The following is a 116,562-nucleotide window of genomic DNA, read 5'->3' on the forward strand; positions in this document are numbered from 1 at the left end:
AGAAAGGGGCTCTGGTACAGAGCCATTTTCTGTTAGGTCTCCAATCAGGCTGACTTCCCAGGTGTGTGACGTGCATTTTTTCCCTAATCATATCCAAAATGTGCAAACCTGCTCTGGGACTTGCGGTGCAGAGCACGGAAGCACCTCGAGAAAAACAGGGCCGCCCCCTGCCCACCAGAAGCCTCCGCTACGGTTTGGTGTTCATCCTTGGAGTCCTCTGTCTGCCTGTTTACATACCCTATACACAAATGATCCTTTACCTTTTCATTACAAAATTAAAAAACCATATGGAACAAGTGTATGGCTTAGTGAATTGTAAGAAGAACATCCTTGTAACTGCCACTCAGGGCAAGAAATAGAACTTGCCCAGCTGTGTCGACCACGATCTTCCGGAGGAAGGGACCTGACCGGGCGCATATACTGTACGCACCTACGGAGAGGCTCAGCTCAAGGAGCTGGCTCACACGACTGTGGAGACCCGGTCAGTCCAAGATCGCAGGCTGGGGACCCAGGGAGGGGCCGCAGTTCAAGTCCAAAGGCTGCCTGCTGGCAGACTCCTTTCTTGATCCGGGGAAGTCAGTCTTTAAGACTTTCAGCTGATGGGATGGGGCCCACCCTTGCGAGGGAGGGTGGTCTGCTTTACTCAAAGTCTACTGACTTAAGTCTTAATACCCACAAAACACCTTCTCAACTACATCCAGAATAAACGGCCAAATATCTAGGCACTGCGGCCCAGCCAAATCCGCCCATAAATTGACCATCACCCCAGCCGCCTCAGAAGCCCTCCTTCACTCTGCATTCCAGTCACAGCACCCCGCACCCCAAAACAACCACTCCCGGTGTTCTTTGTGGTCTGATCACACGTGTGTGTCCCCAGACACCGGTCTAGTCTCGCCCACTTTTTAAAAACTGGTGATGCCTTTCGGCCTCCTCCAATCTGTGGGTTTCCTCCTCATCTCTTTCTTCCCCTTTCACTTGCGGCTGAAGAACCCAGGCTGTTGGGCTGTGCAGTTTTCAGTCTGGATTGTGCTGACCCTATTCTCGTGGTGCCGTTGCGGGTGTTTTTCTCACCCCGGGCCCCTTACAGCTCAGCAGCCGGAGGGCCGGCGTGCGCAGACCTCGGGCTGGCCCTTTGGCGAGAAGGCGCGCTGTGGCTATTTTCCTCCTTTTTGATGTTGGTAGTGGCTGATGCTCCATGTGTAGACCCAGTGATTCGTCAAGGAATTGCAAACGGGTGACGAGCTATCATTTTATTTTCATTTCTTCAATAACTTCGTGAGGCGTCACTGCTACACCCCCAGTACAGCTATAGAACAGGCAGGGAAAACACTCAGTTTTGCCCTCTCTACCTAGTTATTTTTTTTAACCGGTTCCCTTTCTTCCTTCAGAGGTGATCCGATAAGCCTCCTAAATATTTCGAACGTATGGCTTATGCATATCTAATGGGTTTAAATCCATTGCACCTTTTGAAGCCCGAAGAGTCCTTTTTACGGCGGATGGAATCTTCCAGGGTGATTCCCCAGGAAACTTCCATAGCCTCCTTCCTAGCTGGTGTATCAAGGTGACCCAGCCTCCCCTTGTGCATTTCCTGTCCCAGAGATGGGATCAGTTGCTCCTTCAAGAAATCCTGGTTTCTGTTCAAGACAACGTGAGTGGTAGGAGGGGTCTTCGCTGCTGGGTTGGGTATTGTTTCTAGGTCTTCCTATGAACAGAGGCAGGGGAAATATCAGGCGCCTATATACGCGTGTATGTAAATTACATGTGCATGTGATAAAATACCTCATCATTCATACTGTTGTTTCCAGTTCAAGTTCAGGACTACTAGGTTTTTATTGAGTTTCGTAGATTTTAATTAACCTCATATCTGTTATATCTCTCCCACGTCAGGAATGCTGGTTTTCAAGGGTACAGGGGACGATACAATTAGAATATCTCAAAATAATACTACCATCAATGATTATAATCACTGAAAACATTATCTATACATGCCACCTGAGTTCCCCACTTTTTAAATGGTTGGCACTTCATGTTGCAGAGAAGGAAAAACCAATCATCCTACACCATGTGGCTCCTGTGAAAATGGCACAGGGGTGCAATAATGTAACAGTGAATATGAATGAACAAAAGTCACTACCCAGCTGTGTTGGGGAACGGGGCCACCCCCTCTCCACACACAAATGTGCATGTGTATCAGTGTGAAAGGCAATGTGTGTGTAAAGAAATAAATTCTCACCCTCTAGAAGAGGAAGTTAGTACTTAAAGGTTAAAACTCAGAAACCAACAAGTAGTTCTGTAAGATGCTATTTAGAGATAAACAAGCAAACGGAACCATTCGAAGTCTTCTCTAAGCAGAAGGAATTGGGCGGGGCAGGGGAAAAGGAAGAGGTCTCTAGGAGCCCTGTAGAGATTGTTGAAATGTAGCACCTAGTGGAGTATTCAGGCTGATGGACTGGGTGCGGACAAAGCTCTTGTACAGGTGGGCACAGAGGGATTTCAGGCACCCAAAGCTCGAGCAGGAAGCTGACTGGGTGCCTGACCTCTGTCCCGCAGAAGTCATCTCGAAGCAACAGGCAACTGGCCACTAAGAATACAATCTTGTCAAGCCATCACTGAGGGAATATTGGTCTGTAAGCCTACAGCACCACCATTTACCCTGCATTTCTCACCTCGTGAGGCGCTCTAGTGAAGAACAAAAAAGGACCACCCCTCCCAGTACCATTGATCTCTGCTGTTCCACCACGATATTTAGGGTCCACCAATCTTTGATTTGTTTTTATTGCAAGGAGATAGAAATTTCAGAGACCAGTATCCAAAAGTTTCACGTGTGCTTTAATCTCTCCTAACGGCCACATCCAACTACTGCTATTCGATTTTTAGCCACGTGAATTTCAGCCTTCAGCCAGAATGTGGGAAATGCAAATGTCACTGTCAGCACCTCAGGGCTTCCTGGGCCAGGGCCGCTGGGGCTGGCACAGCGATGCGGGGTGTGGGTGAGAAAAGAGATGGGCGGGAAGAAGGGCTCGCAGGGCTCCAGCACATGGGGTGCATGTTCCTGCCTGTTGCGAACCTCCCCAGGGCAGGGCGGGAGCGCCACTCAGGCCAGGAGGGAATCTCTGCACATTTTATTTTGCAACAAAATGGGGTCCATGCAGGGCATGGGTACATGAGGTTCCTCTAGGCAGAGGCTCTGATGTCAAAGGAAAGGCACAGTGGCCGTGGCTGGCCTACCTTGCTCAAGGAAATGATCTAAAAATTATGTATGCCCCGATGTTTCCTTAAGAGACCCCCACCACACTCTTTTCCAGATCAAAGTCAACAGGTTTGCTCAATTACATGAACATTTTTACTTCCATAGATCCCTTTGGCGGATCACAGGACGACGCGGACAGAACGAGAGAGCCTACACGGAAGGGCAAGGATGTGAGAGGCGTGGTACAGTTTATGAACACGTGACCACGGGCAGCTCCCTGTGTTTGCTACTAGCAGCTGTACTGCGGAAACCCGAACGTTGCCTTGGTGATGTCTTCATATTCTGAAAAACACACGGGAACAGAGATGTGCCTGTGCTTTCGCTGTCTCTCCATGCTCAGCGTGCCAGTCACCGCAGCTCCGAGTGACTCAGCGTGCTTTAGACACTGCATTCTCCCCAGCAAAGATGGCTTTGGGTTGCTGGGAGGCAGGTGTTCCAACTTCAAGTTCAGTTTGAAAGAGCTGTCTTCAATGACTCACGCCTCGCTTACACGTACTTAATAGATTTCACGTTGCCTTTCCAGAGGGCACGTGTTATCGTGGATAATGGTGCCTGCATCATGTTTTTGCAGCTACCGTTCTGGTTTCACGTGAAACGTCGAATGCTGTGGTTTTGAGCAGCGGTTGCTCATTGGAATGGCTGGGAGCATTTAGAAAACACCAGCGTGTCCAGCCTGCAGCCCTGGAGCTCCGAGTCCAGCTGTCTGGGGGGAGGCCCGCCCTGGGGTTAGCACTCTCGAGACGATTCTGATGAACAGCCAGCATTGAGAATCCCCGCTGACAGCTTCCCAACGGAGGAGGGACAAAACCCAGGGTGCCTACCCCCGGCCCACGAGGCCTTACACGAGCAAACTGAGTCACCTCCCCCTGCTCCCTCCCTGGAATGCACCTCACCACGTTCCAGACACAGGAGCCTCTTTGCTGTTCTCAAATACACCAGGCAAATTTCCATGTCAGGGCATTTGCTCTTGTTAGGACCCCTTTCTGGAAATGTTCTCCTAGGCATTTGCTTTTCTCTCTCCCTTACTCCATTTAGGTTTCTGCTCAAATGTCATCTCCTCAGGGAAGCCCTCCTTGGCCACTCCAGCTAAAATGCCAGCCTTCACCACACTCTATCCTCTGACTCTGTTTACTTATTTCTTTATAGCACTCGTCAACCTGACATTATATATTTATCAGTTTATCTGGCCTACATCAATGCCTGGAAAACAGTAAGAGCTTAATAGGTACTTTTGAACGAATAAAGAGTGGATGAGGATAGATGTAAAATAATGCAAACTCTTGCATTGTAGGCCAGGGAACGCTTGATAAACGTGAGTTTCTTACGCAATTGACAGAAAGCTGTTTTCCTCCAGGTGGAAGAAAAACTGCCTCGTGACATATTGAGGAACAGCGACCTCTGCTGGAATTTGTATCTCAGTTCCAGCGAGCATAGAAGTCCACTAATACCAGTCCCAGGAAAGAAACTTCTAGATATAGAAATACTCAGTATCGACCAGCCCTTCTGGTGTGCATTCATGAAAAATTCCTAATAAGATATTTCTGAATTTACAAGAGCCTTTGTTGGTCCCACACTTTCCAAAGCATGTTCTCTCGGCCACCTTGAGGCCAACCCAGATGGGGAACTTCCCGACAGCTCACGTGACCTTGCTTAGTCAAAGGGAAAAGTTCAGGGCAGCCGAGCTTTCCTGGAGCCATTTGACAAAACACCTATGCCGTCTGACCAGGCCCAGGTGCCACCCAGCTTCCATGTTTTAGGAACGGAAAGCGACTGAGGTGACTGCCTCGTTTGGTGGCTTCTGCGGCAGGAGAGCTGAGAGAAGTGGGTGCCTGGGGGCCACCTCCCAGGAGCTCAGCCCTGTCTGAACTTCGTCCTCCCGGCCCGACACAGCCCTGTTATTGACCAGTCACAGCTGGAGGCTGATGGTCTGGCCTGAGCACGGGATAAGTGCCCACAACCCCTACAAGGTCAGGCTTCATCTACGGCGTGCTGCCAGTGTGTTGGGCCACAGCCAGCACAGGGCAGGTCGCTGAACAGTTGCGGAAGGAGTGAGACAACAATTGCTAGCACTTACAGGACACACCAGGGATGTCCAGCCCGTGGCCCACCGTCCCCATGCACCCGGGATGGCTCTGAATGCGGCCCAACACAAAATCATAAATTCACTTAAAACCTTTTTCTTTCTTGCACATCAGTTTTTGTTAGTGTTTGTGTATTTAATGTGGGGCCCAAGACCACTCTCCTTCCAGTGTGGCCCAGAGACTCCAGAAGGCTGGACACCCCTGCGCCGTGCACTGCAGAAACCCACACACTCACTTGCAGCCATTCATAAATTGGGGTGACCCACTCCTGGTCTGCTCAGGCTGCCACGACCCTCCACCACAGACCGGCAGCGGCTTAAAGAGCACGACAGAAATCAATTTTCTCACAGTTTGGGGTCCTGGAAGTCCAAGGTCAAGATGCCACCAGGGCTGGTTTCTGGGGAGACGTCTCTTCCTGGCTTCCCCTGCTGCCTTCTTGCTGGGGCAAAAGGGCAGATCTCCTTTGCTCTCCTGAGAAGAGCTCGATTCCACCCTGAGGCCTCCCTCGTGCCCAGGCCCCCTGCTCAGGGTCCTCCCTACTTGCCGGACTCACATGGGCTGCAACTTTTGGCAGCCGAGTGGGGCACACAGGCCCACCTCGTTTTGCTGTGCTTCACAGATGCTGTGGGTTTTACAAACTGGAGGCAGGACCCTCCTCCAGCAATAAGATCACGACCCACTTTACTGAGACGATCTGGAACCAAACCCGCACTTCCTCCAAGGTCTGCCTGTGACTAAGAATCCTTTCCAGGATCCTAAACCAAACCAAGGACCTAAAGAAGGCTTGTGACTTAGTGAGGGTGCGTTCTCAGTGAAGACTTACGGAAGACTAAAATCCGAGCTGAACAGCAGGGGGCAGCAGAGAGAGTCATCTCTGCTCGAAGGTAGAGTTTAGGGAAAGGCTCCTGGCACCTTCCGAGGGAAACTGCAAAGCTAGGAAACCTGTGCTCCTCCCTAAGGAGAGAGGGGTCCCAGCCCCACAACGAACCCCCCAGTTTGGAGCACCAGTGCTGGGAAGAAGAGCCCCCACGACATCTGGCCGTGAAAATCAGCAAGGATTCTGTCTACCCAGATGGAATAGAAGGCTGCTGGTAACCCAGGTATCCTCTTAAAGGGCCCGCACACAGACTCACTTGCTTGCAGGCACTCACCCTGGGCTCTGGGAGGGCCAACAGCTTGGGGGGGGGGGACGCCAGAGGTGTGAGGGGAAATGAGTTGTGTGGCTCTTTCCTGAGTGGAACCTCCCCTACGGGGCAAAATCAGAATCTGTGTTACCCCGGTGACCCCCTGAGACCCCTCCTCACCCAGCTCACATGGAACACGAGTCTATTTCCACGGTGGGCCTATGGGCAGCCGGCAAGCGGTGGCAGGACTTGGGGTACCCTGTGCCTTTTGCTAAGTGCCCCCAGGCCTGGTATTTGTGGCAGCTGGCAGAGGCAGCCAACCAACTGTAGATCATCAGGTTGGAGATCTTCCCTGCCCTCTCTCTCTCATCTGGCCCCCCACAATTCTGTTCTGTGTGGGTAGAAATTTCCAGACTCCCTGCACCGCCAACCAGGGCCACTCAGGCCCTGGCCTGACCGGCCCCTTTGGCCCCATCTCCCACACGTCCTTGCTCAGCTTTTCTGTGGAAGCCACTTTGAAATGACCGGCCACCCTGCAGCACACTTCTGGTTCATTTTTCTGTGATTTTTCACGTTCTTCCATCTTCCTTGTCAAGAACTCTCGAGTCTAAGATTTTATTCTACTCACAAGCTGCCAAGGCCACCTGCCAGTTTTGTAGGAGCTGGCAGAAGACACGAGACTCCTGGGACCAAGACAAAAGACCTCATACTCCTGGCCCGTGGCCCACAGAGCTCCGTGTTTGCTTCAACTCTCCTTGCCCGCCAAGTGGAGAGGGGACAAATGCCAGGGAGGACACCCCCCCCCCCCCCCCCGCAAAAGCCCTGCTCCAGGAGAAGGAAGGGCCTGGTTCCTGCCACAGAGGTTCCCCACGCCCACCACCTTAGATGACCCTGCAGAGCAACAGGCCCCAGTACCAGATTCTGGCCCACTGAGAGCGTGCGCAGTGACCACACCCACAAACGTATGCGAGGCCTTCCAGAAAGGGCCTCAGGCCCACCAATAGGGACAGCGGGCTTGTCTGTGAGTGGGGTGGGGGGAGGGGGAATAAAGGGCGTCTACCCTGCACGCAGAGGAGCCCACCCTCCTCTCTCTGTCTCTCCTCTCTCTCAGGGTCTCTGGTCTTTTCTGCCCACCTTACCTGCTGACCTGTCCCCACATTAAAGTGAAGCCATCATGGGCCAGGGAGCTGCAGGGCCACGCGGACACTTTTCATGATGAGCGAGACTTTGCCCCAGGTGTCAGGGCTAGGCCAGGGACACAGCTAGGCCCAGGCTTGGAGGGACAGCAGGGTGAGGACATGACCATCTCTGCAGAAGCCCCAGGTGGCTTCTCCCAGCTCCAGGCTGCAGGGCCAGGAGAAGCCGAGAGAAGAAAGGAGCCAGCCCACCAAAGGAAGTGGGGACAAATGCCAGGGAGGGGACGCAGATGAATGCGCTCTTGCTTTTTGTCATGGCCTGTGGTCCCAACACCCTTGGGACACACACACACAGAGAAACACAGGGCTCTGGACTCCTCCCCTGCTCGAGGCTCGTTCAGTTGATCCTCAGTTCGTTAAGTCAGCCCTCTGAAGCTCCCAGGGCGGCTGCCGAGGGACAGTTCACCAGAGCTAGGGCATGTGACGGGCAAGGCTTGTCTGACTTTGAATTTCTACCAAAGTAGGGAACAGGTCACTTGGGATGCGACATGGGGCAGGAAAGAGAACCCCAGATTTTGGGGGGGGTGTCAGTCAGCCCTGAGTTCAAGCCTCGCTTTGGCTTCTATCTGGCTATGTGACCTTGGGCTAGTCAGCCACCTATTATGAGCTGAATTGTGTCCCTAAGTTCTTATGCTGAAGCCCTAACTCCAGGACCTTGGGGCGTGACTATGTGTGGAGACAGGGCCTTTAAAGAGTTAACTCAAGTTACATGAGGCCCTGTGAAGGGGACCCAGTCCAGCAGGGCTGGTGTCCTTCTAGGAAGAGGAAAAGACACCAGGGGTGCCCGGCACAGAGGAGGGGGCCGTGTGAGGGCCCAGTGTGAAGGTGGCCCTCTGCCAGCCAAGGAGAGGCCAGCTCACCAACAGCTGAGTTTCAGCCTCTCAGCCACCAGAACCTGGAGGACATCGGTTTCTGTTGTCGAAGCTGCCCGAGCCGACCAGTGCACCCCCTTTCTGAGCCTGCATGTCCTCATCCACAAACCCCTCCCCCAGGGGCTGTTGTGTGAGCCGAACGAAACAGTGCAGGGGAACTGCCCACAACTCCAGGCAGGCTCGAGGTCAGCGTGTGTCACGGCCCTGTCTGGTGGCCCTGGGTCAGCCCCCCCACGCTGGTCTCTCCTGATGATGGGTGGACCCCACTGGCCACAGGACAGTGTGCCTGGTGTGCACCCCTGCATATACAAGCACACACACGCTCACTCACATGGCATTCTGATAGTGGTCCTGGCCATCTCACAGACAGGCTGGTGCTGCGCCCTTCCTGGGGGCTTAACATAATGCTCAAGGGCTGGGCTGGTGCTCGATCCTCCCTCTGAATCCTGCCCCACCCAAACTTGGGCTCCATCTGGGTAAGGCTTGCTTGGGTAAAAGGGCGCCGCCCTGGAGGTCTCCACCAGTCTCAGGCCTTGCTGCAGGCAGCGGACACTTGGACAGCTGCCGTACAGCTCAGGGCTGTGGAGAGTACCAGAAGCTTGGGAGAGGGGAGGGCAACCTGGGAGCACAGCTGGCTGCCCTCAGCTTCTGGGTTTGCCCATTTCCTCATGTCTGTTACATAGACCCTGCCCTGCCACCCTGAAAAGTGCTCTGGGGCTGGCTGCTCCTGGAGTGGTCCCCACATCTCGCACAGGGCTGGCCTGCAGCCAGAGTCCCCCAGGTGTCCTCAGACTGGCCAACTGGGCTGGCCGATGCCCTGGAGTTTAATTCAGGTAGGGCAGCTGACCTCCTCTGGGCACTCAGCTCACTGCTACCCACTTGAACTTTGTTTCGTCCTCTGCTGTTCCTGGGGCCCTAGAAGAGTGTTGACATTACCAGCCACTCCAAAAATACGTATTTCTAATCAGTGCCGAGGACACAGACATGAATGGTGCAAACCCAGTGGAGAACATGGAAGTGTAACAGACAACTGCAATCAGATGGGGCATCTCTTGTGAGAGAGATGGACTATCTGGGTAGCCCAAGAAGTTGGAGAAGCCTTCCTGGAGGAGGTGGCCCTTGAAGGATGAATGGGAGTTTGACCAGGCAAAGGCTTTAGGGAATGGTATTGATTGCTGGGTTAGGTAGCAGTGGCAGGAAGGTGAGACTGTTTGGAAAACAATCCAGAGGTCAGAATGATGGGGACCAAGGTTGTTGGGGAGGTGGGAGATGACCAGGCAGAGGGTACACTGCAAAGTCTCAAAAGTGGGGTTCTCTTCTGAACCCCAGCTGGGAAGGGAGGTGGGCTGTTAATGGGCTGCCTGGCTGGCCTAGCAGAGCTTCAGAGCCTTGAAAGAAGGAGGTACCTGTTTAAAAGGACTTTTATTGAATTCTCTGCACACGGTGCCTCTTGCCACAGCCCTGGGGTGTCCACCAGGGGAAGGGCCCTGGCAGTGTTCTGGTCCTGGGTGGCCGAGGCTGGGCTCGCCCATGCAGCCATGGGACTGCCCCTGTTTGGTGGTCCCGGTGTGTGTCTCGCTGTGTCTGAAATCATTCAGAAGCTGCAGAAGGGACAGTGTTGGTGGCCAAGGGCAGGCTCTGGGACAGGGCCTGTCTCTTCATGTACACCCTGAGAGACTCCTGAGATCCTGGGCACATCGGACACCTCCCAGTGCCATCCTGGGGGTGCAGGGGAAATCCTCCAGGGGGGTGGCTGTGGCAGGCAGGGCAGAGGCTGTGTGTGAACCAGGGCCGGCTTGAGCCCTTGGTGCTGCAGCTGGCTGGAGAGTCCCTTCTCACTCTGAGCCTCAGTTTCCCTTTCTAACAACCTGGCTGCCTGGTGCTGTGGCCCTCCTTCAGGAAGCACACCTGGCCGCTGATTCTGGTCATTCTCACAGCTGTCCTGCCACAGTGGCCTCGGAATGCCCAGAAGGTTGCAGGCATGTATGACACGTGGGCATCCACGTTGAGAAAGTGTGTGGTCAGATGTAGGGCTCCTGCCTGCATGAGGGATGCAGCTGAGTGTGAGCGCGGCGGTGAGCAAGCGTGACCCCCGTTTGCCTGCTTCTCCACCCCGCCAGTCTCCGTAAACACTGCGTGGAGGGGCCGCAGGGGCCCGGGCCTCACAGGAAGTTGGGCTCCTGCACCACGAGACAGGGCGGGTCCCCGCTGCCCCCGCCGTCCAGGGGCCGGTACACGAAGTGGAAGTCACGCTTGGGCTCGCTCCGCAGCAGGTAGCCCTTGATGTGGTGCGGCAGCGCGTCGTCCGCCAGCTGGAAGCAGCGCCCGTCCACCAGCACGAAGAGCTTGTGGTCCTGGGGCTGCGCCACCTCGAACTTCTCGGCGCACTGTGCGCAGAGCGCTTCGGTCAGTGTGTCCGCCCGCGACGCCAGTGTCCGCGACTGGTGCTCGGGCTCCAGGTACGACACGCAGATGAAGTCCTGCAGGGTGAGATGGAAGGGCTGGTGTCACGGCGGGCCAACAGGCGTCCTGTCTCATCCCTGTCCCAGCGCTGGGAGCTTGGACAGGGACGAGGAGCTGAGTGGCCTTGGACAAGCCCTTTTCCCTCTCTGGGCTCCAGACCCCTCTCTGTCGAGAGATGGAACTGTGGGAGCGGTGGTGAGGCTGGAAGTCAGGGAACCTGCGGCTGGCCCTGCCGTGTGACCCAAAATGAGGAGGCCCTCCCCCCTCTGAGCCTCACCTCTCAGTGTGGCTGACCATTCTAAGTAGCTGTCTGGCAATGAGTGAGTGCGCCCCCTGGTGGTCAGTGCATGGGCTTGCTGTTGCTTCCTCGTGCCTGCAGTCCTGCCCCCAGGGGCAATACAGGACAGGAAGGGCAGAAAATGCGAGAATGGAGGTAGATCCCAGTCCCAGCATCTCAGGGTTCAGCTGGACTGCTAAGGCAGGCAGAAGAGTTCAGCTCTTAGGGCTGGAAGAGCCTGGGGTTGGGGAAAGCTGGAGGCTGGGGAGGCTCAGGAAGGATCTGCTGGGGCCAAGGGGCTTGGTGGAAGAAGGAAGGAGAGGTGGGGGGTTTAGGTGGGTGAGAGACGCAGGCAGGGCGAGAGATGCCTGTGGGGTTGGGGGGGGTGGCTCTCCTGTGCACATGCACCGCGGGGGCACATCCAGCTTCCTCTGCCAGCCTGGAGGGAGGATGTACAGCAGAAGGGTGGGCCTTCCCATCTCTGCCTGGCTTTGAATCTGCCCTGCTCACACTGGGTGCCCTTGACCTCCCTGAGCCTCCATTTCCTCCACTGTAAACTGGGACAACTCCAGCCTTGCACCACGGCTGTGAGGAAGCACAGAAAGCTAGCTCTGAGCCTGGAGGAGTCCCCTTTCCCCAAGCACCTCGAGGGCAGGCGAGAGGGGGTTTGTGTGGGCCACCCCCGTGGAAGGGTGGGAACAGCAGGGCCCTCTCAGGATGAGGATGATGATGGTGCTGGTGGCTACAGGGTGGCGAGTGCATATGAGGTGCCAGGCTCCGTAGGGACAGCTGCACCAGGATCGCCCGGAGGGGAAGCCCAGCTCACTCTCTTGGGCGTTAGTGCTGCCTGTTAGTGCTCTTCTTGTCCCCAGTTAGGCTGCCAAGGGCCCTTTCCACCTGCTGATGGCTGTCAGACTCTGGGCTTTCCCTCCTGGGGAGGAAGAGACTTAAGGACGGGGTGCAGCGAAGGCACAGGGTGGGGGCAGAGGGCAACAGAGCTGAGGGGCTCCCACGTCTCCAATGGGAGGCACTGATGCTGTGTGGCTTAGCACTGGGAACCCACAGGTGGAAGCAAGAAGTAAGGGGCACAGGGGTCAGGCTGGAACAGAGAGTGCCCATACCCAAGAGCTGGCCCCTGCCAGCCTGAGAGCCAGCTACTACACACGACCAAGACACCACTGATCAGAGGAGGGAGACACCCGCTTGGCAGCCTGGGACACGGACTGACAGAGCTTATCTGGTCCATGGCCCACCTGTGCTGACAGAGAAACTGAGTCCCAGAGAGGGGCAGGGATGACTCAGGGTCACACAGCTAGCTAGCACACAGCTGAGTCCAGACCTCAAGGCTTTTGCCTCCCAGGCCTTGTCTTTCCTCATTACAGATGGGCCGTCTTGAAAGCCAGGTCTGGGGTACAGGTCCGGTGCACTCTGGGTGCCGGGGAGGTGAGTCTGCATAGGTATTTACGTGTCTGGTTTGCTGCTCGGCTCCCTGTCCTAACTCCCTCCATTCAGCACACACCCCAGTCCCACTCTGCCCCAAGCCCTGGGCGTGGAACGCCCGAGAGGGGAGTCATGGGCACCCTGCCCCAGATGACAGCTTCTTCACACATGGACGGTTACGGTATGGTGGTACACGCTGTAATGGGAACGGGGAGAGTAGCCGTAGGAAGGACAGAGCAGGGCATCTAACTCAGCTCGTAGGGAATGGCAGACGGGGTGGGGGGGTCAGGGAAGACACTGAGAGTGGGCAAGCAGCAGCCAGAGAAGGAGAGATGGATCGGCATGGGCAGAGGCTGAGTGTGAGGGGGTGGGGGTGTGGGGGTGTGGGGGTGATGGGAGTGGAGGAGGAGCCGGGAGTCTGGCCACCAAGGGCTTAGGTACTGAGTTTGTGCAGAGAGAGGTGGGAGGGATGGGAAGCTGGATTGCAGGGGCAGGCTACAGCCACTGGGACCTTGGTGGCATTTGTCCAGGGACCCAGCGGCAGGGCTGTGGATCAGCTCGTGGGCTCCCTACAAGTGGGACTGGCACTACTTACGTCCACATCTCCACTCCTCGCAGGTTGCGGACACAGTAGGTGCTACGGAAGGCTGGATGAAAGTCTCATTCCCCCTACCTGGTCTTGTCCCCCAACTAGATCACGAGTGCGTGGTGATACTTTCCTAGGCCCCCCTCCCCTTCAAGTGGGAGCAGGACTGGGCACACACGGGCAGGCAGGAGCTGGTCTGCCACAGCGGCCAGTCAGTGTCCTGCTCTTGAGCCTGTGGCAGTGGGGATGACAGCGGGGACGACAGCGTCTGGGGCACGGTCTCCTCCCATCTGCCACCCCAGTCGTCACCTGCACGGAGGAGCGGGAGGCCCGGGCTTTGTTGAGCGTGCGCCTGCGCTCCCAGCGGTGGATGGAGTCCTGCACCTCCATGCTCAGCTGCCGGGTCACTGTTATCTTGTCGTAGTTCTTGATGTGCTCTAGGGCCCCGTAGGTGGTGGTCAGATAGTAGGAACCTGCGGGGACAAGGGTGTGCAGGCTGAACTAGGACCGTCTCACCCCACCTGTGAAGGGAAGGAGAGGGTTCCAGCTCGGCCCGCCCCGCCCACGGCTGCAAGCTCCACCCACCGCTGCTGCCTAGGACCCATCCGCAGAGCTTCCACCTGGGCCGAGCCCCCTGCCCGCCCACAGCCTCACGAGCTTCCCCAAGTCCAGCCCAAGCTGTCAGGCCCTGCTCACTGGCTCGCCTTTGAGAGGGAACTCTTGCTTATTTAGAAATGATGCTAAGAACTGATCATCCTTGGGTGGTTGGGAGACATGGGGGGTGGGGGCTGGGGGCAGGACAGGTGACTTCTCACTGTGTACACACACACACAAGTATATATGGCAATATATATACCCTATTATAAAAAATACTTTTTAAAAGATGTAGAGAAAATTTTAATTATGGTTACAAGATTTTAAAGATTTAAAGTACAAAAACTGAACCATTCATTTCTCCATTTCTTTTTACCTTCTAAATTAATTCACATGTATTCTGAGTATCTAATGTTCCCTAAAATAATTTAAACTTTGACATACTTCAGACTGCAAAACTTACATTAAGTTTTAAGACAGCCCTGGCTGGTGTGGCTCAGTGGACTGAGCACTGGCCTGTGAACCAAAGGGTGGCTGGTTCGGTTCCCAGTCAGGGCACATGCCTGGGTTGCAGGCCAGGTCCCCAGTAGGGGGTGTGTGAGAGGCAACCACACATTGATGTTTCTCTCCCTCTCATTCTCGCTCCCTTCCTCTCTCTCTAAAATAAATAAAATCTTTAAAAAAAAGATAAAAGACAATTTGCACAGATGCTTATGAGTTCACTCTCCTGTTTGTTAGAGGCTTTGGCTAACATGTTTGAGGAGTACTAGCCTTGCTGAGCCCCTCGCTTTAGAGAGGTCAGATGACTTCCGTGGGGTTCCCTCCCACTCGCCAGGCCTCTCCCCCGGCTCTCTCAACACCCCATCAATGATTTTTGATGTGAGGCCAATTCTCCCACAGACCCGTCCAAATCTCATCTTCTCTTTCTTCCTAACAAACTGAACACTACTTTTTAGGGGGTAAGTAACAACCTATTGAAAATGCCCCCTGCCCAGACTCCCTTGCAGCTAGGGTTAGAGGGCAGGAGACCCTGTTCTGGCTACTCAGATGTAAGTGGAAGTCCCTGGGTGGGGCTTCCAGGAAAACCTTGGAAAGGGGCAGACCCTGGGGTGGTGAGCACACAATATAATATGCAGATTATGCAGATGATGTACTACTATAGCATGGTACACCGGAAACTTATATAATTTTATTAACTAATGACACCCCAATAATTCAATTATGAATAAATAAGTGAATACATAAATAGTAGCTTCTATTCATTTTTTTTAAAGGAAAGGGCAGACTCAGTGATACGTCCCTTTGGGTTTTGCCCATTCCCTTCCTCCTGCCTGGCACACAGAAGTGAGCCCTGAGGAACAGCAGCTGTTCTGTGACCAGAGGTGACAGGCACAAAGACAAAGGCACACATCCTGGAGAACAAGGGAGGGAGCTGGGTCCCTGGTTTCCTCACAGCAGGGCTCAAAACCGGCCATCACTCTCAGCTGCACACCCACCACCTATCAGGGCAGGAGACAAGACAGCCCTCGCTCTGACCTGCACCCTTGATAGTTGCAATGTGAGCTATCTGCAGCTTAAAGCGCTCCCAGCTTGCGCTGGGTGAAGCTGCCCGCACATACCCACAGTCTCCAATGGGGAAGGGTCTCACCCTGGCTGAGTTGTTTTGGGGTAGGACGAAGGGGTGAACGGCTGCAGAGTTACACCCCCTTTCACAGCAATGGAGGAAAGAGACTGTGTTTTTGAAACAAGTGTGTCAAGGCCAGTACAGAGCATGGCTGGGTGCCCCTATCAGAGAAGGGCAGTGACCACTCACGGGTCTCCTTTCTCAGTGAAGCCTGTGGCCTGCGGGTGCCAGGAAGCCTTTCCTGGTGATGGCAGCCCTCGCTGCCCAGAAGTCCCTGTCCTATTGTTGGCATGTCTGGGGGACGGTCCTGTTCCCACTGGCAATCCTGTATCCCTGCCTAGGATTGGATGGCTGAGTGCAGTGCTCTGGTGGAGAACACGCAGCTTTGGAGTCAGAGCGTGGGATCTGTCTTTGCCCTTCAACAGCCAGCTGAAGGTCACCCTGCAACCTCAGGGAGTCTGTGTCCTCTCTACACTCCGTTTCCTCATCTGCAAACCCCACAATGGCCACGTGGAAGGTAAGTGAGACGACTACATGTAAAATGCAGTGCTTAGTGATGAGCAATGCGTGGTGGCTGGGTGACCTCAGGGAGGGGCTCTGGGGTCTCACTCTCACAGGACGGAGTGGGGAACTCCAAGCCCTGCAGCCCACTCCTCTTGCTCAGGTCCCACTTTTATCAGCCTGCAGTGCCCTCCCAGGCACCTTCCTTTGACTCGGGCCATGCAGTGCCACCGATGACCACTGGGTGGCAGGCGGACTCCTCCCACAGTGAGGTTTAAGACTGGTTCTCTTCCAGGAGAGTGTGTGGCCCATGAATGGGAAAAATTCACTGCCCCTATTGAGATGTTAGCCCAGCGTGGGCAGCCGTCAGCCAGCATGGAGAGTGAGCACCGGTGAATGAGTCCATGAGGGGGGTTCTGGGAGAGGGTTGGATTTTGAGCTCAGATGAACTGTGAAACATGAGAAGGCAGAGCCCAGCTGCCCGGCTCCTCGTGCCTCTGGCGACCTCTGCAGAACCCAAGAGTGGCCAGTTTGAACACCCCCAATCCAGCCCAATGCCTTCACTTTCTGGAGCGAGAGTGGTTAAGCGACTAGCCCAAGGTCTCCAGCCAATCACAGGAGAACCGGGACGGAAATCCAGCCTCCATGCCGCTCTTTTTACTACATCCTGTGTTACTTTTCCTCTCAGGTTTGAGCAACTGAAGTTCTCAAAGACTGGGGACCCCCCAAGGGCCTGCCTGGGTCCCAGCCACCTCTGAGCTCCTCAGAGGACCAAGGGCAGGGGCCAGCCAGCAGGGGCTCTGCCCCTGCTCCCGACAGGACCCTCTTTGCCCACACTCGAGGGCTTTGGCAACGGAGCACCCTATGTACCACCGCCCAGCAAGGACGTGAGGGTGAAGCCGGGGAAATCCAGTATCTGTCCCTCTGTCCTTGGCCCAGATGCCTCCAGATGCAGATTTGACAACTGGCAGACTTGAAGGGTGGGGACTCCTGCCCAGGCTGGGGCCCTCCAACTCATTCCACCACAGGAGGCCAACGCCTGTGAGGCCAGGGCTGTCCTGGGTGCTGTGACCTCTCACCCTGGCTATGGGACCAGGCACAGAGATGCAAGGAGACACCCTTGCCAAGTACCCCACCTCCTGGTGTGTGCGGTCTGGTGTGACGTTTGTCCCTGGGCCGACCCCCATGGGCAGCCTCTAACGATGCTGTGGGGGGAGGGGCAGGGCTCCTGGGAGGAGCGGCTCTGCCTGCCCAAATCTTTATTTCCAGCAAACACCCCAGCATTACTTTGAAATCTCCTCCCAGGGCTGAGGTTGGGGGGGGGGGGGGGCTCTGATTACTGTGTCTGAAAAAGGGCAGGCTTCAGGGCTGGGCCAGCGCCAGGTCAGGCACTGTTTATAAGACCTTTGTGTGTTTATCGCACTTTTGCTTGTGTCAGAAGCACACTGCAGCCCAGAACAGACCAGGCTGCTGGTAAAGGGCCACACCTTCCCCACGGGCTCCAGGAGCCGGGCGGGGGGGGGGGGGGCATGGCAGGATGGGGGTGGGGGGTGGGGCCGAGCCTGTCCCTGTCCTATGCCTGGCTTGGAGCCCCACTTAGTTTGCCCCTGAACAACTCCATCCTTCCTCTCTCCGACCCTGTGACAGCCTTTAACGGGGCATGTAAATGATTTCTTCCCAGAGAGATCAGCTAGGCATGCCCACTGTGGAAAGTTTGGAAAACAGAAAAACAGTAACAAAAGACTTTCAGGGACTCCTGTGGGCACCGGGGCTCTGCCCCGCCCTGTGGCCGTATCCCCAAAGTGGGCTTCCTGTCTTTTCAACATCCACAAGGGCTGGCCACCCGTGAAACTATCTCGTTTGCTCGTCTGTTTAGTCTGTTTGAGGTCTGACACCCCCCGCCCCAGAATGAGTCTCCGTGAGGAAAGGGACCTGCTGTACCTGGTGCATAGGAGGCGCTCAGGGAACACCTAGTGAGTGAGTGAGTGCATTCACGGCCTTAGCTCAGCACTTTTCTTGTTGATTTCTAAGAACCGTTTACAAGTTAAGGCTCTTAATTCTGGGCTTGATGATTTGTGGGAACACTTTTCCCTGGTTCATTGTTAGTATCTTATTTGATTTATGGTGATTTTTGACATGTAAAAGTTTTGACCTTCAGAGGTCACATGTGTGGTCGCCACCAGACCATAGCTATATTCCTGCTGAGAGTACTGGGGGGGGGGGGGGGGCTGCTGTACTTTTCAGGGGGCTTGTCCTAGGAAGTGGGGTACTCAGTGTTTGGGGCAGGAAGTCAATTCTCACATGCCCCTAAATGGGGGCTCCTTGCCTCCCACTCCTTTCTGTCCTTGCCCCACAGGCTGATGGAGCCTGGAGGAGACAGGTCAGTGTTGTCTGAGACCCCTGTTCAACCCCTCGGCCTTGAGGAACTGCTGAGTGCACGGTCAAGGTGGAGGAAACCCGGGAGGAAAGCCCACGAAGGCTGGAGGTGGAGGCCCCAAAGTGTGGGGCACAGAACGAGGCAGACCTTCATCTTCATGACACTATCAGCCTCACCTGTCTTGCCTTGCCCTTCAACCCAAGTGCCTGGCATTGGGCCTAGCACACAGCTGGGGCTCACGGAGCAGCTGCTAGATGAACAGACGAATGAGTGAGTGAGTGAGTGAGTGAGTGAGTGAATGGATGGGTGGGTGGGTGGATGGATGTACTGGGTGTCCGATAACCACTGCTGAAGAGACCTGACTTCTACTGAATTCCTACACCCTCGGGAAGACAGGGCATTCAACTGCAGGAAAATTTCAACTACAAAGGAGACAAGAATAGACCTAGAGGTGCCAGGGCACAAGCTGAAGTCGTATGTGGCAGTAAACTTCACGGCTTTACGCTCCTCTGAACTTCCAAGAAGTCACAGAACTGTCACTTAGAGACTGATACAAGCTAAAAATGCAAACAGATGCAAAGAGGGTTGGTTTGTCCTAAGAACCACAAAGCCTAAAAGGGCTGCTTAGGGCCTGAGAGTCTTGTTTCTCCCTTCGAGGCTGATATCTTAGAGCAGCGGTCCCCAGCCTTTTGGGCACCAGGGACTGGGTTTCCTGGAAGACAGTTTTTCCACGGACCAGTGTGGGGGTGGAGGAGATAGGAGGCGGAGCTCAGTCAATAAAGCAAACAGCGTCCACAGACCAGGAGGGGGGAGGTTGGGGACCCTCTTCTTAGAGGACAATTTGGGGCTCTCCTAGGGCTGATACGTGGGCTGGCTGCATCTATGGGACCCTCAGGGAGGGTGGCTGAGGTTGAGTGGGTGGGAGGAAGTGGTGGGAAGGAAGAAAGGGGAAGGAAAACTGAGGGTGGGTGGAGCAGACTACATCACTGCCATTTACTCATGCCACTAACCGCTACCCACTGAGACAGGACCTGGCCCAGGGCTGGGTGGGCAGCGGGGCTGGGAGTCTCTAGGGCCACCCCAGCCTAAGAACTGACCATCATGCCCTGGGCAGACTCCCTGTGGACACTGCCCACTTCAGTCTTATCTTTTACACTACTAGCAGCAGCTGTTTCACCTTTATCTGCCTGGTTCCTGTTCATTTTCCATGCTCAGCTCAGGCGTCACCTCCTCCAGGAAGTCCTCCCTGACTGCACAGCCTGGGTAATGTGCTCCCATACCTTCTGGGTTTCATACCATTTCAGCATATGTGAAGTAGCAGTCACATGGTCTCTTTACTGTCCCGGCTCCCCTGCTGGTCTGTGAGCTCCCCAGGAGAGGGTCTGTGTCGGGCCCTGGGTAATACCCCCAAAACTCACCGGAATCTGGCATCTAGGAGGTGCTTATTGGGCTGCCCAATGTTGCAGGGTCGGGGGTACAACTCACCCTCCCCCAGCTGCAGGGCGGGGTCCATGAGCTCCATCATGTACTCCACGTCTAGGAGCATCTCCGTGAGGTGGCTGCGGGCTAGCACGTACATGAGCACTGGCAGGAAGTCGTCTGCCCCATAGGGCTTTCCTGGGAGGAGGAAGGAGGCAGGAGGGGGTGAGTGCAAGGCTCCGTTCGAGGGGGGTTTCCTGTTCGGGGGAAGGGGATGATGGTTGGCTGGGTAGGGGGTGGTCGCCCCTGGAAGAGGAACATCCCTGCTTTCTTATGACTCTCAGGATGGGGGCACCCCTGGAATCAGGCTTCTTGGGGTAGCCTGTGACACAGTCTGGGTTTGGGAAGAAGGAACTGAGAAAGGTGCCCAGGGTAGGCAAGACCAGTCCCTTCCTCTTTCCCACTCTGCCCCGCAACACCACAAGCTGCTTGCTTGACGGTCAAGTTCACAACACACATACTCATGGACCCACCCAGAAGCACCGCCCTGTCTAATGCTGATGTCTTCCCGAAGGCTCCCTTCCCTTTTAACATCTCCCTGGGCACCTGCAAGATGGAAAGCGCCCCCTCAGAAATTCCACCGTCCGGCCTTCATTTGCTTTTAGGGTGTCCAACCCGCGGCTTGCAGGCCGCATGCGGCTCAGAATAGCTGCGAATGCAGCGCAACACAAAATCATACGTTTACTTAAAACATCATGAGATTTTTTTGTGATTACGCATCACAATGTATTTACTGTGTGGCCCAGGACGACCCTTTTTCCAGCGCGGCCCAGAGACGCTGGAAGGTTGGACACCCGTGGAAGCAGCGCCCCTCTCTGAGGGTTTCTTTTCAAGTGCACAGGCCTCTGAAAGGAAGACACACCCCCTCTGCCTTGAGGGGAGGTGCTCACAGGGCTCAGAGCCTCTAGGGGAAGAGAAGAGGGTGGAGGGGGGTACTTCACCCTTTGGCTCTGAAGACTGACCGTATGTATGGCCACATGAAGTCAAAGGCTGCATCTGGAGGGCAAGAATTCCTACAGGGACAGAGCCCTCCTGGAGCCCTCCAGCCGGTCCCTTAGCATGCCAGCACAGGTGCCCCGAGGGATACGAACGCTTGACTGCGCAGGCCTGCACATCGAGGAATGGCCACTGGGGTCCCCAACTCCCTTCTCCCCTCCTCTTACCAAAGGGAGGCCAGGGCTCAGGCAGAGGTCTCCAGACTCAGCTGGAACTACCAGGCTGGGGCACGGCCCCAGCAGGACCACCCGGGGCTGCTGCCCTTTGTGTCTCCAGGGAGATCGACAGTCAGTCCAAACACATGCCATGCAACCTATAGTTCTTTCAAAAAGTGTATTTCTCCTGTTTTACGTAGGATTTAGGTAACCATCCGGAAATAGATGATAAAGCTGTAAGGTCTAAATAAAAGTGTGAACATGGGGACAAACAAGAATGACAAGAGGCACTGTACAGCACAGAAACAATGAAAACGCAAACGAGCAAGAACTCACACAACAGCTCCCTTGGAGCCAGGCATTTGGCTTTGAGTTTCCTGGTGGCCAAAGTGAAAAGGAAAACACAACCACCTATATTCTTCTCATTGTCCCTGAGAAAATACACCTGTTTCTTGGGGGAACCAAATTATTTTCCTAACCCTCGGGGCAAAAATAAATGTTCACGCATGGCTTCATTTGGGAGACAAGACTGGTGGGCTCCCTCAACATACCCAGGGGTAGGTTTCACCGGTGACTGATTTCACTGCCTCAAGGCGCAGCTTTGAGGAGGAAGGCAAATCCCATAGTCTGACTGTGTGTGTTCGCATCCGTCCCTCATAGGGATGACATACAGTCGGTGTGGTTTTGCCCACTTTCTTGAAGAAGAGACTGAGGCTCTGAGAGCCGAAGTGCCTCTCCTACCTTGACCACACTCCTCAGGAAGTCACGAGAGGTACGGCGAGTGGTGCAGAGGTAGCCCTCTGGCCTCAGGCCCAGGGTCCGACCCCAGCGCTCCCACGCACTAGCTGTGATCCGTGGGAAGTTCCTCCTCTAACCTCCGCAAAGAGGTGGGAGCATGAGACAGAGGTTTGAGAGTTAAATGACATGGTGTCAGTGGTTGGTGCTTTGTCGAGCCCTCTGGGGGCCTGGGGCAAGAGGAAAAATATGTGCTCCTCCAACAGCTACTTATCAAAATACCCCCCACATGTGAACCAAGCGGCAGAAGTTAATGAACACTTACAACAAAAAACAATGGCTGTAGGCCGAACCCTGGGTTAACGATCTGTTTGCATGTGACCGTCAGCCCTTGTGAACTCACGTGGGCCTGGGACTCGCCAGTTGACTGGCAATGGCTGTTCCCGTTGTACTGAGCACCACCGGGGTCACAGAACAGACAATTCTCCGTCTGTACTTAAAGTGTTGGTCTCTGTTCACCATGGAGTTTTGTGCACTCGTTTTTATTTTTTAATTCTCACCTGAGGATATGTTGTTTGTTTTTACTGATTTTAGAGAGAGAAGGGGGGGAGAGAGAAACATGGATGTGAGAGAGAAACATCAATCGGTTGTCTCCTGACTGGTGCTGGAGCCCGCAACCCGGTATGTGCCTTGACCAGGGATCGAACCTGCAACCTTCTGGTGTACGGGACGACACTCCAACCAACTGAGCCACCTGGCCAGGGCTAATTTTAATTTTTAAAAATTTTGCATTATAATATTACTTAATATCTGACCCAGCAATTCTACTCCTAGTTACATACCTAAGAGAGCTGAAAACCTGTTCACACAAAGGCTTGTACACATGTTCCCAGCAACATCATTCATCAAAGCCCAATGGTGGAAACAGCTGAGTGAACAGACAGACTGTGGTCTATCCATACAATGGGGCCCTGCTGGGCAGTAAAGAGGAACAAACCACCGATCCATGCCAGGACACCAGTGAACCCTGAAATGATGCTGAGCAAAAGGAGCAAGTTGCAAAAGGCCACAGCTGTACCTGCTGTCTGTTTCCATTGATAGGAAGGGTCAGGAATAAGCAAGTCCGAGAGACAGACACAGGCTAGTGGCTGCCAGGCACTGGGGGTGGAGGGAAGGGGGAGTGACTACTAATGGGCACAGAGTTTCTTCTGGGGGCGATACAGATATTCTGGGATTAAAGTCGTTTGGTCATGCAACTGGTCACTAGAATCCACTGCACTGCATTTTATACATGTGTATATGTATATGCATATACATATGTAACATAACATATAGTACACATATATAAAATACACACAAACCCACATATGTACAATTTATCTTGACTGCTGAGTTTTTGGCAGTCCCTTCAATTTGGTCAAAGCCAGCCCTGCAGGCAGTGCCGAGGGCAGTGGCTGGCAGGCAAGTGCTTGGTAAGTGGCAGCCGTGACAAGTGGGCACTGGTGTAGGTCTGTGCACACAGGGAGACAAAGGGAGTGAGTCAGAGCTGGTCCCCGCCCTCAGGGCCCTCCCAGAATCAGGCCAGTGGCCGTGCCAGGAACTGACTTGGGGATCACAGACAATCACGCACAGAGAGTCTTGTGTTCTCTGGCTGCTCGGGTTCATTCTAGCCTGGAATGAGAGCCAGAGACCACTTTCCTCCCCTTCATTGGCCAGTCTCTCTTATGTTTATAGTGACAGACTGACTTTCAGCTGGGACACAGCCACCCATAAGAAAGACCGCATTTCTCAGCTTCCCTTGCAGCTAGGTGCAGCCTTAAGTCCAAGTTCTAGCTTGTGGGATTTGAGGAGGAAGAAATGTGTTCAGCTTTCAGGTCATGCCTTTCAAGGGGAGGAGCCTGTGGGCAGAGAAACCACTGGGGATGGTGGAATAACAAGACAGGAGCCTGGGTCTCTGAGTACCTTATAGGAGAGAGGTTTCAAAACCGCCTACACTGTACATGAGAGTGAAACAAATTCTGTTTTGTGTAAATCACTGGTGTGTGTGTGAACAGCAGTCTAAGCCACGTCCTAACTTCTACAGTGGAAAGTCCTCCCAGTTGGTGGTCAGAATAGTGAAGCCATGGCTCACTCATTCATTCATTCATTCACTCACCAAAGTTTTCTAATAGCCACCCTATACTTCAGATCTGATTTTTCTGTATTCCACTGTGGACCAGAGAGATTCAGGTTTAAAAAAAAGGGTATGAAAAAGCTTTGAAAAAAGGCAGGGGCTTGATGTTGAATTTCGCAGCCCCTGTGTTCCCACAGCCCTTGCGGGGTCTGGGTCGCACCCTGAGAAGCACAAGCCAGCACTGCCTCAGTGGGCTCTGAGGGGACATGCGTGTTTCCACGTTTCCACTTGCCCTTGTTTGGTCTTCCAGAGAAAGAGTGCCTGTGGCCTGCCTTCCTGGCCACACTCAGTTTCTACATCTGCAAAATGGGGCCAGCAACACGGGCCCGGATGGTCTTGCAGGGTTTTGAGAGAACAGAAGGAGAAAAAGAGTATGAGAGAGACTTGGAACCTATAAAGTGCTATGGAAAGCTGAGCTCTTCCTGACATCTGTGCTTGGTTTTCTCACGGGGCCCCAGGCGGAAGGGGTTGGTAACACACGGCACTGAAAGGCAGAGTCGGACCCACAGTGTGAGTCCCAGCACACTACTTCCTAGCTGTGTGACGTTGGGCCAATTGCTTTACCTCTATGAGCCTGCGTTTCTAGTCAAGGGCGAACTGGTACAGATAGCATGATATCCTGTGGGGTTCTGGTGAGAATTCTATGTAATGCTTTACATGGAGTGCTCTCACAATGCTCCCGAGAAACACCCACTAAAGAACGCCCACTCTTGCCCTGACTGGTAGGGCTCAGAGGGTTGGCATCATCCTGCAAAGTGAAAGGTGGCCGGTTCAATTCCCAGTCAGCACACGTGCCTGGGTTGTGGGTTCAGTCTCCAGTCCGGATGTGTATGAGAGGCAACCGATGGATGTTTCTCTCCCTCTCTTTCACCCACTCTTCCCCTCACTATAAAAACAAATAACCAAACTAACAAACAAAAACCCCACCCATTCTCCTTCCAGCTCTGTGAGTCTCTGACGTCATGTTTCAAGGCTCCCACACCTCCCATGCACAGAACTAGTCTGTTTTGGAGACTGCCTTCCTGTAAGCCTTTATAAGCCCAAGACATGACCGAATGGTTCCCAGGGGAAGATTATTTTGTTCCTGAAGTTGCTTTTCATGCTGATAATTCAATTATTTGAATCCTGGCATATATGAGACTCTTGTTTGACTTATGAGTTAGGGAACGCGGGGAGTCAGGCAGCAGAAGCCTTGGCTCTGCCTTTTGGCGTTTACGGAGGACTCGTGCATTGGGGAGAGCCGACTGAACTTCCACTCTGCCTCCAAGAACGTCATCTTCTGGGGGTATTACATTAATAACTTGCCAAGGAATGCACTCAGGCACATTAATTTGCTTTCGAGCAGTGTTTCTCCACTGGGGGAATTTTGCCCGAGGGGCCATTTGGCCATGTCTGGAGTCCTTTTTGGTTGTTACAGCTCGGGGGTGGTGCTACTGGCGCCGGGGCCTGGGATGCTGCTGCCCACCCTGCAGAGCGCAGGCCAGCCCTCCAGGTTCGGAATCACCCAGCCCCAGACCGTCTGAAGGGCCAACCCTCGAAGCCCTGCTTGACGGACAGTGGCTCTCAGCCAACAGGACGGTCCAGCTCGGGCCCTAGGTTTGAGGACTCAGCGATGGGGAAGGAGGCCCCCCAGATGTGGCTCTGTGCTCTGCGGGGATGGAAGGTCCTTTGCCCTTTTCTTTTTCTTCTCTTCTTGAGAATCTGGGCTGAGCCTCAGGACAGGCTTTGGGCCCCATCTCCTTGGTTCCCACCCCGGTGTGTACAGCCGCCCCACTGTAGGGGGCTTCCCGAGTCTGTGCCTCCACCTGCCCATGGGCACCTCTCCTCCATCTCCCTGGTACACAGAGCATGGCACAGTGCCAGGTGAGTGAATGAGTGAACGAACGAATGAATGAATGAGTAGATGTACAACTGCTGAGCTCCCAGCGAGGACTCACAGCCAGTGACCCGGCACCAACTGCAATGGGCCTCTGTAGAGAGTCTAGGAGTCCTTCCCCACCAGGGGCCAAGCCAAAGTGTGTACCATCTTTCTGGGGAAACCAGCCCTTGCTGGGACCTCCCCATTCTCATCAAGGAGCCCACTTTCCCCCCAAGTCTTGAATTGCAAGCCTGGGAGTCCCCCTTTTCTTCTGGGGCTCTCTGTCTCTGGTGGCCAGTCAGACCTGAGCCCAGGCGAGGTCTGGCTGCTCTCTGCAAGCACCCTTTGCTTTTCCCATCCCTGGGCCTGCCTTCCCAGCAGTCTCTGCGCTTTGGTCTACTCTGTCTGCTAGCTCACCTCTCGGAGAATACAGCTCTGCTCATGCCAGGTCTTTCCACAAGAACCGTCAATGGCTCTCCACTGCCTGGGGAGTCAGGTCTGGTCTCTTACCCTGACGTTCAAGGCCTTCTACAAACAGGTGCACAGTCACTGGTCCAGTATGACTGACCCTCTTTCCTCCAGCCACATTATCTCGTTGACGGCCTCGGAACAAGTCACCTGCACTCCTGCCCCTTGGTTTTTGCCACACTCACCCATCTGGCAAGCCCTCCTCTCTCCTTCCAAAGGCCCGTTCCTTCCATCTCCCACACGGCATCGACTTTCGTGTGGCCGCATGTTTTATAAACCTTACACTGACGAATTCCTCAGACAATTCTGTGAGCCATGCTGGATTCACTATGCCTACCCGACAGATGAGGAGAGTCAGTCCCCGACAAGTGAAGCTTCTTGCCTAAGGTCACAGGGCTGGGATGAGGTGAACCACAGCTTGAATCTAGTGTTTTGCACTCACAATCCCATGTTTCTGTCATTTTAACACCAGTCCTTCAAGTTCCACCTCCTCTGTGAAGCTCTCCTGGACTGTCCCAGCCACTGGTGGTGCTCACTCGACACTTACTTTGCACCTTCCAATGCAGAAGGACATTCTGCCTCCATCAGCCCCCGGATGTAACACTCCTCTGTGCTGAACCGGGGCCAGTCCCTGCACCCCACCAGCACCCTCACTCTACTGCACCCTCACTCCACTGCACCCTCACACGCACCGTCCCCTCTGCCGGGGCCCTTCCTCCTTTCCTTCACCAACCCCCATCCTCTCCCACATTCTCAAGCACAGCTGGCTGGTTCCCGCTCCAGCTCCCACATGCTTTGGCCACATCAGAGCCTGTCCCTTCCCTCGGCTGTGCGCTCCCCGAGGGCAGGGGTGGAAGCTGTGTGAGCTTGGGTAAGTTGCTTAACCACTCTGAGCCTCTGCCTCCATCCTCAGTCCCCACCACAGGGCTTGGGACACAGGACACGGACAGTGGACCTCACTGAGGCCTACGTGGTTCCCACCGGGCCCTGTTCTGTCCTGCCCAGGGTGGGGGCTGTGGTCAAGGACACTGGGATCTGCTGCCGGCCTCAGACTGGGGTTTGATGGGAAAGGCTTACCCACTGGTTCTCTGACGGAAAAAAAGGCCCGATGTGTAGTGCTTGCCAATTTCCAGAGCATAAATATTTCCACAGTGGCCCATTGCAGCTTCTACCAACATGAACCGACGTGGAGCGGGGAAGAGACGGACGCAGTTGGCCCTTGTGAGATAATATGAACCACCTTCTCACGTCAGTGGCCTTGGCTCCCTCAGGTCCAACCTCACTGTGAAGACACTGAGGCTCAGGGATGGGAGAAATTGGCTCCGAGCCCCACAGCTGGTCAGCAGTGGAGCGGGGACCAGAATCTGGGCCTCTCTGCCCAGTGTGGGTGACGGACGCCCACACAGGCTCACTGCCCTGGGAGCTGCTTGCAGACAAACACCAGCTTCAGGCAAGGTTGCCAGGCACCAGCTCCCGGCCGATATCCCAGGGGCAGTCAGGGCTGCACACTCCTTCCCGTGAAGCCAGGAGCCGAGGCCCAGTCTCAGCCCTGCGCCCAGTGCGGCCTTGGATAGCGCCACCGGGATGCTGGGCATGGTTGCAAAAAAAAAAAAAATCTCCTGTGATGGGAACGTCTGTCTTTCTTGACTCAGGGATCACATGCAGCTACTTGTGCCTCTGGGAGCCCTGCCGAGGCCTGCATCTCCCAGGGTTCCTGCGTTGAGTATTGCCACAGTCACAGCTGGTTTCTATCAGTAGGTGTTAGGGGAGCCGATCCCTTTTCGAAGGGCTGGTTTGGGGCCTTATGGTGTTTCCTCTGCTGGGAGCCTTGGGAGAAGGAAAGCTTTGAGGAAAATGAGCTGAAGCGTGAAGCACACAGGATGAAAAGGTCCCTAACTCTGCCACTTAACTAGCTGACTGATCTGGGGCCACTCACGCTGAGTCGCACTTTTCTTGTCTGAAAACGGGATAACGGTGAGGCTCACTCTGTCTGTTATATAGGGTTTTGGTGAGTGTTAAAAGGTATTTTTTAATACAGAGGTTGGCTTAGGCTGATTCACTGAGGCCCCTGAAGACGCCCAGCCTGCCTGTGCGCACTCTGAGTCTGCGTGGCTTCAGTCTCAGTTCTGCTGTGAGCTGCGCCACATCCCTGAGGAAATCACTCCCGCTCTTTGGGTTCCTCTTTAAAGAGCTCGGCCGCAAGCCAGCCTGCCAGCCAGCCAGCCAGCCACGCTGCTATGGGCTCAGAGACCTGAGGCCAAAAGTCCCAGCCTGCCTGGGAAGACATGAGGCCTGACGTGGGCCAGCCTCCTCTGAGATCATCTCTGTCCCCAGGACACTGGGACAGGCACGACAATGCAGCAGTTCAGCACAGGCCTTCACTCACCTGGACAAGTCCCAGGTCCACCACTCACCTGCCCAGGTATGCCCTGGAGCAGGCTGCTTAAGCTTGCTGAGCCTCGGCTTCCTCTGCCAGCGAAAGAGGATAACAAGGATCCACACCCCGTGGGTGGTTGTGAGGTGGGCTCCGTGAGACCGATGGGAAGTCATGAGTGTGATGGCTGCTGGGTTATTGGCCATGCTCTTGGGGCCTCCAGCGAGTTTCCTTCTCCCATTCGACCCCCAGCCTCTGCCCCACCCGAACAGCCACAGATGCTGAGCTCCCTGTGTGGCCTCCTCCAGGGAGGTGGAGGGCAATGGGCCTGAGGGACTTTGAGGCTCCAGGACCACCCCTTTTGCCCCCACATTCAACCGTGTGGCTGTTGGGTACCCGTCCCCCAGGGCCAGGGGCTCCATTTCCTGAGCACAGGGTGAGGACACAGACACTGAGGGAACGGAAGAAGGCAGCCTGTCTGCTCTCACTGCCTGCTGGGATGCTGCCTGCTCTTCCTCTATGTTGGAAGGAGGTTCTGTACATTCTTTTAGAAAGAATCCCACATTTGCAAACCCCACACTCCTCCAACCTTCCTCCCCCTCCCATCCAGGGAGGGATTCTTGGGCTGGACTCTTTCTCCCCAGTAGCAGGCCAGCTGTCTGGTCTCAGACACCGAAGAGGCGGGAATAATTTGCCTGTTGGTGTAATGGGACACACGATTCCAGAAGTCCTAGCTGGTCTCACCAAGCCTCATGACAACCATGAGAACCCCAGCTGCTCCTGGCTGCAGGGTGGAGGCCAGGTTTACCCAAAACCATCATGTCCGTGAACTCCCCACTTAGCCTAACTCAAGCCCGCAATGCACACTCGCTACTACCAGGGAGGATGCCCTTGGTCACGCATCAGGAATCCTGGGATCTGTTCCCAGGCTGGTTGCTCCGTGCAGTGATAAAAGCACACAAGCTTTGCAGTGAGAAAATTCTGGGCTTGAATCCTCATCCACCTGTATCATGAGCGTAAATAGCAACCACCTTTCTGGAAAAGACAGCCTGGCCAGTTAGCCCAGGCCTCGTGTTTCCAAGTTTAGCCCTTTGCCCTCTGTTCCAACAGGTCTCGCCAGCCCCCAGGCCCTGTATTTACCTCGTCTCAGGCGGGCTGGGTGGCCATGGGTTACTATTGCCAGCATGGTGCAAGGGGAGGGCTTCTTCCCTGGGATGAAGGGGCTGGGGCAGGGTGGGTGGGGGTGGGGGTGCGAAGGAAGGGCTGATTTCTGCTTTGAGTGGGTGGAGCCAGACGGGACCCGAGCTTGAGTTCTGCCCCCCATGGGGTCACTGGCAGCTCCCGGGCTGCTGGCCTGGGGACCACCCTGCAAGTGGCAAGCCACTGGGGCGTCCGGTAGGAGGGATGTGAGAAGTAAATGCTCAGGTGCAGGGCCTGGTCCTAAGAGGAATGAATGTCAATGTTGGGAGAACGGAAGAGTCGGTCGGGATCTGGCTGGAAATGCATAACCTCTCTCTCATCATGAGGAAACGTCTGATGAACAAAATGAGGACCTCCCATGTAAAACAAAAAATGGGGGGGGGCTGTGGCGAGAAACCTGTAATCCTTAAGAACACCGATGCCCTAAGCCACAAAGAGCGGCTGTGGAGGTGCCCACACTAAAGGAGGGGAAGGACGCGCGGCAACCAACCCTAAGACATGACCCTGGTCCGGAGCTGGAGAAGGAGATGCTAACAGGGGCCTTAGTAGATCAAGTGACAACCTGGAATACAGATGGTGGCGCAGGTAAAAATGCTGTATCAGTGTAGGCAGGCTACAGAAAACTGCTTTTCTTTTCTCCCTTCCGTCAAAATCAGCCATCGCCCCCCTGTTCCCTGCTGTCTGGTCTTCACCGAGCACATTCAGTGTCCGTTCTGAGGTTGCTGGCGAGAGATCTTGTGTTGGGAAGGATTCCAGGACACCCAAGCTCTCTGAGTAACTGGGACTCGCCGAGAATGGACTTGATAACGCCTCAAGGCCCACGGAACCCTTGGCCCTGACTTCACCCCGAGCCCCAGCAAGGCCTAGGGGCAAATGATCCCCCAAACTAGAAGTTCAGATGGGGAAGGTCTCAGAAAAGCCCCTCCGAAGGAGGTTTTCCAGGGTGACAGGACCTTGCATCGTCCCCCAGCCATCAATGTCTTCGGTTGGCCTGCCGCCAAACTGGCCTGCCCTCCTCCCAGGGACGGGAGGGAGCCCTCTCCTGGCACCGCCCCCTGGAGGCGCTGTGCGTTGGGGTCAACATTTGCATCTGCTGTTTCTAACACCCGAGTGTGGCTTCTGGGCATTAGGAGTCTTAGTTCCCTCTCTTTGTGAAACAGCTTCCTCAGGTGAGGAAACTGGGCCTTAAGGGGGTAAGTAACTCCTTTCAGGTCGCACGGGTGGTGAGTGCCAGGAACCAGGCCCAAGGCTGTGGGGTCGCAGAGGCGGCAGTCCTGCTTCTCCCCCCTACCACTGCTGTCACGGGCGGTTACCCAGGTTGCCTCTGCCAAGGTCATGCAGCTGAAGGGTGGACCAGGGGCAAAACCCGGCAGTGGCGCAGCCATGCTTGTCCCCGTCTGCCCGCAGGTGTGCTGTGATGGCTGACTACAACAGGTCTCCATGATTCCCCTCCCTGCGTTTGCACCCCTGAGCCCCCTGACTATGCAGCTCTCCCATGGAGAAGGGAAGTCTAGTTCCTCGCCCCTTCGGGCTGGGCTGGTCTCTGAGGAAACCAGTCAGTGCCATATTTCAGAGCGGCATTGCGCCAGTTCAGGCCCGGGCCCCGTGAAGCCTCACAGGCTCTTCGCATTCTCTGGGCCCACCACCCACTGCCACAGACACGAGCCTGGGCTCACCTGCAGGCGAGTGAGGGCTGCGTGGCCCAGTCACTCCCACTCCAGACCAGTCAACTGCTTACCAACCACTGGACATGTGAGCAAGGCCACCCTAGACCAGCCAGCCTCCGAACAAGCCCTGTGCCCACAGACCCACGGGCCAGCCCAGCCATGCACAGGCCCCCCTGACCAGGCCAGCATCGCTGCTCAGCTGACCGAGCACTAAGAAGTGCTGACTGACTCAGGTAGCTGTTACGGGGTGAACTGTGTCCCCCTAAAATTCTTAGGTTGAAGTCTTGACCCTCAGTACCTCAGAAGGTGACCTGACTAGGAAACAGGGTTGTCACAGATGTAATTACTTAAGTGAGGCTGTACTGGAATGGAGGTCCTATTCCAGTGTGACTGATGCCTTCATAAAAGGGGACCTTTGGACACACATGCACATGGAGGAATGCCATGTGACAGTGGGCTAAGGTGTGACAAGCCTGGGAACACCAGCAGTGGGGAGCGAGGCCTGGAGCACCTCCTTTCTCAGAGCCTTTCAGGGGCGCGACCCTGCAGACACTTGGAGTCCAGACTTCCCACCTCCACAACCTCGAGAGAATCCGTTTCTGTCGTGCAAGCACCCAGTTTGCGGTACTTCGTCCCAGCAGCCCTAGGAAGCCAGCGCTGCTCTCATAATTCACACACAGGCAGGGTGTGGGCTGGTCCCCCTGCTTGCCTCCAGCCGACCACGGCCCTCCTCCTGGTGCCCTGGTGCCCAGGAGCGGTGTCCCCACCATGCCCAGTTCTGCCCCAGTAGCCCGCTGAGTCTGTAAAGTCTTCTCTAGTGCCTTCCAGAGGCTCTGGGAGCCTCAGCGAGGGAGGAGTCACAGGCCCACACAATCTCACAGCCCGGTGAGCGCCCCCAGCCCCATCCCTTCCGGCTGCCCACCNCTAGGAAGCCAGCGCTGCTCTCATAATTCACACACAGGCAGGGTGTGGGCTGGTCCCCCTGCTTGCCTCCAGCTGACCACGGCCCTCCTCCTGGTGCCCTGGTGCCCAGGAGCGGTGTCCCCACCATGCCCAGTTCTGCCCCAGTAGCCCACTGAGTCTGTAAAGTCTTCTCTAGTGCCTTCCAGAGGCTCTGGGAGCCTTGGCGAGGGAGGAGTCACAGGCCCACACAATCTCCCAGCCCGGTGAGCGCCCCCAGCCCCACCCCTTCCGGCCGCCCGCCTACCTGGGTTGCTGAGGGCCATGGAGTCGTAGATGAGCTTACACGTCTTGAGCAGGATGGAGATCTTCTTCTCGGGGGAGTAGGCCTTGTGCATGCTGGCGAACTTCTGCAGGATCTTCTCCATGACGGGCACCTCCGGCACGCTGGTGGTCACACCTAGGTCAGTGGTGGTGGTGGCCAGGATCACCAGCTGGTTCTCCTTGAGCTGCTGCAGTGAGCCGTCCTTGCTGTGGATCTCACGGAGGCGCAAGTTGATGGCTTCTTTCAGGGGCTTCAGCACACACTTGTACAACGAGGACTCCACGATCGCTTCTGTGGGTGGCCGAGAGAAGCAGGGTGAGGGCACCAGGGGCAGGGATCCTGCCGCCAGGCCGTTGCCCGACTGCGCGGCTACCCCATCTCCTGACCCCTGGGAAGACATGCCGGCAACCCCAGCAGTTACAACCCTAGGCTCTGCCACGTGAGACAGTGCAGTGCACTCAACAGAAAACCACACCCAGAAGACACTGGCCCAGGAGCCCTTGGATCGACACACTGTATCCAAACGCTCTTCCCCAGGCCTGGTGCGGATTAAACTCTCACAGGGCTGCCTACTGTTCAACGGGAGCTGCGCAGCTGTCCGTGGGGGTCCTGGGCACCCAGTAGGTATTGGCTGGGATTATTTCTGATGTTGCTCTTTCAGTCCCCGAACTCGCTGGACTCTAGTTTCGAAAATACAGTACATCCAGACACTGGTTTCTCACTACTGCCGAGGCCGCCACCTTGACCTGAACTACCGTCATCTCTTGCCTAAATTGTGTTATGGCCCTTTGCTCTGGCCCCTTACATTCCATTGTCAACACAGAAACCAGTGTGACCCTGTTATGGCAGGTCTGGCCACAACACTCCTGCACTTGGAACCTTCCAGTGGCTCCCTGTGCCCTTCAAGGCCCCCTGGTGAGCTGCCCCTGTGATCTCTCCCTCAGCACCTTGCTCACTCCCTTATGCTCTTGCTGCTTCAGCCACTCTGACCCCCCTGCTGCTCTACCACCTGCCACACCTGCTCCTGCCCCAGGGCCTTTGCACTTGCTATTCCTTTTGCCTGGAGAATTTGCTTCACAGCTATCCACATGGCTTGTCCCTTCACTGTCCAAATGTCACCTTGTCCAAGAGGCACCCTAACCCTCTAGCACGGCAGGAGTCAACCAGTGCTGATCTCACAGCAGCTCTGCAACACGCGTGCCATCACCCCAACTCTGTGGACGGACCAGCCCGGGCTCTGATGGTGGGGCCACAGCTAGCTGGGGGCCGAACAAGGATTTGAGCTTGTATCTATCTACTTGACACCAAGGCGATATTCAGCTCCTCAAGTGACAGTTTAGGAATATTCTTGGGAAGTCTTTTTGGCCCTACCCTATCCCCAGTGGGAGGGTCTCAGCTATTGTCTCCTCATCTGCAAAATGAGAGGGCTCTGGCCCAGCCATCGCCCACCCCTCACCCCAGGTCCCTTTAACCCCGAGAGCCTCCACCTGCAGAGACGGACTCTGGCCCTCAGCAGCCACACACCAGAACCTCTTTTGCCTCTAATTGCTCCTTGTGCTTTGCCTCCCTAATAAAGCCAGGAGCATTCTGAGGGTTGGGCCCTGCCCGGCCTCTTATCATGTGGGTTGAGGTTCTTCCACCTCCCCACTGGGCACATGGGCAGAAGCAGGAGGCAGCCTGGCAGAGCGGTCAGTTCCTTAGTTAAGGGGGCGGGAAAGATGGATGATCTCAGACGATCCTCCCTCCCAGCCCGCTCCCAGCCCGCTCCCAGCCTGCTCTATCGCAGGACTGACCCAGCTCCTCCTGGGAGTGCAGGGCGGGGTCCACCAGCGCCTTGAGCTCGGTGCTCTGCAGCAGGTAGCTCTTGAGCTGGGTCATCATGGTGCGGATCTCCTGCAGCATCTCGGTGCTGCAGGCCTGACGCGCCATCATCTCCAGGCTGTACACCTTGTAGTCCTGCACCAGGCTGCCGAAGTACGAGGCTTTGTCCTGGGCCAGCTCCACCACCTTCTTGTACAGCTTGCGGTCATTGGAGAGAAAGGCGTGGAAGACGCTGGTGAAGCTCACGAGGCTCAGGCGGTGCCGCGCCTTGCCCAGGATCATGGAGGGCTTCTTCTTCACACTGGGGCTGTTGAACTGCTCCAGCTCCTCCTCCGTGCTGCTGGTGGAGTAGGAGTCTTGGTCCATGGCTGAGGCAGGTACTCCCACGCTGTCCGAAAGGGAGGCCAGGGAGCCTTTGAACTCTGGAGTGCTCTGGGGTCGGGCGCTGGCCTGGGTGTGTGGGCTCTGAGTCCTGGCTTGGGAGGCAGGGCTTTGGCCTTCTTGGGGTGGGCCAGGGGAGGGTTTCTCAGGGGCTCCCTCCTCCACGGAGAGCTCAGCGCTCTCCAAGGGGCTTGGGAGGATGGAGGCCAGCTGCCGGGAGACCCGTTTCTTCCTGGGAGGTGGGACTGGGGGTTGGCGGGTCTTCTTTGACAACTCGGGCATGCTGCCCAGTTCGCTGCCTTTGGGTACTGCTTCCTGGCCTTGCTCCGTGGTCCTTGGAGGCCTGTCCTCAGGACTGTCTGAGGTCCCCTGGGGAGGCAGGCTGAGTGGGGATGGCCTGGAAAGACCCAGTTGGTCCCACTGCGCCATTGTGTTCCTGTCCACCTTTCCCTCACCCTGGTCCTCCAGGGAGCCCTTCTCAGACACTCGGCGTCTGGGAGGAGCAGCAGGGATGCCCTTCTTCCCTGGCCTTGGAGGGGCGGGGGTGGGGGCCTGGGGCAGGGGGCTGAGGGCTGTCCCTGGCTTCACCTTCTCCTCCCTGAGAGGGCCCAGGCCTGCTGGGGGGCATGGGAGCCTCTCACAGGCTGTCATGGGGAGCTGGCTTGGATGGTCTAGGGGGCCAAAAACATGGGGTGCCAGGTGGGAGGCAGATGCTGGCAATACAGGGGGAGGGGCCTCTGGAGGTTGGGGAGAATTGGGCAGAGGACAGGCCAGAGCTGGGACAGGGGGCGGAGGAGGTTGGGTGGGACTGAGGGGGTGGGAGAAGGATGCTGGGGGAGGGGGTGCTGGGCGGCGAGGGGCCCACCTGGAGGTGGGTGAGGTAGAGTCAGAGATGGGAGGCAATGGGCCAGAGGGGCGGCTTCTAAGGGGCAGCAGGCTGGCAGGCAAGGCACTGCCACAGTCCTCGATGAAGATGGGGTTCACGAACCACAGGCGGTCACTTCCTATGGAGAGTTCGATTTCACACGAGCAGTTTTCGTCATGGGAAGCAGACCTGTGGCTGGAGGCTGGGGGCGCCCTGGGGGCTGAGTCCTTCGAGGGTTCCACTGGGCTCCCACCGGCTCTCCGGGGGTTCAGTGAGGAGTCCCAAAAACCTGTGGAAACAAGAGAGAAAGAGGCGGTCAGTTCTGGAGCTTGGCCCCCTGCTCGTCTGGGGGTGGGCACAGGGCCATAAGAGGGCAGGGAGGCCGGCACAGCACCCACTTCACTGCTCCCAGGGTTGTTTTTCCCTCCTGGACCGTTTTAAACCTCTCCCACCACTTCCTGCCTCGAGAGGGGAAGCCCCACAAGATCCTCCCCCACAGTGCAGGGGGTGGAGCCAGGAGGTGGTGGTGACCGGCCAGCTTCAGCCCTGCCCCTTGGTGTATGAGGGCCTGCCACAAAGGGCACCAAGGACACAGGGTGCAGGCCATAGGTGGGTGGAGGGGACGGGAAGGCCAGAGTTCCTGCAGCTGACCAGCTGTGGGGGGCAGGAGGGGGGCTCTGGGGCAGGTCACTTGATCTTTCTTGACCTCTGCCTAGCCATCTCTAGAACAGAGGGTACCAATGGGGGAGATGCTGTGGCCCGTTATGGCCTCCCTGGTTGCTCTATGTAGGAAGAGCACACCTATGGGAGTGACTACTGAGCTCAGACCTGGCTGTCGAGTGGGGAACGCCTGCCCACTGCGAAAAGGCTGACTCTGGCCAATCCTGTTGTTAAAATAGGAAGCGGCCCATCCCCGCAGTGTGTGCGTGGCAGGGGGTGGGAGTCAGAGACGGGGGCTCCTGCACTGTTGGGCTAAGCTCCTGTACACAGTTTCTTCCTGACCTTGCCCTCAGGACAGCCTGTGGCTGGGACCACCAAAGCCCATCTGTCCCTAGCCAGGTGTTGGTGGTCAGTACCTGGCTCGTTCTGGGTCGGGGCGTGGGACATCCCAGCTGCAAGGGCATTGGGGGTCAACTGGCTGGGGAGTTCTTGGCTTCTGGGCACCAAGCCCTATAGAGAATCTGTCGGAGCTCAGGACCCTCCCAAAGGGGCACCGGGCGCAATGCCTGGGGAGCCATTTCAGCTGGCCTGAGGCCACTCTGAGCCCACACAGGCAGCTCCTCCAGGAGCAGGGGCCTGCGTGTCATTCAACTTACTAACTTTAGAGATTCATAGTGCAGACACCCTTGTTTGTGGGGGCCAGGCCTCTGGACTCTTGCCCAGAGCGCCTCACCTCAGGCAGTGACTCATCACGAAGAAAACTACCGAAAACAACATGCAGGACAGTAACAGGAGCACACGCCCTGGAGCCTGGCTGGGCGGGCCACCTGCCGGACAGGCCAGCTCCCTGATCCGGGACCCCAGGCCTTCAGTGTAAGTCCTGGCATCATCGCTGGGTTACAGGTGAAGTGAGAGACCCAGGGAGAAGGAAGACAACCACGGTCAGCGGGTCGGGGAGTGAAGGGGCCCGGGTTCGGAGCAGGCCAGATTAGTTCTAAGGGTGTGTGAGCTCAGCCGCTGTGTTAGGCGGCCTTCCTGCGTAGGAACTTGCCACACTTCCTATCTCGGTGGCTGGGCCAGTGAGAGTGAGTGTGGGGTGGCGGGCACCCCAGAACTGGGGATGTGGTAAGAGTACGACAGGCTCTTGACGCTGAGAGAAAGCAGACATCGTGAGATGGCTGAGGGCTGTGGGTGTGCGCCTGCCCTACGGGGTGGGCACTGTCATGGACGAGGGTGTTCGCCCCCTTGGTGGCCAGGTGGCCACAAACCCAATCAAGGTGAACAGGGTGTAACCCCGAGACAAGGGGCTGCTGAGAAACTGACAAGTGAGCCTGCACACCCCTCTGAGGCAGGCCCGTTCCGGGGAGGACCATGGGGCTGTCCTGTCCTGGGCAGAGATCCTGTGTGGCTATCTCCACAATAACAAGGATGACAAACTTCCGTGTGACTCCAATTTGCAAAGCTCTGTGCACATCCCAGCCACTACCTGGGTCTTGCACTTAACTTTCACAGGTAGCTACTGACCCATCCACGCCAAACCCGCTCTCCCGGGTGCTTTGTGTTGAGATCACAGCTCTCCTGGCCTCGGAGAAGGAGCGATGGGAGCCCGGAGCCTGTCTGCACAGCCCCAGTACTGCTGCCTCCTCGGAAGGTCTAGCCATGCAGCCAGTCTGACTCGGGGTGAACTGGATGGAGCCCCTGATGCTCACCTCCAAGTTCCCATAAGCCCTCTCTTTGGGTGAAGGTGGATGTCATGGGGAGGAGGATAAACAGAAGTGCCCACCCAAGCCCCAGCACTCCCATTATTGTTCTCCAAGATCATGGCCATTGGCTGCCCTCCCCCCACTCATTCTCCCCCTATGGCACCATGTTGGGCACACAGTAGGCCCCTGATTGCTGTTTGTTCAGAATCACTACCAACCCTTTACTCTGGCACTCGAGGCTTCTGGGATCTGAATCTGTACATCTTTTCCAGCGTCACCTGCGGAGTCTTCACTCCATTCTCTGCTGCTCTCTTCTTCCCAAACACGCACGCCCTGGGCTGCCCCCTTCGGTCTTGGCTCGGTAGGCCGAGCGCTCTGCTCAGAATGCTTTTCCCACCCTCTCCACCTGGCAAACTCTCACCCACCCTTTAAGCCTCAAGTCAAGTGCTCTGTTTGGTGGGGTGTTTCTGACACATCCAGGTCCCCTCCCCACACTGTACAGTAATTCTCTGGTTTTTTTCTGACCCCCCTCTACCTCTCCCAGACTCTGAGCTTCCAGAAGGCAGCCGCAATACTTCATCACCCTGTGTGTTTCCCGCACCTGAGACAGCACTGGGCACGGAGCAGGAGCTCAGCCCTTTGACTTGCATAAGTGCGTTAGCTTGGCCAGAGTGGGGAGGTGGGGCTCTGACAGGTACAGCGTGGGCAAGGTTGGTTTTGATGGCGAGGTGGGGACAACCTGAACTGTGGAAGGATGTCTGAAGGTAGGAGAATGAAGAGGTGAGACAATGACTTCCAGCCAAGATGGAGGCGTAGGTAGACATACTGTGCCTCCTCGCACAACCAAAATAAGAAACAAACTAACTAGAACCGACAGAAAATTGAACTGTATGGAAGCTGGACAGCCAAGGAGATAAAATAGACACTTTCATCCAGACTGGTAAGTGGGGTAGAGTCGGGGTCGAGTGGAGAGGGGTCATGGCAAAAGAAGTGGTGGCAGTGGGCACTCATGGCACCTTGGGCATGCAGGATGGAGTGTGCAGACCCTGGGTAGACAGGCGGCGGCTGGCAGACCCCGGGTATGGGGTGGCAATGGGCAGACCCAGCGAGGTGGGGATTGTGAAGCGAGATAGACCGTGCAACCCGGGGCCCCAGCACCTGGAAATAAAGCCTAAAAGCACCGACTGAAAACACCTGTGGCAGTTGAGGTGTCATGAGAGACTCCCAGCCTCACAGGAGAGTTTGTTGGAGAGACCCACAGGGTCCTAGAACATGCACAAGCCCACCCACATGGGAATCAGCACCAGAAGGGCCCAGTTTGCTTGGGGGAAGAGGCAGAGGGGACTGAGATCAAGCAGAGAGCACAGCAAAACGCCATTGTTCCCTCTGAGACCCCGCCCCACATACAGTGTCACAACCCAAGTGACTGGGTTGCCCCACCCAGGTGAACACCCAAGGCTCTGCCGCTTACTATGTAACAGGTACTAGCTACAAGACAAAAAAAGAATGGCCAAAAAAGAAGAACAGATCAAAGCTGCACAGCAAATACAACTAAGCAACCAAGAGATAGCCAGCCTATCAGATGCACAATTCAAAGCATTGGTGATCAGAATGCTCACAGAATTAGTTGAATTTGGTTGCAAATTAGATGAAAAAATGAAGGCTATGCTAAGTGAAATGAAGCAAAATGCACAGGGAACCAATAGTGATGGGAAGGAAACTGGGACTCAAATCAATGAAGTAGACCAGAAGGAAGAAAGAAACAACCAAACAGAAAAGAATGAAGAAATGAGAATTCAAAAAAATTAGGAGAGGCTTAGGAACCTCCAGGACATCTTTAAACATTCCAACATCCGAATTATAGGGGCACCAGAAGGGGAAAGAGGATCAGCCACGAATGGAAAACTTATTTGAACAAACAATAAAGGAGAACTTCCCGAATCTGGCAAAGGAAATAGACTTCCAGGAAATCCAGGAAGCTCAGAGAGTCCCAAAGAAGTTGGATTCAAGGAGGAACACACCAAGGCACATCATAATTACATTAGTCAAGATTAAAATGAAGGAGAGAATTCTAGAAGCAGCAAGAGATAAGGGGACAGTCACCTACAAAGGAGTTCCCATCAGACTGTCAGCTGATTCCTCAAAAGAGACCTTGAAGGCAAGAAGGGGCTAGAAAGAAGTATTCCAAGTCATGAAAGGCAAGGACCTACATCCAAGATTGCTCTATCCAGCAAAGCTTTCATTTGGAATGGAAGGGCAGATAAAGTGCTTCTCAGATAAGGTCAAGTTCAAGGAGTTCATCATCACCAAGCCCTTATTATATGAAATGTTAAAGAGACTTTATCTAAGAAAAAGAAGATAAAAAACATGTATAGTAAAATGACAGCAAACTCATAATTAATAACAACCACACCTAAAACAAAAACAAACTAAGCAAACAACTAGAACCACAGTTGCAGAACCACAGAAACGGAGATCACATGGAGGGTTAGCAACAGGGGAGTGGGAGGAGGAGAAGTGGGGAGAAGGTACAGAGAATAAGTAGCATAGACAGTAGGTAGAAAATAGACAGGGGGAGGGCAAGAATAGTGTGGGAAATGTAGAAGCTAAAGAACTTACGACACATGGACATGAATTAAAGGGGAGGAATGTGGGTGGAGGGGAATGAAGAGGGGGAAACGGGACAATTGTAATAGCATAATCAATAAAATATATTTTAAAAAAAGAGGTGAGACAATGAGAGGAGGGGGCAGAAAGGAAGGCCTCGGAGCTCCCTAAGGGGACAGGCCACCAACCAGGCAGCCTGTCTCAGATAGGAAGAGGGGTCTGTGATGCATAGGTTGAAATAAAAAATAGCACCGCATTTTCCACAGCTCAGAGTCGGGTTCTGGTAAGTGTGGGGCAGGCCCTGGGGTTCAGGGCAATGAGCCCAGGGCCTGGGTGGTGGCACCCTGGTGGGCAGCCAATGCCACTCAAAGGGGTGGGGGAAGCTGAGGCCCGAGGGGCTGCCCTTTAGGGTCTGGGGGCCTGTTAGGGAACCACAGTGGCTGTGCAGTGTTTTATGCTAAAAAAGCAAAAATAAAAGGGAAGTAGGCCACCTTCTCCGCAGAGGAGAAGTGGAACGCTGTCATGCAACCCTGACGGTTGGCAAAGCGGTGGATCTCTGTGCCTAACGGCACCACTTCAGGCCTCTGCTCAGTGGCCCAGCTTCCCCTCAGGGCCCCCGCCCTCAGCGTCTGAGCTATCCACGACCTCCTGCGCCTGATAGAGATGCCTCTTGCCAGGTCGTCACCCCTACAGTCCTTAGAGGGCCTGGCCAGGCCAGGTGTTGTGCTGCAGGCCCGGGGGGTCACTCTGGGGAACCCAGCTAGTGACAGGACAGAGAGGCCATGAGTAAATGCAGCAAAGTGTTCTGATGCCAGGGAAACAGTTCAGAAGTCAAACGAGTTCAGCAAATAAAAATCTGTGGCATCCCAAAGATGGGCTGTTGGACAGTCATTCAAACTTGACTTGTCAATTAATTTTTAATAACTAGGGAGGTTCTCATTATGTAATATAAAGGAAAAAGCAAATTACATACCAACTTGGAAGAGCTATAGAACACGTGCCCTTTCTAAACATGCTCAACATAGTGCAGACAGGTCGGAGAACACTGGCAAATCCAACCCTGAGATGCCACCACTTACTCTGGATTCCTTTGCGCTTAGGATTGCCTGCACAAAGTTCAGTGCCGAACTGCTCCCTGTGTTAGTTTTGTGGCCCCGAGATTATCCCTATATGCCCTGCCCTTTCAAATGCTGGCTTCCCCAAGGCCAGACTCAGAGTTTCTCATGTCAGACCCTGAGCGGGCATTCCGGGCTATCACAAGGTGCGGAGCTTGCCCATCATCGGCTCCGGTCCAGCAACACCATCCGTGTCTGAGCAGCGGGGCTGGTGCCACTGTCTGGGTATGGACTACGCTCTGCTCCTTTTGTAAACATGAGCAGAAGGCCAGAAAGACGTTTCCTGCTGACACTGGTCAGAGGAAACACCCACGCCCCATAAACTCACCCCATGTAGACTGGTGTGGCTACTAAGGAAAACAGGAGGGAGTGAAAAATTGAAAATGGGGCTGCCCTATGGCCCAGAGAACCCACTTCTGGGAGTCCATCTGAAGAAGCTCCAAACACTAATTCGAAAGAACACGTGTGCACTACTAAGTTCATCGCAGCGTTATTTACAATAGCCAAGCTCTGGAAGCAACCCAAGTGCCCATCGATAGACGAGAGGATCAAAACGTTATGGACTATTGGTCATAAAAAAGAGTAAAATCTTCCCATTTGTGACAGCATGGATAGACCTAGAGGGCATTATGCTAAGTGGATTAAGTCAGTCAGGGAAAGACAAATACATGATTTTACTTACATGTGGAATTTAGAGAGCAAAACAAACAAATGGAATAGAAACAGATTCGTGGATATAGAGATCAGACTGAGGGTTGCCAGAGGGGAGGGGGGTTGGGGGACTGGGTGAAAGGTGAAGGGGGTGAGAAGTACAGACTGGCAGTCATAGAACAGTCACGGGAATGTAAAGTACAGCTCAGGGAACACAGTCAGTGATATTGTGATAATTGTGTATGGTGCCAGGTAGGTACTGGAGATCCCTTTGTAAAGTATGACTGTCTAACCACCATTCTGTACACCTGTAACTAATGTAAATCAATGTTGCATGTAAACTATAACTGGAAAAACAAACTTATTCCTACTGCAAGATGATCAGGTGGGCACAGGGCTGGATCAGAGCCCGGCCGGTGGAGGCAGAGGGGAACGGGAACCGAAAGCTAACGAGACGCTGGGTGCGGCTGCTGGGAGCCGGCCTCCGTAGGCGGGGAACCCCTGTGCCCACCAAGCGTGTCTGACCTTCTCCATTTCTAGGAGCTTCCCCAGTGTCCTTTCACTAAGTCCCCTTTCATCTATGCCACTTTGGTTGGGTTTCAGTTCTCCACCACACAGTGCCTTGCCTGGGACAATACGTGGCTCGCTGGGCACAACACCAGACACCCGGACCCTGGCGAAGGCTGCTCTTTGCATATTTATGGTCACAGACGCAGGGGAAGGTGGGCGCCCCTCAGGCCTCACCATCTCTGAGCCAAGGCCTCAGCCTGACTGTGGCCTCTCAGCTCTGGATGGAGCCAGGGAAGAACTGTCCAGATGCTCCTTGCTTTGTGTCCTTCAGCCCTTGGGGTAACAGTTCCAATGAGAACCTCTAGTTCCTAGGCTGCCGGGGCCCTAAGCGGTTTCACGTAAATCCCCTTCCCTAGGAAGTAAGTGCGCACACATGAACCTGAACTGCCACTAGCTTCCCAGATGGCCACCCCCTCCCCTGTTCCACTGTCTGAGGTCAAGCTCTCTGTGATGGAAGGCCCTGTCTATTCCAGAAACGAATGTGCCAGGGATGCCAAGGGCTGTAGTGAACTGACCCCCTCTCAGAGGGCATCCTTCTCAGGCCGACCCCTCCACCTCCCCTGCCCTACCAACCCGGCTTCAAGCTGGCCAGTGACTGCTCGCGGCAAAGACAACCCAGAAGGTCGGGAGCAGCGGCTGAGGGGCCGCGAGGAGGCTCACGCTGGGAGTCGGAAAGCCCTTGGTGCTCCTCCCAGTTTGCTCCTGGCCTGTCTGGGCACCGTGACACATTTCTCAGCCGTGCTGGGGCTGGGTTTTTTGTCCTTCAAATGGGGACACAAAACTTGCAAGAGATGGTGCTCAGTGCGTTGCAGTATCACTCATGCCATTTGGACTGTGCGAATTACAACTGTCGCCTGTTCCACAGTCAAACTTCTGAGAGGGTATCTGGGGCTGAAATTCAGTGTTTTTTCCCAAGAGCAACGGAAATCCGGTCCTGAGGTTTATCGATTGGGTAACTCAGACCGAGGAGAGTCCAGGTAGAGAGTCAAGGCCTGGGAGAGTGGGGGCTGCCGCAGCCAAACTGCCTGGTCAGGTCCCAGCTCTGCCACCGACTGTGTGACACGGGACATGTTACCTACGCTCTTGTGCCCAGTTTCCTTTGCCATAAAGTGGGGATGATTGCAATAACAGAACCCGCTTTACAGGATTGTCTGAGGATTTGCAGACTGAGAGGTTAGAACATAGTCAGTGCTCATGAAACGTTGACTCTCCAGGGCCTGGTGATGGGTACTTCCTCATTTTTGACCATGAGCTTCTTTGTGGCATCTCTTGCATGGCCGTCCAGAGGCCTCTCTGGATGGTGGACAGCAGCTTGGCCTGGGAACCTGCGGCATGTTCTCCGACCTCAGGTGTGCCCCTCACCTCTTCCGTGACCTGGCCCTGTCTGTCACCGCTTCCTCCATTGGACCTGCACTGGTGAACCGGGCAGCACTCTGTTCCAGGCACTGTGTGCCGTGCCCGGTCCCGTGCATGGTTTGGTCTTGATGAAAACGGAGTGATTAGCCGCTTTGTTCAAAGCCACGACCAGGCCTCTGCCCAGGAGTCGCGGCCCTCAGAAGCGGCTGGCCTGGCTTCCCAAGGGCCAGCAGGGTGAGGGTCTCGTCAGCACCCAGCAGAGCCTGACACATGGACAGGGCCCAGTGGGCGTGAGGCCTTCACACTGTTGTGTGGAAGGGCTAGGATCAGAGACAGTCTTGTCCTTCCTCCTCTGCTCCCTCTGCATCCCTCAAAGGTCAGAGGGGTAAGGGGCAGGGGGCAGGCCAAGGGGGCGGGGCCACACTTCAGTTCATGCTCACATTCACCCTGCTTTTCCTTCTGACAAGGATGGGGCTGTGGCAGCTGCTGGCACTCAGCTCTCTGGCGACCACTGAGAAGGACCTTGGTGTTTGCTCCAGCCTCTCCCAGAGCCATGCCCTGACAATGGGTCACCGTGCTGGCGCAGGCCGGCGTAGCTCCCTCAGATCTCCCAGGCGGCTGGTAAAAGCCTCCATTCTGAAGACTGGGACACTCTCTCTGCTGCTGGAGCGCGGCAGCCTGGGGCAGGGCTGCAGCTGGTCCCGTGGGGGCTGGACTCAGGGTCCGGCTTAGTCGCAGCCCGAGGGGCCATCCCTCTGCACAGGAGGTCAGCAGGGGCAGTTCTATGGCCCCGACCCAGCCCCTGAGAGCAGACTTACCCAGGCCCAGGTCGGAGATGGTCTTGAGGTCTGAGAGGCTGCTGGCCTCAAGGATGGCCTGCGGCAGCCTCAGCGTGAAGGGCAGTAAGTCTCTGTGGAAACACAAAGGGTTGCACATATGTCTGGGGGGGTGTCTCTGTGTCCACTCCCCATCCCCTACAGCCCCCAAACCCAAAGACCACAGTGGGAGGACGCCAGCAACCCCACTGGCTGCGGGGTATCCACGTGGACTGGAAACTTCCCTGGGGTGGAGGGGGCACGGCCCTGAGGCTGGGGGAGCACCCGGTCAGATCCAGGTCCTGGGCTGGCAATGTGTGAGAGACACATCAACCTGTGGTACCCAGAGATGTGGGAGACCCTCCACGGGCGTGAGGAGGGGGCCAAAGCTCTTCCTTACCTTTCCTGGCCTGGAAAGCCCAGGAAACTTCCATTAAAGGCTCTGTTCTGGGTACAGTGAGCGACCCACCCCTTCCTGCCCTTTGACCCTCATTGTTCCCCACTGAGATGTGCCGTGAGCACACAGTCAGGCTTCTCCCATGAGTGCACAGTCAGAAATCCCCCAGTGAGAACAGTCAGACACACCTCTGTGAGCACACAGCCAGACACCCCTCAATGAGAACACAGTCAGACATCACCAGTGAGCACACAGACAGCCTTCCCTAGTGAGTGCGGGTCGACATCCCTGACAACGCTCAGTCAATTGCTTAATCTGCTGCTGCCTTTGGTCTGAATGGGGAACTGTTCGGGGGTTTCTCCAGAGACTGCCCAGCAGGGACTCAGAAACTCTCCCCCTTTGTTGTGCAGATTGGGAAACTGAGGCTCAGAGAAGAAAAGGAATATGTCCAGGCCCCATGGTGGGTTGAAGGCAGAGTGGGCTGAGCCGCAGACCTCTTGACTTCTAGCCCAGCGCTGTTTCCAGGGCCCAGGAAAGGGGAGTATGGCCCTGCAGGGTCCCCAGGATGGACAGTCCCAATTCCATGCCTTGTCCTGGCATTCAAGGCCCATCACAGTCTGACCCTGACCTCCCCTTCCCAGCCACATCCACTGCTCTATCCACCTTCCTCCCAAACCCCATTCCACCGTTGTTAATTAATTAATTAATTAATTAATTAATTCAGGATCAGAATCCCCTGGGGGAACTGCTAAAGTGCATATTCCAGATCTCAGTGAGCGCCTAGGGTGCCCAGTGTCAGGTGTGGAGGTGGACCAGGAATGATGTTGTTAAACAGCTCTCCAGGGGCCGCTGGTGGACACAGCCTTGGGAGGGAATCACGACTCCCCAAGCAAGGGCTGTCAATACAAATGAAAATTAAGGTGCTCTCCAGACAGGTATGTATGCATTTCCCTATAAACTACGAGGTCTGTTAGAAAGCATTCACAGAGAGAAAATTTCAAAATGAGATTTTTAGAATAAATGGTCTAACACCCCTCCCCCAACCCCAACACACACATTCTGGTGGGTCAGCCTGCATACCTCCCAGGGTGCAAACGCCCCAACCCGGGGGCCTCTGTTCTAGCCAGAGCTTTCCCAACTTTCTAGACCATGACCGCCAATAAGAAACACGTCTGGCTTTGTGGTGTCACACAAGAAAAATACACACACACCTCAAACCAGTTTCGCAAGAGACTCATTCCAGCTGCATGAGACATGATGGTACTTTCTAGTCTACTTTAATTTTTCATTAAAAATGAGCCAGGCCCTGGCCAGCGTGGCTCGGTTGGTCGGAGTGTCATCCTATAAACTGAAATGTCACGGGTTTGATTCCCAGTCAGGGCACATGTCTGGGTTGAGTTTGGTCCCAGCTGGGGGGCATGCAAGAGGCAACTGGTCCATGTTTCCCTCTCACATGGATGTCTCTCTCCTTCTCTTTCCCCCCTCTTTCTTTCCTCCTTCCTCTCTCTCTAAAAGCAATGAAAAAAAGTCCTCAGATGAGGATTGAAAAAAGAGAGAAAGACTGTTATGATCTATTCAGCTGCCTTGATGACCCCCTCTGGGTGTTTTCTGATATCGACAACCAGTCCACCAGCCACCAATGGGGTGTCCCACAAGGTACTTCAGTTCGGACACCACCCGCCTGGGGTTAGCCCAGACTGACCTCTTTTCCTTTACATTGTCACACGAAAAAATGACACCAGGCAACACAACAGTGGCCGCCCGGTGTGAACACCCTGTCTGGAACCATTACTATGGTAGGTCATATAATAGGGTTGCACCTTATAGGTCACATCATGCGAAGCTGCATCTGATTGGTTAATTTCATGGTACCAGAAATCCTTATGTACAAGAATAGGCACCTGATATTTTTAAAAGTCACTTTAGAGCAAAAAGGGTAGGTAACTGCTATTATTTTTTTGTAAACCAATAAAAACTATGCCTATTTTTAATGGTCAGATCAGCAAAAAAATACAACATCGTTTTGGTGTGCCACAGAAACCTGGTAATCAGTTTATGTGCCGTGAGATGGAAAACGTCGAAAATCTCTGCCCTAGTCACTGGGTGCTCCTGGTGGTCAGCCCCATCTCGAGGGGCCGTACCTGCGTCGCCTCCTAGCATAGACTCAGGTGTGACAGAGAAGGGCCAATCATGAATGATGACGCCACCCCAACACTCAGGAAATTCAGAGGCTGTAGAAGCTTCACGAGGAAGCTGGACAGAGACCGTGCCTCCTCACGGGCTGTGACCCACAGATTGGAGAACACCGCGCGCCGTGTGTATTGTCTCGCCAATTCTTTGGCACAGGCTAGTTTTCTCCTCACCCTGAGGAGCGTCACACCTCCCTAGATCCTGGAAAGTTTTGGGGTGATCTGGGGAGTGCTTCTAAGATGTAAGAGTAGGACTAGGAGAGCAATATCTGAACCCCTTTGATGTCCATGGGTCCCTCAGCTCCATCTCCTTGCAAATCCCAGGTGACTTTTGTGGGTTTAAAAGTCAACCACTATAGCCCTGGCTGGTGTGGCTCAGTAGATTGAGTGCTGGCCTGTGAACCAAAAGGTTGCTGGTTCGATTCCCAGTCAGGGCACATGCCTGGGTTGTGCACTAGATCCCCAGTTAGGGGCCTACGAGAGGCCACAGGTTGATGTGTCTCTCACACATTGATGTTTCTCTCCCTTTCTTTCTCCCTCCCTTCCCCTCCCTCTAAAAATAAGTAAATAAAATCTTTTTAAAAAGTGTCAACCACTGTAGAAGGAAGAGCATGAATTCATCTTGGTAATTTTTTTTTTTAAGTGGGAGAGGGAGAAAGACAGAGAAAGACAGCCTGAACTCGGGAGTCCGAAGACCCAGCTAACACCCACCTGCCATTCCTGGCAGGACGTCATTTTTACTTTCTGGTGTGACAGTGGGGACACGAGGCCCTCTCGTGGGCTGTGCTGAGAGGTAGGTGAGCTGGGGGACAGGAGTCGTGCAGCACTGGCCTGCACCTGGGGGCTGCGCGTGCCTCCCCCTCTCCCCAAAGCACAGGCCCCGGGCACCGCTGAGGCTCCTCCCTCTTCCCACTCCCCGGGACCGTCCAAGGGCAAGGCAGGGGCTCCTGGCTCAGGGGGCAGCTCCAGACAGTAGGCAAAGGGGACCAGCTCGCCACCCCTCCCCTCCTCCTTCTAGGAGGAAGGTGGCAGCTTCATCACAACACTTAGGGCCCCTTAGGGCCCAGACACCTCCCAGACAGGGCAGGCCCAAGGGGCCCCTCCCTTCCTTCCTCATTTCGCTTAACTGCACACCCTCCATGAGGCTACCGACTCCTGATCTCAACGTGTGCTGAGGATAAGACTTCACAAACATCGTAAGGGGCTCAGCAGGGACCTGCAGTGTAGTAAGTGCTCCAGCCACGGTCACAGGTGTTCACCCTCCTGCAGCCTAGAATAGTGGCCCTGGCACCTCCCACTCCTCCCCACAGTGGCCACCCCACCCATCTGGTTCCCCTATCTGCTGCCTGGACAGAGGCCTCCCTCCACATGAAAGCTTCAGTGGCCCCAGCTGCTCTCCACCCTCCCCTGGCTTCAATCCCACCACCTGCTATGGCCACTCTACGAACAGCAGCGCTGCAGGAGGAAGTCCCCAGTATTCCTGGGCACGGCATTCGAGGCCTTCCAAGCATCTTATCTCCCACCCTTGTGTCTGGTTCCCCCCAAGAAGCCCTCCCTTTCCCCCTCCAGGCCTTTGCCTGTGCTGTTACCTCCATCTAGAATTCTCTTTCCACCCTTCTTTTGTCTGGCCTCCAAGGTCACCTCTTCCACCAAGAGGGCCTGGACTCTCCCATCTTTGACAATGTATGTCAAAGGCCTAGACACATGTTAGCTCAGATCGGGCCCAACATTCAGCTATGTGACCCGAGGCAGGTCACACCTCCGTTTCTCATCGACAGCAGCAACAAGAAAACGCTTCATCGTGTCTGGAACACTCAGAGGAGTCAGGGCACTCTGCCAAGCCCCTTCCAAAGATCTTTGTGTCTGATGCTGAGCACACCCATGGGGAGGGGTCACTGGCAGATGAGCGGGTCTGCGATGGGACTAGCTCCCCACAGGACCGCTGTAGGCTCAGAAAGAACTCTTGTGGCTGCTCGCACCTTGGAGCCTAATTCAACACAGACAACCCTGTAGCTCCACCACTTGGCCCAGACTCCTGTGACACCTTCACCAGTTCCACGCACAGCCTCTGAGGGGTTTGCCCCGAGGGCCAGCAGCAGCTGTGACCCTCGGAGGCTTGTCCCGAAGACTGGAACTGCACCACCTGGGCCCCTGGCCCCATGATGCCTGGGTGGGCCCCTGGGGGCTGGCTGGTTGGCTTGGGGGTTTAAGAGCCCAGCCCTTGAGGCCCTCTTTATGCTCTAGAGCTGCCGGCGGGATCCGGCTGGGGCTGGTATGGCCCCTGTAACCACATCCTTGCTGGGCTTCTTTCCTGTCCTCATGCCCCCTCCCTGCTACTTTCTCATTGGGGACAAGTCCTTTAGTGTCACCGGCCCATGAACCGTCTTCTCGAAGTCTGGACCTGGGAGACCCAGGCTAAGCTATGACCATCCTTTGCCTAGAAGCAGTTCGCAAATGCTGGTTTGCAGACAGCCTTGTTATAAATGCAGGCCCTGCATATAATACACAACGCGATCATAAAGGCAGAGCCCTGCTTCCCGCCCAGGCCCCCTGAGTCGGAATCTCCGGGGTGGCCCCAGGAGTCTGCATTTCTACCAGCTCTAGAACCCTCAGCAGCCCACCACCCAGCCTGGACCATTAGGGTTTGCGTTAGGTTTGGGTTGAGCGGCCTGAAGCGGCACCTGGGCCTTCCTGTACCCGGCTGGGGTTGGGGGGCAGCACGTCTCCCCGTGAGTGCTCGACGGAGAAGGATGGATGCAGTCCCCATCACGCGGCTTCACCGTGTCACGGCTGGTCCATGCTACCGTGGGGAACGTGCTCGATGGACAGCAGCCAGTCCGGGCCCCAGGGCCCGCCGGGCAGCTGGCCCCATGAAGGAGGCAGGGGTGGGCTGGCCCGGCAGCGCAGTGAGGTGGCAAGGGTACATGCCGCAGAGCCAGGACTGGCATCTGTCACCCGAGTGTCTTGCATTGATCCCACCGCTCCTCTGTGCAAGGTCCTGCAGGGGACAGTCCCAGGCCCCCGTCCACTTCCTGTTGCCTCCAGGGCCTGGTTCTGAAAGGGCCTATGGGGCAGGATTTTATTGGGTTGGCCAAAAAGTCCGTACGGTTTTTTCCATAAAATTAAAGACACATTCTTCATGTTCACCAAGAGCTTTATTGATTTGGATATTTTGAGTATGTCAGCTGTCTCCCACCTGGTAGAACATTGGTTGCTCTCAGTTAATATCGCCCCTTGATCACTATTGACTGCAACCCGTCTGCCCGACCGTGGAGCGTCATCCAGGGAGAAACCCCCAGTGCAAAATTCCACAAACCACTTTCGACACGTTCGATCAGTCACTGCACTTTCTCTGTACACAGCACAAATCCTTTTTTGCGTTTCAGTTGCATTTTACCTTTCTTGAAGTAATAAATCATAATATGCCAAGAACGTTGCTTATTTGCTTCCATCTCCAATATTAAAATGGCTACATAAAAATGTACCAACTTTGATTTTTTTAAAATGCACGTTGCTGTGACAGCTGTCACAATACAACCTGATAAAATCATTTCGAACGACGTTAAAGACAACTAAGTGCCACTGGAGCCATCGTAGGGAAGAAACCAAACGGACTTTTTGGCCAAGGCAATAGATGCCCAGACCCGCAGAGCTCCCACACCTGGTTCTCCACCTCAGCGGCCGTTCCCTGAAGGACAGGGTGCCTGGCCCAAGGTCACCCGCCCAGCTGGGGAGTGAGCCTGACTCCTTGCCGGGGGCTCTGCCTCCCCCAGCATGTCCCTGATTAGAGGTAGCTGTGGAGCTGACGCCTCCCATCCCCAAATACAGGGGCGCGGGGCTCTGCCCTGTGACCTCTCTGTGGGTTCCCTGGGTGTTCGAGGGCAGGTGAACAGGCACCTGCTTTTCTGGAATGTGGAGAAAAAGCAGTCACAGGAGGAGAGGCTGGGGGATGACTGTGGTGAGCCTGGTGACCACGGCCCCAGAGCCCCCCCTGAACACATGAAGTCGTCACCCCAGCACACCCTCCAGTGGCCCGACCCTCGGAAACAACCAGAGCTCCTCCTGGGTGTCGGGCAGTGTGCCGCCTCCTGTCTTGTTCCCTCCCCCAGCTGCTGTCCACTGGGCGTTACTTCTGTTTTACATGGGGAAGAGGAGACTTGGAGAGACGAAGTCACTAGGTCAAGTTCTGGGCTCAGCAATTGTCTCCATTCGTTCATTTATTCATTCACTCAAAGCACCTGGAATGAGTCAAACATGATACTGGGCACCTTCTACTAAGGGAAGAACTTCACAGAACAGGGAAGGCCTGTCTCCAAAGGGCTAGATGTGTCATAATTTATAAAGCGCCGAGGCTGCGGATGCTCTGCTTTATGGGCCTGGAGGGACACGCCGGGTCATCAGAATCATTGTAGGACGTGCACAGAGGACCTTGGAGCTTTATCTGTTTTCAATCTCCACTCTGCCATATAGCAGCTGTGGGACTTCGAGCAAGTCACTTCTCTCAGTCTTAGTTTCCTCATCTATGGAGTGGGAATAACAAGAGCACTTTCCTTGTGTAATTGTTTGCAAGACTGAAAATGATAATGGCTGTAAGAAGGCCCAGTGCGGGAACCTGGAAAGGCCTCCGTAGGCAGCTGCTGTTATTAGCAGTACCACTGTTTCTACCCAGCGGGCCCAGCAGGGTCCAGGCAGGCGGGAGCCGTGTTCCGGGTTGAGTGTGGCTCTCACCCGAGGCAGCAAGGGCGGTCTTTTTGAAGCAGAGAGAAGTGGACCTGCAGCCCGGGATCCCAAGACATCCTGCCCAGCCTCTGGACAGTCCTTGTCAAGACTCTCTAGCTTGAGTCACCAGCTTCTGGCACCCAAACGTATTTTTAAAGCCCTGTTGGCCGGCAACCGGTTCTGAATAAACAGAGTGGCTCTGAGGGTGGTTACGCTGCCCACACCGCCCAGCAGCTGCTCCGAAATCTAGGCTCCCTCCCCTGGAGGGTATGAGCCCTTCCTGCTGCCCCCGCAGGCAGTTCCTTCTATAACCCCTCCACGGGGTGCACTGGGTCCACACAGGGCTCCAAGCTGTCCCGGAAGCTGTCCCTTAGCTTCCAGGACACATGGAAGCTAAGGTGGTGGGCAGTGGGCTGTGAGCAGGTGGTGGTAAGGAATGGGTCCCTACTGGCCATGGAGGGTCCTTACACCACCCTCCATGGTTATCAGGGCAAAGCCAGGGACTGTCGCCTCTCTGCACCCTGTAGGCTGCAGCCTTCCCTCCGGGGGCTTCCCTGGGGCTACCCTCGACCCTGGCTCAACACCTCAGGGACATCTGTTTCGGCCAGATGCCCTCCTGTGGGGCCTGGTCTACTACTCACCTACTGACACAGTAGAACGCGATCAGTCTGAAGATGTCCTCAAACACAAGAACGGAGCCTTCCAGGTACAGTACTGAGGAGAGAGGACAAAGGCCTTGGATGAGTGTCCTGTGAGAGGGAGGGAGGGTCCCTGAGTTCATGACCGAGCTGGCTGGCCTGCTGGGGCCACATTGCAACAGCTGCCAATGGGACCACAGGGCAGTGAGAAATGATCTGCTAGAGCAGCGATTTTCAACCTTGTTCGTCGCACGGCACATGATAACTCGTGACAAAAATTCCGTGGCACACCACAAAGCATTATTTTTTGCTGATCTGACAAAAATAGGTATGGTATTGATTCATTGACACTGGATGGCTGCTGTGTTGGCTGTTGTCATTAAGAAAAAGATTCTATTTATTTATTTTTAGAGAGAGAGGAAGGGAGAGAGAGGAGAGAAACATTAACTGGTTGCCTCTTACGTGCCCCCAATTGGGGACCTGGCCCGCAACCCAGGCATGTGCCCTGACCAGGAATCGAACCAGCAACCTTTCAGTTTGTAGGATGAACCCAACGCCCTGAGCCACACTAGTCAGGGCTGTTGTCATTTTTTAATTTGACAAAGTAAGTAAAAATAAGTCAGTGCCCCTGACTCAGTAGTCAGGTTCTGCATCTTTTGAAAATTCCTGCAGCGCACCGGCTGAAAATCACGACTCCATGGTGTTACTCTGCTGAGATCTAGGGTGGCGATTTATAGCAGCTGGCGTTATCTGAATGACTACACACCCTTTTGGACAAAATACACAGAAGCTTCTGGAGTGTGGAAGCAGAATGAAACACCGACTGGATAAAGGTCATCTCAACAGGACAATTCTAAGGGCTGAGGGGGCAATAGGAAGAAAGTTGTCCTGTTCTGTCTTGGCCTCTGGGAGGGGCACTGAACTGGAGCCACTAGCCTTTCTCCCAAGAGGACTGATTAGGACCCCCCCTTGATCTGCCTGTGTGGTAACCCAAGGGTGAGGCCGCCCCTGACGTTTTCCAGCTCTGACGAGGAAGAGGGGTCAAAGCCCGTGCCCAAGATCCCATTCCAGGGTGGGTACGGCTCCTTCGTAGGGCGGGGTTCCAGGATTCAGCAGCAGGGCCCAAAGCCAGGGGTGCACTGACCAGAGAAGGTGGCATGATGCCGCGCCTTGCTTTATACCTTCAGGACAAGGGGCCCAGAGAAGCCAAGCAAGGTGCTCACCAGTGGTCTCGGCACCACCCATCCCTGTGACTCCTGACTCTCACCTCAGGACTTCATTTGCCAAACAGGGATGCTCCCTGCACTCGGGACTCCCCAGTGAACTTCCTCAGGCATCAGAGGGGCCGAGAAACATGCATGCCTCACACTCCAGTTCCACTTTCCTGGGGGTCTTCCAGAAGTGTTAGCGTGGCAGAGGGGAAGGCAGGACCCGGCCCCAGGCCTGGCTCTGAGCCTGGGACCAACAGTGTGCCTCTGGGTGCGTCCCTTCCCCTCCCAGCACTTCAGTTCCTCCACCTGCAACGGGAAGGGCCCTTCCAACCCTGAGCACACACAGGGTTCACCCATCCAGGCGACCTTGGCCATCCCGTGTTCGAAGCCTAGGGAAGCATTTCACTGCCCTGGTGGCCTGCGAGATGGGTGTATGTGATGCAAAACCAATAGGTTTTGTTCTCAGAGCTTTATTTTTATATTTGCCTCCTTTCCACAGAATGGATACTGTTCTGAACAGTTAACATGATTTTTTTAAAAAGTTTGCATTCATCATCTGTTTATGGCAAAGAGATCATGGCTTCCTATTAGCATAGCTATAAGAAATTTAAAAGGGCATTTAAGGAGAAATGTTAAGCAGATCATAGTACTGGAGGTTCTCTGAAGATGCCTACAAACAACGGAGAGACAGTTGGCAGAATCAGCACCCGCTGTGAATCAGTAGCAGTGGGCGGCCCACAGCGCCATCTAGTGTTGGCATTTGGTACATCGCTGACTCTGCTTAGCACTGGCCAAGGGAACCTTGGGCCAAAAGTACCTGCCAGACATAGAGGCCATTCCCTCGGTAAAAGGGCAACATGAAGCCCTTCGCAGGAATCCCTCAAGGGGGTTAGTGGTGGTGCCGCAGGAAGTCCTAGCCTCCTACACCTGACGGATATGCTCAACAATTATCGGCTTTCCTTTGCCGTGGAGACAGGCTCTGACCTTTGCACCACACAGATGAACCCTTTCGGGTGAAGTCAGGTGGTCCCTCTCCTGTGCCCTCTGCTCTTTACATACAACCTGTCCTTCTTGTAGACTTCTTGACCATCTGTTTGCCGGCCAGCCCCTGGAGTGTAGGACAGGCTCATTTGTTTTTCCAACAGAGGACGGGCAACACAGTTCTAGACATGGTGGGCATTCACCTTGTTCCTGTCAAGATGGTAGATTTTCTAAAACCACAAGCAAGGGTCAAGGCTCATGTGTGTCTCCTGACACCTCTTCTGCCCAGCCCCAGCCAGCTGCCCACATCTGCCCTGTCCCGATGGTGGGAATGGCCCCCCTCACACCAAGGCCTCCCCCGGGGGCTCCTGTGTGCTGGGGCCAGGGCTTGGCCCCCATCTGAGCCTCCCTTGGCAACTGGCAGAGGCATCATTGGATCGTGCACTTTATGTGGTGAATTTATAATAAAGGATGCATTATGTGCATATGTCTCAACACAGCCATTATTAAGAAAAAGAAAAATGCACCCTGAGTAGACAATTCCACTGTCTGTATTAGGTTTCTCTGGGATTTTTATAATGAGCCTCTAGGAGTTCAGTACTCAGGGAAACGAAAGATTCCTGACATTTCCAACGTTCTCTGTAAATGTGTCTCTAAAGCCGCTCACAGCCCTGCTGGGCCCAACCGACAAGCCCCCTAACCCTCCCCCCAACTCAGCCGCCCACAAGCCACTTTCATTAAGAGCCCATTCTGCCCTTGGCCAGCCAGCTTCTCCCAACAAAGATGCCAGTGCCAGGGGGTCACCTTTGGAAAGTACAAGCAGTGACCCCTCCACTGTGTGTGGTAGCTAGGGCCCCTCAGCAGAAACCTTGGTGGGAACACGCCAGAGCCTGTCTAACCGCTTCTTTCAAAGGTGAGGAGAGAAATGGGTATCAGCCAGTGACATCTGGAGCACCCCGAGGTGACAACAGGTGACAACAATAGGCCTCTGCCTCCACTTGGAGAAAAGGAAACTGGTACCGTGTGACTCGCCATCCAGGCTGAGTGGGGACAGGGCACAGATGCCGGGTCCACCTGTGCCAGAATGGCTTCAAGCGTCTACAATCCCAGGGTCAAAAGGAAATGTGCACCAAAACCTGAAGGTCAGTAGAGGACGCTGCCAAGGACAGGGGCTGTGTGTGCGTCTCCTGTTCTTCATGGTTAGCCCGGGCATGGCGCTTCGCATGCTGGCTCTGGGATGTTTATGTGTTCGCTTTCAAAATGTTTTATTCTGCAATACTGACAGATGCACGAGAAGCTGCAGAGATGTGCAGGAAGTCCTGGGCACCCTTCACGCAGCTTTACACGTGTGTGCATGTGTGTGTGTGTACAGCACCGTGAACTGTATCCCTTGTGTGGCTGCCTGTCATCACCACCACAGCGAAGATATTTCCTTGTACCATCACCACATGGCTCTCCCCGCACCCCTTTATAGCCACAGCCACTAATCTGTTCTCCATCTCTTTGGTGATGTCGCTTTGCAAATGTCTTATCAATGGAATCTTGCAGCACACAAGCCTTTGAGACTGGCTTTTTTCACTTAGCATAATTTCCTCAGGGGTCACCCTGGCTGCTCCTTTTTAGTGCTGGACAGCATTCCACAGTTTAGTGCCGGGCAGTAGTTCACGGTTTAGTGCCGGACAGTGGTCCACAGTTTGGATGTAGCATTGTTTGCTTGACTACTCACCCACGGAAGGACATCTGGTGAGTTTCCAGTGTTGTGAGATTACACACAGAGTGATGATGAACATTTGTGGACAAGTTTCTGCATGACAATATGCTTTCCATTTGGGGGCTTTATGCCCAGGAGTGCTATTGCTGGGTCATACGGGAAGTCCACCAAAGGAACCAAGGAACTGCTTTCCAGAGGGGCCACACGGTCCTGGGGCCACACTGTCCTCGGGCCCCACCAGCAGTGCAGGCGCGGTCCCGCTTCTCCCACGCTATTTTTCGTTTTAGCCACTCGTAGGTGTAGAGCGACATGTCGTTCTGACTTTGATTTGCGTTTCCCTGGTTTTGATTTTGAAAAGATGATCAACATCTTTTCAGGTGGTTATTTATTATCTGTATCTCTATCCTTTCTGGTGAAATGTCTGTTTATATCTTTAGCCAATTTCCCAATTGGATTTTTTTTTTTAATGTTGAGGTTTTCTTAAACTTACTTTGTTAAGATATTCACACCCCAGCCATGGCTGGTGTGTCTCAGTTGGTTGGAGCGTCATCCTGTAAGCTGAAAGGTTGCGGGTTCAATTCAGGACACATACTAGGCTATGGGTTTAGTCCCTGCTTGAGGTGCATATAGGAGGCAACTGATCAACATTTCTCTCCCTTCCTTCCCCCTCTTTAAGTATGTCCTCGGGAAAGAGCAGGAATAAAAAGAAGATATTCACATACAATTTGCCACTTAAAGTGCCCAATAAATGGTCTTATTACATTTGCAGAGTTGTACGACCATCTCCCTAACCAATTTCAGAGTATTTTCATCACCCCCCCCCAACAAACCCGGGGCCCATCGGCAGTCACTTTCCATTCCTCCCCCCTCCCAGCCTCTGGCGGCCGTTTATTTACCTTCTGCCCCTATGGATTTGCCTATTCTGGACATTCACATACATGGAATCACAATATGAGGTCTTCTGTGTCTGGCTTCTTTCACTCGGCATAATATCTTCAGTGTTTGTCCATATTGTAGCGTGGGCCAGTCCTCCATTCCCCTTTATGGCTGAGAAATATTCCGTAGTATGGACAGACCCCCTTTCACTTATCCACTGTCACTGACGGCTGTGTGGGTTGTTGCTTCCACTCTCTGGCCACCACAGGCAATGCTGATGAAATTGGCTCACAGCTGATTTTGTGGGGACACGTGTTTTCACTTCTCTGGGGTAAACACCTAAGGGTGGAGTTCCCGGGTCGTCTGATAACTGCACGGCTAAGGGACTGCCAGGCCGTTTTTCAAAGTGACCACTCCATTTTGCGCTGTCACTAGCAATGTCTGAAGGTTCCCATTTCTCCACACCCTCCAACACTCATTCTCGTGTGCTTGGGGACAGCCGCCCCGTGGGTGTCCGTGCCGGCTCAGACGGCTCTGATGCGCGCCCCCTAGTGATTACGATGCTGAGCAGCACCTTTGCCTGGGCTAACTGGCTGTTTGCGTACGTTCTTTGGAAAGAGGGTCATTCCGGTCCATTTCCCATTTTCAATTGGGTTGTTTTTCACGTGGAGTCCTGAGAGTTCCTATTTTGATACCGAGGCCTTTGCCAGTTGTGTGATTGGCAAATACTCCCCCCGGAGGGTCTTTCAAACATCTGAGAATAAAGGAACGGAATGCTGTGCAGGAATGTCTGCACAGCAACAGGCCATCCACTGGTGCTGTACCAAGGATTCAGCAGGGCTCTCCAACCTGTTACAGTTACCAGTCAACTCTTACGTGCATGTCGCAGAATCCAGTGTTATAATGAACGCAGAACGGGTCTTTAACCAATCACCGCTCTATTCTAGGCCAAAGTCCCCTCCGCAATCTTACCGACACTAAGAATTCCCTTAATAGACGCTTTCTTTGTGGACAGTGCAAAGGGAAACCGCAGACATGCCAGGTTTTAACTGCCACAGCCTTGCAGTGACTGACGTGCGTGAACTTGATCATGGAAACCCCCCCACATCACGGTCACTCTGAGCAGAGAACAGCTATTGACAAGGGCCATTGCGAGGGGGTGACCCGTCTTCGCTAAAATGGAGGGTGCAAATCTGTGTGCTCGAGCCTGACCCCAAGTTGAGGCCACCCGTTGCCAAGGCGACTGAGACTGTACAGGAACGTCTGCTGGGGAAACGAGCGTCTGCCCTATTGGCAGGTGGCCGGGACAGCCCGAGACCGCTTTTCAGACGCGTTGCGGTGGGCAATGATGTTGATGAGTTTCCCATTACGACCCTCTTTGCAGGGCTGGGTCAGAGTCACTCGTTAACCAGGACGTGTCCGTTATGTGATCATGCACTGACAGATATTGATTGTTCTCCTAGTCTGTAGAAATAAAGGGGAAATGGACAGAGACTGAGAGGAAGCTGCACAGGTGGCAGCGTGACAGGGAATGACCATGGTCTGGCCACAGGGCCACCTGGGGCTCCTCCTGAGGGCTGAAGACTCTCCTGATGACTGAACATTTGCTGGGCGTGGGGGTGGAGGGTGGGAGAGGTGGTCACTGATTTTACCAAAGAGAAAACCCTGCATGTATCCAGGCCTCCATATGCCCATTTATGGAATGAGCAATGAATTGCTCCAGGAGGCAAATGTCCCCAGGGGGTTGCAGGAAGGACCAGTGTTGGCAGGACAGGCACTGTTGGGCCTCTCAGAGGGCTCATCTTTGGAGAGAAAAGGGCATCACATCTGGCTGGGCTGCGGGTGGATTTGGTGTGTCCAGGAAGTGGCTCTGTGTCAAAGCCTTTTGTGACACTGCTGAGCTGACCCTCCCTGAAACTTAACACCCGGAATGGCTTGGAAGGCTGAGCCTAATGGATTCTGATCTCCCTTCCTAAAGGGGTGCGAGGTGACCAAGCTGGGCCCCTGCCAAGAAATGCCAGGAGTGCAGACCCTGAGGGTAAAAGGCCAGCAGGACCAGAGGCCAGGGCGTGGTTCACAGCTGGGGCAGGAGGGGGTGGGGGCAGCGCCTGCAGAAGCCACAGGCAGGGCCAGATCCACTTTTCCATGTGCCCCTCCCACCCCCTCGGCTCCTGCCCGCCTTGAAAGGTCACAGTGGCCTTTTCCTGGGCAGGACCCACTGCTGCCTGGCAACACCACTGTTGCCATGGGAACACCGCCTGGACAGTTTGTGGCTGAGATGGAAAAAGGCCCATTTGCTACCACCATCAGGCCTATCCAAAGGCCCAACTTTCTGTAACAGATGGAAACTACCTCCCCTGTTCCCAGGAGCAAATATGGGAAGAGTAGCCATTTCCCAGGAGTCTGAGGGACCCTGTGATTCCAGGCTACCTCCTGCACCACGTGCTTGGCTTCCCCTAAGGGATGGTGGAAACGCACTCTCCCTGCCTGAAGGAAAGAGGCTGAGAGACTTGGGCTTCGGCCATCGCTGCCAGGAGAAGTGGGAAGTCCGACTGGACAGCAGGCCTCCTGGGTTCTCTGGGCAGACTTGCTGTCCAGCCATACAAGGACTGGGCCACGGACGAGGACAGGGGCAAGCTCTTGTTCCTGCTCCGGGCAGAGCCCAACCCCAGACAGGACTGACCAGGGGCTGGCTGTGGGCCCCACCCACCACATGCCCTGAGAGCAAAGACCTGGACTCTGATGCCAGCCCCTCCACCTGCCCCGTGAGGACAGGAGTAACTGTGGCCATCCCGGGTCCGCCAGCTCCTGGGGCAGAGGCTGGAGTTGCACCCCCCAGAGAGGCGCCGAGTAAAAAGATAACCCAGAGGTCTGGAAGGTCTGTTGGGGGGCCGGGGGAGTAAAGGGCAGGGGGCAAGTTAGGGTTCAGGGAGCTAGGAGAGAATGCTGATTCAAAAATGTGCTGAAATCAGTTCCCTTCTCTCTCGCCGGCTGTTCCTAACAGTCCAGGGTGGGCACCTTGGCCTCTGGTTGACTGGCCCTGCAGCCCTGCAGCCCCTTCTCTGTCTGTTTACCAGCCTGAGCCTCTCTGTGTGAAGGCCCACACCCTTCCCAGCCCCACAGTGCCACCCACTCCTTCCTGCCTCCACCAGCCAGAGGCCCCTGGGGTGACACCAGCTGCAGGACCTCCCGTGCAGAGTAGGGGCAAAACAAGCCTCGGCCCAATACACCCAATACACCTGACCCTGACCACGGGGTCAGGGGTCCAGGCAGGGGGCCGCTTTCGAATGCTCCCTGTGCCCTGCTGCAGGGTCTGACCAAGGGGCAGAGAAGTGCCTCGTTCTCCAGGAGACCGCAGCCCTGCACTAAATGCACAATGTCACAGGGGGAACGCCAGCTGGATCTCACCCCCCACCCCGGGCAGCTCCCCTGCCAGGCACCTCAGGGTGGTGCTGACGCTGAGCAGCTGCCCAGGGAACCCTGGGTAGGAGTCACAGCCACCTCTGCTAGTTGTAGCTGGCATAAGGCGCAGTTGCCTCTTGACCACATCTGACGAATTTTAGGATGAAAAGGCACAGCAGTGCCTTTGTACTGACTTCTCTGCCACACACCAACCACGCCCACAGGGCCCACCCAGTGATGGGAAACCACTGAACGCCAGAACAAAAGGGCCCTTAGAGACAGCTCTGGTGCCACCTCCCCCACTGCATGGATGGGAAAACTGAGGTCCAGAGGAGGTGCATCCTCCTCCTGGGAGACAGGATTAGCCTGGGTGTTTTCCAGAGTTTGACTCTGGGATGTAGATTCTGATTGCGATTGTTCTGCCCCCTTCTTCCAACTTCCCAACGTGGGCTTTGAGCCCCTTGATTAATAATGGTGGGTGACTGTTTTCAAGGTGTCAATGACAATATTAATAATAATATCATCTCCCATTTATCAGATGTCGACTGTGTACCAACCTCTGTGTTTCAAATCATCACGCCAATGCCATTATCCTCATTTTATAGGCACAGAATTGAGGCTCAGAGAGGTTCAGTAGCTTGCCCTTGGTCCACGGAAAGCACCTTTTGTTCGGGAGCAGAGGTGCAGGGTTGAGGGAGAGAGTCCCATTCACTGGGTCCCCATTTCACTGGCCAGCTAGCAGAGACACCTCCCCAGGAGCCTCCCATCTCCCCCATCAGGTCCCACGTTACCCTCAGAGCAGCCTTTGTTGCAGGCACAACTCCCGCCCCCTCCCTCTGGCCCCGGGCACGCACCACTAGACAGCTCCATTACGCCCCATCCGATGTGTGCACAGGCCCGAGTCTGGCCCCAAATGAAGCTCCCCAAGAGCAGGGGCCAGGGCTTCCTTCTTTCTGCCGCCCCAGCGCCAGGACCTGGCCTGGATCGTGCCCCAAGCGCAACTCGCGACTGTTGCCTTGTCTCTGAACCCCACGTTGGCAGTCACATCTGCTGCGGCTGCCATCCTGCTGTCCAAGCCGTAATAAAGGCTCTACTTGGACGGTGCGCTTCCATATTTAGCAACATGTAGATGAGGATTTAAGTCTGGGAACAGGAGGACAGAACAAACTGTCACGATGCATCAGGACTTTGCCTGGGAACTGTTTATAGGTTCAGATGCCAAAACAGAAGGGGAGACATTAAACAGATGTACGAATTGCCAAGTGTAGGGAAAACTAAATAAAGTGTGAGGAGACAAGGAGGTTGGGGAGAAGGGGTGGGGGAGGCGATGCTGAGCAGAGGCTACCTTTCCCGCCCGCCATGCCCGTCCTCATCAGGGGACTGAATTACCCACAGGGAACAAACTGCTGGTCCTCGGGCTCCTCCTCTGCTCACACCGCAGGGATGAGGGGGTGTCTCTGACTGTTCGCATCACCAAGAAACACTTTGATCTCTGGGGGAGCAGAGGTGGGAGAGGGAGGTGGCCCAGGGCACCAGCTGATAGTGGGAACAGCCCCGAGTGCCACAGGGGGACCCAGAGAAAAATCCTGCTTCAACTTCCCGATCCTACAGAGTCTGTTCCACCCCAGAGTTTGGACATGTTTACCTGAGGTCTAGCCGAAAGTGACCGCCACTGGTGAGCTGTGAGACCAGAGAGGTTACGTGGCTCACCAAAGGTCACAGAGCTGGGAAGCAACGGTGCCGGCAGGTGACCACAAGCGAGCCTGACAAGGCACGCGGGCTGCTGGGTGCCAGGCCCTGCTGGCTGGGAGAAATGCAACTCGGGCTCCATTTTCTCTCAGTCGAGTTAGAAATGGTCAGCAGAAGTCGGTGCCTTAATCTTAACAATGTGTTCTACTTGACCCAATAGATGCAAAATATCCAAAAATATCCAACTATTTCAACAAACCCTACATATAAAAGGCAAATAACAAGACACGTTCTTGTTTCTACCACTGAGTGTTCAGACCTGGTGTGTATTTTACAGGCACAGCCCATCTCATTTCAGACTCCCCACACATCAAGCCTTCAATGGCCAAGTGTGGCTTGTGGCTGCCATGTTGGACGGGGGAGCCCTAAGTGGTGCTCCCAACCAGGGGCGAATTTGTCCCCAGGGCACATCTGGCAGTGTGGGGACATTTTAGGTTGTCACCTGTGGGTGGGGGTGGTGATACTGCTGACATCTAGTGGGCAGAGGCCAGCGGTGCTGCTCAGTACAGTGCACAGGACAGCCTCCCAGCAAAGCACGGCCCCTCTCCAAATGCCCGAGTGCGGGCTTCTGAATCCTACAGGGCTTCGCTGGGCCAGCTGCTCCTCGTGGAGCTGACTAGCTCACTAGGTGGTTTTCCGGTAAGGACTGCCGTGGCCCGCAGGGTCCAGAAGCTCTCACCCAGGCCTGGTGCCTTGGCAGGAAGAGCTGGAAGCCCCGAGGGACTGCACTTGTCAGTCTCCGGAAGGCTGGACTCAGGCGGGCTCTCTCAGGACTCTTCCTCTCTCCACGTAGTTTCTGGGCCTCTTCAGGGGGTCCCTCTGGGTGGCCTCTCTGTCCTCGGACTTTGTACCTGGCAACTCAGGCTCCCAGAGTGCAAGGGAAGGCTGCCACTTCTCTCAAAAGGTACGCACAGACCCGGCATAGCATCATTTTGCCTTACTGTATCGGCCACCACAGTCCCCGCCCACCCAGATCCGAGGGGAAGGGCGCAGCCTTCAGCTCCTGATGGGAAGGGTGTCAAAGAAAGTACAGCCATCTTTAGTCTGGCACACGATAGTGTTTGTATTCTAGGGCTGACATGCAGATTAAAAGTGATGCTGTTAGCACCCTGCTTCCTTAGACTCTCACTGTACCAGCTGAGGCTGGCACCCAGCAAGTTCCCAATACATACCCTGTGTCATAACTCAGTAGAGGGAGAGGCACACGGAGAACATTCCAGGTTGGGTTGTATTGGGGGAAAATCTCGTACCAACCCCCGAGCCACACTCTGCAAACTAGGGATCCACCTGGCGTCCCGAGACAGCACTGCAAGACGGGGTTCGGAGGGGTCCAGGGAGAGACAGCAGGACCGACACAAATCCCACGCAGTCCATATGTGCCAAGGCCCCCGCGGGGCCCTTTCCACCGGTCTCCCCAACACATGTGTTATAGACGAGGAGACTGAGCTTGAAAAGACTCACTGTGTGTTTGCCCCAGTTCAACCGGCAAGCAAGTGACAGGCTCCAAACCCAGGGCTGCCGCCTGCTGGTTCTTTCTGCCACCACCACCGCCCCTGTCTTTTCTCAAAACCACGGAAAATGCTTAACTGCACCCTCAATGACCAACAGGGCTTAGGTCCACGGGACCCTGACGCTGGTTAGAAGGAGCCTCTCAGGCTTCCACTAGGGGGCGCCTCATGATCATGCGTCCGGATTTCTCTGGGAGCCTTTGCTACTTCATTTGTACCACCCCGATTCCAATTTATGTCCTGTTTCTGCAGAAATAGAGCCCCCCTTTTTAAAGATACATCTTTTCACACAAAAATCATACAATAACATGAATACGTACATCGTATCTACCCACACACCACACTTTGGTTTGCAAACTGCTCATCTACACTTTGCCTCCAGATGGTCCCGTAAGGCGGGCATCACTGTCCCCACTTCGTAGACAAGGAAACAGCAGCGGGGGGCTGCTACCCGTTTCACAACAGACTCTGCAGGGAAAGGAGGCCCCGACGGACAGCATGCCGATTTCTGTAATGTAAATACTCCCGCCCCACTGACTGGGGAGACACGGGTACACTGCACTCCCATGGGGGAAAATGAGCCACTCCGGCATGCCACCTAAACCACAGCTCATTACAAACCCACTTCCAGATGGCCATTGAGAGGCAGAACCATGACAAGACCCGAGGCTCAGGTGCCCCAGCAGCTCGAGGGACCCCTCCTTGCCACAGGGTCCCTGTTGAAGCTGTCGTGTCCCTGAGTGCCACCTTTCTGTCCTGCTCTGGTGCTCCGCAGGGAACACCAAGCACTGGGGTATAATCTTAGCTTGGGCCTCAGATTCTGAGGGCAACTCCGAGGTCTTTCCATGTACTCGGCGACCGCCCGCTCCACCTCCCTCTCAGGCGTCTTCCACCGCCCCGGGCTTAGAGAGCCACACACACAAGCCCAACAGGAGACCAGCCCGGAAAACACCTGGCCCCAGGTGAAGGCACCTGGAGGTGGAGGCGATAGCCCAGGCCCACCCACATTTCCATCCTTGGGCACAATTTCCTCAGGTGAAAATGGGGGTCCTCGCTCCTGCTTCCCGGGGCGGTGTGAAGGCAAGAGGAGTAGATGCTGTGAAAGCCCACCCTGCTACACAGGGAGTCCCCCAAAACCGGGGCGGAAGGCTGGACAAGATTCCATGGGCAAGGCCTGGTTACCGGGGAAGCGAGTCTTACCCAGGATGGCAACAGCGAGGATGGGAAGGACAGTCCCAGCAGGGGGCGCTTTGCCAGGCCATTTCCCTAAAGTTTTCTCTGGGAAAACCAAGGCCGGGACGGCAAGCAGCACAGCACGGCGTGTGCGGAAGGGCCGGGGCTGCTGATCAGAGCAGCACCATCTAGCCACTGATTCCCAGCCGGTAAGAGGAGATGGGCACAGAGAGCTATTGTACAAAGACAGAAGTCCATTTGTACAGAACTTTCCAGAAGGAAAGTCTCCCCTCTGACTGCTTCCTTAAGCAGTTGGGGCAGAAAGGAGAAGTTGATGGGACAGGCATCCCGGGAGGCCAGCAGCGCCCCCTGGACACTGAGCGACCTGTATTTCCCTTGGCTGTGGCGAGGCTTTACAATCCAGGGGCTTGGGTCAGGCAAATGAAGAAGAGCACCTTCTCCTGTGTGTGCCTTCACCCTCCTCAGGGGTTCTGTGTGCATCTCTCACTGGCTGAGTCAGGCGCTCCTTCTCCCAGGAGGCCCAGAGACGCTGAGTGACTTGCTTAAAGTCACAGAGCAAGTTACTGAGGGAGCCAAAGTAGAACCCAGTTCATTGGCACCGACCCGTGGCTTTGCGAAGCTCAGATGGCCTGAAGCTGCTCGCTCTTCCATGTGGGGAAGCTGCCTGGAAACTCCCAGAGCGAAATAAATCTGGGTGGTGCTCGAAGGTAACAACCTGCTTCCCCTTTTCATGAAGCTCCCAGAACCACCATATGATAGTGTTCCCCCTCAGCCCCCTAGAAACATTTCCTTAGAAGTCCTGAATGTGGGGTGATCCAGAGCAAGCTGAGCCTCGGCACAGGGACCCCTGAGAGCCACAAAGCGCTCGCAAAAGCACTTTGCCTCCTTTCTTCCATTCCTGCCCCAATCGACGACCCTCATGCGCCTTTTAAGAGCAGAATCCGGTCTTATCACAGCTGGGGCTCGGGAGATGCCAGCTCGCACACTCACACGAACGCAGGCCTGCAGCAGCCCCCAGCTCACTGGTGCATTTCGGCCGGGTTTCAGATCTCGTCGTGTCTGTTTTCTTGTCTGTTCCTCAGAACAGCTTCCTTGGAGGCATCATCAGCCCATTGGTGGTGGGAGAGGGTGTGGCCCAGAGTCAAACAACCTGCTGTGGTTACGCAGAGCCAGCTGAGCAGCAGAACTGAATATTAATCCAGGTTCTCTAACCCCGAGACCCAGGCCAAGGCAGAAGGTGGGCACTCCAGGAGGGGGAAGAGGGGCAGTTAGGTGTTTATGAGCACCTACTGTCTGCAGCTCCACTATGATCATGAGTCCATTCCTCAGCTGAGCTCGAAAGAGGCTTGTTATGAGCATAAAAACGCCTTTATCGCTCTTATCACCTAGGAAATTCCAAGGGTTTGGGGAGATCTGTGCCAGGAACAACAAAAATAAAACACCGTATTTAGCCATGTATAGTGCGCACTCGTGTTTTAGTGCCGATTCTCACGTATAATTCACATTATACGTGGGAATTAGTACTACCCATGTATAATGAGCATCCTTATTTTTCCCCTCAAAAATTTGGGCAAAAGAAGTGTGCATTATACATGGCAAAATATGGTAGGTCTTTCTCACGATGTCACAGTGAGGACTGCCTGAGTGCTTCCCCGTGCCAGGCCATGCTGTCTCTCGTCCCTCCATGTGTTCACTCATCAATGCTCCCACAGCTGGGCTGTAGACGGGGAAACTGAAGCACGGAGAAGTACCTTGTCTGATGTCACAAGGTGACAGAGACAGAACAAAGACCCAGAACTGTCTGCCTTTCCAAAGCTCGTGTTCTCAAAAGAGGTCCGCTTCGGCGAGAGCGCCAAGCTCCCCACCAGGCCACGCTGCCCCCCAGACAAAACAGCAAGAGCCTGCCTTCTCCACTCCAAGCCTGACTTTAATGATACTCGTTCCTTACTTTTTCTGGGGCTTAACACATTTCAGCCCAGATGCAGGTGCAAATACCCTCTAGGATAACCGGTCAGTTGGTCAAAGGGTCGAGCCCAAGACATCAATGCAGTTCTCCCTCGTGGATTCAAAGTCATTCCTGGGGACACTCCGACCGGCCCACACATACAGATCTCTGCTCCCAGACGGCTCATCTGGAATGCCCCCCTCCCTGGTTTAAAAGTCCCCCAGTCCAGTGGCGATCACCACCAGCGCCTGTCAGCGCCGATCGATCAGCACAACGTTCACCGAGTGCCCATGAGGCGGGCTCTGTGCCCACGTACAAGTGTATCTCTCAGCTTCAACTGCTGGGCCTAAGACCGCTGGCCTGAGAGTGGGAGATGTCCTCAGGGAGCCAGAGGGGCCCGGCTTTCGAAAGCCCGGGTCCAGCTGGCTATAGGGGACAGGCAAGAGTTGAAGGGGGGCCGCTGGGGAAACTAGGGGCAAGTGGCTCAAACCAAGCATCCGAAGTCATGTGCTACAGGGGCCAGAGGGCACACCATCTGCCACCGGCCCCTGACTCCTCTTCTAGAGACAGGGGCCAACTGGTTTTCTTTCCTGAGCAGCCAGCAGAAATATGCTGTCTCATGAACTTGGCATTGTCACCATCTTCAAGGATGCAGATTAATGACGAAGGACTAGTATCCCCTGGCCAAGTGGTTAGCTGTAGCCATAAAGGGGCAGGGCTGTGGTTCCGAAGCTGCCACCCACCCCGTGTCCCGTTCCTTCATCCACCGTGTCCCCTGACCCAATTCCTGAACAGACACGACCATAATTAGTAGAGTTATGTCTCATTTGCTGGTTGCCCCCTGCCCCATACACACACCTGGTCTCTGAGGGTCCCCGTGACTCTAAGCTAAGTGGTGACTCATGTACCACAAAGTCTTGTGGCCACCTTGGTGCAGCCCAGAGGAGAACCGGGATGTGCAGATGGCAATACTCGTTCAAAATAATCATGACCCCCCCGTGCTGGTCACACGCTGGTGGGAGACAATCCATCCCACCCCAGTGGCGTCTGGCCCAGTCATTTGACCTGTTTTGGCCAATGAGATATAAGGGGACAAGACGCCTGCCACCTCTAACTCTTTGAGAGCCATTGTAGAACTCTGCCGTCTGTCACCTCCCCCTCTGCCCCTCCCCGTGGATAGCGCTGCTCTTAGCCTGAACTGCAGAATGAAAATGCTTTCATAAAGAGCCTCAGCTGACATGTAACATGGGTGAAAAATACACTCGCGTTACTTCGTGTGCAATACGTTGTGTTCAAAGTATTACACACACACCCTGTGTGCAATCCCTTGTAGTTCAGGGATGTTATTGTGGCAAAACCAGCCTGGGGGTTTTGCAAAGGAACTGAACAAGGAACTAGAGAGAGGGCAGCCCGAGCACACAGATGCACAGAGCTGGTGCAGGGGACTCTTTCTCGTCCAAAGCGAGCAGAGCTGGGCCACGGATGAGGCTGACCAACCACTTCTGGGGGATCCCCGTGTCTCCCTCCTTAGCCTCAGCTCTGGACGGGGAACCCCAACAAAAGGCCCTAGTTCCAGGCCCTGGGCCTTACCCTTGCCCACTTCCTCCTTAGGCCACTGCAGCCACCACAGCTACAGGAGGACTCAGGAGGTTGGTGGCCCCTTCTTCCCAAGAGGGACCAGAAGGCCAGCCCCCCCCTACTCAACTGGGATTTACCCAGAGCCGTGGGACCTCCTGTGCAGGTTCATTCCCTTCTCCTTTGGGCTTAATCCTGCAGAAAGATCGACCACAAAACAACAGCAAACACTATTCTAACCTTCTCTTGTTCTCTGGGTACTATCCTAAGCACTTCATTCTCTTTTTAAAAGATCTACTTGGCTTTACTGAGCTATTCATGAATTGGGCAGCATCCCACCTAGAAAGTACAAAGGTGCTCCCTGTCCTAAGTGCTTTAGACACACTAACTCTTTCCAGCTCCCTCTGAGGGAGGCACCATTATCATTCCCACTGGAGGACCCTGGGGCCCAAGGTCATGATCACACAGGTAGTAAAAGAACGTGCTGGGGTTTCAAAACAGGCTGTGCGGGTTCTCTACTCTGCTCCACTTTGATGCTAAAGAGGAAAGGAATGAATAGGAAGACAAGGGAAAAGGTAGGCCCAGCGAGTCACTGTGGCAAAGACACCTCTCTTGACATTGCCTGGGTTTGCCATGGAGGCAGACCTCTGGGCTCAGAGGTGTGTGGAACAGTGAGGCAATACAAAAAAAGAGCAAAATAAAACCCATACAAATTTACAGACAATTTGTGTTGTTACGGTGAATGGGCAGGAATCATGATTAGAATCTGAGTTATGTTACATAAAGGATTTGGGTTTTGATGGTCTTTTCAGAAAAGCTGGGTACTGGATTTTAAAAGTTTAAATAAAAAATGGAACATGAGCCCTGGCTGGTGTAGCTCAGTGGACTGAGCATGGGCCTGCAAACCAAAGGGTCGTTGGTTCGATTCCCAGTCAGGGCACATGCCTGGGTTGCAGGCCAGGTCCCCAGTAGGGGACACATGAGAGGCAACCACACATTGATGTTTCTGTCCTACTCTTTCACCTTCCCTTTCCCTCTCTCTAAAAATAAATGAAATATTTAAAAAAATGGAACATGAGATTCTACCACATAGTGCTGGGAAGGCACAAACCCAGAGAAGTGAGCTGCCTCTATCCCCACGTGCCCAGGTGTGTCCCTGGGTCTCCTATCAGAAGTGAGACGTGCAACCAGACCTGGCGTCCCTGTCCCAGTGGTACGCCTGGGGCCTGCTTTCTGACTCGGTTCCATGAGGCAGGGGCAGCTGGAGGTGTAACTGGGTTGGAGACACCTAGAAGCGATGCCCTGGAGACTGGGGCAGAGAGTTGGGAAAGAAGCATAGGGGCAAAGTGGGAAAGGCAGAACTTCCATTCTGTCCACCCAGCCTGATTCCCTCTTCCTCCACCAAGCCTTCCCGATCAGCCTGACCTTGGACAGTGCTCCCTCCTTGCATTTCCGGAGCTCATGCTGACCTGCAACAGGCTTGGCACATCACTACTGCCCCCTTTCAGCTGCTGTCCTGATGTTGGTGCTAAAATTTAAGACCACATTTGGCTCTTGAGTTTCTAAAGGATGATAGCTAACTAGTGCCTGGGCAGGCAAGTCCCCAAAGCCTGGTTACTCTCAATAAGAGACAGGACTACACAGGTCCATAAGCAGATGGGCTGATGCCTGTCTCTCTCCCAGGACCTCAAGAGAGCACCCAGGGTCTCTGCAGCCCAGAAGCACCTTCTGAGAACGTCTGAGAGGGGTTCACGGAGAGCGGTAGGCACTCTAAACAGTGTCACCCCTTCTGCAGTCAGTAGAGGGCGCTAAATATTTGTTCTGGGAAAACTAGAATGCTGTTTCCTTCTTTGAGATGCCTACATTTTTTTTCCTGCTGGACACTCAGGGACAAGGGACAAGGGACAAGGGTCATTAAAGTTTGCTATATACACTAGCAACTCTACACACTCTGTCACCCTAGACTCCTAACAGTTCACCAAAATCCAGACCCCCTGCATCTGTCTGGACACACATCTGGACCACATTTCCCAGTCACCCTGGCAGCGGGGTGTGGTTTGTGACTGAATACTAGCCAATGGCATCCAAGCACAGGTGACACACCCACTTCCAGGCCTGGCGAGATCCGCCCACAAGCCTGCTCCATGCTTTTTTCCCTTCCAGCAGATTGGTGTAGAGACAACTGTGGGAAACTGGAAGCTGTGTGCTCAAGGTATCCCTGAGCCTGACCCACGGACCAGGAATCTTGACGTGAGTGGGAACTCAGCCTCTTCTGGGTTTAAACTGTTACGTATTTTGGCCCAGTTGCGGCAGCTGGCTCATGCTCCCACTTCTGTGTTCTTGGGAGCCTGATTCTCCTTCTGACAGCCCCCTGGTATATTCTGCTCATTGTCCCCATCCTTTCCCCAAACGGACGCTCCGAGAGGCCGGGACTGGCTTTCGTTCCCTGCTATGTCCCCCATGGTAGCACAGTGCCTGATGCAGACCAGACACCCCACAACTATCTGCTGCACACACGCGTGAGTGCGTTCCGTTTCACACACTCTCCGTGAGTCCAGGCCTCCCCCGGAAAGGCCCCCTTTCGGCAAGTGCAGGAACCAGCCTCTGCTTTCAATGTCTCCTCCACCTCCTGAGCTGGAAAATTCCCCGTTAACTAAGACACTCACCCTTCAGGCCCCAACCTGCACGCCCTCCTCTCTGACACCCACTTGGGAGCCTTCCCACCAGTCACTAGGGAGAAGCTGCCAAAAGGGAGCTTTTAGTGATCAAGGGAGCCTCCTTGATCACTAAAATCAAGGAGGCTGAGGCACGAGGAAATGACTCTGTGGTTCTAACTTGCCCGAGAACTTAAATTCTTTGAACGCTCTGTTCCCACGTCAGTGCCTGGATGTGATCTGGGCACATACCAGACCTCCAGATAACCTTCCGATTATTGCCGGAAGGGCTCCCGTATCCAGACCACCAACCGCAGTGATCCTGACCACCCACCCTCCAGGGCACCTGACTGATAATAATCCTGGTCCAGGCCCAGGGCCGAGAATGCAGGGCTGATCATTCTCAAGAGTGCACTGGAGATGACATGAATTGTTAACTTTTCCTTCTTTCTTGGAACACTTCTGGGTTTCTGCCTGGCCTCTGGAGTAAAGCTCTGTCATTCACTTCTGGCCCAAATCTTCAGACTCTTTATGAGTTCACTCACCGCCTGTATCTTCTGCGCCCCTTGGCCGGGCTCCCTTCACAGTCACACCTGTCACGCTGCACAGCAAGTGCGGGTGTCTGGTTTTCCCACCTACCCTGTCTCCCCACCTCCAATTAGACCAGGAGGCCCTTGAGGCCAGGGCTAATCTTGGCATGTTGCCCGTGTCGGGCAGAAGGGTCTCTTAAGAAACAAGCATCCTAAAATATTTGATAAATATTTAAAATAGTTACATAACATTTAATTATGTAAATATAAATTGTTTAAGCATATAATATATAATCTATATAAATATACTTACAGAATACTTAATAAATATTTCACTTTCTTTCACTGCTTTCACTCTGCCGCTAACCAAGAGTAAAAAGCTTCCCCCACACCCTGGATCCACTCAGAAGAGGGTCTGAGCTGGTACTTGGAATATTCTTCAGGAACAGGCTTTCGGGGCTTTCACTCATGGCCTGGCCCAAGAGAGGTGGGGGAAGCCCACACACCCTCACTGTGTATTAGCACGAACCCACCCCAGATTGGGGGGCCCCCAAACGTTTCTCTGTCGAGGTGCCAGCCTGCTCATGGCGGCCCTGTGCACACACGGGATTTTTGTCTTTTGAAGTGCTTGCCCCTTGGACCCCCACAAAGGTCCTGTGATACAGGTAGGCAGTGACTACTGCGTCCATGTGGCAGCTGAGAAAACAGAGGCTGGGAGAAATCCAGTGACTGGTCCAAGGTCAAGGCTTACGTGTGTGCTGAGCTGTCACTAGGATCCAGGGGCCTCGTCATTTCTTCTTCATGTCATCCCTCTCTCCAGTCTGAGCTTACGGGAGGACACCTCACTGCAGCCAGCCAGGAGGAGGCAAAGGCAGTGACATGGGTGACAAGCAGTGACAGAGGAGGCAAAGGCAGTGACATGGGTGACAAGCAGTGACAGGGGTGAGCAGAAACTGATGTTCACTTTGTGTTTTAGAGCTGAGTTCAAAACAAAAGCTGGCCAAACAGCCCCAGGGCACTGACAGCTTCCCCCCACAGCCCCCTTCTGTTGCTAACCCCTCGGCGGTGGGCGTGTCGGCCTGTGGTCACAGGGTGTAGCGCATCTGCTGCTGCTGCTGTTGCTGTGTGGTCACAGGCCAGACCGGAAGGACGGTACTTACTCGATTTTTCTTCTTTAATGGTGTAGTCGAGCACCTCGGACAAGCCTTCCTTCGGCGAAGGAAAATGGACACAGAGCACCAGGCGCTTCGAGCCGCTGTCCCGGCGAACCAGGAATGTCTGCAACAGAAGGAGGGCTCTGTGAATCTAAGGCTTGGGTGGATGTTAGAGGGACAACGGAGAGATGGAGGTCATCTGGAATGTTCCAGAACCAAGGAGGCAGGGTGGCAGCCAGGCATCCCTCAGGGGAACTCAGGGTTCTGCCCTAAGAGCCATGTGTCACCTGGCCCGTGTCCCCTGGCTCCTGAGTCTCAATGTCTCATTTGCTCACAGAGGGGGTCAACTCAGATGTTTCTGTGTTGTGGACAGTTAGGCAAGGGGTATTTAAAATGCAGATTCCTGGGTCCCACCTCGAAGATCCTAATTCAGCCAGGAGGAGCAGGGGCCCGGAATCAGCTGATTCTGGGATGGGTGGGGGTCCCGGGTCCACATGTAGAGAAATTCTAGTGCTTGGCAGTGAGGGTGCATCTCCCCTTGTGCCCACCCACTCATACAGCACGGACCCTGTCGGAGGCTGATGGAAGTGGTCACAGACATTAGTGAATTCCCAAGATCCTCCCTCACAGAAATAAAAATAGCTAATAATTAACACAGTGCTTTCTCTGTGGCAGGAACTGGTATAAATACTTTGCATATATTTTCTTGCCTCTTCCTACCAGTAACCTGTGACGTAAGGTGGGTTGTTACTCCCACGTTACACCTGGAGATGCAGAGGCACCCTCCCTGATCCTGGTGCAATGACTGAGTAAACACCTATATGGGCTCGGCTCCCAGGACAGCTGTAAGGGGCAGGGCTGGGACTTGGCCCCAGTCACTGGTGTCCCTCCTGGAGCCCCCCACGCTCCCTGCCTCTCTCTGCACCACAGGCCCCTCACTAGGGCAGGAGGGGGACCTGTCCCCTTGACCCCGAGGATGCATCCCTGCTCTAGGGACCAGGCGTTGCCCGAATCTAAACCAGAGCAGTGTATTCAGACTCCCCCCGCCCCCACCCCGCCTTCTGCTTCTTCTGCGTTCCGCTCACCATGCTTGCCACGGCCATCGTGGGGAGGGGTCCCTGCTTCACGCACTAACTCTGTGCTTTTAAAATATCCCATTTAGTGTCCGTGGGCCCCAGCAAAGCTCAGCCTCCTTCAGGTGACTATAGACACCTTCTGGATTGCTCAGGCCTCCAGGGGCAGGTCTCCCAGGGGAGGGGCAACAGGGTGTCCCTCAACCAAGGAAGGCTCACTCCTCCGCTTCCTGAGAAAGGACTTGGTCACCCTGTCCCCCTCCCCTCCATCCGCATCCCCCCAGGGGGTCTAAGCTCCTCCCACTCTGGCCCCAAGCTCCTGGGCTTGCCTGTGGAAGACCCGGAGTTGTCCACAGTTGCCGAGGGACGGCTGGGTGGGGGGTCGCTGGGACATCTTCAAGGACTCGGCGCAGACGGCGCAGGCGGCGCAGACGGGAGAGGCTCAGGAGGACCACTGGGGTGGCCCTTCCCCCCTTTGCTCACAGAGGCACACTGTCCTACCGCCTCTGGTGATGCTCCAAATTCTCTGCCATTGTTATTGTTGCTATCATTCTTATCACATCTCTTTGTTGTTAACACAATGTTGTTGTTACAATTGTTGGTGGAACATCATAATAACATCGTTATTGTGGGTAGTGACAGCTAACACATACTGCCTCCCTCCCTGGTCTGCCCCAAGCCCTGACCTCGGTTCCCTAGGTTCTGCATTCTTACTTCATTCTCCTGTTAGAGCTAAGTGGAGTGGTGGGGGGCAGGTGCTAGCATTACCCCCATTTCACAGAGGAGGAAACAGAGAGGTGAGCAGTGCCCAAGAACAGTGAGTGCCGGCCTGGGTCTGAGCTCAGGCCGTCAGACTCTCAATCCACAACCCTCAACCACCCTCTACCCAGCCCAAGGGTGGTCCCTTGGCTTAAGGTGTTGCAGTTTAGGTTCTGCTCCCCCGTGACAATGCACGTCCCCTTGGAAGCAGTGACACGATGAGTCTATTAGTCACCGAATGGGGAGGAAATGAGTTTACCAGCCCCTCTCCCGGAGGGTGGAGGGTGGAGAGGGCGTGAGAACTCGGAGTAGGCAGAGGGGGAGAGGAGGGAGGCTTCGGGGGGGGGGTGCAGAAATGAGAGGCAGGAGAGATGCTGACTGCCGAGGCGTCCACCTTGGAAAGCAGCCCTCCCCAAGGGACCTGGCAGGAGGGTGCTCACCTCCAGATGCCTTCGCCCTCAGCTCTGGGAGAACACCTGGGCACCCCCAGCACAGGCTGGCCTTGCTCTGGGCTGCAGCATTGCTGCACTGAGGTGGCCCTCTGAACCCAGGCAGACCCCTGGAGTGTGTCGGCTTTCAACAACAACAAAAAGAGGCCACTTTGCCTCTTCTTCAGAGGTCCCAGAGGCCAGCTGCCTCCTGTGCACCAGGCCCGTGGGGATGGGCAGTGGGTGAGGGAATGGGAGGGAGTGTGCCTGTGTGTGCCTGTGTGTGTGAGAATGAGTGCCTGGTGAGTTAAAACGTATATCTGGCCTTTGTCCCACTTCCCTGTCAAAGCTTCAAAAATCCCTGGAATTTCCTGAGAGATAGGAATGTCTTTTGTTATTCACAAAATAGCCCCTTGTGACCACACCTGAGTTTACGCTAACAGGAGACCACTGGTGGGCCCTTAGTTTCCAAGGGGGCGTGGAACTTGAGGCCCCACCCCGACCCTGGAAAGAGGAGAGGAACTGGGAGTGAGTTGGAGCTTGTAGGTGTGGGCAATGATTCAATCACTCTTGCAAAGAAAACTCTATGAAACTTCTGGACCTCGTGGCTCGGCAGAGTTCTGGTTGGTGGAGGGGCAGGAGTGTGCATGCCCCTCCCCACTGCAGACCTCGCCCCTACCTGTGTCTTTCACTCTTGAGTTGTTTCCTTTATAATAAAATGCTCCTCACAAGTACAGGGTTTTCAGTGAGTCCCCTGAGTCATTCTAGTGAATTATTGAACCTGAGGAGGGGTCATGTTTGTCACCACGTCAGACAGCAGTGTGGGTGGCTTGGGGACCCGCTGCTGCCTGGCATCTGCACCAGGGCAATCTGGTCGGGGACCCTGTCCTCTCACTTGGGTCTGTGCTCACGCACGGCAGAGGCAGTGTCAGAACTGAACTGACCTGCAGGACACCCAGTTGGTGTCTGAGAACTGTTGGCAGAAGCATGAGTGACCGTGTGAGAGACTGTGAGTGTGGCTGAGTGTGGAACTGAGTGAACTCAGGGGGACAGGCCATGGGGAGGGGGCCTGAGCCAGAGCCGGCAGTGCCCCTGGGAGGGACCCTTGACCCCGAGCCAGGGTGAGAGCTGAGGACGGCACCGTCGGAATGGGAACCGAACTGTGGTTTTCTGCCTTTTCGGGGAAAGTGCCCCCTGTACACACATGGGGCACGTGGTGGGGGGAGGGGCCCAGGCCAGGGCCGCTTGTTCAGCAGCACATGCCCAAGGAAGGCGGTCTTTTCCAACTGAGGGCCATGGCCCATCAGCTCGAATGCCACAGCCAGGGTTTTCCAAACAAAACACGAGAGTATAAAACAGAAGGCAACAAGGCGTTTGCAGTAAGGGCAGGCTTCCTGTGTGCATGTGTCTGGGAGAGGGACAAAGAGGGGGCGCCCGACCCAGGACTGGGGCCACAGGGCAGCCTGTGTTCCCCACTTCACCGAGGGTCACCTCCTTCCTCCACTATTGGGACAGCCCACTGATTCCCACCCCCCACCCCGAGGGTGACCCAAATGACAAATCAGGGCCGCTAGCCCCCGGGGCTTCCCCCATGCTGTCCTGCCATCTGATCGGCTCTTTCCTGCTCAGCACAGAGCTTTCTGGATTTCTTCACTTGGCCGAGACACCGGCCCTGCTCTCTGACCTGTGTTCCAGGGATAGAGAAAGACCACAGGAGCCCCTGGGCAGCAGTGCCCAGCTGGGGGACTGTCACAGTCTGTCACAGTCTACATTTCTTCTCTGGCCTTGTGGGAAGCTTATAGGCTGGGTTTGTTCCTTGAAGCCAAAAGCATTCCTGACTGAGCTGTATCTCAAAGTGTTTATTGAAAGAGCTGCACAGGCGACTCCAGCAGAGTGCCCTCTGGGTAAAGGCACCCAAAATATGGGCCCTCCCTTCCCCATGCCTCCTACCTGCCTCAGAGCCCTGAGGTCAAAAGGCACAGAGCCCTTACCAGACAGAGGCAGCACTGCTGCCTCTGCTGGCCATGGATTGCCCCAGGATCCGGATCTGCCACAGCAGGGGCCCGGGACAGGGAAAGACATCCTCATTAGTGGCTGTAGACTGTAGGCCTTGGCCTTGAGCACAAAGATGAGCTCCAGGCGAGCAGTGGGGGACCATGAGGTGACAAGTCTGGGTCCTGGGGCATGCATTGTTTACTTTTAGGATGCTCGCCTGGGGCCTCCCAGGATTATCACAGACGGGGCAGCCCATATCCATGCCAGCCATGGGGCCCTCCCTCCATCACTGCTCCTGCAAGCCTTCCCGGTGAACCAGGCCACCCGCAGACCTTGCTGTGCCCCATGTCCTTGCTCAGCCGCTCTGCTCCCTCTCTTCTCCCCGAAACCCCCACTGGTGGAAGGCAGACGAGCGCTGCCTGATGCCCTGCTGGGTCACCGTCTGAGTCAGCCCGCTCCTTCTCTCCCCGTTCCCGTGTCAGCTCTCCCGAGGCACTGGATGAGGAACTCCCAGAAAGCAGAAGAAGCCTTTTCCCCGAACTGTACACCCTGATGGGGGGCGTGCCCGCTATGAGGGTCCAACCCCCACCCGAAAACAGTGGTCAGAGACGGCGGTCAGAGCACTTGGTGTCTCCTCCCTCTGACCCTGGTTTGCGGTGTCCTTTGCAAGTCACTTCCCCTCTCTGAGCTGGCTTTTCCAGTATAGTGAGGGAGCGGGGCTGAGAGTCCCAGGACTCCTTCCTTCTGGAAGATTCTGTCCCAGCATCCATGGCCTGGGGTCTTTTCCCGATCCTAAGAGGCCTGCACAAAGGTTATCGTCAAGGGTAAAGTCCTGTAATGCAGGAGGCCGGGCAGCTGGTCACAGAAGCAGCCCGTCTGCCTTCCACCACTGGGGGTTTCGGGGAGAACGACTGATTTCAGTAACAGCTGGCAGAGAGGACGCTTCGGGAGAGAGGAATGTGGCTGCCACGCCCCTTCCTCCCCCCCCTCCCCCCAGACAAATACTCGGAACCCTGACACTCAATACACTATAATGGTTTTGTTTGTACTGTGCATTTTTGGCCCGGACAATCCAGAGCTGTCGTCTGCTTTTCCACTTTCGTTACCTTCAGACTATTTTGCAGCTGCTTGGGGAGAGTTTCTAATCATGCCCATTAGGGCAGGGACCGAAGTGGCAGGTTCTTCCCAGGGGCCACAAGCAGGGACTGCCATGCCTGTTGGGGGTCAGTGCTCCCGTGGCTGGAGCCCCCTCTGGCCACATGTGGCCCGCCTTCCCGTTACTTCTAACGAAGCTGTCCCTTGGCATGGCATGGAGTTGCTCCGTCCCGGCTGAGTGACAGAACCAGGGCCTGCGTGACTCTCCCCTGGAGGGGAGAGCTTTGAAAGAACACCAATGACTGAGCACCCCCCGCAAACGGGAGAAACTGGCATTCCTGGGGCTGGGGCTGAGGCATGGTGTGTGGTTGTGTTTTTTTAACTTTTGAAGGCAGTCACTTAGTGCTGCTCTATCACTAGGGAGGCTCCTAACCATCAGAGGTGCGTTTCCTCTCTTAGGAACCAGAGAGCCTGCCTCCGGTTCTGCAGGGCTGTGGGGAGGACAGGACGGTGCCTGGCACTGGGCAGACCTGAGTCGCTGCCAGCCGTGCACTGGCCTCTGGCCCCAGCACCCAGACGGGCCAACAGAGGGGCCGAGGGGGTGCTTTCACCAAACCAGCACGGAATGGGAGGGGTCTTCCTCGGATGTGGCTCTGGGGAGAGCGCCTTGCACCTCCCACAGGGCTGGTCCACTTCATCCCAACTCAGCTTCCTGCAACTCTTGAGGTCACCCCTCCACTATAAAAAGCAACTTTATAAGACGTTTCTTTCATTTAACACCACCGTCTGGCACTCCAGTAGCAATGAAGACACTCAGCCTCCTGACCCTGGTTTCAGATACGAAACGGTAAGGAAAGGAATGAAGGCTTCTCGGAGAAACGGTTCTGGGATGGGGGCGAGAAAACACAGGAGAAGCCTGGAGCATCTTGTAGTGACAGAAAGTAAGAAAAAGCTCCAGAAAACTAACACACGAGCAAAGCCCACACACAGTGGGGGTGTGTCAGAGAGACACAGAGCCAACATAGACTCACAGTGGCCAAAGTTGGAATAATCTGAGCAATAAAATAGTTAAAGTAGTATTGGATTATAACCCAAAGCATAAAATAAATACCCATGAATCCACACTGCTCTAAGAACATGACTGAATCAAAAAATAGATGGGGGAGAAGAGACAAATCTCACAGAGAAGAATTCCAAATAGTCTATGCAGAGAGTCAAAGAAGTGGAGTGTGACTTCCAGGTGCGGGCTGTGCCTGGTGACCGCCTTCGGGGGCAGGCAACGTGGGAGTGGGGGAAGGAGGAACTCACAGCAGAGCAACAGACAAACACGACCTCAGCCAGGTGGCCAAGGTCAACACCCACAGCCCAGGTTGGTATCGTGTATTGTGCCCTTGACATGATGTGAAGGGGGTCACCCCAGTCTAACCCCTGACAGCTCCCAAGTGAGGGGTGTTCTACACAATTTCTGGCTAGGAGTCCTCAAAACTGTCAAAGTCATCAAAAACAGAGAAAGCCTGAAAAACTGTCCCGGTCGTGTGACATGATGACAAGGACACACGATGACGAAAGACACGGTGGTGCCCTGGATAGGGCACCTGGAACGAAAAAGGACAGCGGGCAAAAGCTGAGGAAACCTGAGTAAACTGCAGGCTCTGGTCAACACTAAGGTAGCAGCACTGGCTCGTGAACTGTGACAAGTATCGTGAACCGTGACAGAGGTGCCAATTCATGTCAGACGTTAACAACAGGAGCAGCCGGGTGAGACGTGGATGAGGGAACCCTCCGTACTATCTTTGCAACTTTTCTCTAAAACTTCTAAAGTAAAGCAAACAAACGAAAGTACCACTTGGTGTAGAATGAATAAAGGTGGCTTTTCGATTGCCTGGAGTCTGGACACACAAAAAAACCAAAACTGGGCCGATATGTTCCCACTTTATCAGATTATAGAGAAGCAGGCTGAAGGGGGTGGACATGGTCAAGGTCACATAGATCTCTGGGACAAAGGGGCTGGATCTCCAGTCTCCTGACCACTGGCCCCAGACTTGATGAAGCCCTGTGTCTCCCTGGAGCCAGGAGGGGTGGGTCCAGGTGATCTTGGGAGACCCCATGAGCTCTCACAGCCTGCGGGCCACCCGTGGTGTCTGTATCTTTAAGAACACTGAAGCCATTGCACTGGTGGCATTTCAGACAGTCCTCTGGGGGTGGCATCATGCAGCAAAGGGTCTGCCCAGTGTCCCCAAAGAGCACACCATGCAGGCTCTGCTCTCACCAGATGTGCGACCTCAGGCAAGTGAGTTCAAGTCTGTGTGCCTGCAATTCCTTATCTGGAAATGGGAAGACCAAACATACCCACCGGAGAGAAACCCCGGTGCGGGTTAATGAGAGCATGCAAAGAACAACTTTGAATAAAAGCTGGCCAATCTCAGGGCTTTGCTTCTGCTTGAAAATACAGAAGCTCACAGGGAAGAGCAAGGTGTAAGGGCAGAGAAGGTAAGAGAAGGTGCATCTGCTCCAACTGTGGGGCAAAGGGAGGTTGGGGCTTGGCTGGAGGCCACACAAGCTTCATATACAACTGCTGACTCGATGAATTCTATGGAGTCCAAGGTGAGAATGAGTCCACTGACCAACTAAGGCCCCTGAATTCATGAGCTTGAATGCGTCCCAGACACAGGGCGGCACTCCAGGGCACACAGAAGGAGAGAACAGCAAAGCGCTAGGAGGTTGAAAGAGGAGTGTGTGTGTGTGTGTCTGTGTGTGTGTAGGATACAGCACAGGAGCACCCACATTGCCTGGGTTCAAAGTCCGGCTTGGGCCTCATCCCTGTGTCTCCCGGGGGAGGTCACGCCACTTTGTATCTCAGTTGCCACATCTGTAAAATGGGCGGAATGATCATTCCTACCCTAGAGGCCCACCGTGAGGATAAACTGTACTAATTCGGGGGTTGAACTCAGACAAGTGCCTGGAACGCAGTAAGGGCTTAGTGGGCACCTGCTGCCAGAGATGAGGGGCTGTCCACGGGGACGGGGCGGAGAGGCGCACCATGCTCTTCTGGCAGAAAGGCCTCCTGGGCGCAGACTGGCTGCCCGTGGCCAGGGCCCCGGGGGCGGGAGGAACAGGAGTGACTACTTAACGGCCAAGGGTTTTATCTCTCTGGTGACGAACGTTCCGAAGGAGAGAGGTGGCGGCTGCACGACACTGTGCAGTACTCAACTGTGCCCGTCACAGGGCTAATTTATGGGAAGTGACTGCCACCTCGTTAGAGAAACAAGCAAACACAAAAGGCTTGTGGGAAGCAGGCAAGTTGAAAAAAAATCGGTGGCAAACCCCTTTAGAAGATAATTCTTTTTATTTCTGTCCAGCCTGATTTTCTTTTTACAGTGGACACCCATGTGTCGCGCTTTTATAATTAAACAAATTAACCGTCAATTTTTCTTTAAAAGCAGAAGCAGCCTGTAAGAGCAAACTCGGAGGTTGGGTGGGGCTGGCCCTCGGTGACCTCTGACTCATTTTTCTCGCCCACCATCCACATCCCCTAGGAGGCTGAGGCCACCCAGAAGGAAGTGCTATTGTTATTGCCGCATTTCAAAGTGGGAAAAGTGCAGCCTCAGAGCCTGACCCCCAAACTCTTTGGGCCCAGCCCGCAGCCCCTTATTTTCATATGTAAATAGGGGGGTGACACGATTTCCCGGGTCCCTCTGGTTGCTCTGAGGCTCTCTGGTCCAGGACACCTGGCTGCCTTCTCCACACACCAGGCCTGCCTCAGGCGCCCTGGGGCCCAGAGAGCCCACACCCGCCGCACACGCCCTGCTCTCCCTCAGGGACAGCTGCTCCCCAAAGCAGCCTCCTACTAGTGCCCTGCTCCTGAGTCCCGGCAGCTCCTGTGGCTGCCCCTGCCCCGCTGACCACGAGATGGACAGGCCCCCGCTCACCCCGGCTGCCTCCTGGTGCAGGATCCTGGCCACCTCCGCCGGGCCGAGTTCCAGCTGCAGCCACACCGGGCACGTTTTGACAAGCTTCTCCAGGACGCTGATGCCCCGGGGAAGGAGGCAGTTCTTCTGGGTGACTGGCAGACAAGGCCCCACGCCATCTTCCTCCTCTTCCTCTTCTTCTCCTCTGTCAACATCTGGAACAGGACTGAGAACAGAATCAAGAGGTCAGCCCTCCCACAGCTCCGCAGAGAGAGGTGTAGGACGGGTGGGGGTTCAGCTCCACCGGCCTTGCTAACTGAGCATCCGGGAAGCCAGTGGCCCTGTGGGCAGTTAAAACATGAACAAACTCCTCACCTTTCAGTGCCTCTGATAAAATGGGTTCCACATACAAAGAAATACCCAGCTGTGGCACAAAACTGGAATAAATATAAACAAAAGCGCAGTGTGACAGGCGCAGCTAATTCCAGCCGGGAGTGGGCTCAGGGACAGTGAGCAGAACTCTGAACAGGACATTTAAAAAACTTCTTTAGTGAAAGTATAGTCTCTAGCGTACAACTAGACAAATCCCGGCACGTGTCTGCACCGGTCGTCTGCCACCCCGATCAAGAGAGAAAACCGCATATCCAATACTGTAGCTACATGTGGGGCCTGAGCCCTTCTTAAAAGTGGGCTGTTGGGGGAGAGGGGGGGGGACTGGGTGAAAAGTGAGGGGCTGAGCAGTGCAGAGTGGGAGTCCCGAAACAGACACAGGAATGTGAAGTACAGCACGGGGAATAGTCAACAATAATGTAATGAATATGTATGGTGCCGGGCAAGTGGTGGAAATATTGTCCAACTGGACAATCAGACACTTGACAGAGCGTTCCCTTGACATGAATACAAAATAATGTTGAATGCAAACAGTAACTGCTACAACTACAAAAAATAAAAGTGGGTGGTCTGCATGGAGGCGCGCACACAGGATTTTGGACACTTGATATGAAAAAAAGACTGTAAATATCTAGCTCACTAATAATAGCTTACGTGGCTATCAACTGCATTTCAAACGACGATAGGTTAGGTATACTGAGTTAGGTAAATTATTAAAATTAATTTTAGCTATTTCTTTTTACTTTTTAAATGTGGCAACTAGACATTTTACTGCTACATATGAGGCTTGCATTCTATTTCTATTAGAAGGGTCGATACAGGCATTTCCAGAAGTCCCCCTTGTGCCCCCCGCCCCGCCACACCCCAGTAAGAATGGAATAGGTCAGGATGGGGGAAGGAGGAGCATCACAGCCNCTGAACAGGACATTTAAAAAACTTCTTTAGTGAAAGTATAGTCTCTAGCGTACAACTAGACAAATCCCGGCACGTGTCTGCACCGGTCGTCTGCCACCCCGATCAAGAGAGAAAACCGCGTATCCAATACTGTAGCTACATGTGGGGCCTGAGCCCTTCTTAAAAGTGGGCTGTTGGGGGAGAGGGGGGGACTGGGTGAAAAGTGAGGGGCTGAGCAGTGCAGACTGGGAGTCCCGAAACAGACACAGGGATGTGAAGTACAGCACGGGGAATAGTCAACAATAATGTAATGAATATGTATGGTGCCGGGTGAGTGGTGGAAATATTGTCCAACTGGACAATCAGACACTTGACAGAGCGTTCCCTTGACATGAATACAAAATAATGTTGAATGCAAACAGTAACTGCTACAACTACAAAAAATAAAAGTGGGTGGTCTGCATGGAGGCGCGCACACAGGATTTTGGACACTTGATATGAAAAAAAGACTGTAAATATCTAGCTCACTAATAATAGCTTACGTGGCTATCAACTGCATTTCAAACGACGATAGGTTAGGTATACTGAGTTAGGTAAATTATTAAAATTAATTTTAGCTATTTCTTTTTACTTTTTAAATGTGGCAACTAGACATTTTACTGCTACATATGAGGCTTGCATTCTATTTCTATTAGAAGGGTCGATACAGGCATTTCCAGAAGTCCCCCTTGTGCCCCCCGCCCCGCCACACCCCAGTAAGAATGGAATAGGTCAGGATGGGGGAAGGAGGAGCATCACAGCCCTAAGAAACAGAAAAGCCAAAGCAGAGGTCCAGCTGAAGAGACCCTGCCCAGAAGGCTCGCTGCCCCCGCTCTGCACCCTGATTCCAGGAAAGGAGGGACGGCACCTAGGTGCCTCATATCCTGAGCTGGGGACTGGGGGGCCTTCTGTGCATCCTGCCTGCGGGGCAAAACCTTAGTCAGACAGAAGGGGTTGTTATGAAGCCAGCAGGATAGGGGTGGTCCCCCTCCTTTTCTCTGTGTTTCTGGGGTGTCGGCCAGGGGCACTGTGATCAAGGTTGGCACATGCTGAAGGGAGAGGCCTGGAGGAGGGATGAGCCCTGTTAAAGGCGCAGAAAAGTGGAACAGCTTCCTGGGGAGGGGTGGGGAGGGATGTCTGAGGGCAGGGGAACGGCATTTCCCACAGAGGCAGGCGGGGTCCCGGCTGTGGCTCTGGGGCCCTAGGAGGCTGTGAAGTGCGAGATTAGACCTGGCCAGCAGAGCTGCGCTGTGTTCAGCAGGCGGGTTTTGCAGAGACCTGAGTGGGGAGGTGTGGGGGGGATGTCGGTGCTAAAATGCCTCTCTGATGCCCCCACTGCTGGACCCTTCAGGACGCCCTCCCTCTCGTGGGTGCTGTGTGTGTACATGGGGACTTAAGGATTCTGCCTGGGTCCACACAGAGCCGGTGCCAGGTTACCAGGACAGCAGGAGTGTCCCTGGCAGTGGCAGGCACCATGGTGCTGGGTCGAGGGTCAGGGGCCGGCGGGCAGCCCCACGGATGCGCTCGGGCTGTGGAACTGGGGTTCAAGGCCGGAGCGGCCCAGCTGAAGTAGACGTGATCGCTTCCCAAGCCCTGACATGTGTCTGCAGCATCTCCTCTGGGAAGGAAGTTACGACTGTGGGCAGAGGCCAGAATGACCCAGAGAATGAGCACTTTGGGTCCCATTAGGTTGCCCGGCCCCCCGCCCCCAAACCAAAGATATCTTCTGGCACCAAAAGGCTTTAGGATCATCCTCAAGTCTCCTCCGTGGGCCCAGAGCCTCCCTGGGGGCCAGTGAGGACTGCAATGGCAGCTGAGCTCCGGGCTCCCATGTCCACTTGGCCCCCCACTCAGCTAAGACCTTGGCAAGTCCAGTCCCTTCCCAAGCCTCAGTTTCCTCATCTGTGCAATGGGCACAGGGGGGCCTAGAAGGTCCCTCCATTTGCAGAGAGGCCCTAGTAGGACCCGGGCTTTGGGATAAAGGAGGGGCGTGTGCCTCACTTTCATTCACACAGTGTCTTCTCAGGGCCGCCACGGCCAGATGTTGTCCTCCGCACTGGGTTTGAGCAGAGGACAGAATGATTCGTTCACCTCAGCCAGGGGAGGGTTCAACCATGAAGGAAGACAAAGAGTGACTGAGAGTGTCGGACGGCGAGGAGAGCTGGCGAGAGGAGGAGATTCCGGACACGGGGCCAGCAAAGGCCTTCAGTTATCTGGTCTAGGGAAAGGGCAAGGAAGCCTGGGAGGCAGCAGGAGCTCAGAGGGCAGAGGCGGGAGGAGGTGAGGTCAGCGTGGGGCAGGGCAGGGGTCCTCGAAAGGATCTGGGAGAGGTGGCTCCGACCCCATAGGTAAGGATGCCTTCCATGGGCTTCTGCCCAACCACTGGCCCACACCAACCCACAGGCTTCTTTGGCAAGAAGTGGGTCCATTAAGTCCGGGTGCAGACTGTGTGGCTTCTGGGTCCACAGAGTCTTTGAGGGTCCTCAGAGAGGAACCTGAACAGCCTGCCCCTCTCCCCCCTGCTGCCTGGCAGAGAGGCACACACTACCACTTTTGGGAGGAACAAGGAGAAACTCTGCCCCAGGCTGTAGCATTACCAGGCCTGTGCCATCCACCTCTCCTTTGAGATCGCCACGTCCTTCCTGCTCTAAAGCCCTCAGTGGCTCCCACTGCCTAAAGACTCCAATCTAGTCTCCTTCAAAAAGAATTGAAGGAATTCTTTTTCTGACACTGCCACCCTCTAGGTGTTCCTTTTCTGATCATTGTTGCCCCAGCGGACCTGCACTTCCCCACCTGGTGCTCCTGCTCGGGCTGCTTTGTCCCCCAAACCTGTGGCTCCGTCAGGCTCTCTACGACCCCTCCCAACACTCTCTCCGGTAGGTGAGCAAAAGTTCATTGGATTGGACCCAGAAAGCAAGAACAATACAAGAAAAGGTGGCTAGATCAAACATATCACAATTTAAATGTGTGCCCATAGGAATACCTCATTCAGAATGTGAATACTCAAACCACAGGCTGGGAGAAAATATTTGCAAAGCATACATTTAACAGAGAATAAGCAAGTTAATTTTTAAAACGGGCCAAAGAGTTGGGGATTCCTCAAAGAAGACAGACAAATGGCCCTGAAGCAGGTGGAAGAGCGCAGACCATTAGTCATTAAGGAAATGCAAATTTAAACCACAATGAGATACCGCATGCCAACCACCAGCATGGCTAGAATTAAAAAGCCTGCCAGCACCACGTCGTGGTGGGACATGGAGTAATCAGAACTCTCAAGCATCACTGGTGAGAATGTAAACTGGCTGGTATGACCACCTTGGGGAAAGGCCGTTTCTTATGAACCTAAACCTACTCCTAGCCTGCGGCCCAGCCGTTCCATGCCCAGGTGTATACCCGAGAAAAAACAAAAGTGCATGTCTGCAAAGAGACCTGTGCGTGAACGCTCGCAGCAGCTCTGCTCACGATCGCCCAGACTGGTCCAGGGGTCGTCTGCAGACAAGCAGACGCTGGTGCGTGACGGAATGGAACAGCGGCAACAAATAGGAACCACAGATACACACTACCACGTGGCTGACCCTCAGCAATACGGCACTGAGTGAAAGAAGCCAGGTGCAGAAAAACACATACTGTACGAATACGCACGTGAAGTTCAAACGGAGCACTTCGAGTGTGTCTTTACATGTTATCACGCGTAAATTTCATACCAAAGCAATAAAAAAGCACCACAGATGACCAGAGTCAGTGATGTGCACGCTGACACACGCAGGAGGGTCCGAAGCCTTCTCTGGAAGGCAAACGAAGTAAGGTGGGTTCATGGATGGACAGAGGGACAGACCGACATGTAATAAAGCAAATACACAGATGTGCTAAGGGTAAGTGGTGGGTATATGTGTGTTTGCCGCAAAAGTTTTTCAACTTTTCTGTAGGTTTAAATTTAAATTTTTTATAGTAAACTATTGAGGATCAGGTTCACCCCATCCTCAAAGGCCCATTCAGAAGAAGGCTGCCTGCTGTTAACAGAAGCCCTGGGTTTGAATCTAGGCTGTGTGATCTCTGGCCAGTTGCTTTACATCTCTGGGCTTTAGTTTAGGCATTTTTCAAAGAGACAGGAATAGTCCTTCTGTAACAAAATAATCGTGCAAAATCATGCAAAGTCTGTCAGTGACTTCGCCCAGCACACGTACTCAGGGGAAGTGTTAATTATTGTTTTCTAGTTGAAATTCCTCTTTTCCTTCTCCCACTGCAGCTCTCCCGCTTTGTGGCCTTGATTTTAGGACCTCGTACATTTGACAGAGTGACTGAGGTGCAGGTCTCTGTGTCAGGCTCAGCTTACACCCAAGATAACATCTGGCCCCAGAGACAGACCACAAGTTCAAGTGCCTGGGAACCACATGGCCTGACATGAAAAAAGACGTCAGTTTTGTTGGGCGCAGAAACACACCACTTGGAGAACCCCTTCTATACCGGGGACCCAGACAGGGCTGGTGAGAAGACCAACAGGCAGGGCTGTCCCAGGAACCCTGCAGGGACGAGCGCCCGCCCTGACTGAACCACCGGGGAGGCCCAAGGCCCTTAAGATCCCGCTTTCCAGGGTCTGTCCCACTCTGTCAGTGTCCTCCCTCCCTAGGTGGGCCAGCTCAGAAGTGACAAAGGCTCGTGCAGGGGCCTTGCGTGGTGGCTTGGCAGCGGCAAGGATCTGGGGGTTGGAGAGGGTCTCTGAGGTCGAGGAGTTGGAGAAGTAGCCGCTGGGGGTGTGGGAAGTTTTCGGTCTGGCTTGAGATCACCAGAGCAGTTCAGCCCTAAAGGGACAAAGTGACATGGCCACCTGCTCTGACCTGGCCGATGGAGCCAGGCAGCTGCCCTCTAATCCCTGCTCCCCTGCTGACTTCGGGCCCTGGGTGACTGACTGGAGCTCTCTGGGTGCTGCTCGCTTGTGACTGCAAAGTGCCCGTGCTGATCATGGTGGCTGTCAGGCTCAGGCAGGATGGCAAAGCAGGGGGCACCCTTGTCCAGCTTTATTTTAGTGCCGTGATCACTGTTACAGAATAGCCTGGCCACATCAGCTCTAACTGCCAGGGACCATGGCTGAGCCCACATGGCACTGGATATGTCCTCTGTGGGCAGTGCCAGGGACCCCACATCCATGCCCTCGCTTCTCGCCACACTCCTGCTCAGGACCCTGCAAAGGCAGCCTTGGGACCTTGGGTGACGGATGGCACTGTTGGTGCAAGATAACAAGCCTCAGATTTTAGAGCAACTCCCCTAGAAAGGGGAATCGCTCCCCAACTGGCTTTCTTTCTGCCCGGGGGACTGGAGCACAGAGCTCTGGTCAGCAGTGCCACAGCCTTGGACACCCTGGCCATGGCCTGGGGTCAGACACTGGGGCATCCCAGGCCCAGGGCTGCAGGGACCAGGCCTGGAGTCAGCATCCACCCAGTCCATGGGGGAGATATGCTTACCAGCTGCCCCAAGGAGGGAGAAAGAGAGAAAGAGAGAGAGAGTGAGAGAGAGAAAGGAAAAGTGAGCTGATGTGGCAAAGTGTATTAATTGGTGAATCTGGTAAAGGGTGGACATACAGGAATTCATTGGTCTATTCCTGTAACTCTCCTGGAAGTCTTAAATTGTCCAAAGAAAAGGTCTGAAAATCAAACAAACCAGCCCTGTCCAGGTAGCTCAGTTGGTTATCATAAGCATCACCCAATATGCCAAGGTTGCAGGTTTGATCCCCAGTCAGAGAACCTACAAGAAGCAACCAATGAGTGCATGAATAAATGGAACAACAAACTGATGTTTTTCTCTCTCCCTTCCACTCTCTCTCTAAAATCAATAAATAAAATTTTAAAAAATAAATAAAATCAAGCAAACCAAAAAACGTGATGTAAAGTGCCGCAAGCAAACTATAGAAGGAACAAAAACACTTCTCTAAGGTGTGAAAACACACACCACAGTTCTGTGTCCGGGTGATGGTTACCTCTGACAGGATAGGATCAGGGACGGGCATGCAGGAGGCTTCAGTTCTATAAAGATTTATTTATTTTTAAAAGATCTGAGGCAATCTGGCAAAAGACAGGATTTAACAAAGCTGAATTATGGGTACTCAGGGGGTTCTTCTGGTTTTTTTTCCCCTAGATTTCTCTACACTAGAAATATTTAATTAAGAAACAAAATGAAACGCCCACAGGCACACACCTTCCAACCTAGGCCCCAGAGCGCGTCATAAACTGAGTGGGCTGGGTGGGGTCTCCAGACCCCTGAGCTTGTTAATTTCTCGGGGAGGACTCCAGCTCTTTTTTCTTGGTGGATTAAAGTCAGTTCTGGAGCCTGGAGGCCAGTGTTGGAAGGCAGTCAGAAGAGTCCGTCCCACAGAGTCAGGCTCTAGGAGATTTTCGGAGAAATCCTCTGCCACAAAGGCAAGCAGAAGCTGGAGTCACTGGGGCCATTTTCGTGCCCGGTGGCAGCCACAGGACCTGGGCCAGGAGCAGTGGCTGCTGCCAGGCAGAAGGACACCCCGGAGTCCCTGACGCCGGCGAAGATGCTGGCAGACACGTAGCGACAACTGCAGGCCCCTGGGGCTGGGGGACTCTTGAAGCCGTGGGGGTGGGGGAGGTGGCGGTGCACAACGGCCCACCCCTCCAACCCTCTGAGCCTCAGTCTCCCGCTCTGTAAACAGGGAGACCCATGCCACCTGCCCCAAAGGCCGTGTGGGGACCAAAGGGGACAGTGTCAGGAAAGAACGCAGCTGTAGCTGCCACTTAACAAGTGCTAACTACTAAATGAGCCAGAGGCCCGGGGACAGTTCTTGGAGGAAACCCAGGCTCCAGACCCCAGGGAAGTGGGTTCTGCTCGAGAGGGAGGAAGATCCGGGAACGTGTGGAGGGCGAGCACACCCAAAGACCAGCTGAGGCATTTGGGTTGGATCAGTGGTGCGCCAGGAAAGGGCTCATCCAGGTCCCCGAAACATACCGTCCCGACGGGTAGTCACTGCCTGTCTCCATGACGTCAGCACTCCCACCACGGCCAATGTGCGGCTGTCAATGACCAGCACACAAATCCCTGAATGTGCCCAGTGGGTCTTTATGAGCCTTCCGGCTGCAGCGAACCATTGGGGTATCAGGGCTGCCTTGCTCACCTAACGGAGTCCTCTCTGCCACCCTGGTATGCCATTGTTGGATTCCGGGGGATCCCGTTGTGGAAACAAAGGGAGGTAAAGAGTTTGTAAGATGAGTCATGACATGACAAATGCCATATTCTCCAGGACAACGGGTGTGACCTAGAGGAAATAGCACTGAGCTCAGATGCCGGAGACCACGGTCTGGTTCTGCTGTTCACTGTGTGACCTTGGGCAACTCACTTCCCCTCTCAAGGTCCAGGGGGCTCGTCAGTAAAATGAGAAGGTTGGATGAGATCTGGGATGGCAAGCAGGTGGCATTTCCATGTGAACCCGGCTGACTGGCAGCGGCTGCCCAGACTGTCCTGCTGAAGGCTGGTCAGAGAAAGCGTGTTCAGATCTGCTGGCCAGGTTTGTCTGCTAGGGCCTCTGTAACAGAGAGCGGCAGCAGCTGGACCGTGCATTTCCTGAGTGGGGTCAGATCAAAGACTAAGGGTCCTTCCGGCGCAGCGATTCCTGCGATTGCATGACTCAGAGGACCCCTGGCTAGGTGCCACCTGAGGGCTTTTCTTCTAAGCCAGTCTGGCTTTGCCCTGGTGGACAGCCGAGAGAGGGCAGGTGGCCAGGCCAGCTTCTCAGTGGCTTCCTCTCTGCCACATGTTTTTTTCCTGGACGTGTGGAAGCTGAGCTGCAGCTGCTGCCTGCTTCTACCTCTGGCCCAGCCTTGGGTGGACTCGGGACCAGAAACCCAGCTCGCAGGCTGACCATGGCGGTCAGGCAGGGACGCCAGTTTTGGAATCAGACTCTATCACATGTGTAATGTGCAAATTCGTGGCCAATGCCCCCAGCCCAGTTCCAGAGGCTAAATACCTGCACGAGGCCCTGGTGGACCCCCACAGTTGCTTAGGGCTCTAAGGACAGTGTTGGGAGCTCCTGCTGTGACAGAGGTCCCTGGGTTTCTCCTCACACAGAAAGCAGAAGGCCTTCTGTGATGAGGGGGTGCACAGAGGGCAGCTTGAGGCCTCCGACCCTCGGTATGTGGGCCTCGGGGAACCTGGGACTCAGCTGTGTGGGCCCCAGCCCACAGCCTCTGGAGGGGAAGTCGGCTTCAGCAGGTCTTCCGGACCCCGGAAGTGCCGAGAGCAGGTCAGGCTGTCTCAGCTTGCACGTCACAGCCCACATCAAGGGGTCGAGCAGGTCAAAAGCCTTCAGAGTTTCCACACCTGTGTGTACGTGCCGCAGGCCTCTGCTGCATGGCGTGTGGCGGGTGCTGCCCGGTTCCCGGCCCTGCCTTGGCTGACTGTTGGGTACTCTGCTGGCCCTGAGGGGCTCTGCCTGCCCACACTGAGCCCAGCCAGGTTCCTGCAGAGCCCTCGGGGGCACTGGCTTCAGTGCTGTGGGCCCTTCGGTGGCCACCCCACTGAGCCAGGCCAGCCCCCAGGCTCTGGCTGCTGCCTCACAGCCTCCCTCTGCCTGGCCCTGGCTGCTCTGCGCTCTTCAGAGCTCAGACACCCACAGCCTCCTGGACTCCTGGGCGTAGCTCCTGCACGCTCCCTCTGGAACCTTCTCTGGTTCCCAGTCCCAGCCCCTTTCCCTGGCCCAGCCAGCCCCTCAAGGCCGACTCAGCCTGCCCATAGTGCTGACCCTCCGCCCAATGCCAGTGCTAGGCTAGGGCTGCTGACCACCCCCTGAATGCTGTGCGCGATCAGGCCTTGGGTGATGGCAAGGCTGTGTTGACCGGGAAGTTTAAGCGTGGGTTGGGGAACCAGACAGCCTGGGTTAGATCCCCAGTGTGGTTGCCTTGGCAAGTGATTAACCCTCTCTTTGCCTTAATTTTCCTGTATTTAAAATGGGACATATAAGTATTATTATCTTACAGGATTGCTGTAAAGAGTTCAGGATAGTGCCCGGCATAGAGCGAACATTCAAGGATGTCATCATGCATCCACTCACCCCATAAGTATTTATTGAGCATGTACTATGGGCCAGGCGCCACCTTCAACTTATCATAATAATCATTACAGTAATAGTTATACAGAGTGAAAGAGTAGCTAACACTCCCCTCCCTCCCACAAAAAACAAACCTAGAAACTTCACTGAGTGTGGAGATAGTTACTGGAGAACACAGGATTCAGGGGACCAGTTTCCTGGCTGGGACTGCAGCTGGAGGCAGTGGGGACATGAGGACCCAAGTCAGCACAGACAATGGGCAGGCCCCGTGCTCAGATGTGATACGTGTGCTGAGATGACCTGAGGCCACCTCTGCCCAGAGACGGGGAGAGACATGGAAGGGTGCCTCTGGGGTGTGGGGCACTGAGGGCTGACGGGCAGGGCTGGGAGATGGGCATCGCCCTGCATACCCCTTTGTACTTTTGAATTTGAGCCACATGACTGTATTGCCCATTCAAAAAACAAGGAAAACAATTTGGACTTTGAAAAAGGTTCTCGTTCAGGGGATTTCACACGTGGAACTGAGCTGAGTTCTGTGCCAGTGGAACTAGGAAGCTCTGCCTTCTTGTTTTGGCTAACATTGCACATTGCAGGTCATTGCCCTTCTAGACTCTGTCTCAAAGAGATATGTTAAAAATGCAAATAAAGTTAACAGACAAGGATGTTACTGCAATGTGACCTACAGCCACCCAAACTGGAAACAATCCAACGGTGAACAACAGTGCTGCTCACATGCCTGCCTGCTCCCCAAACTCCTTGTCCAAGTGCCGGTGGGTTACTGCTCTGTGCCCCGCTCAGCACCACACAAGGGTTCAGTAACATATCATCAGTGGTTGAGTGGTTCAGGAAATAACAGGCTTGGAAACATTTGGAAACTGGAAACATATGAAATTGGAAACATTTAACCCTTTCTGGCCTACAGAGACCGCAGTCTTAGATATCTGATCTGATACAGACGCTGGGAGAATGGACCCCCCAGTAAAGACGGGGCTGCACCTGTCAACACGAGGCACGGAGGGGTGGCTCGCTAGAGTCACTGGAGCCTTGTCTGAAGGGAGCGGAGGCTGGAAATGGTCTAACTGCGTGCCGCAAAGGGACTGGGAAAATCAGCAGATACTGCGCAACCGCTGAAGAAAAGACGAAGGAAGGTCTCCGGGCACGGATATGGGGAGGTTTCCAGGGTGTGTGGTCAGGTGACGAGAGCACGCAGAGCAGCAGGGGCACAGAGTTGTGATTAGCATCTGCGCAAACAACCCTGAAAGAAGCCACAAGGAACTAGTAACCGGTGGGGCAGGCGTCGGGGCAAGCACACGGGGCACACGGGTGGGAAGACGACTTCACTGTACGTCCTTTTAAAAATGATATTTTTATTGTGAATCCTGGGAATGTATTACCTGCTCTAAAATAAATTAATGATGTTTCCAGAGACTTCTGTGTGCCAGGCGTTGCTCTAACTGTTTTACACGTAGTCATCTCAACTCAATCCTTTAAAACAACCCTGTGTCTCTGGTTATCGTTCCCCTTTTACAGACGGAGAGACTGAGACCCAGAGAAGCTAAGTGCCTCACTAAAGCGGTGACATCAGCAACTGACAGACCTGGGATTTGAACCCTGGCTGTCTGTGAGTCTCTAGTCCAGTGGTCTTAACCACTCTGCCAGACCCCGCCAGATGCCTGCTTACGATGTAAGATTTAACATGACAAACACACAGCATGAGACTAAAGAGATGGAAGGCTGGCTCGTGTCCATGGAGGGGAAGGCTCAATATTGTCCGCAGCATGAACTCTACAAAAACTGACCTGCAGAATCAGGGCCATCCCAACCTGAATCCAAGGGTCAGTCCAAAGCTACAGTGATTATGACAGTGTGGCACTGGTGCTGGGACACAGCTGGCCCAGGAATGACCCCCACACGGCACGGTCACTTGATGTATGCATGACCACAGCAGAACCCTGAGGAGTGAACGGACTTTGCAACAAAATATGCTGAGACATCCGGGTATCCATGGGGGGAAAAAAGAAACTTGACTCCCTCACAGCTTATACGCAACTCAGTTCCAGGAAGACTCTGTCCTGACCTCAATGTGGAAAACAAAGCAAAAAACCTTCTGGAAGAAAAGGAAGACTATGTTCATGATCTTAAACGGCACACTTACACGCACCCGCACCCCCCCCCCCCAACAGAAGACTGGTGAGTTTGGCTGCACTGACATGAAGACTGCGGTTCACTAAGACACCACAGAGGGGCTCAAAGTGCAGCCCTGAGTGGGAGAAGATATCTGTCACACACACAACCACCGAAGGGCACCCAAGTGGCACATGCAACTTCTGCACACCGACAAGGGGAAGGCAGGACAAGTAGAAGGGTGGGCAAGGGGCTTGAACCAGCACTGTGCACAGAAGTCATCCACATGGCCAAGAGGCGCCTGAGAAGGCGCCCAGAGGCAGGAGGAGGCAGGGCTCTGGAATGAAAACTACGAGAGCCCACGGAGGCGGCTGTTAGTCCTGAGGTTACGTGACTTTCCTCTCCTTCTTCACACTTTTCTGTACATTCCGAATTTTTACAGAGTGTGACCTATTATGGAAACCAGAAGTGATGGGGGAACATTTCAGGGGAAACGGTGAAAACGGAGGAATGGACACCCAGGAGCCAGTCTTCCCGGGGATCGACTTGCTTGCCCGGGTCTCTCTCTCACGCATGAGCAAGTGGGAAGTGCTGGAACGTGACGAGATCAGGGTAGTTCCACCTGGCCGCACCTCGGCCACCTCAGACAAACCAGGGTGACGGACCTCTGTCCCTCAGGAACAAACCTGTTCCAACGCTCCCCTTACCTGCGGCCCGTTCATCTTCTCTGAGCCTCAGTTTCCTCATCTGGAAAAACATGGGAAGTATCAATGCCCAGAGGCCCAGCAGCCCTGCGGGTCAGAGGGCAGTGTGCATAAGGAGAAGGGGAAACCCAGACGTATGCAAATACATAAANAGAGGCAGGAGGAGGCAGGGCTCTGGAATGAAAACTATGAGAGCCCATGGAGGCGGCTCTTAGTCCTGAGGTTACGTGACTTTCCTCTCCTTCTTCACACTTTTCTGTACATTCCGAATTTTTACAGAGTGTGACCTATTATGGAAACCAGAAGTGATGGGGGAACATTTCAGGGGAAACGGTGAAAACGGAGGAATGGACACCCAGGAGCCGGTCTTCCCGGGGATCGACTTGCTTGTCCAGGTCTCTCTCTCACGCATGAGCAAGTGGGAAGTGCTGGAACGTGACGAGATCAGGGTAGTTCCACCTGGCCGCACCTCAGCCACCTCAGACAAACCAGGGTGACGGACCTCTGTCCCTCAGGAACAAACCTGTTCCAACGCTCCCCTTACCTGCGGCCCGTTCATCTTCTCTGAGCCTCAGTTTCCTCATCTGGAAAAACATGGGAAGTATCAATGCCCAGAGGCCCAGCAGCCCTGCGGGTCAGAGGGCAGTGTGCATAAGGAGAAGGGGAAACCCAGACGTATGCAAATACATAAAACACGGGAACCCGGTGCATTCCAGAGGTTATTTTTCAGCTGGTACAGTTCTCTCAGTTTATGATCTAGTGCGAGCCTGTGCTATGCAAAGGAACTGCGCGCGATGACGGAATGTTCTCTGTCCGCGCTGCCCATGGGGCCCCCTTGGGTTGCCTGCGGCTATGGAGCACTTGAAATACGGCTAGTGCAGCCGTGACTTCATTTGACTTAATTTAATTTATGAAACAGCTCCACATGGCCAGTGGCTACGTATTGGACAACACAGGTGTAGACTTTACTACTGTTTAAATCTTCTCAGTGTGTGAATTCATGTCCTACGGGTGGGATTTGTTTTTAATTAGGAAGAAAGAAAAAGATACTAAAGACAACTGGATGTGTGCCGAGTGTTACTTGCATTAGCCATTAGCCGATTCGGAAAGTTCTTCAGGAGAGGAGAGTCCGCCTGCCCCCCCCCCCGCCCCCCCGTCCCGCACCCNCCCCCCCCCCCCCCCCCCCCCCCCCGTCCCGCACGTAAGGGCCCTTCTCCCAGGAGCTGACCCGTGAGGCTGGCTGTGGTCAAGGCCCTCTTCGGTCCGCCTTTGGTGCACCATCCCACCCCGCCCTCCTCCCCGCAAGGCTCGCCCCTTGGGGACCAGAGCCCTCACCCACTTCCTTCTGCTGCCTTCCCCTCCTCAGGGACCGGCCAGGCTCAGAAAATGAGCTGCTCCAACAGCCCTGGGGAGGCATGTCCTTGGNCCCCCCCCCCGCCCCCGTCCCGCACGTAAGGGCCCTTCTCCCAGGAGCTGACCCGTGAGGCTGGCTATGGTCAAGGCCCTCTTCGGTCCGCCTTTGGTGCACCATCCCACCCCGCCCTCCTCCCCGCAAGGCTCGCCCCTTGGGGACCAGAGCCCTCACCCACTTCCTTCTGCTGCCTTCCCCTCCTCAGGGACCGGCCAGGCTCAGAAAATGAGCTGCTCCAACAGCCCTGGGGAGGCATGTCCTTGGGCCCTGCTGGCGTCCCTCCCTCTTGGAGCCCCCACCACACGTGGCAGCCCACAAGTCCCACCGTGACCCCGGCCTCCGGCCCTGCCTGCTGCTTACTCAGAGGTTCCCCATCATCTGGGGGAAAAGGGAAGGAGATCACGGCTCTCTCCCCCCGCACCTGACCCTGGGCTGAGGAGGGAGACACGCAGGGGGAGCAGCCGGCCCACGGTGGACATGACTCACCGCAGAAAGGGACGCAGGGCACCTCTGTGCCCTCTGGGGGTCCCTCCTGCTGGGTCTCTGCTCAGGTGTCTCCTCCCTGCCCTGGAGGGGTGGGGCCTGACTGCGTCCCACCCTGACCCTGGCCTGCCGGTGGCTGCGAGATGGGACGGAGAAGCACACAGACCCCAGAGCGACTGCTGCACTGGGGGCTCCACGGTGGCTCGCTACATAGCTGCGGCGGACATCACTGACCCTGGACAGCTCTGAGTGGTGCGGAAAGTGCTTTGCCCTGGACAGGGAGCCACGGTCTATTCTAGCCTGTGCCTCAAGCAGTGCGCTGGGCACCCTTGGGCAAGTCTCCCTCCCTCTCTGGGCCTCAGTTCTCTCAGCAGGGAAATGAGCGAAAGGATACTCACACCCCACTACTTCAGAGGATTACTGAAAGGGTGACAAGTGACCACAGTGCTGGGGGATGAGCTTTCACAAAGTGAGCCCCCATTTCTAAACTGGAGGAGGGGGTCCGGCACGGACCCGGCCCAGGGCTCAGGGGCCCAGTGCGACGATCCCTGGCAGCAGCCCTCCTCGGGGTGCAGGTCATGGGCCCCAGGCCCCCACTTGCACCTCGCAGGAAACTACTGCAGCGTCACACTCCTTCCACCCCTGGTGACACTGAGTCACCCTGCCACCCACCCAACAGTTGTGACCGCATTTCCTCTCCTGGGGGTGAGCTGTCACGCGCACAGCCCGGTCTTGCTGCTACTCGGCAGTAGCCCCCTCCTGGGTCCAGGCTCACCTCGAGGAACAAAATGGGAGCCCGTCCATGCCAGGCACCCCAGCCGTAGGGGGACATCCCCTTTAGGGTTTTGTTCCTTGGTGTCTTGTCTGTCCCCTACCCCTATCGCCCTTTCCAGCATGCACAGCCCCTCAGGCCCTAGCACAGGGAAGCCACTGGAGGTAACTTTTCAAGAGCAGGAGGCTGTAGGAACCAAGGACCCTGGCTCAAGAACTGTGGGCGCCATTGTGGGGCACTGGAGTGGGGGAGACTAAGGAGCTGTAAGGAGCGGTGCTGAGGCGTGGCAGGCACAGTCCATCCCACCCAGCAACTCCTGGGATAGGGGACAGAGGGTGGGGCTTGGGGACACTGGTGGGTAGGGCCAGTATACCTTAGGCACTTCTCTAGTTACTCACCTGGTCCGTCTATCCAGCCAACTCAGGGATGGGGCTGGGAGGGCACCCTCTGGGTGGGGCTTGGGGGCTGGGGAAGAGGGGGTGAGGGAGATCGAAGCTGCATCTCCTTGGGATGCAGGGCGGCAGCAGGACCCTGTGACCTCGGGATGCAGGGCAGGACCGCAGGGCCTTCTGGGGCTCCAGACAGAGGTGCCAGACTCACACTGACCTGGATTCGGGCCCTGGCTCTGCCATGGATTGCAGGGAGCTTCAATCGAGTCCCTCACTGTGCCTCAGTTTCCCTGCCTGTAAATTGGGCCCTATAACCCCAGCCTCACAGGCTGTGACAATAACAAAAAGCTCTTGGCAACAGCCCCTGAAGTAACCCTCGAGACAAAAATCTCTGCCATTATAAATGTCCAATCTATGAATGCCAAGAATCCCCTTTTTTGTTTGCCTCGACTGATTCTTCTATTAGAAAGAGATTCCTCTGTTAGGGTCACAGGATATGAATATTGGCACTGGCCACTCCTCTCCTCGGGCACAGTCCTTTCTAGATCTCAGATTTCACTGGAGGGGACAGGGGACCAGGTGAGGGAGTGGAGGGACAGTGCGTGTTCCAAGGACATGGGTGTTTTGAAAAAGCACCCTACATAAGACAGGCACTTGGTGACCCAGGGGAACAAACAGCTGGAGGAGGACATGCAGACAGCGCAGGGGGGAGCTGTGGTGACGATTTGTCTCCAGGACGTCGATACAGCCACTCTCAGGATTGGGGGGGGGGCACAGTTCTGTGAAGTCCCTGTGCCCGCTGAGTCGGCGAATCCTGAACCATCGCGCCTGGGCCGGGAGCGGGGGGCACAGGGGCAGGTTCCTGTGAACCTCTGGCCACAGCGTGTTTGTCAACTGATCCACACGTAACCTTGCTTTGCGTGTGGTTCTGTTTACAGGCACCTGATTCAACACATCATTGCTTCACTCACATTGGACTCCTGGCCAACAGCGCACAGGACTCGTGCAGAATGAGGCTTGTCTGACACGCCCTTTTTCTTGAGACCCAGCCCAACTGTCCTGTGTTTCGAAACGCTAGACAGCATTTCAGCACTAAGCGTGGGGGACATTTTAAATAGTGAAACTGTCAACAGAAGGTGTCAAAGTGTGAAAATGTAGCACTGGTTTGAAGTATGAGAACAGCAACGCAGAGGGTGGGCACCACCTTCTGAGGCCTTGGGCGGCTGCACCACGCCTGCCAGTGACTCCCAAGCTCTACAGCTTTGGGGCAGCAAACGCATTTCAGTGAGCAGGCAAGTTTGCAAATACCGGATCTGCAGGTAATGAGGGCAGACTGTAAATGTCCCTGCATTAGGCTGGCCCCAGGCATGCCCAACCTGGACATGAACCCTGGTCTCAGAGCAGGACTCTCCATTGGACACTGGGGGCTGCTGCCTCTGCTGTGGCATTTGAACTTGGACCCACCACACCTTCCACCGTGGTCCAGGCCAGGCAATAGCCGTGGAGGCTGCCTGGCTGCCACCATGGTCAGTTCCTGTCTGAGGCAGAGCGTGTATTTGGTCGGGAAAATGGAGGAGTATATCTGTGGCAGATCCGGGGAGCCTCTGTTCCCCTGAGACCTGGGGGTATCCTGAGAGCCACTCCCCTCCCTGTGTCATGAGTGGGTCACACACTCACAAATCTTTATGAAGCTCCCACTGTGGGGCGGGGGGGATGCTGTGCCAGATGTGGTTCATGCAGAGCCCGGCACACAGTGGGGCTCGGCACACAGTGGGGGCTCTGCACTGCGAGCAGAAGGAGCCAGCTCAGGGTCTCACAGCAGCTCAGGGCTGACCTGGGAAAGGAGGGGGTGCACGTGTGGATGCCGTCCACAGCCCCCCAGGCCGCCACAGGCACTGCAGACTGGCTTGCTGCCGAAGGGGCAAGGGGCGTGGATGGCAGGGTGGGGAGTGGGGGCCACGGCCACTTTCCTTAAACATCTAGACCGAGTCTGACTCTATTCAAGCTCCTTACGTGGATTAACTTAGGCAACACAACAACAGCTCAATGGATTAGGAAGTAGTAGCCTCCCCGTTGTACAGGTGAGGAAACCAAGGCACAGAGTGGAATGTGAACCCTGACAGTCTGACGCAGGGCCCACACCCCTAACCACTGTGCTGTCCTGTCCCACCTCTCAATGCCCACATGTCCAGATGGCCAGGCTGAGCCTTGGTAGCCGCCCTCCCCTGGGGAGAGTGAGGGCAGGCAACGGGACACAATAAAGGTGGCCTCCCTGGCACCATGGTGCCCACCCAGGCCAGCACCAGGCTCTGTCCACTCTGCCTCCTAGATACACCCCAGGGGGCCTGCACGTCGCCATCCCTGCTGCAGGGACCCTGGTCCAGGCCACTGTCGCCGCTCACCTGGACCCCTGCAATGGTCTCCTCTGGTTTCTCCACGTGCCCCCCACTGCCCCAGGCCCTTCACCCAGCCACTTGAATGTAAGCCAGCCCATGTGGCTCCTCACGCAAAAACCCGTACCCTCCACACAAATGTTACACAAATGTTCGCCACGGCTCTGTCTGCAGGGGTGATTGCCAAAGACGGGGAACAGCCCAAATACACCACAGAGGGTGGATGGATAAACACGCCGGGACGCGTCCCCCGAGGGAGGGGCTCTCAACAACAAAGGAACGCCACACTGAGACGCACCATGCGGACGGATCCTCAGCGTGCGCAGTGAAGTGAAGAGAGAGAGGCCCACAAGGCAGCATCCGTGGGGCTTTCTCAAAAGATAGGAATTGGAGGCAAAGAAGAAAGGGGCGCCCCCCAGGCTTGGAGGGGCAGGAGGTCTGACTACAAAAGGGCACCGAGGGTTTCGGAGGGGAAGGAACTGTTCTGTATCTTGACTGTGGGAGTGGTTACACAACTGTCAACATTGCCAACATGTGTAGAAATAGACAAAGGGGTGAATTTCACGCGACAGTAAAGCTCAACTTATTGTGGGTTGTACTGTATCTCCCTAAGGGATAGGTTGAAGGCTCAACTCTCAGGACCTCAGAGGGTGACCTTATTTGGAAACAGGGTCACGGCAGATGTAACTAGTTAAGATGAGGTCAGGCCGAAGGAGGATGGGCCCGAGTCCAATATGACTGGTGTCCTTATAAGAAGAGAAGAAACAAGGAGACAGACACACAGGGAGAAGACGTCCATGTGACAATGGAGGCAGAGACTGGAGTGAGGCAGACGCAAGACAAGGGACCCCAAGGATTTTCTGGGCCCACCAGAAGCTGGGGGGAGGCAAGGAAGGCTTCTACCGAGAATCGCAGAGAGCATGGCCCTGCAGCCAACGTAACTTGGGACTTCTGGCCTCCAGAAGTGGCAGAGAACAAATCTCTGTTGTGTAAGTCTCCCAGTTTATGCTACTTTGTTTCAGCGGCCCACGTGGAAACCAATACATAACTCAATTTTAAAAATGGAAGAACCAAACTGTCTCAATCCTCACAGCCTCAGGCTACACAGCCTGGGCCTCTGCCATCCCTGCTCCCTGTGGAGGCCTGTCACCCCCTCCCTCCCCTCCCCCTGACATCACACAAACTGGGCTAGAGAGTGAAGTTTCAGCCCTGCCTGTTTCTCTCCCAGCCAGGTGCCTTTGTGCAGCGAACAACCTGCACAGCTGCATGCAACAGCCCTCCGAGGCTCGACAGCCTGGAAGGCTTTTTGCAGGAGGTGGATGGGGGGCGTGTGCTTAGCCCCTGAGTGGGGAAAGAGCTCGGCACTTTCCAGAGGCTGAAGGGAGAGGCAGCCAGTGAAGGTGATGCACCTGCCCACCCCATCTCTAGTGCCCCACACAAAGGAGTGCACCAAGGTGTCTGCACAGAGCCTTGGAGAGAGCCTGGGTCCAGCCTTGAAGTGGCTTCAGGGCAAGTCCTCCAGCTCTGAGAGCCACAGACTCATCCGTCAGCAGGCCCTGGATTATGGGGTCTCCAGGGCGTCGCTGAGTTTGACGCCTGATAATGCTAGAGCCAGGGATGGGAAAAGAAGACCCCCGGCTGTCTTTCAAAGCACCTCAAGGGGCACTAGCCCAGCCTCCCAAGACAGACCACCCTGCTCAATCCCTGGCCATACCTGGGGCCTCTCAGATGCAGCTGGAGGTGGCCCCATGCCCAGGGCCGATCCCTGGCTGTGGGAGGGCAGCACAGAGCAGGCCCTCACAAGTTCCAAGGGAGCCTACCCCTGGGAAGGGAAAGTCCAGCTCTGGCCATTTCAGGACAAGCCTTTCCCAAGGCCAGGCAGAGAGATGAGCTGACTAGTCAAGACCCACCAGTGGCCAGTGGTGAGCTCAAACCCAGCGTGGCACCCAGCATATGGTCGATAGAGAGACAACGAATGAATGAATGAATGAATGAACACATGGTGGCAGTCAGCAAGGACATGCTGTTCAGATTGGGTCCTGGCCTTTCCTGCGCTGGTGTGGTAGGAGACCTGACCTCAGATGGAGCACGGGGAGAGGTGACCCAGGGGGAAACTGAGGCTGAGGGAAGAGACATGACGGTTATGCTCAGCAATATTTAGCCCTGTCAAAGCACCAAGTTTGGGAGTCAGAACTGGAACCAGCCCTGGCTGGTGTGCCTCAGTGGATTGAGTGTTGGCCTGGGAACAAAAGGGTCACATGTTCAATTCCCGGTCAGAGCACATGCCTGGGTTGTGGGCCAGGTCCCCAGTGGGGGCCGTGCAAGAGGCAACCACACACACTGATGTTTCTCTCCCTCTCTTTCTCCCTCCCTTCCCCTCTAAAAATAAATGAATAAAATCTTTAAAAAAAAGAACTCAAACCGAAATGACTAGATTGAAGCTTCTAGTGAAATCTAAAGCTCACAAACACCCAACATAAAAGACAATGTATGTAGGCTAGTCCTTGAAGTGAGCGCCTAAGCCAATACAGAGGTGCTTCTCTCCTCTTCTCCCCCTGCCGGCGGGGAGACTGGCGGGTGGCCATGCCAAGCAGCTTTTGTATTTCCGGCATATAATCTGGTGCTGTGTGACAAGGGGTAAAACCTTTATGTGTTAGACAGGGTTCAATCTGTGGCAGAAAATCTAAAATAAGAGGGATAAATAAGGTAGGTATGCATTCCTCTCTCATGTATAAGCCTGAATAGGTAGCCCGGGGCTGGGATGATGTTCCAACATGTCTTGAACCCTACATACCTCCAGCTTTCAAGTTCACCTCAGAGACCAGGACGGCTGCTTTAACTCTAGCTATCACGTCTTCATTCCATACAACAGGAAAGAGGAAGGAAGAGAAACATATGTCCCTTCTCTTTAAGGACAACTCCAAGAAAATTGCACTCCCCACTTATACTTGACTGTCTTGAACTCAATCACATGGAAATTGGGACGTGTTTGGCTAAAATGTACACCCGCCTGAAATTCAGGGCCAGCCAGCGGGCTCTGCTTCACCCTCGAACTGAAATACTCCGGACGGTGATAGATCTCAAGGAAGTAGCCCCACTTCCTCAAGGAAGTCCCCCCTTTCCAAACTGAGGGGACTTGGAAAGAAGCGACACGTTTCTATGCCAACGGCAGCCACGACAAGATCAGAACACGAGGAGACCACCGAAGACGGAGGCAGGTAGCCTATCTCTACAGCACAACATAGAGACATGTGTGTAAGAAATAACACTCAGTGAAAAGAGAGGGACGCAAAGTAATACACCCACAGATCAAAACTGTGCACAAAATGATCAAAATTAAGTAACATGCACTTGGACCAGGTGTAGCCTCAAAGAGATTAATGTGTTCAACGCTTTAAATTTTAGTTTTTGTGAGTCTGTATGTGAACTTCATGAAACATATAATGTTTTTTTTTAAATCAACACACATACATGGGCAACACACGCATCCCATACACACACAGGTAACAGCTCTGCACTGGTCTCACAGCCCGAATGGTTACGACCATCCTCTCATGTAACCATGGCAACGACCTTGTGAGGCAGGGATGGTGGGTCCACTGGGCAGAGGAGGAGGAGGAAGGTGGCCTGGCAGGGGCAGGTGCAATGACTTGCCCAGGGCTGCCCAGCTCTGAGTAGGCGAGCAGGCCCGTGGTCTCATCATCACAGGGAAGACCCAAACTCTTCCACCTGTAGCCCAGTGGGCCCCAGTGCCGATCCCAGACCCATCACACAGAACCCCCCTCCCTGTCCCCAAAGCCAGCTCTTCAGGGCTCCCACACACAACTGGAGCTTCCCCACTTGTCCGCTTTGTGTTTTTCTCCTATCTGGGATTCCTTTCTTTGCATGTGCCTGACTTCAGCTGTTAAAATCCTGCCCATCGTTCAAGACCAAATCTAGAGGCCGCCTCGGCCAGGGAGTCTCCCCTGCTCAGCACCGCTAAGTATAATGGGGCCTCCGCACGGTGTTATATAGTGAGTGCCCTGTGCTCTAATTGTGTGCACGCGCCTCTTATCTTCCCTAATAGATCAACTGGAGAGCGCTGTTACGTTCAAAACATGTTCAGTGGATGGATGGTTGGGTGGTTGGGTGGCTGGGTGGCTGGGTGGCTGGGTGGCTGGGTGGATGGAAGAAAGGGAGGGAGGGAGGGAGAAGGGAACGGAGGGAGGAGTGTAAGGATAGACAGAGGTGCACATATGGATGGATGGGTGAGGATGGACGAGAAAGCCATTAGCTGAGAAAAGAATCTCTGGATCTATTTTAGATGAATGCTCTGTCAAAAATGTCAAGAACTGGCAGAAGCAAGCATAATACATGCTGTCATCAGTTGCCACGGAGAGACAGCCAAGTCCCCACTTTGAAGTGCAACTTCCCTAGAGGAAGCTGCAGCATCAATCTCTGACACTGACTGAGATCAAGGAAGCTGGGGACGTGGAGGTGGGGGAAGGGAGCCCCACCGATTCCTCCACAAGGCTTGCTCCCATGGCCAGGGACTGCCAGACTGTCGGCTTCAGGTGCAAAGCCCTTTATTTCTTTTGTCCCTGAGGGTGGATGAAGCACACTGATTGACCAGGGAACAATTTCACCCGGGGGGGGGGGGAAGCCTGTGCAGGTGGGCTTCCCTGCTGCCTTTGTGGTTCACTCTCCTCCTGGGCTCCCCGTCCACCCTCTGCTCCCTCTGTCCTCAGACCTCAGTGTCTCTGTTCCGTCCCGACACCTTGTACTGAATGTTGGTAGAGAGGCTGGGCTGGTGTCTGGTATTTGAAGTCCCACCTCTTACCTAAGGAATAAAAAACCCTTGGCCTTGATAAAGACCCCAGAGTCAGCAATGAAATGGGCCACCTTCATGGCAGGTGGTGGGGGGAGTGTCCTGCAGGAAGCCCTGGAGGGCAGCCCCTCACACACCTCATCGAAGGTGCCCGCCCTGGCCTCCCTCTCCTGAACTCCAGGATGTGGGTGCAGCAGGTTCCGGGGGGCTCTCCTGCCTGGCCCGAGGATGGAGGATGCAGGGGCCTGGCCCTCTGCCCTCCGGCTGGCGCCGTCACCCTGGAGGATGTGGCCTGAGTGTGCTGCTGCCACTGTGCGCACAGTGGCTACAGGCCTTGAAGCTCCCAACCGCTGCTCACAACCGCTCCCTGCGCTGCTGCTTCTAAAAGGGAACTGGCAGCTCGTGGCGGGCGGGTGTGTTGTTCAAACATGCACTGGTTGGGGCGCCCCAGGAATTACTGGCCAGAGTGGGGTGAGGGGCTTGGCTGCCCGTTTTGAAGCTCCCGACCACCTAAGTGGTTTCAGCCACTGGGGGAGGGGCTCCTCCAAGCTCCACCCCTGTGGAGAGGAGACACCCTTGAGGCTGCACAGGGGCCTTCCTGGCAGGCAAGGAGAACCGGGGGCAGAGGCCACGAAGGCGGCTTCCAGATTCTTCTATCAAAGGCCTGAGGCTGACAGCCACACAGGTATGGAGTCAGTAGGGTCCTCCCCACTAGTCTGTGAATACCCAGGGGGAGGAAAGGGCTCCTCTGTGTCCACCTGCTTCTTTCTTCTCCTTCAAGGCAGGAGGGAAGGGACTGGTTTTAAGTGTGTGACATGTGTGATGTGTGTGACGTGTGTGTGTGTGTGTGGAGGGGGGGACAGCGGAAGTGCACAGCGTCACTGGCTGCCCCCACCGGCACAGGAATAGCTGGCTACCTTGGGGCAGCACTGGGGGTGCTCTGGGAAGACCCTGGCTTGCCCTGCCTGGCAGGGAGCCCCTTCCCTCCCGGGCAGGGCCCTCCCTCCGAACTTTGTCCCTCGAAAGTCCCGACAGCCCTGGAGCCAGGTCCCACGATACGAGGCTGCCTGGTATCTCCTCCATTCCCCACAGCTCCTGCACTCAACGGCCAGAGAAGGGGTCCCCTGCAGATCTGGTCACTCAGACCCCACTTTTCTACTTGCCCCCAGTCAGCCCGTTCTACCAGGAAGGCGGAGCCTCTCCCCAAAGTGGGGTCCCCAAACCAATGCACTGGTTTTCAAAACTAGCTTCTCAAAATACACCCTCAGGGTTGAAAAAAACCATTTCCTTCCAGGCGCTGGTCAGGGTGATGTGGCAGACGTTTGCTTTCTGGGTCTTTGCTGCTTATGAAGTATGCCTGCATGTTCTAGACTGTTCCACAGGCTGAAGGAAGAAGGCAGACTCATCTCCAAGTGTCGCTCCAAGCTCTTGAACTCCTACTGCCCTGGGGTACCAGTCTGCTGGCCAGTGATTCTGGGAATCACTGATGTCAGGCCAAGCAGGGACCTGAGACATCACTGAGTCCATTTGAACAGGGACATTGAGGCCCACAGAGGATTGGACTTGCTTCCCAGGGTCCAATCGCAAATCACCAGAAGGGATCCTACAGATATCTTCTGGTCCCTGATGTCCTACAGCACGTAAGTCCCCAGACATCTTCGAAGTCAGCACCAGACAACACCATCAGGCTGAGACTCTTGCTGCCAGCAGGCGGCGGGACAGGGTGCGGCAGGGAAGGGGACACAGAATGCACACATCTGCTGCGGTGGCCAGAGCAGCGTTTCTCAGGCTTTCCTTCAGCAACCTTTCATTTTGCTAAAACGTGAAAAACTGACAGCTGCCATCAACTTGGCCAGTCATTTCATAAAAGGAAGGAGGCGTAATATGGCAAAAGACCTAATCTCAGAATGAAGAACAGTTCTGCCTAGAAAAGATAGTTTGGTGACCTTGGCTGGTGTGCGCGCGTGTGCGCGCGCACACACACACACACACACACACACACACAATGGCAGCCTTGTTTTCCTGTGTGCTCAGTGGACCACAGACCTGCACTTGGGACCCACCGACCCAGCCAGGGTTCCCCCAGAACCTGTGCACCAGCTAACTGCATGCTTCCGTCCGACGATGTAGGATCTATCTGAGAGCGAGCTTCACCTTTCCCAGCCTCTCTCCCAGAGAAGGAGGGGAGCTTGGCTGCCTGAGGGGGGTGAGGGGAACGTTGCTGGGAGTGGGGTCTTCATGGGGTCTCCACTCAATGCCCTCCTTGTCCAGACTGGGGGAGGGGTGTGGTGGCCTCAGGGGGATCAGCACCTGCTGCTGAAGGGGGGTTCGGCTCCTCACCACCCAGCCCTGGGCTGCCCACTCCTGGCCTCACCCTGAGGTTTGGGCCTCCTTGCAAATCACTCCAAAAGTCCAGCTGCGTCAGGACATGAAAGGGAAGGCTAAGAGGTGGTTTTTAAAACATTTTAAAAAATATTTTATTTCTTTATTTTTAGAGAGAGGGGAAGGGAAGGAGAAAGAGAGGGAGAGAAACATCAGTGTGTGGTTGGCTCTCACATGGCACCCTTTGGGGATCTGGCCCGCAACCCAGGCATGTGCCCTGACTGGGAATCAAACCACGACCCTTTGGTTCACAGCCGGTGCTCAATCCACTGACCTACACCAGCGAGGGCTAAGAGGCAATTTTTAAAATGTCATTTTAACCTATGAAAGGGTGGGCTGCAAGTGCACATGCTCAGTGACCCCTGCACAAAATTTGCCACCTGGTCCTTGGGCTGTCATTGCCTCACCAGAGTCCTCCTCAACTCTGTCTCTCCTGCCACACTGCCAATTCATCAGCACNTGGGGAACTGGCCCGCAACCCAGGCATGTGCCCTGACTGGGAATCAAACCACGACCCTTTGGTTCGCAGCCGGTGCTCAATCCACTGACCTACACCAGCGAGGGCTAAGAGGCAATTTTTAAAATGTCATTTTAACCTATGAAAGGGTGGGCTGCAAGTGCACATGCTCAGTGACCCCTGCACAAAATTTGCCACCTGGTCCTTGGGCTGTCATTGCCTCACCAGAGTCCTCCTCAACTCTGTCTCTCCTGCCACACTGCCAATTCATCAGCACATCCTGTGCTCTGGACTCTCGTCTCCTAACTCTCGATCCGTCCCTGTCACCACCCTGTGTTGTGGCCACCACACTGCAGCGGGGACCTCCCCGTGTCTGCAGTCTGTCTTCAGTACAGCCCCAAACCCAATCAGCTCACCCTTCTGTGCAATGCAACTCCCCCCAAAGTGGCCCTTGTCTTGGTCCTCCCCCACCTGACCAGCCTTCATCTCCCACACTCCACTCCAGCCCCTGACCTCACAGTCCCCAACAGGCCAGCCACCTGCCCCCGGGTCATCTCACTCTCCCCACCTCCTTCAGGCCTCTGATAAATGCCACCTCCTTGGAGTGAACTTCGTGCCCACCTGCTTCGGAACAACCCCTCTGGGTTCCCCACCAATGTCAGCCACAAGGGGCCAGGGTCTTGGTTAAATGTGGATCCCTACCCCCACCTAATGCAGCCGCTATCTGTTGAATGAACCTCAAATGAATCAGCAGAACCCTGACCGGAGGGGGAGAAAGAGTCTGGGGCAGCCTGTCAGCATTTCCTTTGTCTTCAGGTTGCCTAGACCCCCACCTACACTCCTATTCCAGGGGCCAACACCCAAACAACACCATCCTAGTCCCCAAGGCGTGGGCAGCCTTCCCCCCCCCCGGCCTTCCCTGCTTGCCCGAGTCTTNCCCCCCCGCTGTCTGAATGCCATTTCCCACCGCTGAGGACCAGGGACTTTGGGAAGGCAGGTGGAAGCTGAGCTCAGCTGAGGCCTGAGGACCCAGCCAGGTGTTGGGGTGGTGTGGGGGTGAGGGGTCATAGATGATTGCTCCTCATTCTGGGGTCCTGACAACTCCTCTCTGCTACTTGAGAGTCAAGAAGGGCGGGCTCTCGAAGGGAGAACAGGGTTTTAAAGGGTGGAAGTTAGAAGGAGGTAAAATGCAACTCAAGTTCAGCGATTCCTTTCCTAGGTTACCCTCCTGTAGGAAGGGCTGCCACAGTCCTGGCAGGCTCCCGTCACTGGAGGTAAGCAAGGACCTTGCAGGAATGTTGTCAAAGGGATTCATGCCTGTAACTGGTGCCAGGTTAACTGAGATACGATCCAGGGACCCTTCCAACCGCAAAGGTCCTTAAACGAAACAGCGTTGTCAGCAACAAACCAATATTCATCTAACACCTAGGATGCGCCAGGTACTAAGTGCTAAGAACGCCTGAGCTGGTGTATTAACCTTAGCTCGTCTGGTCCTTATAACCTTCCTAAGAGTAGGTGTATCAGCCCCAATTATCAGCCCCAATTTACAGATGAGGTGAAGGCCAGGTCTCTTGGTCAAGGTTAAACAGAGGGGTTTCATTCAACAAATGGTAACGGTAGTAATAACAATAACTATTAAGAATTTATCTGAAGGCCAAGGTGCAAACTCTTTCTGTGCATCATCTCATTTAATTCTCAAAACAACTGTAAAGGGTACTTACTATTACTCGTCCTCATTTTATAGATCGGTAAACTGAGGCACAGAGAGATTAAATGACTGGGCCAGTAATGAACAAAGAGGAAGTGGGTCAAGCTAAGTCACCCCTGGGGAGAAAATGGGAAGTGGGAGAGGTCAGGACTCTGGCCCCTCATCTTCCTTTCCTCCTGAGGAAACTCCTTGCCAGCTCTACCTAGAAATACTGGGTGTGTCAGATACCTGCCCTGGGGGCCCCTTCCCCAAGGAATCCCCAGTTCCTCCCATGGGGTGGCGTTTGTCTTTCTAGAAGTCACTTCCAAGGGAAAGCATGCAGGCAGAATTTTGTACCTGGGGCAGGAATCGGTGGGGCGGGGGAGGGGGCTGTTGGGACAAGGAGGGAGGCAATGAGAGCTGGATGTATTAAGGGCCCCTCCAAGGCACCCCACCCACCAGAGTGGGGGCCAGTCACCTCCAGCTGCCCCCTCCCCCACAATTTGGCACTGACTATGATACACCCAGCCCCCCTGTTTTACACAGCCTACAACCCAGGGCCTGGGAGCTGAGGCCACCCAGCTAGGCCAGGCAGCGGCTGGGGGTCCTTCACAGTAGGCCCAGCTCTTTAAAACCAAAATGCTGGGAATGGCACTCCTAGAGTTGCCCATCAACTCTGGCACCCATAAAGGTCCTAGAGTTTTCCCCAAGAATCTGCCAGCGAACTGGAGCCTCCTCAGCCCCCTGAAGCTTTCCCCCCACACTCGCTGGGCTAAGTGAGGCTGCAGAACCTTTTCCGCGGAGCGTGCCCAGAACCATGTTCCAAAGCCTGAGGTTGTCAGGTTGTGAAACTAGACGCAAGAGACTCAGTTCCCAAACAGGTTCGGCTTCCCGCACTCCAATCTGAGCCTATTCCACAGAGATGCCGAAGGCCGCGCTCAGCCCGCGGGCGCCCTGGTCCCTCCCCAAGAACCAGGCTTGGCAAAGGCCGGTCCGAAGGTCAACGTCCCCGGACCCGCCAGGGGAGCGGAGGAGTAGGGGGCTCCCGATGGGTCCTCGGTCTAGGTGGGCTGGTTATTGTTGGGCCACAGGCGCCCATAGTTAGAGGACCCGGGCCCTCCACCCCATGTCCCGCTGGGCTCCAGCGACTGTGGACGCCCGGGGAGGCAGGCGCAGCAGCGGGTGAGGGAAACCGGCAGGGCCGGGGCGGCCCGTGTTTGCATTCAAAGTTCAGGCCGGACAGGAGTCCGGGGACGGGCCACGTCCACACAGCCCCTCCACCCCCGTTCTGACAGGTAGGGATGCCCTTCTTGCCCCCGTGCGCCAAGCTACTGAAGGTGTCGGCTGGTTTTCCAGGGAGCCACGTCTGGGCTTGGAAGTTGAGCCAGGTCTCCGAGTCCTTCAGAGTCAGAGAGACGCCCCCTTCCGTGCAGAACCGAGGGTCGGGCCTTGGCCGTCGCCAGGGGTTCGGTCTCAGCGCAATACCCCGAGGTCCCGCGGCAGAGGCTCCTCCGGGCGCTCGGAGCTCCGGGCACGCTCGGGGGCGGGTGTGTGGGGTGGGGTGAGCGGGACGCCGCGGAGCGGGAGCCGGGGGACACCCGGGGAGGAGGGGGCTCCGGCCTCGGACTTACCCCGCGGGGTCCTCTCGCGCGGGCGCCCCCGCCCGTCGGATCATGCCGCCGGCCGCTCGCAGACGGTGGACGGAGGGGCTCAGGCAAGGCGCGGCGCGGGCCGCGGTGGCCCGGGCGCCCGCATGCGGCGAGCGCTGGCCCTTGGGAAGGGCCGGGCGGGCGGGCGCCGCCGCGCGCCGAGGGGGAAGCCGCTGCGCTCTGGGGCGCCCGCTCCCTTCCACTTCCTGTATCGGAGCGTTCGGGGCTTTCAGGAAGAGGCTGGCCTTGGTGGTCAAGGGTGTTTTTTTTTTTTTTTTTTTCCCGTAAAAAGCCTTTCGGCGGCTCGCGGCCCAGAGCCCTGTTGGGGCACACAGAAACCGGCGGCCGCGCCCCCGGGGCCGGGCCTGGCGGCGGGCGGTGCCAGGCGGAGGTGCCCGTGCGGGCGCCCAACTGCGAGCGCTGCCTCGGCGGCCCGGCTGGGGCTGCGGCTGCGGCCCGGTGGCTGCCGGAGAGTTCGGGGGAAACTCAGGGGAACGTCTCCAACTTGGCGAGGAGTCGCGTGTTGAGGAAGGCGCTGCCTGCTCCTGCCGGCTGGGGCTTCGAACCCGCAGGTGGGGAGGCCAGGAGCGCAGTGTAGGGCACTCACATGCGACAGGGAGTTACGGCCTTGCCTCCCGCCCTCAGGACCCCCCCCCCCCCCCCACCCGCCCCGGGGNTCCCCCCCCCCCCCCCCCCCCGCCAAATCGCTCACGGGCATTCCCAGACCAGAAGCAGAGTACCTCCCCTCATCTCTGACAGGTAGCCGCACGGCCTCCTCTTGGATGCCTCCACTGACGATGAACTCACTATCTTACAAGGCAGCCTGTATACCCGCTAAGCCAGGAACCTAACTCATCTGTGCTGTTACCACACCTAGATGGGAGCAGAGGGAGAAAGCCAGTCAGCAACTCCCCTAAGAGGAGAGGCCTCTGTTCGAGGTGCCTGGTCACTCAGAAATGTCTCCTGAGCAGGGGCTGCCCTCAGAGCATTTCACAGTGACCGGGCACTACCGGACACTATGAAGTCACCTCACTCTAACGGAAGGTTTCCCAGCCTTGTCACTATTGACGTTTGGGACCAGGTGGAGCTTTGCTGTCAGAGCTGTCCTGTGCATTGTAGCGCATGTAGCAGCGTTCATGGCTCTGCCCGCTAGACATGAGTAGCGTTACTGTCTCCTTATAATACCCCCAAATTTCTCCCAACGTTTTAAGTGTCCCTAGGGGTCAAAACCGCCCTAGTTGAGGCCCACTGGTCAACACCTTCGTTTGTACAGATCAGGTAGCTGAGACTTACATAGAGGAGGTGACTCGGCTGAGGCCACACAGGAGGCTGAGGTGCAGACCAGACGGAAGCCCGTGGCTCTGGGAAAAGCCTCAGAGGCCCTCGCCTCTGCTGTTTCCCCCGCACATGCCCCCACCCTCCTGCCTTTCCCGGCCTCCCCACCAACTCAGCCTGGCGGGAGTTAGAAATGCAGCGCAAGCGCAGCTTCCTGGAAGGAATGCAAAACAGTGCTGCTGCTTTGGGAAACAGCCAGGCAGGACCTCAAAAGGTGAAACGTATGACCCAGCAATTCTGCTCCTAGGTAGCTACCCAAAAGACATGAAAATATGCGTTCACCCCCCAAATGTGTCTTGAGTGTCCATAGCAACATGATCGATAACAGCCCGAAGCGGAAACAAGCCACATGTCTATCAGTTAATGAACTCACAAACAAAGGAGGTACACCATACAGTGGAATATTATGAGGTCGTAAAAAGGGGTGACACGTGAATTCGTGCTACAGCTTGGATGAACCTGGAACACCTTCTGCTAAGTGGGAGAGGCCAGGCACAGTGGACCACATGTTGTAGGGTCCTGTTTCTATGAAATGTTCAGAACAGGCAAGTCCATCCAGACAGCCCACTGGTGGTTGCCAGAGGCTGGGCAGAGAGGGGAGGGCGGGGAATGGCTGCTAATGGTTACATGGTTTCTTGGTGGGGAGGAGAAAATATTCTCATGTTGATTGTGGTGACGGTTGCATAACTTCATGGCTGTCCTAAAGACATCGAATTGTACACTTTCGGTGGGTGAATTGTATGTTATGTGAATTATATCTCAAGCTATTATTTAAAGAAATACAGCCTCCAAGAGGCCACCCTGGCTGGTCCAGCCATCCCACTTCCACCTCTGCTAAGATTTCTGAAGACGCTCCTTAAGTTCATAACCAGGGCCCATTGACCTTCCCCTCCTCCGGAGGCTGGCCTGTCTTCTCCCTGGGTGGGAACCGTCTTTCCCGCAGGTCCCTGGAGGGGACTGTAGCTCCCTGTTTGAACACACAGGCTTCGACAGCAAACTTGTGTTCAAATTTAACCCCAGGGCCTTCTGGCTAGGTGGCCTCGGACAAGCCACTTCTTAGTGCTGCAGCTCGCTCATCCATCAAAGTGATAAGTACAAGGGGGGTGGCAAGAAAGCACCTACTCGCCAACATTATTAGTCCTTTGCTGTTGCTAAAACAGGCCCCTATGCCACTCCCCAGCCTCCCTAGGCCCCAGAGACCAGCTCTCTCCAACGATGGTCTCCAGAACAGTTCCTTCAGGCCCTTCCTGGCTGATGTGAGCTGGGAGTGACCCCACCTTTCCATATCTCCCCCAAGTAGGGATTTCCTTTAGCTCCCTGGGCCACTGCTGAGAAACTGAGGACAAGCCCCACAAGGCCTGGCTTCCACGGGACCAGCCCCAAAGCTTCTCTCATCTTGCCCCCCGGAGGACTGCACAGGCTCACTGCTTACCTGCTCCGGGAAGATGGGGTTTCCTCAGTGAGGACACCGGGTGAAGCCTCCACCCCTGACCTTGTTCCTAGTGTAGGGGTTCAGAATGAGTCACCCCAGACTATTTCGAAATAAAAGCAACAGAGAGCTCCAGGCTCAAGAGAAACTTCTGCACCCCTGGCCGCCCCCACAACTACCCAGAAGAATTTAAAGCAGAGGCCTTGCCCATAACAAGAGTTGTCAGACGTAACTTTCTGACCTATCTGTAGGGCAAGGCAAACATCTAATTACTGAACATTTGCTCTTCTTGTCACCCTGCAGTGACCTTCCGCTCTGAAGCCTCAAGGTGATCCTTGGCTCAGAATGTCACATAAGCCTCGTTCTCCTGTCCTGTCTTTGAAGCTGTCATGTAGGCAGGTCTCTGACTCGCTCCTTTATGTGGGGTTCCCATGCCTACACATGTAATTAAATTTGTTTTTTTTCCTCTTGTTCCTCTGTCTCATGTAGCTTTAATTATTAGACCCACCTAAAGAACCCCAGGCGAGGAGAGTTTCTTCCTCCCCCATAATAGTAACTGACCCCAGGGGAGGTTGCCGAGATTCCAGAAATCGGAGCAGCCCCTTTTAGCTGTGGTCTCTGCCAAGCTTGCCCTCAGCCCCCTTCCTGGGTCCCCTTTTCACTCCCAAGTCCTCATACCCCCGTTTCTGTCCGGGGACATGGGTCTCAGGACCCCTGTGGGGAAGGGGACATTTGCTGCTCTTCGGGCCTTCCCCCCATCCTCATCTCTTTTTTTTTGTTGACAGTATCCCAGTACCTGGTTTCCCTTTGAAGGGTCACACCTCCCTGTTGGGTTCAGGTGGAGATGATAACGCCCTACTCCCATTTTAGAAGGAACACATGATGCTAGTCTGGCCAATGAGAGCCCGACACCTACTGGGCACAGTGATTGGTTCATGGGTGAGCATGTGAGCCAAGTTGGTCCAATAAGACCCGTCCCTGGACTTTTTGTTGGCACTGCCTAGGAATGCCCTGGTCTTCCCCCTCCTCCGAGCTGGCCGTAGGCTGGGAGAGTATGAACTTGGAGCAGCCCAGCTGGCACCTGGGCCACCAAGTGGTAATACGGAGCTCAAGAAAAAGCCAAGATGGAGGAAAGCAGTGAAGACTGTGCCCTGGTGACATCCCGAGAGGCTGAGATTCTGATATGCTTCAAGCCAGCTGCACAATTAG

The 116,562-nt window shown here is 55.0% G+C and overlaps 1 protein-coding gene across 1 annotated transcript; it reads right to left on the reverse strand.

Annotated features, from left to right (window-relative positions):
* Positions 1-9,926: 9,926 nt before the first annotated feature.
* On the reverse strand, positions 9,927-113,181 carry RIN3 (Ras and Rab interactor 3). The gene is made up of 10 exons (XM_037031718.1): positions 112,572-113,181; positions 82,972-83,176; positions 73,699-73,816; positions 53,206-53,278; positions 45,263-45,354; positions 34,509-36,071; positions 32,698-33,006; positions 19,871-20,002; positions 13,599-13,762; positions 9,927-11,003 (listed from the first exon to the last, which is right to left on the reverse strand). Exons 1-10 carry the CDS (start codon positions 112,613-112,615, stop codon positions 10,686-10,688), a joined length of 3,018 nt encoding a protein of 1,005 aa, XP_036887613.1. The 5' UTR covers positions 112,616-113,181; the 3' UTR covers positions 9,927-10,685.
* Positions 113,182-116,562: the final 3,381 nt, after the last annotated feature.

Source organism: Sturnira hondurensis, unplaced genomic scaffold (genome assembly GCF_014824575.4).
Source record: "Sturnira hondurensis isolate 20B ecotype Veracruz unplaced genomic scaffold, ASM1482457v3 Scaffold0021143, whole genome shotgun sequence".
In the NCBI taxonomy this organism is placed as follows: Eukaryota; Metazoa; Chordata; class Mammalia; order Chiroptera; family Phyllostomidae; genus Sturnira; species Sturnira hondurensis.

Bases quoted from the DNA above. Each gene is read 5' to 3' on its own strand.
- RIN3 (XM_037031718.1), bottom strand. From the start codon at position 112,615: ATGATCCGACGGGCGGGGGCGCCCGCGCGAGAGGACCCCGCGGG. The intron at 53,279-73,698 runs GTAAGTACCGTC...CTCTCTCCTCAG, and splicing joins CATTAAAGAAGAAAAATCGA to TACTGTACCTGGAAGGCTCC. The intron at 20,003-32,697 runs GTAGGCGGGCGG...TCCTCCTCCCAG, and splicing joins CATGGCCCTCAGCAACCCAG to GAAAGCCCTATGGGGCAGAC.